Genomic DNA, 117823 nt, shown 5'->3' on the forward strand with positions numbered 1-117823 from the left:
TCTCATTTGTTTCCCGTAAGAAAGGAGAAAAAAACATTAATTGCATGATAAGTGCCAGGACATTGCTTTAGCTCTCCAGGGTCCTCAAAAAAAAAAAAAAAAAAAAAAAAACTCCAAACTCATTGCCATCGAGTCAATTACAACTCATAGCAACTCTATAGGACAGAGTAGAACTGCCCAATAGGGTTTCTAAGGCTGTAAACCTTTACAGAAGTCAGTTGCCACATTTCTCCCATGAGTAGCTGGTGGCTTCAAACTGCTGACCTTTCATTTAGCAGCCGAGCACTTAACTCCTGCAGTACCAGGGCTCCTTTATAAGGATCCCTAGGGTCAGCTAGAATGCTCCTTAGAAGGTAGGATGGCGAGACTTCATCCTATGTACTTTGGACAAGTTATCAGGAGGGATCAGTCCCTGGAGAAGGATATCATGCTTGGTCAAGTACAGGGTCAGCGAAAAAGGAAGACCCTCAATGAGATGGATTGACACAGTGGCTGCAACAATGGGTTCAGACTTAGCAAGGATTTTGAGGATGGTGCAGGACTGGGCAGTGTTTTGTTCTGTTGCTATGAGTAGGTACCAACTCAGTGGCATCTAACAACACAGGGTTTCTTAGAACATTTGTCAACTGTGTGGTCATTGCCAGTATAGTTTAAAGGAGAAAGAGCACAGAAATCAGGCCAAAGAGGGTTGATGTGTCATTAAAGCCATTGTTGTCGAGTTGATTCAGACTCATAGCGATCCTATAGGACACGGAAGAACTGCCCCCTACAGTTTTCAAAGAGAGACTGGTGAATTCGAATTGCTGACCTTTTTTTTAAAAAATAATTTTTATTGTGCTTTAAGAGAAAGTTTACAAATCAAGTCAGTCTCTCACACAAAAAGCCACATACACCTTACTGCGTACTCCCAATTACTCTCCCCACCAATGAGACAGCCTGCTCCCTCCCTCCAGTCTCTCTTTTAGTGACCATTTTGCCAGCTTCTAACCCCTTCTACCCTCTCATCTCCCCTCCAGACAGGAGATGCCAACATACTCTCAAGCATTCACCTGATGCAAGTAGCTCACTCCTTATCAGCATTTCTCTCCAACCCATTGTCCAGTCCAATCCATGTCTGACGAGTTGGCTTCAGGAATGGTTCCTGTTCTGGGGCAACAGAAGGTCTGGGGACCATGACTGCCGGGGTCCTTCTAGTCTCAGTCAGACCATTAAGTCTGGTCTTTTTATGAGAATTTGGGGTCTGCATCCCACTGTTCTCCTGCTCCCTCAGGGGTTCTCTGTTGTGTTACCTGTCAAGGCAGTCATTGGTTGTGGCCGGCCATCATTTAGTTCTTCTGGTCTCAGGATGATGTGGTCTCTAGTCCATGTAGCCCTTTCTGTCTCTTGGGCTCATAATCGAACTACTGACCTTTTGATTAGCAGCTGTAGCTCTTAACCACTGCACCACTAGGGCTCCAATGCGTGATAAGGAAGTGGTAAATAAGAATGTCATTTGTAAGTCTTTGAGTAGTTGAAGATAGAGTTGCATCAAACAGTGTTGCCTGAATGAGTATTAAATACTTAGTGCTTCAGTGTGCTACACACGTAAATATATGTTATCTCATTTAGTCTTCACAATGGCCTTGTGGGTGGACGTTCATAGTTGATTTCATCCACAAGGAAACAAACTTCGAGATTAACAGACTTTCCCAGTGGGCTGATATTTGAAGCCAGCCTCGATTCCCAGTCTTTCCACCCTGTAATAATTCCTCTTTCCTGTGCAGTGAGGAGGTGTCCTCTACTCTTCTCAGTGCCTGCATCTTATGATCTTGTATCATTTTAAGAAAATAAAAAGTGGGAACAATCTAATATTTTCAGATTTTCCTACTTGTTTTCAGCTCTAAAATTTAGAAAAGATATCATTATACTGCCCTCTTCTGGATCTTTTGAGTCTTTACACATCAATGACAATCTAGATATTTAAAACCAGGTCTGTCCAACTTTTTCTAATCTAGGGCTGATATATTAAACTTTGAATATAATGTCTCCCTTTCAAGGCTTCAACCTCATGGTTCAACATAGCTGGTCCAACATTGGCCATCTTGTCAACAATTTAATCAGCAACAAGGAGAAAAAGGAAGGAAAAGGCGTGGTTCCTTCCTGTGATCGCTAGGATTGTGTATCAACTTGGCTGGGCCATGATCCTCAGTGGTTTGGCAGTTATGATGTAGTTTGGCAGTCGTGTAATGATGTAATCACCTCCATGATGAGATTTGCTGTAACGTGATCACCTCCATGATGGGATCTGCTGTGAGTAGCCTATCAATTCAAAGGGAGTTTCCTTGGGGGTGTGGTCTACATCCAATATAGGTGGACTTTCTGGCAAGGCTCGTGGGCTTTGGCCTGCTCTGGATCCTGCAGCTGGCTTCTGTTCTTGTGACTTCTGGTTCCTGGGACTTGAGCTAGCAGCTTACTTGCTGTCTTGCCTGCCAATCTTGGGATTTGCCCATCTTTGAAGCCTGTGAGCTAGAGCCCTGCTGTCTGACTGCTGATTGATCTTGGGTTTGCCATTCTCTGGGGCTATGTGTATGGGGCAGTTCTACTCTGTCCTATAGGGTCACTATGAGTCGGAATCGACTCGACGGCGGTGGGTTTTAGTGGGTTAAGTGAATCAGGAGAAGCCTCCAGCCTGACACATGGACTTGGGATGTTCCAGCCTCTACAACTGTATGAGCCATTTCCTTAATGTAGATCTCTCTATATATTTATATGCTTTACTGGTTTTGCTTCTCTAGAGAACCTAGCCTAAGACACTTCCTTTGAGGTCACTTCCAGGAAGTTGTGCACACTGCTTGTGCTGATATTCTGTTGGCCAAAATTCAGCCATATGGCTACAGCAACCACAAGGGAGGTTATAAAATTTTAGTCTTTATTCCAGGCTATCATGTACCCAGCTAACTGGGGGAGTTTTATTACTATATAGGAAGGGGAGAATGGTCATAAGGGTATAAAAAATAGTCTCTTAGCCAGTTATTAAATAGGCATCAGGTAGAGCACATCAATTATTTTAAGCCATCTGGTTATAGTGTACTACTCTTACAATTTCTGGTTCAGTGTTCCAAAGTTTGCTATTTTTGTCGCTTACTTGTAGGCGTTAACATGTTCTGTAGCACACTAGATGGGCTGGGAGGTGAAGGGTAAATGGGAAAGAAAAAGGAAATAACATTTATTTCTGACTATGTGTCAGGCATCTGATTGGACACTTTCACATATATTTTTCTCATTTGTAAGGGAAAAGGGAGATGAAAAGAAAGAGCTCTCTCATCCAGGGATAGCCATAGACAAAATGGTAAGGAAGGCAGTTTTTCTTTCATAACTCTTGCTTTTCCTTTCAACAGATCTTTTCTCAAGTGTGTTCTGTGTATTTATTGTTTTACAACTGAATGTTCCACATAGAACATAATTGCAAATATTCAGCTATGCAAAACATTATGTAGGACTTAAGTACAAGTGGAGACATGATTTGCCAAAATAAATACTTAAACACAATTTGGAGCCCCACAAAAAAAGTATTTCCATTAATTGTTTGCCAAATCTGCTTGGCTGAGCTGCCTCATCTCTGGATTCCTGCCCAACCTGAAACAATCAGTACATGGAAGCATCGGGGCAAATGGCTGGATGTGATCACATTGTTCCCTTTTCCTAGAGGCTCCGCTACCAGTTACTGTAGAGTCAGTTCCAACCCATGGGAATACCCTGTGTGTCAGAGTAGAACTGAACTCCACAGGGTTTTCGATGGCTGTGATCTTTTAGAGGTTGGCTGCCAAGCTTTTCTTCTGAAGCACTTCTTGGTGAACTGAAACCACCAACCCTAGCCTCCTACGAACATGATGTTGCCCAGACAAAAATGACACCAGAAATTTCTCAAAGGTCAGTTGCTTATAATGGTAAGTATGCTGATATGCTTCATTATTCACTTGGTTCCCATTTCTAGTTTGGCCAAATCTACATGGCTTTTTTCAATTCATCAAATAGGACAAACACAAAGGACCCACCCAGTCTCTGAGAATTTTGGATCATGCACCGTGGAAAAGGCTTTGGAATCTGCATCATTGAAATGATTCCTCCAGCAGTTGAGGGTTCCCGTATAAAATCTGTAGCTCCTTTGTGGCCACATTGCAGGAGCATTCACTGACTCTCAGTATCAAAGGTGTAGGAGGCCACACTGGCCATGGCTGTCACTATCTGGGAGATCATCCGGTCCACCCTACTCTGAGAGCACACCATTTGCTGCAGCTTATACTCCAGAGCAGGGCAGCCTATTGATAAGAATACCTTCATCCAGACCTCAAGTATTGCCAGATTTAGTGATTTTCATATGACAGTCCCTCAGGTCTTTAAATCTGTTTACTTGTCAGATTTTCCAGCATCAGCTGCCCAATGGGTTCTAGGAAAATTTGAGTAGACGAAGGAAAGAAATGACCCCAGGTACTCCACCAGAGACAAGATTACCAGCAAAATACCTATAGAACTATGTGTGCTTGTCTACTTTTCCTAAGAATATCTGCTTATATTTGTCCTTAAAGTCAAAGGGCTCAAGCAAGGTCATGCCTATTGTTACTTGTCAAGTTGCACTTCCAGAAGGATAGCATTCTCTGCTTTTTGGGAATATGAACTGTACAATCCACTATGCACGTGCCAAATCAGCTTAATCCACTTGATTGAGCTACCACAGTTCTCAAGGTGGCAGTGGTTATGCTGCAGCCAAGGAATCCTATAAGAAGTAGATGATCTGTTCAGTCGTGGCAGCAGAGTGGGCTGGAGGAAGAGGTGGGACCAGAGTGGGAGCTTTGAGAGCCAGGAGTGTTGGTATCACTTGCTGGGCCCTGCCAAAGTTGGGACTGAAAGGCTAACGATGCAATAGTGTCTGTCAGTTTGTTGTACTGTTATAGCTTGTGTCTTGCTGTGATACTGGAAGATATGCCACCGGTATTTCATATACCAGCAGGGTCACCCATGGTGGACAGAATTCAGCAGAGCTTCCAGCCGAGACAGACTAGGAAGAAGGATCTGGTTAGTGAATTAAAAAAATTGGCTAGTGAAAATCTTACGAATAGAAGTGGAACATTGTCTGATATGGTGCAGAAAGATTAACTCCTCAGGTTGGAAGTCACTCAAAACAGCACTGGGGAAGAGCTGCCTCCTCAAAATAGAGTCGACCTTAATGACATGGATGGAGTCAAGCTTTCGGGACCTACATTTGCTGATGTGGCACGACTCAAAATGAGAAGAAGCAGCTGCAAACATTCGTTAGTAATTAGAATATGGAATGTATGAAGCATCAATGTAGGAAAACTGGAAGTCGTCAAAAATGAAAAGGAACTCATAAAGATTGATATCCTAGGCGTTAGTGAGCTGAAATGGCAACACTCAGGAATTCTCTCTCTCCACACACACACACACACAAGAACGCACGCACGCATGCACACACACACACACGCACCCCTCAACACAAATATTATTATTATTATGCATATATATTCATATCCGTTGTGAGGATGGTGCAGGACCTTGCAGTGTTTCGTTCTGTGGTACATAGGGTCAGTTTGAGTCAGAAATGACTCCATGGCACCTAATAACAACAATATTCATGTTATTCATGGGGGATTGTAGAGCCCTAGATGTGCTCAGGATGCTGCAGTGTGCATTTTATATCTCTTGAATCTCATTAACCTCATAAAGAAGATTTCGTTAAGCATATTTCAGGGTTAAAATATGAGGCTTAAGAGAATAACACATCGCAACTGGCAAAACCTAAATCTGAGACAAGATTTGTTTGATTCTCTTTCTTGCAAGCTCCATTCCCTCCCAAAAAGCAGGGCCACACCAGTAGAAGCTGAAAGGGAGCCAAGTTCAGCTGACAAAAGCCTGATTTGGAGGGGTGGTGACAGATCATGGCAGTTGGTGGTTGGAAATTGAGGCTGGGTAGTTAGGAGAGATGTCAGGTGAGAGGGGAGTTGGGTTTTGGGAAGGGAATATTCTTTGTGAAAGAATGAATGGGGCAGTACACAGGTGAGAACTGAACTTACTACGGGTGAGTGATGTTTCCTCAGGGAGAGAGTGTAGACTGAGGAGAAACAGGCCAAGGATGGACTCTTGGGAATTATTTAATATAAAAGCTAAGCAAATAAGAAGAAACAAATGAAGTCTGACTAGGAGTGATAGAAAAATTAGACGTAGGAAAGAAAAACATTGAGAAAGCCAAGGGCAGGAAAAATATATCTTTTAGAAGATACAACAACAAAGAAAGCAGAGTTTCCTTTAACAAGCACCAGGTGTCCATCACTCAAATTTGATGATTAACATTTTACCTTATTTCTTTTGTCTTTTATAAAATGAAGTGTAATCTACCTATGGTAAATTGGCAGATATAAACTTGATGACTTTTTACCACCCTGAATGTTACTACCGCTCAGATCAAGATATTTTTTGTTTTGTATTTTATTTTTTTTAAATAATAGAAATTAAACAATAAAGTTGAAATCGAAGTCCCTTTTCACGCCCAGTCCTGCTTCCCTTCTATTTCTTATCATTAAGGCAGCCATTATCAAGAATGTGATGGAAATCTTAAGACTTTTAAGACTTTTGTTTTCAACTGTGAAATCCTGCAGGGGGGTAGAGAAGGATGAAGCCTGAGAAGAGGCATTGCATTTGCTAAATCAGGGGTTTTTGGTGATTCTCAGGGGAGCAGAAGCCAGGCTTTGAGGTCTGAGAAAATGCAGAAAGATGTGTGACAATTAAGGAAAGGACCATGGAAGACACAAGAATTAAGGGAAGGGGATTTTTTATTTCTTTTTTTTTCTGTCTCTGTGTCTCTCCCTCTTTTAAAGAGGTCACAGGGAAAGAAGCCAGTTAAGATGAAGAGATGTCAGCTACGAGGGAAGTGATAATTGATGCTCAAGCAATAGGAGGAGGTGTGATAAGTGAAATAAGCCAATGGGGTAGCCTAGAAAATGATCCAGAATCATCTTCATTCAAGATAGGAAAGGGAGAAAAGTTGAATACGGGTAAAGACAGATATTGAGGCAGAATGGGAGATTGGGCTAGGGAGAAGGAGAGAGAGGAGAAACTAAGGGGGTTCAGTTCAGATGGCCTTGCGCTGTTAGTAACACAGGAAGTAGGGCATTTGCTGAGGAACAGGCAGGCAGGCCAGACCCTGGTGGTGTAGTGGTTAAGTTTGGCTGCTAAACAAAAGGTCAGCAGTTTGAATCCACCAGGTGCTCCTTGAAAACCCTATGGGGCAGTTCTAACCTGTCCTATAGGATCACTCACTATGAGTTGAAATTGGCTTGACAGCAATGGGCTTTTTCTTTTTTTTTAAACTACTACTTAGGTATTGACTAAAAGTTAATTTTGTATTTTTATATCAAGTTATTTCATAAAGGCCATATTTATTATTTTTGTCAGTAAAATTGCAGCTTTAAAATGGAAAATGATGGGTACCTTTGAGGAGTCCTTTACATCATAAAGAATATAAACTGCGAGATGGAACTAGCGGGGTGAGTGATTACTGATCCCTTTATGAGTGTGGGTAGTTTGTTACATCTTCTTGCATATTTCAATATATTTGTTCAGTGAACTTTATCCATATGCTCATTGTGAAAGAACATAAAATTGAAAACATGGGCATGTAAAAATTAAGGAAATATGTTGGCAGTGCGCTAAAGTAAAGATCTATGACGTATCACAGTCTGTGACGGTGATTTCTGTCAGATGGCCTTGTGCTGTTAGTAACACAGGGTACTTTTTAGCTTTTGGGTTAGTCCAGTTGTGCTGTGCATATTGGCTAATATTTATTGGACTAAGCTTACTATAAGTCAGGCATGGTGCTAATTGCTCTATTTGGATTTTCTCATTTAATGTAACTATCCTAACAGGACTGGTAACATTTCATTCTGTTTTATATAAGGTTGTCATAAGTTGGAGCTGGCTAAATAGCAACTAACAAAAACAACAGCAATTAGATAATATTATTTCCATTTCCAGATAAGGAAACAGAGGGTCAGTGAGACCAAGCACCTTGTTCAATCTTTGAATCCAGATTGTCTATCTTGAAGCACATATTTGTACCAGTGAAACTCGGATTAATGCCTAATGCCTATCTCTTACCACCCCTCAGGAAAATTCCTACTATTAAGGAGAAGTTTCTAGTTATGTGTTTGTGACTGTCGTCCACTGGTTTCTAAGATTTTTAAGCAGACGTTTGAAGAGGATTTTACTTCTCTCATGGCCCGTAGAATATGTAATGGTGAATCTGACAGTAAAACATACCTGTTTAAAGCAGTCTAAGGAGGTAAAGCTTGAGATTTATGGGACAGCCTGACATTTTCTGAAAGTAATTGATTTTTACTTTAGGGCTATTGTATGCTGCACTCTTGGTCAGATCCACCCCCTCACCTCCCCTTTTTAGGCACCACAAGTTTAAAGTGTAGCTCAAATAAACGACTTGATCCTTTGGTGGTCATTCTTCCTCTGCAGGACTTTTCATAGTGCAGTTACATAACCACTGAAATCCACGTATTCTAGATCTCCCTTCTTAGAGCTGTTTAACTAAATTCAAATTTAAACCAAGTAAAATGTAGTTTGGACTCGCAGGCTACTGCCACAGCATACATTTGTTGATAAATGAAAACCCAGATGACGTTCTGAAACCCTAACAGATCCAGGCTTTCTCTAAAATTCAGCCAGTGCCTACCATTGTAGAAAACCATCATGACAAAACGTCTTAGCTCTTCATGATTATAATTTTTTTTAATAATTTTTATTGTGCTTTAAGTGAAAGTTTACAAATCAAGTCAGTCTGTCACATATAAGCTTATATACACCTTACTCCATAATCCCACTTACTCTTCTCCAATGAGTCAACCCGCTCCCTCCTTCCAGTCTCTCCTTTCCTGAGGGTTTTGCCAGTTTCTAACCCTCTCTACCCTCCCATCTCCCCTCCAGACAGGAGATGCCAACACAGTCTCAAGTGTCCACCTGATACAAGTAGCTCACTCTTCATCAGCATCTCTCTCCAACCCATTGTCCAGTCCCTTCCATGTCTGATGAGTTGTCTTCGGGAATGGTTCCTGTCCTGGGCCAACAGAAGGTTTGGGGACCATGACCGCTGGGATTCCTCTAGTCTCAGTCAGACCATTAAGTCTGGTCTTTTTATGAGAATTTGGGGTCTGCATCCCACTGATCTCCTGCTCCCTCAGGGGTTCTCTGTTGTGCTCCCTGTCAGGTCAGTCATTGGTTGTGGCCGGGCACCATCTAGTTCTTCTGGTCTCAGGATGATGTAGGTCTCTGGTTCATGTGGCCCTTTCTGTCTCTTGGGCTTATAGTTATCGTGTGACCTCGGTGTTCTTCATTCTCCTTTGATCCAGGTGGGTTGAGACCAATTGATGCATCTTAGATGGCCTCTTGTTAGCATTTAAGACCCCAGATGCCACACTTCAAAGTGGGATGCAGAATGTTTTCATAATAGAATTATTTTGCCAATTGACTTAGAAGTCTGCTTAAGCCATAGTCCCCAGACCCCCGCCCTTGCTCCTCTGACCTTTGAAGTATTCAGTTTATCCTGGAAACTTCTTCGCTTTTGGTCCAGTCCAGTTGAGCTGACCTTCTGTGTACTGAGTATTGTCCTTCTCTTCACCTAAAGTAGTTCTTATCTACTAACTAATCAGTAAATAACCCTCTCCCACCCTCCCTCCCTCCCCCTTGTAACCACAAAAATATGTGTTCTTCTCAGTTTAAACTGTTTCTCAAAATCATGATTTTAATTTGATCCTTGTCATCTGAAACCATCAGGGCCACCAGGGCAAAGGTTTTCCAGTGTTGTAAAGGGCAATTTTTAAAGGGCAATGACGCCTGTCCAAAAGGAAAGTGTGAATTTGTGTAAATATTTCTTGATCTATTTAAACCTTAAACAACATTTTAGTGAAGGACTGGATACCAACAGGGAGTATTGCTCTAGGAAGCTCGCTTTGTATTTGTGCACAAATCACAGCATTTAATGCAGTGCGACCAGCCGAGATAAACAGCATCTTGTTAAGTATAACGATAAAACACTTAACAATCTTTATTTGCTGAAATCTTCCTTGGGATAAGGCTTTTCCTGACAGCCCTTTTTCATTCTTAAACTGTTCAGACAGTGACACTTTAATAGAACAAGCATACCACCTGGTGTACTTATTAGCTTAGCAAGCACTTGACAGAGAGCTTAAGAACGGTCAATGGATCTCCCTCCCTCGTGGTGTTTTAGCTCCAGGCCTTAATGCTAAGTTCGCGATTGTTTTACTTATGCCTGCCACTAGGGGGTACTGTTGCTTCTTTGCTCCAATTTCCAGCAGTTTGATTCTGATCAGATAAGTTCAGAGAGAAAAGGGAGTTTTCCTCTTCTCCAGTGAGTTTGTTCCTCATAAACCCCCAGAGTTGTTCCCAGCTGAATATGTTGGGACAATTCAGAACAGAATAAAATGGCTAGCGAATGAAAAATGTTTTCAAATATCTCTGAGGTGGACCAGAACAGCTTCCTGATAACCCTCAGTGGCCTTATAGTTTCATTAGAGTCCAAAGACATTAACAGTTTTTGAGGTGCTACTAAGGCAAATGAGGACAAACGGGGTGAGTAGGGAGTATGTTGTAGCAGGAGATGGGGACAGGTCTTTGCCCTCGCTAATTCTCCCCATGTTGGGCAGAAATCTGCTTCTCCCTCTGTGTTCCACTATTGGCTCAGGCACCATTTGCCAAAGTATGTCCCCTGGAATACAAGTTTTGGGGGTTAGTGGAAATATAAATTCTGGAGTCACATAAATTTGGGAAACTCTGGGTTGAACAAAGTTAAAAAAAATTTATTTAGTGTAGAACTTTTCATAACATTTAATTTACAAAGCACTGTGCTTTGTGAATCTCCAAGGTCAGGCATTTGTCAGAAGTAGATTCTGTAACAGTGGTTCTCCACCAGGGCACATTTGGCAATGCCTGGAGACATTTTGCTTATCACTACTGGAGGCAGTAACTAGAGTGTAGCAAAACAGAAGACAGGACACAGGACAGTTCCTTTCCCTCCACAGCAAAGAATTGTTGTTGTTAGGTGCCATCAAGTCAGTTCCAACTCATAGCAACCCCACGTACAACAGAACTTAACACTGCCGGGTCCTGCACTATCTTCACAATCATTGCTATGTGTGAGCTCGTTGTTGCAGCCACTGTGTCAATCCATCTCATTGAGGGTCTTCCTCTTTTTTGCTGACCCTCTACGACAAAGAATTATCCAGCCCAAAATGACAATAGTTCAGAGGTTGAGAAATCCTGCTCTATAATATACACAGTTTCTTAAACTTACTTAACCAAAATATTATTTTTTTCTTTCTTGAAGTGTCTCGAAGAGTTCTGCAGAAAATATGTTGGAAAACTCTGTTCTAAGTTCATCAACAATATCCTAACTGCCAAATGGCATGATCTTCCCTCAACAATCCCTCAATGCAATTTTCTTTGACCTCCATATGGCATTTGTCATTGTTGACTGAACTATTTTTCTTGAAATTCTCATGAATTGGCTTGACACTACATTGTTTTGTTTTTTTTCTGCTCCTTCTGTAACCTCTCTCCCTTTTGACTCCTCCGTCTTCCTGCCTCCTGAATCGGGGCACTTTTTGTGGTTTGTTATGTCACTGTGATCAGTATCTACAAGATCTCATCTATTCCCACGATTTCAGTGATATATCTTCATGCCAGTGACTCCAACTACATCCCTCACCCACATAGCTCTTCCCAAAGAGATCTACATTTCAAGTTATATGTTGGATGTTTTCTCCAAAATTAAAAAAAAAAAAACAGAAAGTCCCCTCTCCAAAACATCGCTTCTTCTTTGACTTCCTACTTATCTGCTCCTTTAATTTGTTCTTAAATTCTTCCAGTTCTCAGCTCAAAAAAGAAAGACCAGACTTGCTGGCCTAGCAGACTGGAGAAACCCTGAGAGTATAGCCCCTGGACACCCTTTCAACTCAGTAATGAGACCACTTCTGAGGTTGAGCCTTCAACTGAAGATCAAATAGGCCCATGGAACAAAACAAGACTAAAAGGGCACACCAGCCCTGGGGCAGGGACTGGAAGGCAGGAAGGAACAGGACAGGTGGCAATAGGGAACCCAGGGTTGAGAAGGGAGAGTGTTGACATGTTGTGGGGTTGTTAACCAGTTATAGAACAATGTGTGTATTAAGTTTTTGACGAGAAAATAGTTTGTTCTGTAAACCTTCATCTAAAGTACAATTAAAAAAGAAAAAAAATAAATAGATTAATGATGGAAAGAACTGTGGATAGACGAATGACATACGTGATATAATAAAATACAAATTGTAAAAAAAAATTCTTCCAGCTCTCTCAGCCAATCAGGCTTGACACCATGTTCAATCAGATACAAAGCCTTGTAGATTCTTCCAGTTCTTTTGACTGTCCCTTCCTAAATGGGGTCCTGAATGTCCCTTGTATGAACTACTGAATAAATTCCAACTCACTCTTCCTGCCTCCCCACTTTACCCCTGGCATGTAATCTGCATACAACCACTGTGTCAATCGTTTTAAAACACCACTTTGATCTCGTCACATCCTTTTTAAAAGCTTCCAGTGAGTTCCTACTGGACATTGGGTAAAATCCACACAACTTATGCTGGTGGTCAAACTTCCCACAGTCTGGCTCCGATCTCTAGTTAAACTCTTTGTTCCAATGGCTCCTTCATGGAAATTCCCAACAGAAGGCACACTGTTCATGTGAGAACAAAGATGTGGAGATGGCAGAGTGCAAAACACTTGGAGAAAGGCAGTTTGTGCAAGATTTTTAAAGTTTTAAAGTCTGTGGTCTACCTGAGCTGAACAATTCAAGCTCTAAATACTTATACCTACATTTCCATGCCTGTGAATCACCCTTAAGACTGAGTATACTCTAAATGGGCTAATGTGGTTCTTATAGCTTATAAGGGATGAAGAAAAAAGAAGGCTAGAAGGCTTCTGCCCACCCTTCTGCTTGTCAAAACCCATGTCCTATCACACTTATACATCCTCAGTAAATAGTTATTGAATTTAAAATGAACGAATTAATTAATAAGTGAATGAATGGAAAGCTATTACAGCAAATGTTATTTCTGTCCTGCTTATATCCCCTCAGCATTTACCTCTTCGTGACAAAGGTAAGTACCTGAAAATAACTGCAAATACCTGCAACTCTCTACATGAGGACTTTTTTTGTGGCTGCAGGTTTATGCTCAGCCTGCTCATAGAGCAATCAGAAAGTGCCAGAAAGTCAATGTCTCCAGAAGCTGCTCAGCCAATGATGGACAGGGTGTTGGTGAATAAATGCTCCAGTATGCTGACTGTTGAATAGGAAAATGAATAACAGGCATCTTACTTTGATTTTAAGGTGTTTCTTACCCACAAAACCAAATATTAACCCTAAAAAGTCTGACCCAAACTGCAAAAGCCTGCCAGAGCCTCTTCTACAGCAGTGTAAACTTGGCTTATCTTGTTTTATCTTATCTGATTCTGACTCATAGTGACCCTATAGGACAGAGTAGAACTGCCCCATAGGGTTTCCAAGGAGCAGCTGGTGGATCTGAACTGCCGAAGTTTTGGTTAGCAGCCGATCTCTTAACCACTTCGCAACCAGGGCTCCAAATGAGGGAAGACAGTGTTTCATCAACTATGTTAAGATTAGACGATGGTTGAGCTTCCATTTTTCTCCTTCCTTTTCTCTTTGTAAGCCTCAGCGTATCTAGTTTCTTCAAGCCACTCGCCTTTTCTGGCATCAAATTGTCTCCTTATACACATATAGAATAATCGCTCAGAATAAACCTTACATTCAAATTTTAGTGAGTTTTGATTATATTTTGACATTACTCCTTAGTTGGAATAATGAGATGTGCTTTGCACTATTTGCCAAAGTTCTCCATTGGGTCTGAGTTACAGTTGCCCACATAGTAATTTGCATCACAAAGCACCATTTACTGACTTCCTTTCTTTCCTAGACTCACTTCTCCTCTCACATCTCAGAAAAAAACTACTTGCAATTGAATCTTTGTCTCAGAATCTACTTCTAGGAGAACCCATACCAAGGCAACCACTGAAGGAGGAATTGCACATTGAGTACCTAAGAAGAGTCCATGACACCTGGAATTCCTGCAGTGGAATTTGAATACAAAAATTATTTCTTTCAGGAGTCAAGGGTTGTTTTCTTTGTGGCAAAAATTTCTCACACACACATTACTAACACTTTGACCAAATGATGTAGAAAGCATAGTCTCTGGAAAGAAAATTATCCAAGTTCTTCGATACAGGAGGAGAAAGTCATTAAATTGGAAAATATCCACTAATGGATTGTTTACTTATAAAAATTAGTCTCAGCTGGAATTTCCTTTCTAACTTCATACTTATATCTATCCTAATCATAATGTCCTCGCCATGATTCTCAAACAATGCAAATAAAGCTATAGCTGTTCAACAGGAAATCTGAAACTTTGCAAAAGATGCAAATTTCATGAAAACATGAAAACGATGTTGGAGAACTGCTGGAATAAATGCAAAGTCATGGACAAATGAGGATCCAGCAGAATAAGCAGAGGTAACAACTGAAGATGATGAAGTGGTCATAGAGGATGATCCATGATAAAAACTTTCCAACAGAATGATCTAAATGTCAAAGAACTAAGGGAGGCTCTTGGGAAAATCGGTGATGCCCTCAAATGTATTTGCAAAAATGGTGATCTTTATGATCATAGTATGAAAGCAGAAGCATGAAGAGATACATATTGTATTGTTATGCTTATTTTTTTAGAAAAAAAATTCTAGTCCAGAATGTTCCACTTACATTTTGAGTGAAAGAACTGCATTTAGATCTTTTTCCCACTAATCGCAAAGTCTGATATACAGCACCCTTTACGAGAATCATGAAAACATCTGCTTAGTTCAGTAGTTGAGACAGGAAGGAAGCTTATCTCTTGCCTTACACACAGAATGTCCTTTGGTTGAAAATCACTTAAACACTGATCTGAGAACATTTGCTGCCTTTTCTGATTTACAGATATGTTTTTCAGAATTATAGTTCTAAACAGTCCCAGTTGGCTCTAGCTAAGGTCTAAGTCATTGATAAAATGCATCTGGCTTCAAGACTTAGGCTAAGTACAGGGGCAGGCTCATCGTGTCCCTGGAGAATCTGGTTGGGGTAGGAGCTAAGTCACAGGATGACTTGTTCTGTATATGAATGCCAAGTTAATCCACACCAGGGAGAGACAGAGGGAGGCTGGCTGCTGGGCTTTTCCTGCTGTTGAAAAACTCACCTAGTTCCTACAGAGGAAAATTTTTACCTCTTTTCTGCCCTGAATGTTTTTGCAAACATGAAGGTAAGATAATAATTTCATTACTTTTGTAAATGGAGCTATCTCAAAAGGCAGTAATACTTAACCAAAAGACATCAGATAAGGAGAGAGACATAGGAAAATAGAGAAGAAAACAATCTGAGGTGATTTTTAAAAACCTTATTTGAAAATATTTAAGAGTTCAGCCAAAGTGAATTGCTTTTTCTTGTCTTGGATTTAAATTGCTGGTTCAGAAGGCTGAGAATCAAGAAATGGAGACAATGTTTATGAAAATCCCAAGAAAGCCACGAAGAAATACAATAATATTGTTGTTATTTCTCAGGGAGAAAATCCCATCTGTGTTGTATTTTTTTGCTTGAAATGGAGTCATGCAATTGGTCCCCATGATTTGACCTATCTGGCTAAGAACCTCATATAAAAGTGGATTTGATGACTTGAAACTTTAGAATTTGGAATCCTGGATAAGAGAACCAGGATTGTGAGAATAGAAGATACAGGTAGATGGAATGAAACTAGCGGTTTACCAAATAAACATGTTGGCCATACAAAATGGCCCACGCTAAAAAAAAAAAAAAAATTACTGTTAAGTCAAAGACAAGGCCAAAGACAGAAATCACCATCATAGACTGGATTTCTGGGCTGCAAAGTAAGTTGAAATTATTATTGCAATTTTATTATTATAAATTTCGGAATTTAATCTTAAAACTTTTTGAATTATACTGCTGAAGCAATAATTTCACAGCACTGTCAGCTGGTCGATTGCTCTGTAATTACTATGCTGTCTATTTGCAATATTCAATCCACACTTACTTTCCCCTGGGGTTAGATGAGGGATGAGATAGAGATTTTGAATAACTCGTGGCTTACCCAAAACCACCCAGTGCTCTGGTTTTTGAACTTGCAAAGTTAATCTGTTTAATGTTATACGGGAACAGCAAGTAATGCTACAAAGGTAAAATTATGATGTAATCTAAATTCTAATAGCCTGCCTTGTATTTTTATTTAAAATTGAGGAAGAATTGTTACCTCAAAAATAAATTCCTTTCAAAATTCATACTCTCTCCTAATAGTTGTATTAACTCTCAATCTATGTCCTTATTTATTTTACAATGAGACATCTCAATAATTGTTTTGTATTTAAAAACAGCCCTCACAATAATTGATTGTTATGCTATTTTACTGCTACAAAAATAAACATACTTTTATCTCCTAAAGTTTACTCTTCGGCCAAAGATTATACAGGTTTATGAAACAAACAATAACACACATGTGGAACGTGCTTCGTAGTGCAATCATGTAAATGAGACCAAATGGGCAATATCTGCCCAAAAAGCAAAGACAAGAAGGCAGGAAGGGACAGGAAAATGAGAAGAGTGGAAACAGGGAACCAGGGTGGAAAAGGGGAGAATGTTGACACATCATGGGGATTGCAATCAATGTCACAAAACAATTTGTGTATAAATTATTGATTAAGAAACTAATTTCCTCTGTAAAGTTTCACCTAAAGCACAATAGAAATATGTATATACTTTTATCTTTCAATTGATGATAGACTATCAACAAATAAAGCAACTCTTTCTCTCCAAGTTGCAGGCAGAGTTGCTCTCTACAGTTCAAAGTAGATATTCATAGTTTTAACAGTAAAACCAAAGGGCATGCTTCTGCAACAGGCTTCAGAAAAGGGAAACTCAGGGAAGCCTTGGCTGTCCTATCCTGAAAATGTAGTCCCTAGGTGGTGCAAACAATGAATGCGCTCAGCTGCTAATGAGAAGGTTGGAGGTTCAAGTCCATCCAGAGATGCATTGGAAGAAAGACCTGGCCATCTACTTTGGAAAAATCAACCATCGTAAACCCTACGGAGCACAGTTCTACTCTGACACACATGAGGATGCCGTGAGTTGGGGTCTCCATGAGTCAGGGTCAGCTCAACGGCGACTAGTTTTTTTCCTGAAACCAGTAGTGGTTCCCAAGTCTGGCCTTTTAAGAGAGAGTGAAGCTGGAGGTGGTGGTAGGTCTCGTTTATCTTGGCATCCATGTGAACTAAATCACACAGGTGGTCCCAGAATCACTTTGGTTGACTCTGTGTCCCTTGTACAGGAAATAACTTGCTTCTGTGGTATCTTAGGAAAGCTTTGGGACAAAAGAGGCTTGCTTTCCTCTGAGCTGGCTGCGGCTCAGTCTCTTGCTCCACCGTCCCAGGGCTGAACGTGGGGTTTGTGGTACAGGGTATCATTCCCTCACATGGGCCTTCCATATGGCCAGGCACAGTGACCTTGCACGTCGGGACCTCCTGCTTCCTTGCTACATCCAGAGCCGATGTGATGTTGTCAGCTGTCTACTACCAGTTGTACTGTGATGGTGTTTGTGCCTTTAAACCAATTTCCTTTTCCTGGCTATACTGCTACCTTAATGGTAAAAATAAGTTTAAAATTTAAAGAAGGCAATAATAGCTATTATTTCTTCAACCAGAGATAAAAATTGTTAATGTTTTAATTTACTTCTTTCCAGACTTTTATGTGAATATGTACACATTTTGTTAAATTGTTCTCAAACTGTACCTGCATCTCTTTTCTCATTATATCATAAGCACGTTGTCCTGTTTTGGACAATCTATAAAAACATGCTTATGATGGCTGTATAATGCCCCATCACATTATTGGGCTCTTTCACATTTCTTTATTGCTAGAGGACTTGCAAATGGATATTTATTTCTAATAAAGATATAATTAAAGTGATTTAAAAACCTGCCCTCTTATTTATCTGGACAGTGCCCTATCTTTGGAATTTATTGATCAATGTGCTAATTAGGACAAGCTGATGAATTAGATTTGATTTTTCCATGCTTTTTTGGAATTCGTGCATTTATTTGGGGCCCAGAATGGGCTCATGGCTAGACAAACAAACACAAAGGCCATACTTGAAACCTCGGGAGAATTACAAGATTAGATGTGATGGTTGTAGCAGGAACACATTATAGGAAGGAGGCAGAAGGTAGAGCTCATTCTGTGAAAAGGAAGAAGGGAAGGGAATTCTGGAAAATGTAGTTCCAACTTAGTTACATTGATGCAAAACAAATCTACCATACATTCTCCACTAAGTAATTCTTTTTTAGAATCAACTTAGATATTTGTTTATTTCTGTCATTCGCGTAACTTGTATCTATCTGTGATTGTTCTAGCTTGTCCATTTGATGATAAGCTCCCCCGAAGGCAGGAATGCTAATGGCTTCCTTTTCAGATACCCAGCTAGCAAATTTTCAAGGAATTCTCCTGGCTAATAATAGATTCAGAAGGAGCCCTGGTGGCACAGTGGTTAAGCACTCAGCCACTAACTGAAAGGTTGGTGTCTTGAACTCATCAGCTGCTCTGCAGGAGAAAGATGTGGCAGTCTGCTTCTGTAAAGATTTACAGCCTTGGAAACCCTGAGGGGCAGTTCTTCTCTGTCCTGTAGGGTCTCTATGAGTTGGAATCAACTCGATGGCAATGGGTTTGGTTGGGTTTGGTTTAGTAGATCAGCCTGTATAACTCATGACCTGAATCGGCCTGTAATAAGCAGATTTTGATGGGTTATAGTAAGGGATGTGTGTATAAAAAAGCATGTATATAGCAAAATAAGAGATGGCAAAGGCACTTCTGCTTAAAAGCATAAAAAAGAAAGCATAGTCCCTAAAATTTCATTGACAAGCTTGTAACAGAATGTTAAAAATTTAACAGGATGTTAACATTTTTATTTTCATGATGCCTTAGTTTTGGCTGAGGCACAAAGGCCAAGAACGATAAGTTCTCGGTACTCTCACATTTTAAAACATCCATGCATTATTACAAACAAAGTAGTGATGTTTAGGCTATCTCTGTCTTCAGGGCATGCAAGTAGAGACTTAAAAGCTGTGTGCCCTGGAGTATGGGTGTTATAGGGACTGACACACACTCCTGCTTGAGAAAATCTAAAGGAACAGGCTGGCCAGCCTGCCTCGTAGCAGAGTAAATCAACATAGCAGTATCAGAAACAGCCTGGGCTTCCAGAACGGGGCAGGTCAAAGACACGTACAGGTATGGACTGGATGTGGACCTGTGGAAGGGAACCAGACTTGGGCTGTCAGGGACTTTTTCTGAGAGAGACTGCCTGCAGGATGAAGCAACCCTAACAGACAGCCACCCAGCAGCAGTATGGAAAAGACTGCCAGGAAGTAAGCTCCGGTGAGAACCATATGTGAGGAACAAAGCGATGAATCATTTGTGCCGGAGAACAGAGGTTACAGATCCCCACTGGGGGATCATCCAAAGAACAAATGAAGAATCAGCATTCCAATGCCTGACACCCTGCTTCACCTCTAGCTGAACTCCGACTGGATCAGCCAAGCAAGAGTTTTAAAAAAAATTTTTATTTTCTTTAGATGAAGGTTTACAGAACAAACAAGTTTCTCATTAAACAGTACACACTTTTTTTTTTTTTTTTTTTACACACATTGTTTTATGGCATTGGTTAACAACCCCATGACATGTCAACACTCTCCCTTCTTGACCTTGGGTTCCCTTTTACCAGCTTTCCTGTTCCCTCCTGCCTTCTAGTCCTTGCCCCTGGGCTGACGTGCCCCTTTAGTCTCAAGCAAGAGCATTTTTGACTCTTCCCCTCTCACTCCTGCTCTGACTTTGGGGGAGAAGTAGAAGAAAGAGGTGGAGGAATTTTGACGTGGACCCCACCTCTCTCACATTGTAGGCACCCAGAAATTGGGAATAGGAGAAAAATTTTACATTGAATGAGAAATTGAAGTTTGAATATTAGACCGTTCTAGAATTTTTGTTGTCTGAAAAATGTAACTATTTGTTAATGCCTGAGAGTGACTAGTAAAGCTAGGAGAGGCTTTCCCAGGGACAGGAATAAAATGAGTGGACATGGCTCAGAGGAAAGGGATGATGGTGAAAAAAATAATCAACTGTTTATAATTAAAAAGCAAGCAAAAATTATTGTGCTTAACGTATTCATAGCATCCCCCACATTTTTTTAAACCTATTTCCAGACTACTCACAGCTGTTCCACGCCTCTCTGTATCTTTGGATAATCAGAATAATAATAGGCTTAAAGATTTGTGGGACAATACAAACCAGAAATAGGCAAGCAGGATTTTACAATTGAAAGGAAGATACCTAATAGGAGGACTGACGATCTAAGAGGGCTAGTGGAAGGGTCTAGAAGAAAAAAATTCATTTTATAACCTGTCCCCAAAAAACAAATCCATTGCCTTCGAGTCCATTCCGACCACGGTAACCCTATAGGACAGTGCAGAGCTGCCCCGTAAGGTTTCCAAGGCAAACCACATGTCGAAAAGGTGCAGCTGATGAGTTCAAACTGCAGGCCTTTTGGTTAGCAGCCAAGCTCTTAACCACTGCTTTGTAACCTGTCTGGAGCCATGGTGGTGCAGTGGTTACGAGCTCGATATTCTGGCTTATGCTTTCACATAAAGATGATTAGAAAAGTTCTCAGAGTTGTTTTAAACACTGAGCTAAGTACTAAGGACGTGCCTAGGGCTGTATCTCAACTTTTGAGTACTCATCTTTGAAGCTCACTTCCCGTTTAGCTTCTCAGCACTCACCACGGCCACGCCTTCCAGGCTTTCTATCCTGTGGGTGTCCACATGGGTGCTGAAGTTGGAGAGAGGGGGAGGGGAGACAGGGATTCAAAGACGATGGGACCCTAAGGAAATATTTGAGGCCTTGCGCCTGCAGCACTAGAGAAGTAAAAAAAAAAAAAAAAAAATTTTGTCAATTTTTTTACCTGTAGCACGAAAAAAAAAGAGAAGCCAAAACAATACCCAACCCGTGGTTGTTTTTCCAGAAATGAACAGTAGGAGGCGGGATCAACAAAATGGTATTAAACTTCTATTTAAAATAGAGACCGAAAAGAAAACAGAATCTTGTAGCCTTGTCTGTGGTTCCTTCACTCCCTTCTGCTCCCAATTCACAGATCTCGACTTCGCAAATGCATTGATTTTCGACTCAATAAATGCAAACTAAAATAATGCCTTATTGTTCTTTGTTCACCAGGCATTCAGTTTATTCATTTTGGTGGGATTTATAGGACAGTTCCGAGTTTTTTTAAGGTGAGGTTTTTTTTGGGGGGGGGCGGGTTGTGTGTGGAAATTATTAAAAATTATGCTTTTCTGAACTGTACATGTAAAAAAAAAAAGTTAAAATGGCGAATGTTTTGTTACACATGTATTTACCACAATTAAAAAACTCTTTTTATTCTTAGGCCATTCTTTGTTAAGGTTTGATTTTTCCATTGCAGCCTGATTCTGTTTATACCTCCAAGACTTTTTTTTTCTCTTGCTACATTTTTAGAAAAGGCAAGGATAGCAAAAGAATATTTTACTATTATTCTTATTTTACTTTAATTTTTTTTCCCTGTAAGGAAGAAACTTGAAGATTAAAAACACATCAGCATCCTTGCTTGGCCAAGTACCATTATGTTACGTGAAATACAGAGAATCCTGGCAGACCTACAAACCCTAGAGCAAGTAGAATTTGATCTTTGAATGTAATCCTTGCAAAACATCATTTGGACTTCAAAGTTTGAGAGTTTTTAAAGGAAATAGTTCTATCTGCTCTTGAGGACTGGAAAACAGCCATCATCGTTTACTCATGGCCTTGTTTTGCTTTCACTGTCAGTTTGATGGGACAGGGCCAGGTCAATTAATTTCATCCAACTCTCAGGCCATGTGGCCAGCACTATGCTGGGTATTGGGGAGACAAAGAGGAGTACGACTGCACTGAGAGGTTACTGGGTGATTCAAAGTATGAAAGAGCCCATTACAATACAAATGTGATAAGGGCTTGCACAGGGTGCCGGGGGAGATGAGACTAAGCCAGCTTCTCTTCCTAAGCCTCGAGGTTTGGGGAAGACTTTGGCTTTCTCTTGGACACAAAATAGACAAGAGTAAGTTGAGATTGTTTCTGGGTCAAAAATGCTGAGGTATTTGGATGATTGTTGCCATATCAGAGATATGGCAGAGGTAATGTTAAAAACTACAGGCTAGCAAAATCGGTGGCAGAGGAACACGTGAGACACACACAATTCTGGAATGGGACTCAGGGTAACCTGACAGGCTGGTGGCAGAGTGATTAAGAGCTATGGCTGCTAACCAAAAGGTCAACAGTTCAAATCTACCATGCCTTCCTTGGAAACCCTACAGGGCAGTTCTACTCTGTCCTACGAGGTCTCTATGAGCCCAAATTGACTTGACAGCAATGGGTTTGCTGTCTTAAGGGAAGTAAGAATCCCCTTGACTGTCTCTAAGTCTAGGAATGTGCTCAAAACCCGGAGAGCAGGAGTCCTGGTTCCTTTATCCTTTGAAGAGCAAGGTTTTAGGCAAGACTTCCTGAATTTCTTAGGATTGACCCATGCCACTTCCCTCAGAGGGCCAGAGCTGAGCACTGTGTAAGAAGTCAGAAACCTCATTTACTGCTTATTTTTCAATTTAAGTCAACTCTGCATTTTCTACATGTACTTCATTTGTGTGCAGTTGTTTCAACTCAAGTCGCCTCCTGCTTGAGTGGGTGCTTAAAAGGCGGGTGGGGGTTAGGGGAGTGGAGGAAAGGCGTTTAAAAATAAGTTCCTGTCCATTTAACCTCTGCCAGTTTTTAGTTTTTCACTCGTCCTAGGGTTTTTAAAAATATATATATATAATTGATTTTTTTTGGTGTGTTTGTTGTTGCTGAGAATATGCACAGCAAAATATACATCAATTCAACAGTTTCTACACGAACAATTCAGTGACATCGGTTACATTCCTTGAGTTGTGCAACTATTCTCACCCTCTTTTTTCAAGGTGTTCCTCCCCCATTGAGGTAAAACCACCTCCCCTTAAGGTTCCTATCTAATCTTTTGAGTTGCTGTTGTCAATTTAATCGCATATGGATTAAGTCTTAAAAGAGCATAATGCTCAAGGCAGACGTTCTTTACTAGTTAAGCTAAACTATTGTTTGATTTTAAGAAGATTTCAGGGGATGTTTTTCGTTTAAGGTTTAAAGACTATCTCAGGGCAATAGTTTCAGGGGTTGATGCAGCCTTCATGGATCCAGAAGGTTTGGAGTCCATGAAAATTTGAAATTCTGTTCTATATTTTCCACTTTTGATAAGGATTCTTCTATAGAATCTTTGCTCAAAATGTTCAGTAAGGGTACCTGGGCACCATCTAGTTCTTCTGGTCTCACGGCAAAGGAAACACTTATTCATGCAGACAATTAGCCACGCATTACATTTCTTCCTCCTATTTCTGACTCTCCTTCTTCATCTATTGCTTCAGGTGAACAGAGACCAATTGTTATGTCTTGGATGGCTGCTGCAAGCTTTTAAGACTCCAGGCACTAAACAATGAACTAGGAGATAGAATAGAAGCCCTGAACACATTATTAGATCAATTAACTGGGATGGCCCATGAAATCTCCTTGTATGGTCTTATTAGAGCTTCTTCTCTCTCACTTGAAAGTTTTTGTCTAACTCTTCAACTTATTATTCAGAATCCCTTCGAAGGCCTTAATATCTTCCTCCTATGTGTTCTCATCTTTCCCCTGGACTACTGATCCCTCCCTTAGCTATATTTTCTTAACACTTTATACTGTACACATTCCTATTATGAAATCTATTAAATTAGATATATTATGACTGTTTATACATCTGTGTCACTGCCCTCCCTCTCCATCAGTAGTCAGTGGCCTATCTCTTTTTTAATTTCTATAACTCCAGTGTTTAAATAGCCTGGCACATTATTAATAAATGTTGGTTAAACTAATTTATCTCAAAAAAAAAAAAAAATGGGTAACGCTGCTACATTTTTACACATTTTGGGATGTTTTTAGTGTCTGTTAGAGAAAAAATTGTGGTGGTTATGTACTTCCATTTTGACTCTTCTTTGTGTGCCCTCTCTCTTATCTTTCTACCTGTTTTGTGATGGACAATTTGACCCTGTGACAGTGCCTCCTCTCCAATCAATTGCCAGTGGGATTCCTATGCTCCTTGGTCAGAATGCGATGGCTGTACCAAGACTCAGGTAGCACTATGAAAAATCTTTGTACTTGATTATTTATCCACAGAATTACCTTAGATATGGCCAAAATAGTACTGACTTTTAAAGCTATTTTTATGTTTCTTAAAAATTATACCAGTAATTTTCAAGGGAGAGAAGTATGACTTGTTTAATAATTAATTTTTTTATTATAATATAGAATATAATATAACATATTATGTAATATATTATAGCAATGATTGTGAGGATGGCGCAGGACCAGGCAGTGTTTTGTGTCTGTTGTACATAGGGTGGCTGTGAGTTGGAACCGATGTGACAACGCCTAACAACCACAACAATTACAGTAATCTCTGTATTTTCATTTTTCTTGAAACCTTTTATAAGTCTTGTCTTTGACCTAGAAATATACATGAGATAAAAGTTAAAGTCAACTTGATAACTCCTTAACTAATAAAGAAATAGGGATGGCATGAAATGAAATTAGTACTTAATTTAAAATCTGTTTCATATTCGCTGGATTCAACTTTTAGTTCCTAAGTGATAAAAATAAAACATCAGACTTGACTAGAGATTTTAAAGTATTTCTAAAAAGGTATGTTTTTAAATAATTATATATGAAATGTTGACTGGAGAATATACAGGAAACTATAAATTAAGAAAACACTACTCATAATTTCACCATTTAGAAAAATGCAATATAGCAGCATTTTGGTATATATTCATTCAGCTTATTTTCTCTCTGTGTGTTTATAGTTTCTAAAAGTAGGATTATTTGTTCATAGTTTTCTACCCTACTATTTTAATCTTATGTTGTACTATACGCGTGAATTTTAACAGCTACGTAATGTTTTGTTATATGAATATACCAAACTTATTTATCTACTTTCCTGTTGTTGAATATTTTAAGTTGTTTTCATTTTGTATTATTATAAATAAAACTTTAATAAACATTTTTGAACATAGATATCTGTCCTTTTTCCTGATAATTTTCCTGGGGTAAATGCCTAGGAATATAATGTTTGTTTTAAAGATCGCAAACATTATCGTTAAATATTTTTAAAGTGGTTTAATTCAGATAAAAATGTGTAGTTAAAAATAATTTTTAATTCTTAAAATAACAGAACCATATTATAGAGGACAATTTCTGTTTTGAAGCACCATGATAATCATCAAGCATTTATTAGTTACACAAATGCAAAGTTTGTCTCGTAGCAAATATAATAGATGACAACTCTGATTATAGGCAAACAGGTACATGAATAACAAGGTGAAAGTCAAGCAAACACAAAGCACATATAGAAATTCTTATAATTTAAAAACAAGTTAAGAAAGAACTCTAACTAGAAATAGCTAGAGGGCATTTTCACGTTAGTTTTTTTTTTTTTTTCCTTTAAGTAGAAGGTCATCACACAATGGCCACCTTCCTAGCTTATAAAAACAAAATTCTTATGCAGAAAGAGACAAGTGAAAATGAAAAAGGGCCATGAGATGAGAGTTTGACAGGTGGGAATAAAACAACTGAGAGTGGGCAGCCATCAAGGGCACTGGCAATATGGGAAGGGAAAAGACTACTTATACAAACAACACAATCTGTTGGATTAGGACATTGGAACCTCAGAAAAGGACAAATTAATAAGCCACATATGAGAGATGTCTTCATCAATCAAAAACAGAAACTGGAAATTTATCAAGAAACTGTACTGGGTTCCATTCCCACTCACTGCTCCATGACTCCTCTGCTCATACACAAAGAAAGGCACCAGGCCTAGCCTCTGCTTGGTACAAGTCTGCTCAGATCTCAAATTACATTACTGGGACCGTTTGCCTCAAGAAATCCCCACTTCAAACCCAATTTAAGATGGATGAATAAATTCCATATTGGCTTGCCCTTGGTTTCTGCTCAAGGTTTAAATCCTCTGGAATCTCAGATTCAGTTCACTTGTATTAGTGGGGGAGGGGTGAGTACAGGCTGAGGCCTAAAAGACGCACCTTTGGTTGCCTTGAGGAGGAAAAGGATTTGGTAGGTCCTTCGTTTTGTTTAATTAGATACATGCCCTCATATTGAATGAAAATTAAATGAATTTTAGTTGTAAGTTTCTCACTCGGTCTGATTATTTCCTCTGTTTTCTAATACTACTTATCCCTCAGAGCTTGTTTTTGACATATCTCCCGTTTCAGAGTTCAGTGTTGTTGTTGTTTAATATTCCATTTCAGAGTTCAATGTTTAATTCTCTGGTAAAATTCCATTGTAGATGTAGCTTCATCTTTGGACTACTTAGGTTTCTGTTTTGTAAACTTGATCTGCATGGTAGCATATTTCCTCTGAGTACTCTTCCTTGCCTTGTTTCTGAAAAAGCTTAAAGTTTAAAAAAAAAAAAATTTTTTTTAGCTCAAATCAAATGCCATCATGTTTGTACAGATTTCCCTACCTCCACTTTACCGCTATTCTACTGTCCAAGACCCTTACCCTCCTTCTGGCATAATTTATTTTATCTTTCTGATTAGCTCTTGGTACAGAACTTTGACAAAAATATTAATCATTCTATATGGTAATCTATTGGCGTATATGTCTAACTAGCCAAGCTTGACTCTTTCAGGTCACTTTCTTATAGATTCTCTAATTTTTTTTTTTTTTTTTGCACTCAACACTGAAAGTAAATATATAGCTGGGAGCTTTCTATAAATAATCATCCCACTGTGACTGAACTCAAGGACAAGTGGGTCTGTGGGTTCATTGATTTTGGAGGTTTCATTTTTGCAGAATGCCAGAACAATTTCCCGGACATTGCCTCTCCAATTGCATTAATTTCTCTCAGATAAAGAAAACTGGAAATATCTAAAAGCACTATCTGTCTTATGTGTAGACTCGAAGGCGGTCGATTGCTGTTTATGGTCAGTATGGAGGCCTACCTTGCGTTGGAAGTGCTTTTGAAACACAATCCTGTGAACCTACTCGAGGATGCCCAGTAGAAGAGGGATGTGGAGAGCGTTTCAGGTGTTCTTCAGGTAATTTGTTCCCATGGTGTTAGGATCCAGACTGTAAACTGAAATCCTACTTGATAACTTGTTCAATATATACTTGCTTAATTTTACTGAAGTTATATTGGCCTATAAATTAATTTCCCTCAAGCATCAGCAGGATTTTTGTTGGCATATTAATCACTCATTCAGCTGTCATTCTTTCAAATGCAAAGACAGGCACCTGGTAATAGAGGTGGAACTATGCTTTGCCTCTTTAAACAGAATTATGATTATTGACGGACCCAGCAGCTTATAACGTCATGTTTTTGGTGAAGATATAGAGTGAGTCTAGTATCAACACTGAGATTGAACAAAAGCAATGTTACTGCTCAAATTATTGTTATGTCTGCAAGATAAACAAACCATTAGCTCATCAGTGAATCATGCAGGTCATCTCTGTCTACAGTGTGTTTAAAACACCGTTTTGGCATGAATATTGTTTAGTCTATTGTCTGCTGCATTTATGTGGTCAGATTAATTCAACAGACCGGAGCAAACATTTACTATTCTTGTTATACTCCAGGTATAGTGATGAGGGTAGTAGTTATAGAAATGAAATAAAAAGTCTCTTTCCTCCAAAACATTGTGGTTTTATGGACAGAATTGTGTATAAATAAATAATCTCTCCTCATCTCCGTCAAACTCCTATTTTACTTTCAAACCCAAATCAGATAATGCCTTCTATGGGAAGCCTTCCCTGACCCCCCAACTGAAAAAGCTAATTAACTTTTCACTTCTCTGTGTTCCTTATGAATCTTCTACCACCCTGTAATCATGACTATTTGTTCGCCTGGATGTCTCTATTGGTAGACTATGCACTCTTCGAAGACATAGATTATATTTCTTTCATTTTTGCATCTGGAGTTCCTAGTACACAGTAGACTTTCAATAAATGTTTGCTGCATTGGATTGAGTGACAGTACAGTGGGCTGTGTGCTATGCTTGTTGTGTGCAGAGCAGATTATAAAGACACAGAAGGAGGACATGAACCCTAGTCTGCGGGGTTGGTATGGCTACTGTGAGAAGTTAATGTTTAGTTTGATTTTTGAGGGACGAGTAGGAGATAGGAGAGAATACCCTTCTACCAGAAAGAACTGTAAGTACAGGTAACAGGGGGAAAACAGAAAGCATGCCAGTGGCCTGGTATGACTAAGGCATAAGGTTTAAGTAGGAAAATGGCTGGAGATGTTGCTAAGGAGGTAGACAGGGGCCAAATCATCTAGTGCCCTCCTTCTGTTCTTCCTTGGTACCCTGGGCTTATGTATAATCATGACAGTCATGGTACTGAGTTACAGTGGTCTATGTCTTCATAGGGAGCACTGGTGGTGCAGTGGTTATGAACTTGGCTGCTAAAAAAAGGTTGGTGGTTTGAACCCACCAGCTGCTCCTTGGAAATTCTGTGGGACAGTTCTACTCTGTCTCATAGGGTTGCTAAGAGTCAGAACCAACTTGCTGGCGAGAGGTTTGATTTGGCTTTTGGTATGTCTTCATAGAAGCCCTGGTGGCTAAAACCCTTGGTTGCTAACCAAAAGTTCGGCTGTTCGAATCCATCAGCCTCTCCACAGGAGAAAGTTGTGGTAGTCTGTTTCCTTGGAAACCCTATGGGGCAGTTCTACTCCGTCCCATAGGGTCTCTATGAGTTTGACTCTATGACGGCAAGTTAAATAAAAAGCCTGACAGAGACCATTTTTATTGTATTTGTACCCAGACACCCGGGAAGAGTGCCTTACACAGACAAACAAAAAACAAACTTGTTGCCGTTGAGTTGATCCCAACTCATAGCAACCCTGTAGGGCAGAGTAGAACTGCCCCATAGGGTTTCCAAGGAGCAGCTGGTGGATTCAAACTGCCAACCTTTTGGTTTGCAACCAACCCTTACACAGAGTAGATGCTAAAGAAATGTTAAGTTTTAACACTTTGGCCCAGTTCCCATGCTTTCAAAGCTCACATATCTAAATCGCCAAGAAATGCAGTCCTTTGGGATCTCAGTCAGAGATTACAGAAAAAAATTATTGAAAACCGAAGAGCAGGAGGTGAATCTATCTTCCCAGTAGGTGGCATTGCGTGATTCTGGAGGATTCAGAAAGACTGCTTAATGATGTTGGGGGAAGAACCTGGAATTTTGAATTCAGGTTCTATTTTCCATTTTGTGTCTGACCAAGGTCAGAATCTATTCTGTGTGCTGCCTCACCCAGACACCCTGAGGCGTTCACATCAGACTATCTGGGCAGTGGTGGGGGGTGGGAGGGGAACCGCCTTAACCCTGTTTCATTTCTTTCATTCAGGTCAGTGCATCAGCAGATCTTTGGTTTGCAATGGGGACTCTGACTGTGAGGAAGATAGTTCTGATGAAGACAGATGTGAAGGCTCAGAAAACAGACCTTCTTGTGACATTGATAAACCTCCTCCAAACGTGGAATTAACCGGAAATGGGTAAGGTTCTGGGCAGCCTCCTGCACACACTAAAAAATATAGTCTTTCGTTTTGCTTCATTTTGTTTTATGGCTTGGTAAGTCTAAAACCAAATCACCTAATAGCCAAGACTCTTCATTGGCTCAGAGCTCTTTGCCACATCCTGAAACATTTTTTTTTTTTTTTAATGTGGTAAGATGTAGATTGACCAGTTGTCCAGGACTGACCTGGTTTTAGCACTGAAAGTCCCATATCCAAGTAAACCCCTTGGTCCTGGGCAAACCTGGACTCTTAGTCACCCTTGGTGTTGGTGGGGTACCTTAGTTTGCTAGCTGTTGTAACTCTAATACCACAAGTGGGTAGCTTTATTTCTTGTAGTAGAGCTTTGTAGTTTTCTTTGTATAGGTCTTTTACATCCTTGGTAAGATTTATTCCTAAGTATTTTATCTTCTTGGGGGCTACTGTGAATGGTATTGATTTGGTGATTTCCTCTTCGGTGTTCTTTTTGTTGATGTAGAGGAATCCAAGTGATTTTTGTATGTTTATCTTATAACCTGAGACTCTGCCAAACTCTTCTATTAGTTTCAGTAGTTTTCTGGAGGATTCCTCAGGGTTTTCTGTGTATAAGATCATGTCATCTGCAAATAGAGATAATTTTACTTTCTCCTTGCCAATCCGGATGCCCTTTATTTCTTTGTCTAGCCTAATTGCCCTGGCTAGGACCTCTAGCACAATGTCGAACAAGAGCGGTGATAAAGGGCATCCTTGTCTGGTTCCCGTTCTCAAGGGAAATGCCTTCAGGTTCTCTCCATTTAGAGTGATGTTGGCTGTTGGCTTTGCATAGATGCCCTTTATTATGTTGAGGAATTTTCCTTCAATTCCTATTTTGGTGAGAGTTTTTATCATAAATGGGTGTTGGACTTTGTCAAATGCCTTTTCTGCATCAATTGATAAGATCATGTGGTTTTTGCCTTTTGTTTTATTTATGTGGTGGATTACATTAATGGTTTTTCTGATATTAAACCAGCCTTGCATAAATTGCATACCTGGTATAAATCCCACTTGATCGTGGTGAATTATTTTTTTGATATGTTGTTGAATTCTATTGGCTAGAATTTTGTTGAGGATTTTTGCATCTATGTTCATGAGGGATATAGGTCTATAATTTTCTTTTTTTGTAATGTCTTTACCTGGTTTTGGTATCAGGGAGATGGTGGCTTCATAGAATGAGTTGGGTAGTATTCCGTCATTTTCTATGCTTTGAAATACCTTTAGTAGTAGTGGTGTTAACTCTTCTCTGAAAGTTTGGTAGAACTCTGCAGTGAAGCCGTCCGGGCCAGTACTTTTTTTTGTTGGGAGCTTTTTGATTACCGTTTCAATCTCTTTTTTTGTTATGGGTCTATTTAGTTGTTCTACTTCTGAATGTGTTAGTTTAGGTAGGTAGTGTTTTTCCAGGAATTCATCCATTTCTTCTAGGTTTGCAAATTTGTTAGAGTACAATTTTTCGTAATAATCTGATATGATTCTTTTAATTTCAGTTGGGTCTGTTGTGATGTGGCCCTTCTCATTTCTTATTCGGGTTATTTGTTTCCTTTCCTGTATTTCTTTAGTCAGTCTAGCCAATGGTTTATCAATTTTGTTAATTTTTTCAAAGAACCAGCTTTTGGCTTTGTTAATTCTTTCAATTGTTTTTCTGTTCTCTAATTCATTTAGTTCAGCTCTAATTTTTATTATTTGTTTTCTTCTGGTGCCTGATGGATTCTTTTGTTGCTCACTTTCTATTTGTTCAAGTTGTCGGGACAGTTCTCTGATTTTGGCTCTTTCTTCTTTTTGTATGTGTGCATTTATCGATATAAATTGGCCTCTGAGCACTGCTTTTGCTGTGTCCCAGAAGTTTTGATAGGAAGTATTTTCATTCTCGTTGCATTCTATGAATTTCCTTATTCCCTCCTTGATGTCTTCTATAACCCAGTCTTTTTTCAGGAGGGTATTGTTCAGTTTCCAAGTATTTGATTTCTTTTCCCTAATTTTTCTGTTATTGATTTCTACTTTTATTGCCTTGTGGTCTGAGAAGATGCTTTGTAATATTTCGATGTTTTGGATTCTGCAAAGGTTTGTTTTATGACCTAATATGTGGTCTATTCTAGAGAATGTTCCATGTGCACTAGAAAAAAAGTATACTTTGCAGCAGTTGGGTGGAGAGTTCTGTATAAGTCAATGAGGTCAAGTTGGTTGATTGTTGTAATTAGGTCTTCCGTTTCTCTATTGAGCTTCTTACTGGAAGTCCTGTCCTTCTCCGAAAGTGGTGTGTTGAAGTCTCCTACTATAATTGCGGAGGTGTCTATCTCACTTTTCAGTTCTGTTAAAATTTGATTTATGTATCTTGCAGCCCTGTCATTGGGTGCATAAATATTTAATATGGTTATGTCTTCCTGATCAATTGTCCCTTTTATCATTATGTAGTGTCCTTCTTTATCCTTTGTGGTGGATTTAAGTCTAAAGTCTATTTTGTCAGAAATTAATATTGCTACTCCTCTTCTTTTTTGCTTATTGTTTGCTTGATATATTTTTTCCATCCTTTGAGTTTTAGTTTGTTTGTGTCTCTAAGTCTAAGGTGTGTCTCTTGTAGGCAGCACATAGACGGATCGTGTTTCTTTATCCAGTCCGAGACTCTCTGTCTCTTTATTGGTGCATTTAGTCCATTTACATTCAGCGTAATTATAGATAAATAAGTTTTTAGTGCTGTCATTTTGATGCCTTTTTATGTGTGTTGTTGACAATTTCATTTTTCCACTTACTTTTTTGTGCCGAGACGTATTTCTTAGTAAATTGTGAGATCCTCATTTTCATAGTGTTTGACTCTATGTTTGTTGAGTCGTTACGTTTTTCTTGGCTTTTATCTTGAGTTATGGAGTTGTTATACCTCTTTGTGGTTACCTTAATATTTACCCCTATTTTTCTAAGTAAAAACCTAACTTGTATGGTTCTATATCGCCTTGTATCACTCTCCATATGGCAGTTCTATGCCACCTGTATTTAGTCCCTCTTTTTGATTATTGTGATCTTTTACATAATGACTTCAATGATTCCCTGTTATGAGCATTTTTTTTTTAATTAATCTTAATTTGTTTTTGTGATTTCCCTATTTGAGTTGATATCAGGATGTTCTGTTTTGTGACCTTGTGTTGTGCTGGTATCTGATATTATTGGTTTTCTGACCAAACAATATCCTTTAGTATTTCTTGTAGCTTTGGTTTGGTTTTTGCGAATTCTCTAAGCTTGTGTTTATCTGTAAATATCTTAATTTCGCCTTCATATTTCAGAGAGAGTTTTGCTGGATATATGATCCTTGGCTGGCAGTTTTTCTCCTTCAGTGCTCTGTATATGTCATCCCATTGCCTTCTTGCCTGCGTGGTTTCTGCTGAGTAGTCTGAACTTATTCTTATTGATTCTCCCTTGAAGGAGACCTTTCTTTTCTCCCTGGCTGCTTTTAAAATTTTCTCTTTATCTTTGGTTTTGGCAAGTTTGATGATAATATGTCTTGGTGTTTTTCTTTTTGGATCAATCTTAAATGGGGTTCGATGAACATCTTGGATAGATATCCTTTCGTCTTTCATGATGTCAGGAAGTTTTCTGTCAGCAGATCTTCAACTGTTTTCTCTGTGTTTTCTGTCCTCCCTCCCTGTTCTGGGACTCCAATCATACGCAAGTTATCCTTCTTGATAGGGTCCGACGTGATTCTTAGGGTTTCTTCATTTTTTTAAATTCTTTTATCTGATTTTTTTTCAGCTATGTTGGTGTTAATTCCCTGGTCCTCCAGATTTCCCAGTCTGCATTCTAATTGCTCAAGTCTCCTTCTCTGACTTCCTATTGCGTTGTCTAATTCTGTAATTTTATTGTTAATCTTTTGGATTTCTACATGCTGTCTCTCTATGGATTCTTGCAACTTATTAATTTTTCCACTATGTTCTTGAATAATCTTTTTGAGTTCTTCAACTGTTTTATCAGTGTGTTCCTTGGCTTTTTCTGCAGTTTGCCTTATTTCATTTGTGATGTCTTGAAGCATTCTGTAAATTAGTTTTTTATATTCTGTATCTGATAATTCCAGGATTGTATCTTCATTTGGGAAAGATTTTGATTCTTTTGTTTAGGGGGTTGTAGAAGCTGTCATGGTCTGCTTCTTTATGTGGTTTGATATTGACTGCTGTCTCCGAGCCATCACTAAGATATATTAAAAAAAAAAAAAGTGGTTTATTCTATAATTGCTCACTGAGTCTTATCTTGTTTTGTTTTCTTTCAATATACGTGGATGGGCTACTAGATTGTGCTGTCTTGTTTGTTATAGCCCTTGACTTACTTATGACCTATTACCAGCTGGTTTGGGCTGTTGCCAGATATATATGCCTGAGTCTACTCACTATTCTTGAGTAGAATCTGATTTTGGGTCATCAAGTGTGTGCTGCAGCCTAATACCTATCCATTTTGAGAAGTAGTGGTGATAGTTGTGTGCACCAGATTCTATTAGCAGCTGGGGTTCACCCTCCAGGGGGGTCAGGATGCTGACAGGCTTCCCCCAAGTGTCAGTGATGTAGGTGTGTCTCTATTCCTATAGCACCTTTGTGGGAGGGCACTGCAGCTGTACCTTAGGCCCCCAATGCAAGTACCTCTACTGATTGGTAGATGTCACCCTCCTTAGACCCCTAAGGCAAGAGGCTAGGTGGTCTGGGGGGAGCTTCAGCCCTCAGTTCCGTGTTGTGGGTCAGTTAGGGCTCTGTTGAATATGCAGAGATATCAGACCTGGGAAACTTGTTTTTCCAGAAAATCTGCTAAAAAAAAAATGCAGTCAGATCCCTATCAGAACTGCCTTTGGATTATAACCGCCACCTTGTTCCCTGTAAGGATGAAAGTCCGAGATTTGGATCATATATGCTTGGCTGTAGCTGGTTCTGTGTTTTTAGTCCAATTAGGGATGGATTTTTGGTCCCTGGGTTTTTGTGGTTCCTTCTCTCAGGCCGGAAGAATGGGTTAGGAAAAGACCAAAAAAGAAAAAAAAAAGGGGGGAAAAGCAAGGCCGCCCCGGAGCCAGAGCCGTTCTCCCTCTGGCTCAGGAAATTCCAATGTTAATGAAGCCGCCTGGGAAGGGTGGGGGAGGGTTCAGAGAAATAGGAGAGTAGCACCTCGGAATATAGCCAAAGTTGCTTATCTTGCTTGGAATGACTATTTTATCTGAGATTCCCGAGGGGCATGTCGCCTATGTGTGCTGGCTGTGTGGATATTGCCCCCGAGGGTCTGGCCCGCTGAAGCCGCGGTCAGATCCTCCGCTGCCAGTCCAAAGCCCAATGTCAAGGTTCCCCTGCTGGGATGCTGCACTCCTGGCTCCAGAATCAGTCGCTGCCTCGGGGACTTCTCGTCCGGCCAGCCGTGTCACCGCGCCGCCCCCGCGGACCGGCTGGGCCCCCTCCTGGGGTTAGTTCAGGGGAGTAGGGCTGCGCCCCGTGCTTGCGCTGTGACAGTGCCCAGTCAAAAGCCTGGCGCCAAGGTTCCCCAGCTGGGATGCTGCACTCCTTGCTCCAAAACCAGTCACTGCCTCCCGGGGACTTCTCCCACTAGCCGCGTCGCCACGCCGCCCACGTGGACCGGCTGGGCCCCCTCGCGGGGTCAATTCAGGGGGGTAGGGCTGTGCCCCTTGTTTGCTCCATCACAAGATTCTGAGTTCAGCTCCCCTGGGCCCAGACCTAAGCTCGGTGCCAAGGTTACCTGACTGGGATGCTGGCTCCAGGCTCTGAAAACAGTCGCTGCTTCCCCGTATTTGTTCGTTCTCCGTCTCTAAATCTGTGTTTGTTGTTCAGGGTTCGTAGATTGTTATCTTTGTGATCAATTCACTTGTTTTTCCAAGTCTTTGTTGCAAGAGGGATCCGAGGTAGCATCTACCTAGTCCGCCATCTTGGCCCCCTCAAGTGGGTAGCTTTAAAAAAGGAAAATACATTTTCCCAAGTTTAGGAGGCTAAAAGTCTGAATTCAAGGCACTGGCTATATATGCCCTCTCTCTGTTGCCTCTGCAGGAAGATCCTTGTTTTAGCTTCCAGAGCCCTGGTGTTCCTTGAGTCCTTGGTGACCTTCATGTGGCATCTACTTTCCCCAATTAGTGTCTAATTTGCTCCTTTTTATAACTCAGAAGTGATTAGGTTTAGGGCACACCCTACACAGATATGGAGCCCTGGTGGGGAAATGCTTAAGAGCTCGGCTGCTAACCAAAAGGTCAGCAGTTCGAATCCACCAGCCCCTCCTTGGAAACCTTATGGGGCAGTTCTAGTCTGTCCTATAGGGTCGCTATGAGTTGGAATCACAACGATTTTAGTTTTGTTTGGTTATACTCACACAACCTCATTAACATAACAAAGAAAACCCTATTCCCAAACAGTATTATATCCACAGGTGTAGGGGTTAGCGTTTGTCCAACACATATTTCAGAACACAGTTCAATCCATAACCGGGGTAAAGGGAAAGAGAGAGAGAAGGGCATGATTCACTAATGTGGGACTTCTTACTAATGAAGAGATGAGAGGGTGATAGCAGAGAGAGAGAGAAAGAGCAGAGAAATGGTGTGTTGTAAGAGAATGAAAAACGATTGCCCAAACCACCTGGAAACTTTCATTTCCAAGTGAAGTTGGGAAAATCCTGTGTTTTTCTTTTCAAAAAGAATCCTGAGGAACATTTAGCGGTCATCTGACCCAAATAAAGTTTCCAAGGCTTTAAAAGAATCCGTTTTAAAGCAATGGGTAGATACTACTTTTTCTATAATATCTTAAAATTTATTAACAGAGATACAGGATAAAGTTACTCTAAGAATATATCATTCAGCATGCCAGGAAGCAATTAGTTTAAATGCGTTGTAGAGAGCTTTCTCTTCTCAAGAGTAGCCTTAATTGTACGGTTTTATCTGTAGATTCAGTTCAAAAGCAGCTGTTGCCATAGATACAACAGGGCTGTGTGCTTCCTAAATATGTTCTTAGGCTGAAAGGATGTTGGATTTCCTCAGCTGTTAGTACTAGCTATTATAACATACAGGCAAAGTTGGATAATGTACAGTGTGCATTAGGATGCTGTTTTCTTTATTTAAGCTCTCTCAAATAAAATGCTTAACTGTAATGCATTTCAAGAATTTCTAAAGTTCTCTAATGATGCCTTTTCCAGCAAGTGCTATTTCTGGTTTCTAACTGCCTTTTCTTCCTTTCTTCTTCTTCGTCTTCTTTTTTTTGACAGTTACAATGCACTCACTGGCAAGTTTAGGAACCGAGTCATCAACACAAAAAGTTTTGGTGGTCAGTGCAGAAAGGTGTTTAGTGGAGACGGGAGAGATTTCTACCGACTGAGTGGCAATGTCCTCTCCTATACGTTCCAGGTACCTAATTACATTGATTTAATTTATTTCTAATTTGTGAATTGTTGTCAGAAATCCTAATTTATGGGATACTGATCTTTTGGTATTTGTGGAGAATTTACTTGTGGTCTAATATGCAGCAGAATTTTTTTTAAGTGTTCTATGTAGACTTGAAGAGAATAGGTATTCTTTAACTTGGGGACAGGGCGGTGATGACAATTAGATCCCAAGTAGACAAAATATCTTTATGCTTCATTTTCCACTCTGTGACCTACAGGGACCCAGGACCTTACTGTGTGTCCCTGGATGGGTGCTAAAACTCAGGGCCTTGGTCATGACCACTTATGATGATCCCTTTAGGACTGCCACAGTGTCAGCCCACGTACAAATGCTTTTATTTTGAAATTGTAAAATATTTCATATATATATATATATAGAAATGTGAGTAACATATATATATAGTTTAAAGACAAAACAACTTTTTTTTTTAAATAATTTTTATTGTGCTTTAAGTGAAAGTTTACAAATCAAGTCAGTCTGTCACGTATAAGCTTATATACATCTTACTACATACTCTCACTTACTCTCCCCCTAATGAGTCAGCTCACTCCCTCCTTCTAGTCTCTCGTTTCATGACCGTTTTGCCAGTTTCTAACCCTCTCTACCCTCCCATCTCCCCTCCAGACAGGAGATGCCAACACAGTCTCAGGTGTCCACCTGATACAAGTAGCTCACTCTTCATCAGCATCTCTCTCCAACCCATTGTCCAGTCCCTTCCATGTCTGATGAGTTGCCTTGGGAATGGTTCCTGTCCTGGGCCAACAGAAGGTTTGGGGACCATGACCACCGGGATTCTTCTAGGCTCAGTCGGACCATTAAGTCTGGTCTTTTTATGAGAGTTTGGGGTCTGCATCCCACTGTTCTCCTGCTCCCTCAGGGGTTCTCTGTTGTGCTCCCTGTCAGGGCAGTCATCGGTTGTGGCCGGGCACCATCTAGAAGACAAAGCAACTTTTATTACAGCAAACATATGTGTGAAAGGCCCCTGGGTGGTACAAAAGCTTTGCATTCGACTGCTAACCTAAAGGTTGGTGGTTCAAACACACCCAGTAGTGCCAAGTAAGAAAAGCCTGGTGATCTGCTTCCATTAAGATTGCAGCCAAGAAAACCCTCTAGAGCAGTTCTAGGCTGTAACACATGGAGTCACCATGAGCTGAAGTCGACTCACTGGCAACTAACAGCAACAACAACAAATATATATGCAACAAAATATTTGCCATTTCAACATTCTTCACATGTATAATCTAGTGACATTAATTATGTTCATCATGCTGTGAACCCATCCATTATCTGGTTCCAAATTTTTCCATTACTCTTGACAGAAGTTCAGTGTCTCCTAAGCAACAAATCCCCTTTCCCCCGCCCTTCTGCCGGCCGTGGTAACCACTAATAAACTTTGGTCTCCATACACTTGCGTATTCTAGATATTTCATATAAGTGGAACAAAATAATAAATATCCGTATATTCCCATTACCTATCTTAAGAAATGGAGCTCTGGTGGCACAGTGGTTAAGAGTTATGGCTGCTAACCAAAAGGTTGCCAGTTCAAATCCACCAGCCGCTCCTTGGAAATCCTATGGGGCGGTTCTACTCTGTCCTTTAGGGTTGCTATGAGTCAGAATCGACTCGATGGCAATGGGTTTTTTTATCTTAAGAAATAGTATATTGTATATGTGCGCTCTCTGATCACATCCCTTCTCTATACCTCAGGCAACCACTTTTTTATATTTTGTATGAATCACTTTCTTGTTTTTCTATATAGGTTTATTTCATAAGTCTTTGTCCCTAAATGTAGGAGCCCTGGTGGCACAGTGTGTAAAGCACTTGGCTGCAAACCAAAAGGTTGGTGGTTCAAACCCACCAGCTGCTCTGCAGGAGAAAGATGTGGCAGTCTGCTTCTGTAAAGATTTACAGCCTTGGAAACTCTATGGAGCACTTCTACTCTGTCCTATAGGGTCACTAGGAGCTGGAATCAACTCAACAGCATTGAGTTTGGTTTTTGGGTTGGTTTGTCCCTAAACAAAATTTTTTTGGTTTAGTTTTGTGTTTTGTAATTTATATACACAGAAAATATATAGTATGTAGTCTTCTATGACTTATTTTCTTCTGCTCAAAATTATGGTTTTGAGATTGATTCGCTTTGGTTCAAGTGTCATTTTTATTGCAGAATGGTGTTGCTGTTAAGGGCCATCCAGTTGGTTCTGACACATAGCAGCACTGTGTACAATAGAAGGAAACACTTTGCTGTCCTGGGCCATCCTCACAATCGTTGCTGTGTTTGAGTCCATTGTTGCAGCCACTGTGTTAATCCGTCTCGAGGGTCTTCCTCTTTTTCCCTGACCCTCTACCTTACCAGGCATGATGTCCTTCTCCAGGGACTAGTCTTTCCATAGAACATGTCTAAAGTATGTTCCAGGGAGCATTCTGGCTGTACTTCTTCCAAGACAATTTTTTTGTTTTTCTGGTAGTTCATGATATAGTCAGTATTCTTTGCTAACACCTAATCCAAAGACATCAATTCTTTTTCAGTCTTCCTTATTCTTTGTCCAGCTTTTGACTGCATATGAGGGGATTGAAAATATCATGGCTTGGGTCAAGTGCACATTAGTTCTCAAAGTGACATCTTTGCTTTTGAACACTTTAAAGAGGTCTTTTACAGCAGATTTGCCTAGTGTGATACATTGTTTGATTCCTTGACTGCTGCTTCCATGGCATTGAATGTGGATTTAAGTAAAACGAAATCCTTGACAATGTAAATATTTTCTCTGTTTATCATGATGTAGCTTATTGGTCCAGTTGTGAGGATTTTTGTTTTCTTTATCTTGAGGTGTAATCCATACTGTAACCTGTTGCCAATGAGTCGATTCCAACTCATAGCAACTTTATAGGACAGAGTAGAACTGCCCCATAGGGTTTCCAAGGAGTGGCTGGTGGATATGAACTGCTGACCTTTTGGTTAGCAGCTGAACTCTTAACCATTGTGCCACTAGGGCTCCTGCAGTACAGTGTACTATTACATAAACAGACCATATTTTATCCATTTGATTATTTACAAGCATTTTCTTATGAAAATGACTTGAACATTTTTGTACATGAGTCCCAGTACAAATGGGCTATGGTTTCTCCAGGGCATACACCTAGGACTTGAATTGCTTACATGTAGATTATGTATATGTTAAACTTTACTAGGTAAAGTTTCCAAAGTGGTTGTACCAATTCACATCCCCACCAACATCTTGCCAACATTGGTCAGGCTAGACTTTCTTATTTTGTTTCTGGCCTTAGTGTCTCCTCCACCTTCAAGCTTTTGCTTCTTGCATGCTATTTCTGTCCAATACACCTAATGATAAAATGCATCCCATTCCTTGATTTCTACACATGATCCACTATGCAATACAGTTGTGGCTTTAGGGACTTTGGGGAAGATTTGGAGAGAAGATAGAGGAAAGGTTTTCTGCTGTAGTAGTGCAAACAGATTCAGACAAAACAATTGGCAGCTTTGATCTTAAAATGTCCTTCCACAGCCTTGACGAAATGAAGCTTCTGGTCTCATCCTGTTTCAGTCTCTTTCTTGCTTCCTTATTCCAAGATCCCCTCTCTCCCTCCTTTTTTCCGTTTTCCTCAGAACTCCAAAAACATCCAGTGTGGTTCTCCTTATCTGTTACTGCCAAATTTGTAAAACAAAACTGTTTTTATTCAGACAAAAGAGGCTTTCATTTACCAAGATTAACGCTCTCCAGAAAGCAGCTTTGATTATAAATAGCAAACTCACCATCTTCCAATTTACAATAAAATAAGTTACATTTAAGAGTTGTTGAATAAAAATTGAAAGTGAAACTGATCTGAAGATTTAAATATCTACTTTGGTATCTGCAGTATCATAGGCAATCTACACAGGTTTAATCCTCACGATAGCCTTGGAAGTTAAGTAATAATTTGCTCTTTCATATATGTGAAAATGAAGGCTCAGAGGACTTAAGCCAACTTGCTCCAAGTCCCCAAATTAGTAAGTAGTATTTTTTTTTTTTATAGCTTGAATGGAGCCCTGGTGGTGTAGTGGTTAAGAGCTCAGCTGCTAACCAAAAGTCAGCAGCTCAAATTCACCAGCTGCTCCTTAGAAACTCTGTGAGGGCAGTTCTACTCTGTCCTATAATGTTGCTATAAGTTGGAATTGACTACACTGGGGCAACGGGTTTGTTTTTTTTTTTTTTTTTGGTTTTAGAGCTTGGATAAGGTGCCCTCGTGGTGCAATGGTTAAATACTCTGCTGTTAATCGAAATGTTAGTGGTTTGAGTCCATCCAGCTGCTTCGCGGGACAAAGACTTAGCAATCTGCTCTGGTAGAGACTACAGGCTAGGAAGCCCTATGGGGCAGTTCTACTCTGTCATATGGGGTCACCATGAGTTGGAATTGATTTGACAGCACCCAACAACGACAGAGCTTGCATGTAGGTCTGTGAGACTTTAAAACCTTTTATTATTCTACTGTATTTAGTTTCTTTTTCAACTCTAAATTCCACATGGCAAACAATACATATTATAATTTAACCTTTGGCCGAAGGGAGAACGTGAGATGGGCACGTATAATTTTTTTCTCTATTTCTAGGAGGATGTGTTGCTAATTCTGTCATAATTAGAAAGGGGAGAGTCTCCTGTATATTTTTTGGTCAAATTTAGAAAGCTACAGAACAGAGAAAATAATAAGGAAGAGAATTTCTTAGTTGGAAGGTAGGCATGCTGGAAGGCTGCAGCTTCTAAAGAGGAATAATTTAGTAACAGCATGATCCTGACATTCATTTTCCTCAGCATGGCTTGAATTTTGGATTGACATCTGAAATTTTCCAATCACTGACTTCAAAGGTGTTTGCCAGAAGTAGAGGGAAATTATAGCCTGTTATTGAGCAAAGAATAGAGATGTTTTGAGGCTTGAGTTTGAGGGAAGTGAGGTAAAATCAACACGCCGGTGAGTCAATCACGTAGGTGTTCAATCCCGATGTGGATATGGAGGCAGTGAACGTCCTTGGTAGTTCAAATATATTGACCTCGGGCCCACTGGGTATTCTAGCTCTCTATGAGGTGGTTGGAAACCCTGATGGCGTAGTGGTTAAGTGCTATGGCTGCTAACCAAAAGGTCGGCAGTTTGAATCTGCCCGGTGCTCCTTGGAAACTCTGTGGGGCAGTCTACTCTGTCCTATAGGGTCGCTGTGAGTGGGAATCGACTCCACGGCAGTGGGTTTAGTTTTTGGTTTTGGATGAGGTGGTTGGTATTGTATGGAAAGTGACTTTTGGCATGTTGGAACATTTACCTGTTTCCATCGAGTTGATTTCCACTCACAGTGACCCTATAGGACAGAGTAGAATTGCCCCATAGGGTGTCCAAAGCCTTAATCTTTATGAATGCACACTGCCACGTCTTTCTCTTGTGGAGCGGCTGGTGAGTTCAAACCACTAATCTTTCAGTTAGCAGCCAAGAGCTTACCCACTGCACCACCAGGGCTCCTCTGTTGGAACATGAATATTAGTAAATAAACATAAAACAGAATCAGTCAACCTCTCTTATAATCTTTGTTTTGGTTATCATCATTATCGTTTATTTAGGACAAACCCGGTTTCTTGTTGGGTAAGCCGTTTACTTTGATGTTACACACATTCTCTGTTTATTCATAGTTTTCATACAAAGAAGGCCTTAGAAACCATAGCACATTCCTGCTCCGGGTTGCTTTGGGAAGGTGCTGCTCTGGTTAGTTCAGCCTGGAAGACTGCTGATAGTCTGTTGTGTTTATTCTCAGCATATGATGTGCTGCAGATGGGAATGAATAAAGATCAGGATGGAGAAAAGAAATACCTTCTTGGATCCTCCTTTATTTGGTCTTGGATGTACTTCATTATATTTTCTGAAGAGGGATCCCAGATGGATATCAAATGAATAACGAAAACATATTCTGAAGACAAACTTAACTAATGCTAAGTTATCTGAGCCTCAGCTTCCTCTATTGGCACGAATACTAGACACCTGATGAATTTCTCAATCTACCTTCTGAAATAGGAATAATTTAGATAATGAGAACAGTAACTTACATCTATTAAGAGTCTTTTATGTACTAAGCACTTTTCTAAGGGATTTACAAGGATCTTTTTTTCTTGTCGTAACTCAAGAAGGTAGGAACTGTCATCCATGTTTTACAGGTGAAGAAATTGAGGCAAAGAAATGCTATAACTTAACCACAATCACAGAGGTGGTAGATGACAGACCTGGGATTTGAACCCCAGCAGTCCCTGGGTGGTGCAAATCATTAAGTGCTCAACTACTAACTGAAAGGTTGGCAGCTTGAATGCACCCTGAGACTCCTCAGAAGAAAGGCCTGGTGATCTACTTCCAGGGATCACAGCCATTGAAAACCCGATGGAGCACAGCTCTACTCTGAAATATGTGGGATTGCCATGAATCAGAACCCACCTCACAGTAAGTGGTTTAGTCTAACTCCAGACCCCTGCCCTTAGCTGCATATTATATTTACAGGAGGGGGAGGGAAAGAGGAAAATCCACTGCCGTTGAGTTGATTCCGACTCATAGCTACCCTATAGGACAGAATGGAGTTACCCCATAGAGTTTCCAAGGAGCGCCTGTGTGGATTCAAACTGCCCACCTTTTGGTTAGCAGCTGTAGCACTTAACCACTATGCCACCAGGGTTTCCAGAGGGAGGAGGAACACTTCTGAATAACTGAAAGAAGTTAAATATGGCTGGATTACAGAGTGAAGGGTGAGGAGCAGCAAAAACTGAGGTTGAGAGTTAAAAAAAAAGGGACATTTTTAGTCAGTTAAGTAGTTCAGATTAAAAAAGGGCCATTGGAGAGAGGAATTCTATGATACAACTCTTGTTGCCAGGTGACGAATGGATTGGAAGATGGCAGACCTAAGACAAAAAAACTGGTTAGAAAGCTGTTGTGATAATGCCCACGGGAGCTGATAATAGCCTGAAAAGTCTTGTAGAATGATTGAATATGGGGAATGACAGAGAGTGAGCAGTCGGGGATATGAATGGATTTCTGACTTGGATGAATGAGCAGGAGAAGGGACAGTTGACTGAGATGAGTAAAGGGAGGTCAGTCTAAGGATCTATGGATGTCTGAGCGCTCAGAAGAAGCTGGGCTGGAGATGTACATTCGGTGTTATTAGCCTGTGTTTGGTAATTGTAGTCATAGGCTCAGGGGCCTATCTACAGAAAATAGCCCCTGTGGCAATGAGTTTTAAATTGCTGAATGCTCTCTCAGGACTGATGATGAAACTGCTATGGCCAATAGAAACTGCTCATTAGTGCCTCTCCTCCAGCAGCGCCCAGGGCATGCGCCCTACCTGCCATACCTTAGTCATATCTCTGCACAGGGCAGAAGATTTTATTGCCCTTGGAGGGAGTGTAGAAGAGTGATGAGGAGTCTTAGAAGGAACGGCTGGAGAGAAAAGAAGAAAACTAGCGGAATGTGGTGTCATGGAAGCCAACAGAAATGTTTTCAGAAGGAGGGGTAGTCAGCAGTGTTGAATGATGGTGGAAGTTTTTACTATCGAGTGAAATAAGGGAGATACTGGAGATCTTAGTGGACGTCAGATAATTAGAGGTGGAAGAGTGAATGGGAGGTGAGGAACTAAGGACATTTAGTTGTAGGCAATTCATTTAAGGTGGTGAGCTGTGAAAAGTAGGGAGTAGCTAGAGAGGGAAAATGTAGTCACAGGAAAAGCTTTTCTTTTTTTCAGCTGGTGGGGTTAGAATACATATAAGCGTTGATAGGAGTGAGCCAGTACAGAAAGAGAAATTGAAAGTGTAGGACAGGGAATGATCAATCAATTTAATAAGTTCTTTGAAATGGTGGGAGGGAATATAATACAAAAAAAGAGACAGAGAAATCAGCTTTAGGTAGGAGGAGGGACATCTGTGGAAGAAAAGATGGGAAGAAATGTTAACAAGTACGTAGATTTGGTAGCCAGGAGTTTAAGGGGTCTCTGAGAGTGGGAGTGTTGGTAAAGAAGAACATAAGGTCATATGATGAGCGTAAAGGAAGTGGTTATAGGATTGGAGGATTGAAGTGGCTGCAGAAATAGCAGAAATATTTGACATAGTGGGAGAGAGAGAGAGAGAGAGAACTGGCTAGGGAATTATAGGAACGCTGGATAATATTGAAGATTCCATTGAGGCTGAAAATCATGAATGGATTTATAGTGGCAAGAATCTGTTCAGCTGTGTAATTAATTATTTTTTTTTTTTTGGTAGCAATGCTAAATAGTTTAGCAGCATGCATTGAACCAGGGTGAGGTTTTTGACAGGCAAACATGGTAGTAGGACGTCTAGGCAAGGAAGTTAAGTTCATTGGCAAGAGAATGGTTGAAGTCATGCACTATTGAAGTCTAAGTTGCAATGGGATGGAAGTGAAAAAGATGAAGGGACTGATACGGAGAGAGAAGGGAGAATGAGTTGAAGAACTTTTGTCTGCAAAGTTAAATAATAGGCATGGTAGTAATAGAATGAGTGTCAAAAGAGTAAGAGATGTCAGAGGACAAGGTGTTTGCCTTTGTGATTTCAGAGGTAGGATCCACTGAGGGTGACTTTAGGATCTAAACTGGAAGGAAGGGGGTATTGCTTAAGGAAAAATGAATGAGATTACATGACCTCAAGAAAGATGATTCTTGCAGCTATGGTTGAGGCTTATTTGCATAAATCAGGAATCAAGTATTTGAATTGTGGATCTGAAGATGGGGAAAACAGGCTAAATTTTGTTTGCATTGAAAAGAAGGTAGATAACTTTTTCCCCCAATAATAATAATAATAAAAAATTTGTCTATCGAAAACCAAATACGACTAAGAGTTATCTATTTACTGTAGAAGTCCCTAACACTTTAGGTACCAAAATAAAACAAAACAAGCTAACAAAAAATCACTGCCACCCAGTCGATTCTGACTTATAGCGACCCTATAGGGTTTCCAAGACTGTAAATCTTTATGGAAACAGACTGCCACATCCTTCTCCCGTGGAGTGGCTGGTGGGTTCGAACCATCAAACTTTTGGTTAACGGCACATGCTTTAACCACGGCACCATCAGGCTCTTTACACTGTAGGTAACGCCGTCTTTTTAGTCAATGTCATTGCATACATTCTCCATTTTAGCCTGAGCTGAATTTTAGCATTTGACTTTTAAACAAACCAATGGCACAATGTGATGAAATTAATGCTCTAATAAAACATGATTAAATCCATCTTTTTATCTTCAGGCATGTTTTTAGCATGTATGTCTAATTTCCAGCATGGGGCAGTGATAAAAGTCATATAATACTTTCCGGCGTCTTGGTGTATATCTTTCCAGTCTTGTTTTTGACTGGGCATGTACTTGCATAGCTGTAGCTAACCGGACACCTGTCATATTTTGACGTGACATATGAGAAGCTATTCTGTCTTCACTGGTGTAATTAAATATGGCTGCATAATATTCTGTCATATTCTTTAGTTTTTCTAAAGTGTATCATTTTCTTCATTTTAATTTTCTGTGTACCTACTTATGCTTTTATCTCACACATGGACATGTTTGAATGTATAATAAAAACACAAATATTTGTGAGGGGTCTGATTTAAATATTTGTGTAGAGCAGGCACTGTGAGAGAGAGTTCTCTTGCATGTTTTACTTAATCCCCATAGATGTTGGCATTTTAGCAAATTAGTTTTCTATATATTTTTTTTTAAAATTAAGAGATTGTACATACAGTCAGATTTATCTTTCTGTTCCTTGAAAAACCAGACATCTGTCACTGCTAGATTCTGACAGTATGTCAGTGCTACAACCTGATAACCCATCAATGCTAGAACCTGGTGACCCATGTGTTATAGACTGAACTGTGTTCTCCAAAAATATGGGTTGTAAATCCTAACTCTATATCTGTGGTTATAATCCCATTTGGGAATGAGTTTTCTTTATTAGGTTAATGAGACTGGATTTTGTAGGATGTTTCTTGAATCAGTCTCTTTTGAGATATAAAAGAGGTTAAATGAGAGAGTAAAGGAGAGATGGGGTAAGACAGATGGTAAGACACATGGAGATCTCCAAGGAAACAGGAAGCAGAAGGTGAAGAGGCAAGGACCTTCCTCCAGAGCCAGCAGAGAGAGAAAGCCTTCCCCTAGTGTGCTCTGAGTTTGGACTTCTAGCCTCCTAAATTATAAGAAAATCAGCTTCTGTTTGTTAAAGTCATCCACTTGCGGTATTTCTGTTATAGCAGCACTAGACAACTAAGATACCATCAGTGGCAGAACACAATGATAGGTCGTTTTAGTTATTTACTGCTGCAATAACAGAAATACCGCAAATGGATGGCTTTAACAAATAGAAACTTACTTTCTCACAATTAAGGAGATTGTTGTTAGGTACCGTCGAGTCAGTTCCAACCCATAATGACCCTATGTACAACAGAACAAAACACTGTCCAGTCCTTTGCCATTCCCACAATTGCTATGTTTGAGCCCATTTTTGCAGCCACTGGTGTCAGTCCATCTCATTGAGGGTCTTCCTTTTTTTCAATGACCCTCTAGGAAGTTGTCGTTGTTGTTATGTGGCTTGAAGTCAGTTCTGACTCATAGTGATCGTATGTACAACAGAACACAACACGGCCAGGTCCTGCCCCACGCTCACAATCATGGCTGTGTTTGAGCCCATTGTTGCAGTCACTGTGTCAATCCATCTCATTGAGGGTCTTCCTCTTTTTTGCTGGTCATCTACCTTACCAAGCTTGATGTCCTTCCCCAGGAACTGATCTCTCCTGACAACATGTCCAAGATACATGAGACAAAGTTTGCCATCCAAGGAGCACTCTGATCTTCTTCTAAGACAGACTTGTTCATTCTTCTGGCAGTCCACGGTATATTCATTATTCTTCGCCAACACCATAATTCAAAGGCACCAATTCTTCTTCAGTCTTCCTTATTCATTGTCCAGTTTTTGAATGTGTATGAGGTAATTGAAAATGTCATGGCTAGGGTCAAGCACACTTTAGTTCTCAAAGTGATATCTTTGCTTTTGAACACTTGAAAGAGATCTTTTGTAGAGAAATTTGCCCAGTGGAATATGTCATTTGATTTCTTGACTGCTGTTTCCATGGATGTTTATTGTGGATCCAAGTACAATGAAATCCTTGACAACTTCAATATTTTCTCTGTTTATCATGATGTAGCTTATTGATCCAGTTGTGAGGATTTTCATTCTCTTTATGTAGAGATGTAATCTACACTGAAGGCTGTAGTCTTTGATATTTATCAGTAAGTGCTTCAACTCCTCTTCACTTTAAGCAAATAAGGTTGTGTCATCTGCATATCACAGGTTGTTAATAAGTCTTCCACCAATCTTGATGCCATGTTCTTCTTCATAATGTCCAGCTTCTCGAATTATTTGCTCAGCATACAGACTGAATAAGTATGTATGGTAAAAGGATACAACGGTGAAGGACACCTTTCCTGATTTTAAACCACGCAGTATCCCCTTGTTCTGTTCAAATGACTGCCTCTTGGTCTATGTACAGGTGTTCTGGAATTCCCATTCTTCACAGTGTTATCCATAAATTGTTATGATCCATGCCTTTGCATAGTCAATAAAACACAGGTAAACATCTTTCTGGTATTCTCTGCTTTCAGCCAAGATCCAGCTAACATCAGCAATGATATCTCTCATTCCAAGTCCTCTTCTGAATCCAGCTTGAATTTCTGGCAGTTCTATGTCAATGTACTGCTGCAACTCTTTTTGAATTATCTTCAGGAAAATTTTGCTCACGTATGATATTAATGATATTGTTTGATAATTTTCACATTCTGTTGGATCGCAGTTCTTTGGAATGAGCACAGATGTGGACTTCTTCTAGTCAGGTGGCCAAGTAGCTCTCTTCCCAATTTCTTGGTGTAGACTACTGAGCATCTCCAGTGCTTTATGTGTTTGTTGAAACATCTCAATCAGTAGTCTGTCAATTCTTGGTGCCTTGTTTTTTGCCAATACCTTCAGTGCTGCTTGGACTTCTTCTTTCAGTTCCACTGGTTCATGATCACATGCTACCGCCTGAAATGGTTGAGTGTCGACCAATTCTTTTTGGTACAGTGACTCTGTGTATTCCTTCTATCTTCTTTTGATGCTGCCTGTGTCATTTATATTTTGCCCATTGACTCCTTCAGTATTGCAACTCGATGCTTGAATTTTTTCTTCATTTCTATCGGTTCAAGAAATCCCGAATGTGTTCTTCCCTTTTGGTTTTCTAAATCCAGATCTTTGCACATTTCATTATAATACTTTACTTTGTCTTCTCGAGCTATCCTTCGAAATCTTCTATTCTGCCCTTTTACTTCGTCATTTCTTCCTTTTGCTTTAACTACTTGACTTTCAAGAGCAAGTTTCAGAGTCCCTTCTGACATTTTTTTCATTTTTTCTTTCTTTCCCGTCTTTTTAATGACCTTTGCTTTCTTCATGTATGATGTCCTGATGTCATCACGTAACTCCTCTGGTCTTCAGTCATTAGTGTTTAATGTGTCAAATCTATTCTTGAGGTGGTCTCCAAATTCAAGTGGGATATACTCAAGGTCAAACTTTGGCTCTCGTCAACTTGTTTTAATTTTCTTCACCTTCGACTTGAACTTACATATGAGCAACTGATGATCTGTTCTGCTCCTGGCCTTGGTCTAACTGCTGATATTGAGCTTCTTCATGTGTTTTCCATGTGGTGAGGTCCATGTGTTGCTGTCTTAGGCTAGGTTCTCCAGAGAAGCAAAACGGGTAAAGCATATAAATATATATAGAGAGGTTTTTATCAAGGAAATGACTCGCACAATTGTAGAGGCTGGAAAGTCCCAAGTCCCTGGATCAGGATAGAGGATTCATAGGGGCTGGAAAACCAAAGGGGGGCAGGTTGGAGAGCAGGGCTCTTGCTCATAGGCCATGAAGATTGATGAATCCCAAGATGGGCAGGTAAGCTGCTAGCTAAAGTCCCAAGAACCGGAGGTCAGAGGAACAGGAGGCAGCTGCAGGATCCAGAGCAGGCGATAGGCAGGGCATCCACTAATATTTGGATGCAGGCCACATGCCCAGGGAACTCCCTTTCAGCTGATTGGCTACTCACAGCAGATCTCATTATGGGGGTGATCACGCATAAACACCAAGAATCATGGCCCAGCCAAGGTGACACACAATCTAAACCATCACAGTTGCCGTTTATGTTGTTGGAAAAAGGTATTTCCAATGAAGTTGTTGATCTTGCAGAATTCCATTGTGGGATCTCTGGAGTCATTTCTATCACCAAGGCTATATTTTCTAACTATCAACTCTTCTTTTTTGTTTCCAATTTTTGCATTTCAATCACCAGTAATTATTAATGCATCCTGACTGCATGTTTGATCAATTTCAGATTGCAGAAGTTGGTAAAATATTCAGTTTCTTCATCTTTGGCATTAGAGGTTGATGCATAAATTTGAATAATAGTAATATTAACTTGTCTTCCTTATGGGCACTTGGATATTATCCTATCATCGACAATGTTGTACTTCAGGATAGATCTTGAAATGTTCTTTCTGATGTTGAATGCAACACCATTCCTCTTCAATTTTTTGCCATTCCCAGCATAGTAGATCATATGATTGTCTGATTCACAATGGCCAATAGCAGGGCATGTTAGCACACTAATGCCTAGGATATCAGTCTTTACGCATTCTATTTCATTTTTGATGACTTCTAATTTTCCTAGATTCATACTTTATACATTCCATGTTCCAATTATTAATGGATGTTTGCAGTCGTTCCTTCTCATTTTGAGTTGTGACACATCAGCAAACGAAGGTCCCAAAGGTTGACTACATCCATGTCATTAAAGTTGACTCTACTTTGAGAAGTCAGTTCTTCTTCAGTCGTATTTTGAGTGCCTTCCAACCTGAGGGCCTCACCTTCTGGCACTATGTCAGAGAATATTCTGCTGCTATTCATAAGATTTTCACAGTCCGGTTTTTTCAGAAGTATACTGCTAGGTCCTTTTTCTTAGTCTGTGTTAGTCTGGAAGCTCTGCTGAAACCTATCCACCATGGGCGACCCTGCTGGTATTTGAAATACTGGTGGCGTAGCTTACAGCATCACAGCAACATGTAAGCCACCACAGTATGACAAACTGACAGGCACATGGTGGTCTAGGAGGTTAGAAGTCTGAGTTCAGAGCACAGGCCTTAGGGGAAGACTTTCTGTTTCTGTTGGTTCTGGAGGAAGGGCTTTCACTCTTAAGTTTCTGCTTCCAGGTTCCTTGGAGATCTCCATGTGTCTTGATGTCTATCTTACCCCATCTCTGCTTGCCGGCTTGCTTATTTTAATCCCTTTTATATCTCAAAAGAGATTGACCCTAGACACACTTACACTTACCATGTCTCATTTTACACAGTGAAGACAACCATTCCCAAATGGGATTATAGCCACAGGCATAGAGGTTAGGAATTACAACACATATATTTGGGGACACAATTCAGCCTGAGTGTTGGGTGACCCCTTTGTTACACAGAATGTGTGCTCATCCTTTATCACCATACTTTTCCCTGGTTGCTTCCAGTGGAAAGATTTATATTACTTGCCAGGCCTGTGTGGGCATTTCATTTTGACACTTGATCTAGAGTAAATAAAGGTGATTATAAAACATACTTGAATAGAGCTGTCACCTCTTGGTTAGCCACATTCGACTAACCTCTTGTCTGTTTTAAAATTCTTTTGGAATATCCTTTTCTTCTACCACCTAAAATAAGAGAAAAGTTTATAATTTTAGCATTTGTTTAAGTCAAACAGAATTAGAAAATTAAATTAATTACTGGATCACATCAAACATTCCAAAACTGAGTCTGAATGATTTAATTGCTTAGCACGACCTATTTGTATCTCTGATCCCCTATATTAGATGAGAAATTGAGAACCAAATGCTTGCAGTTCTCTGTCAGGGCAGCTTTGTTAATTTGCTCACTTCAGTGTTAAATGCTGACATTCAAGGAAAATGAAAAATGTTCATATAGAAATGTATTTTGTGAATCACTCAGGATTGCCATTATTGATACCATATTTCCTGCTTAACAGATAGTAATCACAGAATAAAATTTACTCCTTATATTTGTACACTTACATTCATACAGGCTTGGCCTAAGTGGTAGTTAAAGTTTTTCCTTTATTTTTTAGCACCATTTTAGGTTTACTGGAAAATTCTGTAGAAAGTGAACTGAATTTTACTCTAACAAATTTGAAAACCTAGAGGAAACGGACAAATTTCTAGAAACTCACTACCTACCTAAACTAACACAGACAGAGGCGGAACAACTAAATAAACCCATAACAAAAGAAAATATTGAAAAGTTAATTAAAAAACTCCCAACAACAAAAAAAGCCCTGGCCCGTATGGCTTCACTGCAGAATTCTACCAGACTTTCAGAAAAGAGTTAACACCACTACTACTAAAGGTATTTCAGAGCATAGAAAATGATGGAATATTCCCAAGCTCACTCTATGAAGCCAGCATAACCCTGATACCAAAACCAGGTAAAGATACCACAAAAAAAGAAAATTACAGAACAATATCCCTTATGAACTTAGACGCAAAAATCCTCAACAAAATTCTAGCCAATAGAATTCAACAACATATCAAAAAACTAATTCACCATGACCAAGTGGGATTCATACCAGGTGTAAAGGGATGGTTTAACATTAGAAAAAACAATCAATGTAATCCATCACATAAATAAAACAAAAAACAAGAACAAAAGGCATTTGACAAAATCCAACACCTATTAATGATAAAAACTCTCAGCAAAATAGGAATAGAAGTGAAATCCCTCAACATAATAAAGGGCATTTATACAAAGCCAACAGCCAACATCATCCTAAATGGAGAGAGTCTGAAAGCACTCCCCTTGAGAATGGGAACCAGACAAGGATGCCCTTTATCATCACTCTTATTCAACATTGTGCTGGAGGTCTTAGCCAGAGCAATTAGGCTAGAAAAAGAAATAAAGGACACCCAAATTAGTAAGGAATAAGTAAAAGTATCTCTTCTTGCAGATGATATGATCTTATACAAAGAAAACCCCCCAAAACCTCAAGAAAACTACTGGAACTAATAGAAGAGTTCAGCAAAGGATCAGGATACAACATAAGCATACAAAAATTAGTTGGATTCCTCTACACAAAGAGAATGTGGAAGAAGAAATCACCAAATCAATACCATTTACAATAGCCCCCAAGAAGGTAAAATACTTAGAAATAAATCTAACAAGAGATGTAAAAGACCTATACAAAGAAAACTGCAAGACACTACTGCAAGAAACCAAAAGAGACATACATAAGTGGAAAAACATACCTTGCTCATGGATAGGAAGACTTAACATTGTGAAAATATCTGTTCTGCCCAAAGTGATTTATAGGTACAATGCAATCCCAACCCAGATTCCAATGGCATTTTTTAATGAGATGGAGAAACAAATCACCAGCTTCATATAGAAAGGGAAGAGGCCCCGGATAAGTAAAGCATTACTGACAAAGAAGAACAAAGTGGGAGACCTCACATTACCTGATTTTAGAACGTATTATACCACCAATGGTAGTCAAAACAGCCTGGTGTTGGTACAACAATGGATACATGGTCCAATGGAACAGCATTGAGAATCCAGATGTAAATCCATCCACTTATGAGCAGCAGATATTCTGCAAAGGCCCAAAGCCTGTTATTTGGGGAAAAGACAGCCTCTTTAAGAAATGGTGCTGGCATAACTGGATATTAATCTGCAAATCAATGAAACAAGACCCATACCTCGCACCATGCACAAAAACTAACTCGCAATGGATCAAAGACCTAAATATAAAATCTAAAATGATAAAGATCATGGGAGAAAAAATAGGGACAACTCTAGGAGCTCTAATACATGGCATAAACGGTATATAAAACATTTGTAAGAATGTACAAACACCAGAGGAGAAAGTAGATAACTCAGAGCTCCTAAAAATCAAAGACTTATGCTCATCCAAAGACTTCATCAAAAGAGTAAAAAGACAACCTACAGACTTGGAAAAATTTTTTGGCCACAACAAATTCGATCAGCGTCTAATCTCTAAAATCCACAAGGTGCTGCAAAACCTCAAAAACAAAAAGAAAAATAACCCTATTAAAAAATGGGCAAAGGATATGAACAGCCAATTGACCAAAGAAGACATTCAGGTGGCTAACAGATACATGAGGAAATGCTCATGATCATTAGCCATTAGAGAAATGCAAATCAACAAGGCTTGCATTAATCCAAAAAACACAAAATAATAATTGTTGGAGAGGTTGTGGAGAGACCAGAACACTTACACACTGCTGGTGGGAATGTAAAGTGGTACAACCACTTTGGAAATTGATTTGGCACTTCCTTAAAAAGCTAGAAACAGAACTACCATATGATCCATCAATCTCACTCCTTGGAATACATCCTAGGAAATAAGAGCCTTCACATGAATAGATATATGCACACCCATGCTCACTGCAACACTGTTTGCAATAACAAAAAGATGGAAACAACTAAGGTGCCCATCAACAGACGAATGGATAAACAATTATGGTATATTCACATATTCACACAATGGAATACTACTCAACAATGAAGAACAACAATGAATCCGTGAAACATCTCATAACATGGATGAATCCAGAAGGCATTATGCTGAGTGAAGTTAGTCAGTTGCAAAAGGACAAATATTGTATGAGACCACTAATATAAGAACTCAAGAAAAGGCTTAAGCACAGAAGAAATCATTCTTTGATGGTTACGAGGGTGGAGAGGGAGGGATGGAATATTCACTCACTAGGTAGTAGGCAAGAATTATTTTAGGTCAAGAGAAGGTCAACACACAATACCGGAGAAGTCAGCACAATTGGACTAAACCAAAAGCTAAGAAGTTTCCTAAACAACCAAACACTTCGAGGGACAAAGTAGCAGGGTGGAGTGTCTGAGGACCATGGTTTCAGGGGACATCTAGGTCAATTGGCATAACACATTGTGTTAAGAAAACGTTCTGCCTCACACTTTGTTGAGTGGTGCCTGGGGTCTTAGAAGCTAGCAAGTGGCCATCTAAGATGCATCAACTGGTCTCAACCCACCTGGATCAAAGAAGAATGAAGAACACCAAAGACACAAGGAAGATATGAGCCCAAGAGACAGAAAAGGCCACATAAACCAGAGACTCCATCAGCCTGAGGCAAGAAGAACTAGATGGTGCCTGGCTTCCACCAATGACTGCCCTGACAGGGAACACAGCACTGAATCCCTGATGGAGCAGGAGAAAAGTGGGATGGAGAACTCAAAATCTCCTATAAAGACCAGACTTAATGGTCTGATTGAGACTGGGGAGGCCCCGGAGGACATGAGCCTCGACTCTTTGTTAGCCCAAAACTAAAACCATTCCCGAAGCCAGCTCTTCAGATAAGGATTAGACTGGACTATAAGACATAAAATGATACTGGTGTGGTGTGTGTTTCTTAGCTCAAGTAGACACATGAGACTATGCGGGCAGCTCCTATCTAGACATGAGATGAGAAGGCAGAGCGGACAGGAGCTGGTTGCATGGACACGGAAAACAGAGGGTGGAGAAGAGGAGTGTGCTCACTTTATAGGGAGAGCAATTAGGGTCACATAGCAATGTGTGTGTAAGTTTTTGTACGAGAAACTGACTTGAACTGTAAACTTTCACTTATGGCACAATAAAAAAGAAAAAAAAAGTGCACTGAATTTTCATATGCTCTCCTTCCCCCTGCACATTGCGTCAAAGTTTATTATTTTTCTTCCTCAGTGAAGAGCTTTGTCTTTTTGGGAAGATTGTATAAAGAAGCATTCATGTTAAGGGATTCAGGATAAAAGTATCATGGGTATATCCAAGGCCTTATTTTGGTTATAGTAAAATTTTTTATTTTCTTTCCAGGTGAAAGTAAATAATGATTTTAATTATGAATTTTACAATAGCAGTTGGTCGTATGTACACCATATGTCGACAATACACACATCATCTCGTAGGAAGAAATCCTTTTTCAGATCTTCATCATCTGATTCGTACAGTCATACTTCAACTAACCGTGAAATTCATACAAAAAAGGTCTGTATGAAATATCAGCTAATTTTTCCTTATTATACTGGCTTTAAGTATTGCTAACTTGAACATAAGTATATTTACGAAAAGCTTTCATTTTTTAATCAGGGTAATAGTACTTCTTTAAAGGCACAATATATTTCTTCAAAAATGTATAGCCATGTCTTATTAATTCTCTTTGACAATATATATACTTACATATTATGCTTATTTGCTCATTAAAATATTTGATCTTATTTGAAAATCTTAGAAAAAATAATTTACCTTGAAATCTTCTAATTAAAACCCCCAAGCAAAAAACTATCCCAAATGTCTCATTCATGATTATTGACACTACTATTTTAAGTGTCAAACACACACAATTAAAAAAATCCAATTAGTGGCTTATAAGTGCTTTCTAAATTCTAATGGATGAATGTTTTTAGAAGGTGTAGGAAACTAAAATTTTAAAAACTTCATAATTTTTGAGATACCAAATTTTTTTCCCAAGGAAGTTAAATGACTTATTTTTAAACATTATTGTTTTTGAAATATTAAAACTTTCATCTTGGGAAATCTGAACAAATGAGGTAGGTTGGACTAGTTGATAAACGCTTATTGCTGAAGACTTTTTCAGGCTGATCATTCATAATCTGCATATTTTATCTCATTCTTAAAGTAGGTAACTTGATTAATAAATCAGGCAAGGATGGTATAAAGGAATATTGATTTCATTTGTTTTATGTGTAAGAAGCTGACTGTGGGAATATAAGCTGTAGAATCATTTATCACTTGCATATAATATTGTTCATATAAATGGAGATTTGGTATAAGGTAGATCTATCTTGGATAACTTTAAGGATGTTTACCAAGGGTTAAAAAAAACTTTATTATAAAGTGGCTTAACTTCCAGTACGGGAGATAAGTTATACAATCTCCTTGCCTCTGAATTAACGTCAAGATGTGGGCCCTAGGGACGTGTCATTTTTATATTTTTGTTTGTGAGATTATTTTGCAATTAATGAAATCGATTCTCTTTTTCTAGTTGGGGAAAGCATACCAACTAGGCCTTAGGGGTTTAGAGGTCATGTATAAAAGAAATTAGGTATCACTCAGACATTTCTTCCTGTTTGGGACTCCAAAAATCCTTAGATTACTTCCAGAGGGTGGTCTTAGAAGAGATCTTATCATGCATCAGAAATTGAAATTCATAATCTAGGTTAATTGGAAACGGCAGTTGGTTGATGGAAACATCCAAGAGGGAGCTATTCCCATTGTCTTTTTGTCTGTACCTAAAACTCCTTTTACTCTTTCTTCATCCTTAGAGTTATCAATTGATGGTTATTCAGAACACTGTGGAAGTGGCTCAATTCATCAATAACAATCCGGAATTTTTGCACCTTGCTGAGACATTCTGGAAGGAACTCTCCCACCTCCCCTCTCTCTATGATTACAGCGCCTACCGAAGACTAATTGATCAGTATGGGACTCATTATTTGCAGTCTGGATCCTTAGGAGGAGAATACAAATTTCTATTTTATGTGGACTCAGAAAAAATGAAAAAAAATGGTAGAGTATTAGAAAATTGTTATATAAAAGCACCACAGGGATTTTAATGGGGGAAAATAACATGTAGTTAATTTAAACTTTAGAACTCTTAAATTTGATGAATAGATTTAAATTGCAAAAGAACCCAAATTTTCAGGAACCCATTATACTCCACTCAAAAGCTGACATGTTTTAAGAAAAGCCTCCTGACTCTTTTGGATGGCACCCTGAAATACGAGTTAAACCAATCAGAGGTGCTGAGTGGATTTTTAGAATACTTTTTCCATTTTGCTGATGAAACAGTATTCCTCAAGGAAACCCAAATGAGGAATCTGTTGATATTCCAGAAATCAAATATTTTTCAAAAGTATTTTATTTACCTCTGTTCTTTACTACTCACATTCCTTTATAACAGTCTGGTCTGAATATCACAAGTTTGCTTGCTAACTAGTACATGTAACAATAGCTAAACTTTATCGAGTGCCTTCCTTATGGCAGCTGAGTTCCATATGTTAGCAATAATCCTAACTACTGCCTAGTGAGGTAGGCATTATAATCCCTGTCCCACAGATTGGGGAAATGGAGAGTCGGTGCTATTAAGGGACTTATCCAGCGTCACATAGATTGTAAGGGAGGTATTTAAACTTTGGTCTAACCGGCTCCAGAGTCAGCTTGACTTATCACTGTTTGCGCTGCTGCTGTCAGAATTACCTGATTCTTGGCAGATTCAGAATGCAGCATTGACCCTGGTGGCATAGTGGTTAAGTGCTATGGCTGCTAACCAAAAGGTTGGTGGTTTGAATCCACCAGGTGCTCCTTGGAAACTCTATGGGACAGTTCTAGTCTGTCCTATAGGGTCACTATGAGTTGGAATTGACTCGACGGCAATGGGTTTGGTTATTTGGTTTTGACCTCGAGGTGAGAGGAGGAGGCTCTCATCTGCCCTGATGCTGGGGGAAAGGAGCGGTCTCTTAGCACCTACTCCTGTCCAGAGACATTGTGGCCCAGTTTACCAATGATGCTGGAGGGAAAGGAGTGATCTTTTAGCACCTACTCCTCTCCAGACATTGTGGCCCAGTTTACCAACCCATCTTTGTCTTTAGCTTAACCCCATACTTCCTTCACCTTTCCAAATCATATTCATCTTCATGGTCTCCTCTGGAGTAAAGACTTCCCTACGATCTTGGAAGACAGACTTTTTACATGAAATTCAGAGGGGGTCTTGTAGCCTTCCCTTGTCGGTTAGCTACAATATTTTTTTTTCTGTATTTTTGGTACATCTCTACCAAATAAAATTTAACTAGAATTTGAACTTTTCTAACCTCACAAAGACTGGAATGCCTATGAAATTAATGTATAAGCACTGGTTTCTTTAGCAAACATGGGGCCAATGTTTCTTTGGAAAATCAGTCCAGCAACTGGCTTAGTCTAACCTCAGTTTCGCTACCCATTTTTTTTTTTTTCTTTAGCATTTAAAAGAAATGGAGAGGATTTTTTTTTTTTTAAGCTTTCCAAGTTGGTAATTGTTTAGTAAAAATTTCACTCTTCAGCAGTTTCTATTCTTTCTAAAAGTTTTAATTTAAATGTAATCAAAGCCCCAGGGAAATAATATGTGCCTCCCCAATTGTTCTTTATTTTAAGAAGTAATGAGGCTATCTGACGGCACCTAACAATAACATTCTCATTATAGTTAATAAAATTATACAAGAAATAGATTTCCATACTTCATTATTTTCTATTCTCCTTTCTAATTTTCTTTTCTTCGCATTGGCGAAACTCTGCTCGAGAACTAAACCAAAAAAAAAATTTTTTTTTTCTTGAGTAAAAATTGTCACATTCTAAGATTATGAGTCATGGGAAGGAGATGTTAGAAACCACAAATATTAAAGATGGAGAGACTGAGGCAGTAGAATTAAGGTTTTGGGAATTAATTACCATAGAACTAGAACCCAGGTTTGGGGACTCCTCACACTCCTGTTTGAATATATCTTGAAAAATGGCATTTGCTGGATGAATGTTTGAATTCTTAATGGACTTTCAATTTCTGCTTCCTCCGCTTTTTCATGTAGACATCACCCTCGTCTCCTCCTCTCCTGGAATGTAAAAGAAACAAATAATCCTTCTCCTGAGGTGGCTTAGTGGTTGAGGGCTATAGCTGCTAACTAAAAGGTCAACAGTTCAAATCCACCAGGCGCGGCTTGAAAACCCTATGGGGCAGCTCTACTTTGTCCTTTAGGGTCACTATGAGTTGGCATCAACTCGATGGCAATGGGTTTGGTTTTGGTTTTTGACCTTCTAGAGCACTTGACAATTTACATACCCTGTCACTCTTTTTTTTTTTTTATGTTAAAAAAAAAAATTTATTGTACTTTAAGTGAGTTTACAAATCAAGTCTGTCTCTCATACAAAAATTTATATACACCTTGCTATATACTCCTAGTTTCTCTCCCCCTAATGAGGCAGCACACTCCTTCTCTCCACTCTATTCTCGTGTCCATTCAGCCAGCTTCTGACCCCCTCTGCCCTCTCATCTCCCCTGCAGAAAGGAGCTGCCCACATAGCTCATGTGTCTGCTTGATCCAAGAAGCTCACTCTTCACCAGTATCATTTTCTATCCTAGTCCAGTCCAATCACTGTCTGAAGAGTTGGCTTTGGGAATGGTTCCTGTCTTGGGCTAACAGAAGGTCTGGGGACCATGATCTCCGGGGCCTGTCACTCTTTCAAAAAACAAAACAAAACAAACAAACAAAACACATTTTTTATTGCGGTAAATATAGAGGAAACAAAAGATTTGCCATTTCAACAATTTTCACATGCGTAGTTCAGTGACATTAAATATGTTCATCGTGTTGTTCAACCATCATCATTAACCATTCCTGAATTTTTCCATCACCTGTAACAGAAGCTCAGTGTCCCCCAAGCATCAGGTCTCCGCCCCCCCCCCCCCCCCCGTAATCCTGTCCCTCTTGATAGACGAGCTTGGTAGCAGGAAACAATCCCTTCCCCCACTGTCACACCTGACCACCTCTCAAAGGAGGTCTCCAGTGAGTGTGGAAATTAAACACACGCCTTTTCATTTTTTTCCAGGTTATAGTTCAGTAGATATGACGGAATGTGCTTCCTCAGGTTTCAATTTTTTCATTGTGAAAACATCAAGCAGCAAATGCAAGGACCTGGAAGAAGCCTTAAAATTGGCTGCAGGTAAAGGAGAGGGGGCGATTTGCATTACAAGCATAACCTTTATCCCTGTCTCCTAGTGCTTTTGAAGATTTCGAGGTGTTGAAGTTCGTGTATGTCTTCTCTTTGGCTATTTTCACCTCTGATCTCTCATTCCTATGTCATAGCAATATGGCATCGTGCAGGGTGGGGAAGGCGCTGAGCATCGCCTGTGTATGGTAAATATGTTTTCAGTGGATACTGCCCTCCTCCCCCATGATGGCTGGCAAACAAGGGTAGATAAATGGCAATATCAAGAGAACGTTCAGTTTCACCCTGTGACATAGATACTCAGTGCTGTTAGTGTTTTTGGTGTGTGCCGCTGGTGGTGGTGGTGATGGGGAGGGTGGAGAAGGCGGGCAGCAGTCTTTGAGTGATTGAAAAAACAGACTGCAAGGATAAGCTGATTGTGAAGGATCTGAGATGCCCTGTTAAAAAGTTTAGGTTTCATCCTGATGGCTCTAAGGTGCCATTAAAAGATTTTATGCAGGGAGTGATTAGATGAAAATTTACAAAGGAAAGTTGTAGGGAAAGAAGAGGGACTGAGAAGGAGTGGTCTGAGACAGAGGATAAGAAGCAGAAGAGATCAGTGACATAGAAGATAGAGAAGGAGTGGTCAATAGGGTGAAATGCTAGGGAATCAAGGAACTTAAGGGCTGAAAAATGTTCATTGAATTTAGCAAATAACAGCTAATTGCCTTTAAATAGATTTTGTAGTGTGGTAGAGTTGGAAGCCAGATTGCAGTATATCGTGTAAGCTCATGGACAGAGTGGTATTAGAATATAAATTCTCTTGGGGTGATGGCAGAAATCAGGGTGAAAGTGAAGACTGACCCAGATGCCAAAGTCCTCAGCAAGTTAGCGGGGATTCTTGGGATAGTGACAGATGACTGCCAGGAGGAGGGAAACAGAGTAGTAAAACCAGGTTTATTTACTTGTTCAGTTACTTCATTTGTCAACTATTCATGGAGTCCTGGGTGGCCCAAATGGGTAACCTACTTGGCTACTAACCAAAAAATTGGCAGTTCTAATCCACCCAGAGGTGCCTCAGAAGAAAAGTCTGGCAATTTACTTCTGAAAAACCAGCCATCGAAAAACCTATGGAGGGCAGTTCTACACTGATGCATATGGGGTCACCATGTGTCAGGATTGACTCAATGGCAACTGGTGGTAGTGATGGGGGACTGTATGCCAGGAGGTGTTCTAGGCCCTGGGCATATAGCAATGAATGTGACGGAGAAAGTACCTGTCTTCATGAAGCTCACATGACAAAGGAGGACGAGTTTTTTGAACAAGGTGAAAAAATAATAATCTGGAAATAGAAATGGAAGTAGGATTATTGGAAGATGTTGACTTCAATCATCAGCTGGGCTAGTGATTGGAAGCTGTTCACGGTATTTTATTTTACTTTGTATTTAACAAACACATAATGCTTACTATTTCTCCTGCCTAAGAAGTGGATACTGTGTTTTCTTATTTTACAGATGAGGACATTGAGGTGCAGGAAGATGTCCCCAGAGCACAGTTAGTAGAGTCAGACCTGTGATTCAGATGCAGGAAACAGGGCTGCACATCTGGGCTTTTCTCTGTTGCACCAGGCTACTTGTCTTAGTGGGAGCCAGGGAACCCGTTGGGGTCTATACAGAGAGGCTACAGCACATGCCTCTGTGCTCAGCTGCTAACTGAAAGGTCAGCAGTTTGAACTCACCAGCTGCCCTGCGGAAGGAAGACCTGGTGATCTGCTCTCTAAAAGATTAAACAAACAAAAAAACCCCAAACCTGTTGCCATCCAGTTGATTCTGACTCGTAGTGATCCTATAAGACAGAGTATAACTGCCCCATAGGGTTATGAGGGGGTGGCTGGTGGATTCAAACTGCCAACCTTTGGGTTAGCAGCCAAGTTCTTAACCGCTGCGCCACCAGGGCTCCAACCCCATAAAGATTACAGCCTTGGAAACCCTATAGAACAGTTCAGCTCTGTCCTATAGGGTCGCTATGAGTCAGAATTGACTCTACGGCAACAGGTTTGGTTTTGGTTTTAATGAAGCATCTCATGTTAGATGCTAGATTGTTTTTAAATATTTGATAGACTTTTCACTTCCATGTTCTCATTTTCATTTCCTTGTGCATCCTGACTTATTTTATTTCCTTTCTCCTTGTATAGGAACCCAGAACAATGTGTTGCGAGGGGACCCATTTGTCAGAGGGGGAAGTTCAGGCTTTGTAGCTGGCCTTAGTTTCCTAGAGGTGGACAATCCCTCTGGAAACAAAGGGCGATATTCTGCCTGGGCAGGATCTGTGACTAATCTTCCCCAAGTCATAAAACAAAAGGTATGTGATGCTCTGTTGGAAGCAGCAGGAGGCAGGCATGCTTATTTGCGTTGGAAAAATGAGATTCAATCAAGGTGGTTAAACAGAGACTGCTGCGATTAGCATTTTCTCTATCCCAATTGTGTTTTGTATAATGAAATGCACGTATACATAATAATAAGAAATAGTAGATACATTATTTGGTGTGTGCACATTTCAACTGCAAAGGTTAAATGTCTTGTAAACCCCCAAAGAAATTAATGACAAAATTAGCATTTTTTACTTATGACCTAAATTTGATTATGCTTTCCTCGGTCCCAAATTCAGAGGACTTTTTGATTTGTGCCATTGGAAGGCATTTAGGGTTGTCTTTTTTTTTTTACTGCTACATCTTCTGGGCTGCTACATCTGTCAGACCACCTTTCTTCCTGTGGCCACGGCTTATAGGGTTCTGGAGTAATGCAAATTAAGATAGAACCAATTTGGCTGGCAGAATTTTAGGATGTCTCATTGATCCAGTTAGTTCTTTCATAAAGCAACATATGTGGCCTAAAAATCATGGTGCTAAGCAAAACTGCATAATAAAAACCATGGGGTTTATGGGAAAAATGGGACCAGGAGCACGATACTAAAAAACTTCATCTGTGATACTCCTAAAAAGAGAGTACTAGTACCAGTTGGCAGTGCCTCTGGGTTGATTTTGACTCACGGTGACTACGTGTGTGTCAGAGTAGAACCGTGCTCCATAGGGTTTTCAGTGGCTGATTTTTTTTTCAGAAGTAGATTGCCAGGCCTTTCTTCTGAGGCATCTCTGGTGGAATTGAATCTCCAACCTTTCGGTTAGTAGCTGAGTGCACTAACTATTTGCACCACCCTGGGCTCTCTAGAAAAGACAGGCACCAATAAAAACAGTAGTATGGTTTTATATATGTTAATTTGTTAAGCAATGCATAAATACTGCAACAAATTTGACACGTTACTTTGAAAAAGCCCTGAAGCTTGCTTGTGGAAATGGATCATGGAAGGGTTACAGCTTGTAAATTATTGCAAAGTGGTGGAAAGAGAGTAATCTGAAAAACAGACTGACAGCTAGCTATAACACCAGTTATGGATGGGGATGGTTTATAACATGGGTGAACTGAGGTAGATGTGCCTGTGCGCATTTTGTGTGTTCCTGTGTAACTCGGCTCAGCTGTGTACAGTTTTCTGTGTTCACCCAGTGCTTCTTGTAGACGAAATAATACATAAGCAAGAGCAAAATTTGTATTATGCTCAAATGGTTCCCTCATATCAGTCGCAAACGAACTGTACGTTTTCAAAACCAGCGTCACAGCAGAACTGACTCTATAGGATCTATTCCCTGCCGGGAGAGTCAAGCAATGCCCCAGGTAAAGCCTGACTTTCAGAGATAAAGAGTCATGGACATTTTCACAAACTCAAAAATTACAATAGCTCCTTAAATACCCTCCTAACACAATGCTGCACACACTTGCCTCCAGATAAGGGTGAGGGTGAGAGGTGGAAACTTTCCTGAGAAGTCTTATCTTAGAATCTTAATATTCAACCTGTTCTACATCCGTTGTCGACATCCTACGCAAATATTTAAAAAGTCTAAATTGTTGATCAGGGGAAAAGGAAGACATTCTTTCCAATGCTCAATCATGTACACACAAAACTGTAACCATCATAGCTGGGCAGGAAAGGAGCAAAGAAAAGACAGTCTGCAAGTATATGGCCATGCAAAGCCATACACTGCTCAGAAGATCTCGGGAAGAGAGGAGGGGAACTCTACCTGGCTGTCTGTGTCGATGCCAATGACTTGCAGTGGTGTGCTGCAGCCAGGTGGCACGGACTCTCTCTCGAGCACATGGTATGTATCTCCTAACTCTGTTCAGTGACGTTGCGGTGGTAGCTTGAAATCAGCCATGGGGAGAGCAGTTACACTGCAGAAATTGGCAAGCACACATAAACCAGAGCCTCTCGGTTTTTCAGAAGAGTAGGCTGTTACATCTTTACCAGAACATCTATGATCGTGAAGATGGTTTTCATTTGAAATACCCAACCCAGAACCAAGCTGTCTACCTATTTTAAAAATTCTCCAGGAGGAGAGATGCCATGGTCTCCACCAGAGAGACATGCTAAGCTTCTCAGAGTCAGGACATTGCTTCTTTGCTAGAATTTAGGTGTATTTCCTTTTCTTCTATCCTCTACTGCCGTGGAAATGTATAGTCCTCAGAACGGTCTTCCATTAATTGGAAAATGATTGTCCTGTTCTTTTTTTTTTTTTTTAATTCATACTTGGACAAAAAAATATTTCTCCTTCACTGGAACCTAATTTTCCCTAGGTTTGTTTTGATTTTGCTGCCAAGAGAGTGAATTACTCTTTTTTAACTGAACAAGAAACAACAGGAATCAACATAAGGGTGGCTTTTGATTTTGTTGTAGTGGGGATTGAGTCTAAACGTCAAAAGGAAGATATTTGTGCCTGAAGCACTGATTGCTGACTCTGCTGTCTTTGTCTTTATAGCTGACACCTCTGTATGAGCTGGTAAAGGAAATGCCCTGTGCCTCCGTGAAAAGACTTTACCTGAAACGGGCTTTGGAGGAGTACGTGGATGAATTTGACCCCTGCCATTGCCGGCCGTGTCAAAATGGTGGCCTGGCCACTGTTGAGGGGACCCAGTGTCAGTGCCATTGCAAACCATACACGTTTGGTGTGGCGTGTGAGCAAGGAGTCCTCGTAGGGAATCGGGCAGGTCAGTGCACTGGATTGTCTCCCATTGGGCTGGACACACTGGAATGGGAATTGCCTGTTGTCTGTGGCCCCTGAGATTTTGTATCTTTGTGCATGGAGAGGTGAAAGTCTCACTGGGCATTTGAATTTTGTGTTTCTCTCTCTTCACCACTTCCATATTACTGCTACTGTGGTCAAGGCCCTTTGCTGTCTCTCAATTTTCCTGTTTGAACAGAATTACCATGCCCTCCACCTCTCATTCTTCAGTAAAACAGAACTATCTCTGAGCCATCTTCTATCCTTCCACAGTTGTGTCATTAAGGTTTTGTCTACCGTAGGTCTCTACAGCTTGTGTTTGCATTGCCCAACTGTTTGGTGGTAAACTCTTTGAAGCATCTTTATTTCTATTTTGTATTATGTACAATCAGTCGTTCACAAATATTTGTTGAACACCTGCTGTGTGCTGAGCAGTGTGCCTGGTGCTTCGAGCACTTAGTACAGGGCTCTTTGAAGCCGACTTTATGTGTTGGCAAAATATGACTACAATTTATATATTTACATTCATTTTAATATGTATTCATACATTTTTCTCCACTAGAAAGCTGCTCCCTTTGGGGCCGTTAGATGCCTTTATTTACCCCCTGAGCATAACATAGGACTTGATTCATAGAATTCACTAAATAAAGGTCCATTTAATGAATACATGACTGAATTATGGCTGCTTATGGACAAGCAGCAGGAAGGTATCCTCATTTCTAAACAACTCCCCAAATATTCCCTAAATATCTTACTTGTATTGTGATCCATTCTTTTGTGACTTGAATTTCCAGTTATTTGTTAAACTGAAGGTACCCCTAACTGGTAAGTATTGGGACAGCAATCACAACATTATTATCCCCCCCTTTTAATATCCTGCATTCCTGGGGTAGTGCAAACTGTTAATTGTTTGTCTACTAACAGAAAGGTTGACAGTTTGAATCCACCCAGGGATGCCTTGGAAGAAAGCCCTGGTGATCTGCTTCTAAAGATCACAGCGATGAAAACCCTGTGGAGTGTCCTCCTCAGCACACATGGAGTCATCATGAGTTGGAATTGACCCATGGAAACTTAAAAAAAAAAGAGAAACTGAGGGGGCTACTTTATCAAATCAATTTTTAATTATGACTGTATAAGGAAGGCCATGGGAAATATGCAAATTAGTTTTGTTTTGGTGTGTGATACTGATGAGAGGATGTGGAGTAAAGGGAAAAGAGGGATGCGGGCTACACATGGTAGAAAGAATGAGGGAGCAATAACACACCCATCTGCCAGGATATGTTTTCGGGTAATGGTTTCTGAGGTCACTTCCTAACTAGGAAAGCAAGGCTCTTAGAATGGGGTACAAATTCCCTCTTGTCACCCCGAGGCACAGTGGTTAAGTTGCTTGGCTTGAATCCACCGGCCACTCCATGGGAGAAAGATGTGGCAGTCTGCTTCTGCCTGGCAAACCCTATGGGGCAATTCTACTCTGTCCTACAGGGTTGCTTCGAGTTGGAATTGTTTGGTTTGGGTTTTACCCAGGGCATAAGATGGGGGAAATACTTGAAATGTGGGTCTTGAATAGGTCCCTAGGACAGAAGGTGGAGGTGGTCGGGGTGAGTTGAGGAAGTGCCTGACGATTGGAAAAAGATGCTGAAAGGAGGTAAAAGAAGTGATTTTAAAAGAACTTCTACTTATGTATTTCCTCATTTGTACGTAAAATGCCAGGCCTGGGGTTAGCAGCCTGGGAGTCCCCAGTAGTGTATGTCCTTCCTTTGCTCAGTTATTGCTTTAAAAATAGGAACGTGCCTTATTGTGAGACTGGGGACTGATGACAGGAGCCTGGGGTTACTCAGCCAGAAAATTGGGGTTACAGTCTGAGATGTGCCTCTTGTCAGCCATTAGAACCTTGGGCATGGCATTTAGCCGCTTACTCTTCATCTCCTCATAAGCGAGGTTGTTAACAGATCTCCTGCTTACCTCAATTCATTGTTGTGAGAAGTAAATAAATGATACAACGTCCATTAAAGTGCCTTGAGTGAGCCGTATTATAAAAAAAAAAAAAAAAAATTATTACTAGAAGGATGCTAATGCAGCCTTAACATTGGTGTGTGTGGAGACAGTCTGGCCATTCTAGAAAACCCCAGTGAACAGAGTGGAAGTAAAGTATCTCCAAAGCCTTTCTCCTCCCCCAGTAGACAGGAAGCCTAGAGCTAAGCTTTGGAATCCTCCTCTCCCAGTATTGACTGATGAACGTCTCTTACCTTACAGGAGGGGTTGATGGAGGTTGGAGTTGCTGGTCCCCTTGGGGCCCCTGTGTTGAGGGGAAGAAAACAAGGAGCCGAGAATGCAATAACCCGCCTCCCAGTGGGGGAGGGCAATCCTGTATTGGAGAAACATCGGAAAGCAGGCAATGCGAAGACGAGGAGTTGGAGCACTTTCGGTAAAGAAGACCAGAGTTCCTGACAGTTCCACGGAACACAGTGCCCTGTGCAGTAAACGTGCACTACTGCTTGCTGCTATTGAAAGCCTTAAGAGTTAAATGGCTACTTTTATGTGTGGCTGCTTTATCCCTTAGCACTGGGGTCAGTGCAAGGAGGGAAACACCTATAGCCAACTTGCACTCACGTGCTTTGGATTTTCCTGAGCTGGTGTTACAAAGGGCTGTAACTGGGTGGCAGTACTGCTGAGTGGATCAGAGCAGCGGCCTTGGTATCAGACAGACCTGCTGCTTGGTAGTTGTTTGACTTTGAGCATGTGACTTGCTGTACTTCTAAAATGAGGATAATGTTCTTAGGTGCCGTGGAGTTGCTTCTGACTCATAGTGATCCTGTGTACAACAGAAGGAAACACTGCCTGGTCCTGTGCCATCCTCACAATTTTTGCTATGCTTGAGCCCATTGTTGTAGCCACTGTGTCAATCCTTCTAGCTGAGGGTCTTCCTACTAAGCATGATGTCCTTCTCCAGGGACTGGTCCCTCCTGATAACATGTCCAAAGTCTGTGAGACAAAGTCTCACCATCCTTGCTTCTAAGGAGCATTCTGGCTGTACTTCGTCCAGGACAGATTTGTTTGTTCTTTTGGCAGTCCATGGTATATTCAATATTCTTTCCAAAGCCATAATTCAAAGGCATCAATTCTTCTTTGGTCTTCCTTATTCGTTGCCCAGCTTTCGCATGCATATGAGGCAATTGAAAACACCATGGCTTGAGTTAGGCACACCTTAGTCCTTAAAGAGACATCTTTGCTTTTTAACACTTTAAAGATAAACTAAGGATTAAAAAAAAAAGGATAATGGGGTGGATAAAATGATAATAGGATGTTGTCAGGATTTAATGCAATTAAGTGCTTAGGACAGTGCCTGGTGCAGAGTAAGTGTTCAATAAACATTAGCTAGTACTGCTTTTCAGATACACCACTGATTATTATTACTGCTGGGGGCGCGGTGGTTAAGAGCTTGGCTGCTAACCAAAAGGATGGCAGTTAGAATCCACCAGCCACCCCCTGGAAACCCTATGGGGCAGTTCTACTCTGTCCTGTAGGGTCCCTCTGAGTCAGGAGGCAATGGGCATTATTATTATTGCCATTTGATTAAGCATACACCCAAACGTTTGCGGTGGATCGTATCTCAACGGATTAGCCAGCCCAGTAGTTTGCCACCAACTTCTCATTTTTCAGGACCTTGCAAAAGCTATCTCAAAAAAAGCTTAATTGATGAACCCAACCTTTAGGTCAGAATTCTTTACGCCGAATCTCGCTGTTTTAAACTGTCTTTATTAACATCTAATCAGGGCTTTGGCAAAAGGTTCAAGTAAGATAATTTGAAGGCCATTTGAGTTGGAGAAAGAGGTGAGACATGGGAATTTAGTTGAAGCATAGGGGGCTGGGATGTCTCATTCTAAAGTCTTTGGTTCCTTGAAATCTGCCAATTGCCAATCTCTCTTGACTGAGGAAGGTGGCAAACGTGAGATGACTGCAGAAAGAGCGTGCTGGGTTTTAGGGAGGATTAGGGGCTTGGCGGAGGTCTCTGACCAATGAGCATATTTTCCTTGCTGTTAGACTGAAGCTGAAGGGAAGGGAGCGCCTCGGAAAAGACGTTAAAGGAATTTTCATTTTTTGGTGCTCAGGGGAGTGGAAATGTTCCCCTTTGATTCTCCTCTGTACAAACAAGAAAATCATGACCAGTGCTTCACATTTTGGGGTTTCCTGAATGTTGCGACAGTAGAGGGAACTCAGCTGAGAAGGAGGTACCTCTTATAGGCTATTTGTAATGCTTTCACTCAGATTTCCTATCTCTAGAGTGGAGATAATTCTGGTGGGATATTGATCTCAGAGGTCCTTGAAAATTATTGCATAATGGTGGATGCCATCATTATCATTATCATGATTATCGCCCTCCCTAGAGATGGTCGCAGTGATGGTGACCTGTCAAGACTCTGGATTGGTAAGATGGTCTTAGGGCTTTAATTCTCTCGTCTTTCTCTTAGGCCTAGGATTCCTGCCCCAAACCTGATCAAAACTTGCTTTCAGCAAAGGATCTGGTATCAGTCACATATACTTCTGAAAAAATATAGACACTCTGTGACTCCTTGTTCTCTCTCATTGCCTTATGAGAGATAGGAAGAGCATGATTGTAAGGAACCTAACCCACTGAACTTGAATGCAGCCCTGGTATTATCAGTTTATAACCTTGGACAAGTTATTCACATTTTATGAGCCTTTATTTTTTCTGTATTATCCCATAGGGTTGCTGTGAGTGTGAACTGAGATAATATACAGGGAACTGCCAAGGAGCCCTGGTGGTACAGTAGTTAAGTGCCAGGCTGCTAACTGAAAGATCAGCAGTTCAAACCCACCAGTGGCTTTCTTCTGTGGGAGAAAAGGCCTGGCAATCTGCTTCTGTAAAGATTACAGCCTAGGAAACTCTATGGGACTGTTCTATTCCTTCCTGTAGGGTTACTATGAGTTGGAATTGACTTGATGGCACACATCAAGGGGAACTGCCATGGTACTTAACCAAACCCATTGTCATGGAGTCAATTCCAATTCATAGCAGCCCTATAGGACAGAGTAGAGCTGCCCCAAAGTGTTTTCAAGGAGTGGTTGGTGGATTTGAACTGCCAACTTTTTCGTTAGTAGCCTTAACTCTCAACCACAGTACCACCTTGTAAATACTCAGTAAAACCAAAACCAAACCCAAACCCACTGCTGTTGAGTCGATTCCGACTCATAGTGACCCTATAGGACAGAGTAGAACTGCACCATAGAGTTTCCAAGGAGCACCTGGTGGATTTAAACTGCCAACCTCTTGGACAGCAGTCATAGCACTTAACCACTATGCCACCAGGGTTTCCAATGCTCAGTAAAAACTAGTTACTATTACTTGATGCTCTCTGACAGGATCACTAACTCTAAGTGTTTATTTTAAAGACAGAATTAAGTTAGGGTTAAGGAAATTTCTGACCTAAATATCAGGAGAATAAGTACTTTCTGAGTCAGTTGACCTCCAGAAATCATATAAAGTAGGTGTGTTATTCATAGACAATTATTTATTTTCTTTCCATTCTGCCTGTTTTTCATATTACTGACTGAGTAGCTGTTTAAGTTTTTTCCTCGCTTGAATTTACATTTGAGCTCTTTATCATTGGACGTGATAAGCTGTTCAGTTCTGAAAATGGCAAAAATATCATATCAAGGTGATATCACAACATGATGTGAATGAAAAATTTACTGTTGTGCAAAATATTTATTAAACTGTGGAAGCCAATCACATTAATTACATGTTTCCTTTTCCTTTCAGATTACTTGAACCACATTGTTTTCCTTTGTCTTTGGTTCCAACAGAATTTTGTCCATCACCCCCTGCCTTGAAAGACGGATTTGTTCAAGTTGGTTATAAAAGATACTTCTGTTTTCTTTTACATATGCCCTTTGCTCCCAATTTCATTTCTCTACTGATGCCATAATCTATTTCCTTCTTCCATGGTGAAAAAGTGCTAAAAATATTTTATGTGAGCATTTTACTTTTAGTGATGTGGGTTTTAGTTTGTGACTTTTCCCCTTGGGCCCAACATGTTTAGAACTCTGCAGAGGGCAGTATATCTTTTGTGGTAAGAGAAATCAATATGGCTACCCAGTGAATTACAAATGTAATCATGCCAGAGGGTTACTAAACATTTCCACTTTGGACAGTAAGACAGGAATCTAAAAGCAACTTCTTCAATGTAGAGAACTTTTCTTACTCTTACCATTGTAAGAGGCCTTTTTTCCCCATAAATGTGGAGACTTGGGATGAAGTATTAGTTTTATTCCTGAAGCCGATAAGACATTTAGCCAGTGTCTGGTGAGATAGGGGTCACTGTACTTTCAATGATTTTCTTTTTCAGGAAGGAACACGAGTCACTTGCCAGTTGTCACTCAGAGAATTTTTTTTGGCTTTGGGACCATATTAATTAGTGCTGGCCTCACTGCTTGGCTTTGGATCTAAATCCCAGTGAAGTCTCTTCATGGCTCACACAGTGGATATTGTTTATCAGGACTCTGTCAATACTACCAGCTTTGCCTTTTCCATGAAGGATTTTTTCTTCCAAATTCCAGGCCCTGAGCATACAAGCTAAGAGATTGCTGTAAAAAAACCCACTGCCATTGAGTCAATTCTGACTCATAGTGACTCTATAGGACAGAGGAGAACTGCCCTACAGGGTTTCCAAGATTGTAATCTTTATGGGAGCTGACTGCCACATCTTTCTTCCCCGGAGCAGTTGGCAAGTTTGAACCACTGACCTTTTGGTTAGCAGCCTAGGGTTTAACCACTGCACTACCAGGGCTCCTCAAGAGTCTTCCATAGTTTCCCCAAATGTAGGTCCTACTGGGATATGGAAGTGGTGTGCAAGTGTGTGGAGTGGAGAAGGGAAGAGGGATGAGTGAGAGAGAAAATGAACCTACCATCTGTAATATCCATATTGCCCCACCACCGTTGCCACAATCCGTGAAGGAATTGTGTTCCTGAGCAAGGTTCTGATGTTTCTAAAGGAAACTTATGCTCAGAGAATGAGGCCAAGCAAACACATATGCTTTAGGAAACCATGAAGCTGTTGTCCCACACTGTAGTGCGTGCAATGCCCTGTAAGGAGCCATGGGTTCCAAACACAGCTCCATGGTCTGGTTACATGTGAGTCACCTAGGGAACTTAAAAATAGAGATTGATGCCTGCACCTCATCCTCAACTTCTGATTTAGAAGCTCCAGGAGCCTGTATTTTATTAAATTGCTACAACTGGTTCTGATATAGAGCTAAGTTTGAACAATGTTGAGTTAGGCCTCTCTATGTGGAAGTCTCTTCTGAGAGGCTGAGGAAGGCCTAGGGGTTAGAACCAAAGCAGGGCAAGGTCCTTCTCTGGCCCATTTTTCTCAAACCTTAACATGAACCCGAGTCCTCTGTTTCTTACCACTCAATGGAGCAGCCACACTGAGCCAGGAGGAGCAATACTAACAATGAAAAGAGAATTTTGTCTTAATGCCTACAGCATTGTTGGTGTTGGTACCAGTTCCAAGCCCTCTTCCTGAGTTTCTTCACCATCATTTTGGATAGGAGGGAACCAGATAGACAAGGAAAGCGGCCAAGAGACACTCCAAAGAGCATGATGACTCACTCACAGGCTCAGACTTCAAATTCTTCCTTGCTTCACAATGAAAGCTCACCTCCTGACACTATAGGCTAATGAAATGTCCTTGAATCTGACCAACTCCAACAGCACTTCCCTTACTGGGGGGAGTTGGAGGGTGGGGTGGGAGAAAATGGGAGAAGATCAACACTGTGCTTCCCCTAAAAGTTTTCAGCGAGAAACTTAAACTTTAATGAACATGCTGATAGGATTTGAATATTTCTGACTGCTCATACTGGCATTTATTATGCAGTACAAACAGTTAATGCTTGGTTTGTTACCAACGAATAGCACATAACACCTTAACATGGTTCCAAAAACTAGTAAGAAACTATTTTTTCCCAAAAATACAAGGGAAAGAAGTTACTTGGGCAGTGTCCATTAAAATAACTTTAGTAAAGTGTGTAACGCAGTGCTTGGTGTTTTGAAAGCAATCAATATAGTACAGTGTTGTGCCATTAATGTCCTTATTTCATTTATGGTGGTATTGATGTTGTTTATAGAGAATTTTCTAGACAATTTTTTATAGACAATTTTCTAAATCAGTTATTTGACTGTAGGTTGCTAATGAATAAAAAAAGATGCACTTTCTAGGCAAAATATATCTAAAGAAATATTTTACTAATGCAAAATAGACAAGTCTACCTCTCTTCATCTTTTATCGTTGCTTAGAGTGAAGGTGCCAAGTTTCCTGTTGGGAAAAACATAGTGTACACTTGTAATGAAGGCTATTCTCTTATTGGAGACCCTGTTGCCAGATGTGGAGAAGATTTAAAGTGGCTTGTTGGAGAAATGCATTGTCAGAGTGAGTAGCCTTTGTTGTACCATATAATTTAAGATGAGAGAATGATGTGGAAGAGAATGAATCAAGACAACCACTCACTGTATGGCCTGTGTCTTGACTTCTCTTTAATGAGAGGCAGACATGACCCTGCCCAAGTTTCAGTAGTGCTCTGAATAAGCTCTCTGCATTCTCTAGTTAGGAGCTATGGTAGTTCGATTGTTAAGCACTCAGCTGCTAACAGAAAGGTTGGCGGTTCAAACACACTCAGGAACTCCTTGGGAGAAAGACCTACTGATCTGCTCCTGTAAAGATTACAGCCTAGAAAACCCTGTGGGGTGGTTCTGCTCTGTTCTATAGGGTCACTATGAATTGAAATTGACTTGACAGCACACAACAACAAGAACCTATATTCTAATTGTCTTTATTTAATCTTCATTTTTAAAGAATATTTTTACTGGGTAAGGTATCCTAGGTTAGTAATTAATGTCCTTACTGCATTGCCTTCTAACTTCATTATTTTCTAGTGAGAAGTCAGCTGTCAATCTTATTGTTTCTTCTTTGGAAATCGTATATTTTTTTCTCTTGTTTTTAAGATTTTTTTGTCTTTGTTTTTCAGCAGGTCTACGCTGATGTACCCAGATGTGATTTTTTTTTTTTTAATTTATCCTGGCTGATGTTCAAAGCACTTCTTAAATCTGTGCTTTAATGCCTTTTGTCAGTTTCAGAAAATTCTTGACCATTATCTCCTCATATGTGGCTACTGTCCCATTCTTGAGCCTTTCCTAATGAGATGCAAACTACATATATTTTTAGGCCGAATGATTTCATTACATTCTTTTCTTTGTTTTTTTATCACTTTTCTCTTTGTGTTTCATTCTAAATATTTTCTATTGACCTATCTTCCAGTTTAATAATACACCGCCCATGTATCTGCCAGTTTTTCATACTGTGGGGGCTTCATGTTCCTATGATGCTGGGAGCTATGCCACTGATATTCAAATACCAGCAGGGTCCCTCATGGCAATTTTTACCATAAAGATTTTTACCAATTTCAGCAGTCTGAAATTGACTAACGTGCAAATCAGGATGCATTGATAATTATTGGTGATTGAAATGTGGATGTTGGAAACCAAGAAGAAGGATCTGTAGTTGGAAGATATGGCCTTGATGACAGAAATAATGCTGGAGACCACATGATAGAATTTTGCAAGACCAAGGACTTCATTGCAAATACCTTTTTTCACCAACATAAATGGCAGCTATACAAGTGGACCTTGCCAGATGGAATACACAGGAATCAAATCGACTAAATCTCTGGAAAGAGATGATGGAAAAGCTCATTATCATCAGTCAAACAAGGCCAGGGGTCGACTGCAGAACAGACCATCAACTGCTCATATGCAATTCAAGTTGAGACTGAAGAAAATTGGAACAAGTCCACAAGAGCCAAAAGTAAGATCTTGAATATATCCCACCTGAATTTAGAGACCATCTCAAAACCAGATTAGACATATTGAATACTAATGACCAAAGACCAGACAAGTTATGGAATGACATCAAGGACATCATCCATGAAGAAGGCAAGAGGTCATTAAAAAGACAAGAAAGAAAGAAAAGACCAAAATGGATGTCAGAAGAGACTCTGAAACTTGCTCTTGAATGTACAGTAGCCAAAGTGAAAGGATGAAATGATGAAGTAAAAGAGCTGAACAGAAATTTCAAAGGCTGGCTCTAGAAGACAAAGTAAAGTGTTATAATGCATGTGTAAAGACCTGGATTTAGAAAACCAAAAGGGAAGAACATGCTGAGCATCTCTCAAGCTGAAAGAACTGAAGAAAAAATCCAAGTTTCGAGTTGCAATATTGAAAGATTCTTCAGGAAAAATATTAAAAGACACAGGAAACATCAAAAGAAGATGGGAGGAATACATACAGTCACTATACCAAAAAGAATTGGTTGATGTTTAACCATTTCAGGAGGTAGCAGATGATCAGGAATTGATGGTACTGAAGGAAGATTTCAAGCTGCACTGAAGGCATTGACGAAAAACAAGGCTCCAGGAATAGACAGAATACCAATTGAGGTGTTTCAACAAATGGATGCTCACTTGTCTATGCCAAGAAATTTGGAAGACGGCTTCCTGGCCAACTGAGTGGAAAAGATCCATATTTATGCCTATTCCCAAGAAAGGTGATCCAACCAAATGCAAAAATTATTGAACAATATTAATATCACATGCAAGTAAAATTTTACTGAAGATCACTCAAAAGCAGCTGCAGCAGTATATTGACAGGGAAGTGCTGGAAATTCAAGCCAGATTCAGAAGAGGACACGGAACCAGGGGTATCATTGCTGATGTCAGATGGATCCTGGCTGAAAGCAGAGGATACCAGAAAGTTGTTTACCTGTGTTTTATTGACTATGCAAAGGCATTTGACTTTGTGGATCATAGCAAATTATGGATAACACTGCAAAGAAAGGGAATTCCAGAACACTTATATGCTCAAGGGGAACCCAGAAGTAGTTCAAGAGGCAGTTGTTCAAACAGAACAAGGGGATATTGTGTGGTGTAAAGTCAGAAAAGGTGTGTGTCAGGTTTGTATCCTTTCACCATACCTATTCAATCTGTATGCTAAGCAAATAGTCCAACAAGCTGGACTATTTGAAGAAGAATGGGGCATCAGGATTGGAGGAAGACTCATTAACAACTTGTTGTTATGCAAATGACACAACCTTTCTTGCTGAAAGTGAAGAGGACTTGAAGCACTTATTGATGAAGATCAAAGACCACAGCCTTTGGTATGGATTATACCTCAACATAAAGAAAACAAAAATCCTCACAACTGGAGCAATAAGCCACATAATAATAAATGGAGGAAAGACTGAAGTTGTCAAGGATTTCATTTTACTTGGATCTACAACCAACACCCATGGAAGCAGCAGTCAAGAAATCAAAAGACACATTGCATTGAGCAAATCAACGGCAAAGGACCTCTTTAAAGTGTTGAAAAGCAAAGATGTCACCTTGAAGACTAATGTTTGCCTGACCCAAGCCATGGTGTTTTCAATCGTCATATATGCATGAGAAAGCTGGACAATAAATTAGGAAGACCGAAGAAGAATTGACACCTTTGAATTGTGCTGTTAGCGAAGAATATTGAATATACCCTGAACTGCCAAAAGAATGAACAAGTCTGTCTTGGATGAAGTACAACCAGAATGCTCCTTGGAAGCAAGAATGGTGAGACTATGTCTCATATACTTTGGACATATTATTAAGAGGGATCAGTTCCCAGAGAAGGACATCATGTCTGGTAAACTAGAGGGTCAGCGAAAAAGAGGGAGACCCTGGAAGGGATGGATTGGTACGGTGGCTGCAAAATGGTCTCAAGAGTACCAACCACTGTGAGGACTGCGCAGGACCAAGCAGTATTTCATTCTGATGTACACAGGGTCACTATGAGTCGAATAGACTGAATGACACCTAACAACAACAATTCTCTGCACAGTTGTGTGCAATCTGCTGTTAAGGACTCTACTGAGTTCTTAATTTCATCTTTCCAATTCTAGATATTCCTTTTGTTTCTGTTCTTTTTATACTTTCTCGTTCTATGTTGTAATTCTCAATCTTGTTATTTGATTTTTTTCAACATATTAATCCCAGTTATTTCAAGGTCCACGTCTGTTAACTCCATCATCTGGATCTCCTGTGTGTCTATTTCTATTGTCATTTTTTGGATTGGATTTTGGTTAGTTCTTATCTTCTTGAATGTCTGATTAGTTTGATTGAATGCCAGACATTATGTGTTAAACACTGAAGAAATAATTTGAGGCTTTGGACAATGTTATCTTCTCTAAAGAAGATTTAGCTTTGTTTCTGGCAGGCAATTAAGGTAGAATCCAGTGAGGATCTGAGCTACTTTGAAATTAGGCTTCAGCCTTCATTATTGCTGTATTTTTACTTTTCTGGTTTACCTTTACTTTTCGGCTGTAGCCATTAAGGGATTCCAATTGAGAGTACAAGGTTTCTACCTGGGCCTCTCCTTTTGTCCAGAACTGGTCTCCAAATGTGCTGTAGTGGTTAAGAGCTACAGCTGCTAACCAAAAGGTCGGCAGTTTGAATCCACCAGGTGCTCCTTGTAAACCATATGGGGCAGTTCTACTCTGTCCTATAGGGTCGCTATGAGTCAGAATTGACTTGATGGCAATGGATTTTTTTTTTTAACCTGTGAGACTGCCAAAAATACTACTCAGCTTTCAGCCTCTGAGCTGTAGCTTTCTCCTCAATTTGGCAGCCTTTCAGATTTTTTTCTTCAAATTTTCAAATATACAAGGAGAATACCATTATCAAATGTTGTAGTCACCCCATTAGGCTTCCCTCCTCTCTGGAATCTTGAACTTCCATTCATTGGTCAACTACATGCCAGGCACTGTGGGGAGTGTCACTCAGCGCACCCTAAGAGTGAACTTACCTCTTCCTCTTCATTCTCTAATGTTATGAGAAAGAACAAGTGTATCAGTACCAATCAAAGTTGTCATCTTTAAAAAAAAGACAGTTTAGAGAAGCAATGACCTTTGTATTCTGCTTCCTTTTATATTTAGAAATAGCCTGTGTCCTACCTGCACTGAAGGATGGTATGCAGAGCCATCCCCACAAGCTCTTCTACGCAGTGGGTGAGAAGGTGACACTTTCCTGTCCAGGTGGCATGTCCTTAGAAGGTCCTTCAGTCTTTCTCTGTGGCTCTAGCCTTAAGTGGAGTCCTGAGATGAAGAATGTCCAGTGTGTGCGAAAAGGTGAGCTGCTCTCTGCATCTGTCTGAGGGCATCTTTCGTCAGGCGGATGAGAGTCGTTTCAGCGGTCCCTCTTGACATTCACCCCCATCACTGTGAGTCATTCCCCCTTCCCTGCCCCTTATGGGAAGGAGGCCAGTTAGTAGTCTGGATAACCAATTCTCTTCACATGACACGGATGAACTAATGGAAAGCAAACAAAGGCAAGAATAGTTCCGGTGATTCTGAAACGTCTACCTTAAATCCTGCATATGAAAATGAGCTCTTTATAGCTGTTATGGTGCCAAGAAAATAAAAGATTTTGTAGAAAGCTGGTTTTTGATTTCTTTCCCTTTTTCCCCGCCTCTTGTACTTTTTATAAGTACAGAGTTGAAATTGTAATTTATATAAAATTCTGTATGCCCACTTCTGGGTTTTCAAATAGTTGATCGGTATCATTGAAATAGAAAATTTTATTTTAAGTGGAAATTTGACACTGCAAAGCAAAAGTTATGGAAGAAAAAGTTGTGCTTTGTGAAGTTGCTCTTAGTATTGGAAATGCCAAAATCTAATATTTTGAGCACCAGGCAAATTAAAATGGCCTTTTAAGAAATTAGGTAGGAAGGGTTTTAGAAACCAAAGTGTGTCTTTTTAGAGATATGTGAGATGGAATGGCTTTGGTTTTAAAATAACCTCCTATTTTCTATTTGTTTATATATTTAAAATGAACAGAAACTACTGTACTTGTAACAATTAAAAACAAGAAGAACAATTCACTTGCATGCTATTTTGTATACTATTCTTATTTTCTCGAATACATATTTTTTAAAATACACTTTACTTTTTAGAGCAGCAGTAAGTGTACAGAAAAATTGTGCAGAGAGTACAGAGTTCCCATGTACCCCCTTCCCCCTCCCCCGCACCCTGTTTCTATTATTATTAACATCTTGCATTAGTGTGGTACACTTGTTACTGAACCAGCACTGAAGTTCAGCAACAACTGAACCAACAATACTGATGTTACTGAACCAACAATGCTGAACCAATATTGGTACCTTATTATTAATTAAAGTCCATAGTTTACATTAGCTAGGTCCCTGTAGCACAAGTGGTTTGTGATTGGCTACTAACCTAAAGGTTGGCAGTTCAAACCCAGCCAGCAGTGCTGTGGAAGAAAGGCCTGGCAATCTGCTTCTGTAAAGATTATATCCCAGAAAACCCTATGGAGCAGTTCTACTCTATAACACATGGGGTTGCCATAATTTATATCAGCACTCACTCTTTGTGTTGTACAGTATTATAGGTTTTGACAAATGCGTTGTATCTTGTGTCCACCATACAGAATAATTTCACTCCCCTTAAAATGCCCCGTGCTTCACCTATTTATTCTAACACTTGCTTCTTACTCAGTGCTGAAGTTTGTCTTTCAGTAGTGAGGATGAAGTACTTGATTCCTTGAATGATATTTTTAGGTGAATTAGACATTTATAACTAAAGAGAGGACGCAGGCTGCAGGGAACTGTGTTATTGATGGTGGCTCTGAGCTGTGGCTCTGACAGGTGATAGAGCAGGAGAGGACCGTGCTGGATCGAAGGCCTTCCATGCCAGTCCTGGTGTGCTCTTTAGCTGCCAAAGGCCACCAGTGGAAGACAATTGCTTTGTTTTCTACATACTCTGAAGCATAAATATGGGTTTTTTGGAACTGTTTAAAGTAATGGACCTGTACCAATAATTCTAAAATTAAACAGAACAAGGTACAGTTGATGAGGTTGCACTTTTGTTCCCAGTAGATTGTATGCTTGCTTGTCTTTCTAAAATGTCTGTTTTAGTCACTGAAACACAACTTGGCATGATTTTTCTCCCACTCAGTAGAAAGTTCTATTAAAGTGGGTTTTAATTAAGGATGTCTTTCAGATCTGTAAGTTTTCTTCTGAAGACAAGGATAACAATAACAACTGCCCTTAAGATTAACTTGTAACAAAGAGAAATCCCAGGTATGTCAGCCTCCAAAGCAGATGTTTTGGCATACCCGCTGTGTCAGTATTTCATCTTGACGTGAAGGCATTTGGCTTTAAGATGTCCCTGAAGTACGTGTTTATTTGGTTAACCAGTCTGTAGAGGTAACGAAGCTATGTTTTTCTTAAATGCAGAAATTCTTGGGTTAGGTAATTCTCTCAGTGATTTTTCACAAAGACATAATAAGAAGAATTTAAAATCTAAAATTTCATTTTTATTAATGATTAACAAATACATTTTTAATCGTGATGCAGAACTAATTCACACTGCTTTATCACTGAGTTTTAGGTTTGGTACATATAGATCAGTGCTCAGCCCCAGCATATTGATACTTTGGGCTGGAAAATTCTTTGCTGTGGGAGACTGTCCTGTGCACTGTAGGATGTTTAGCAGCATCCGTGGCCTCCACCCCCGAGATGTCAGTAGCCAAGACATCTCTAACTACCAAATTAATAACAACCAAAAAATGCCTCCAGATATTGCCAAATGTCCCCTGGAGGGCAAAATCATCCCTGGGTGAGAACCACTGATTTAGATGTTTTTAGTGTCGTCAGGTGCGGTTGAGTCAGTTCTGACTCGCAGCGACCCTCTGTACAACAGAAAGAAACACTGCCTGGCCCTGCACCACCCTCACAATCATTGTTATGTTTGAGCCCATTGTTGTAGCCACTGTGTCAATCCATCTTGTTGAGGGTCTTCCTCTTTTTTGCTGACCCTCTACGTTACCAAGCATGATGTCCTTCATCAGGGGCTGATCCTTCCTGATAACATGTCCAAAGTACGTGAGATGAAGTCTCGCTGTCCCCGCTTCCAAGGAGCATTCTGGCTGTACTTTTTCCAAGAAAGACTTGTTTGTTCTTTTGGCAGTCCATGGTATATATCCAATATTCTTTGCCAATACTACAATTCAAAGGCATCAAATTTTCTTCAGTCTTCCTTAATCATTGTCCAGTCCCTGTCTAAAGCACTTAAATTTTCCAAAGTAAAGAAGTAGCCCATAGTTTGTGTACCATAAGAACATGCTCTTCACAGAAACTACCTTTATAGATACATCACAGAGGGACCTAGTTTTATGATGCAAAGGCATGTGCCACTGAATCCATTTCAGTGAAACTGGCAGGGGTGGAACTCTCAGCATGTTCAGATTATTCACATTGTATCTAGGGCTGGGAAACCCTGGTGGCATAGTGGTTAAGTGCTACGGCTGCTAACCAAAGGGTCAGCAGTTCGAATCTGCCAGGCCGCTCCTCAGAAACTCTGTGGGGCAGTTCTACTCTGTCCTATAGGGTCACTATGAGTCGGAATCGACTCGAGGGCACTGGGTTTTTTTTTTAGTTAGGGACGGCCGTGGCAATGACAATCCAATTATGCTCTTGTCAGCTGGATCAGGGTGTTCTGCTGTCAAAATTGAATGATGGTTGGCTTTTATCAATTTATAGAAAATACAAAGGTAATGGAAGGAATTTTATGAATGTAAATAATAGACACTCACTCACTGTTGAGGGGAGACTATCTGGACATTTTCATGTAAGAGGTTGTTATGTATCCTTGAGATACCAGGAAGCTCTCTGTGTAGGCCAAATTGTGTTGTTGCTTTAGGTCCTATCACAGGCACGATGGGTAAAACACAGTCAAAACAACAAACAGTTTCTAAACACCAACTTCTTGAGAGAGAACCTGCTGTTTGGGCCTTGGATTCAGACGAACCTAAACTTAACTCCTGACTTGGACAATTTATTAAATGTGTGAACTATCACTGATTTCCTGTTTTTTAACCTTCAGTTTCCTCATCTCTTAAATGGGCGTGTGTTAGGAAGGGTTAAATATCACAATGTTTAAAAAGTACCTGGCAAATATGAAATTATTAGCAGGGAACCCCCAGGAATTCTGTACGTCTTAAAAAAAAAAAAAATTTTTTTTTTTTTTAATTAAATGCTTTACAGAGTCTTGTTTGTTTACCGTACACATTTGTTGCAGTCGATTGAGAATGTTATGGATTCTAGTCAAACAACTGAAATAATGCTTTATTTACCATGAAACAACTCCTATTTTCCAAACCACTGCATCTCCCTCATCCTTGTCTTTTAGGAGCCCATATGACACAGGCAGTGCCTGTATGTCAGCGATGGGAGAAACTGCAGGATTCAAGATGCGTTTGTAAAATGCCATACGAATGTGGGTAAGTTCTGTCTTTGCTTTCTTCAGCCAGTTTTATTTTTATTCAAGATAAATGGGTCATTTCTTAGATGCTAGTCTCTTTTAGAAGGAGCCCTGGTGGAACAAACAGTGAAGTGCTTGGCCCCTAACCAAAAGGTTGGCAGTTTGAACTTACCCAGCACTTCTTTGTGAGAAAGAGCTGACAATCTGCTTCAGTAAGGATTTCAGCCCAGAAAATCCTATGGAGCAGTTCTGCTCTGTCACATAGGGTTGCTATGAGTTGAAATCTACTCAAAGGCACCTAACAAAGACGACAACAACAAGAAGTCTCTTTTAGATTGAAGGCATTGTTTGCCACTGGCACAGTTAAGGATCTTTGCATTTTAGTCTGGCCCGCTGCCGCCTGTTAGTTCCCTGCACCAGCAGGGCTGACAGTGGTGGTGTCAAGCAGTGTTCTAATCTGGCTAGAGAGTGAGGCTGAAGGACCACTTGAGCACTGCTTATTCTATATATAAAATGGAGCAAAATGACAAAACTGTCACCTGAGGATTTACAGCTTTAGAAGATTAGGGCTAAAATTCCTGTGGGACAGAAACTGTTACAGCAATACTGATAGAATAAAGAATAGCTGCTTTTCTGATTATTGACACATAGGCTCTAAATTTGCATTATAATAATGCTACCCAAGTTGATAGACAGCTACCAGGCCAAGTGACTGGAAGAGATCCACATGTGTACCCCTTCCAAAGAAGGTGATCCAACAGAATGAGGAAATTATCAAGCAATATGATTAATATTAGATACAAGCAAAATTTTGCTGAAGATAATTAAAAAATGGTTGCAAGAGTACATCAAAAGGGAACTGCCAGAAATTCAAGCCAGATTCAAAAGAGAATGTGGAACAAGCAATATCATTGCTGATGTCATATGGATCTCAGCTGAAAGTGGAGAATAACAAAAGATTTTACTTGTGTCTTATTGAGTATGTAAAGGTATTCAACTGTGTGGATCAAAACAAAATATAGATGGGATTGTGAAAAATGGAGATTCCAGAATACTTAATTGTGCTTACGTAGAACCCATACATAGTCATTGGAACAGAACAATGGGATACCATTGTTGTTGTTAGGTGCTGTTAAGTTGGTTCCGATGTACAATAGAACGAAATGTTGCCCTGTCCTGCACCATTCTCACAATTGTTGCTATGTTTGAACTCATTCTTGCAGCCACTGTGCCAACCCATCTCGTCGAGGGTCTTCCTCTTTTTTTGCTGAACCTCTGCCTTACCAAGCATGATGTCCTTCTCCAGGGACTGGTTTCTCCAGATAACATGCTCAAAGTACCTGAGATAAAGTTTTACCATCCTTGCTTCCAAGCAGGACTCTAACTGTACTTCTTCCAAGACAGACTTGTTCATCCATGGCATATTTAATATTCTTCTCCAACACCATAATTCAAAGGCATCAATTCATCTTAGGTCTTCCTTATTCATTGTCTAGCTTTTTACACACATATGAAGTGAATGAAAATATCAAGCCTTGGGTCAGGCACACCTTATTCCTCAAAGTGACATCTTTAGTTTTCAATACTTTAAAGAGGTCTTTGGCAGCAGATTTTCCCAATGCAATACGTTGCTTGATTTCTTGACTGCTGCTTGCATGGGTGTTGGTAAGGGAACACTGCGTGGTTTAAAACTGGAAAAGATGTGTGTCAGGGTTGTATCCTTTTATCATACTTATTCAATCTGCATGCTGCACAAATAATCAGAAAAGCTGGACAGTATGAAGAAGAAGGCAGTATGTAGCATCAGGACTGGAGGAAGACTAACAACTTTTGGTATGCAATGACATAACCTTGCTGGCTGAAAGTGAAGAAAATTTGAAGCAGTTACTGATGAAAATCAAAGACTACAGCCTTCAGTATGAATTACACCTCAACATCAAGAAAACAAAAATCTTCACAGGTGGATCAATAAGCAACACCATGATAAGTGGTGAAAAGATTAAACTTGTCAGGGATTTCATTTTACCTGGACTCACGATCAGCAGCCATGGCAGCAGAAGTCAAGAAATCAAACAATGCCTTGCATTGGGCAAATCTGCTGCAAAAGACCTGTTTAAAGTGTTAAAAAGCAAAGATGTCACTTTGAGGACTAAGGTGCTTCAGAACCAAGCCATGCTTTTTTCAATTGCCTCATATGCATTGGAAAGCTGGACAATGAACAAGAAAGACAGAAGAATTGACACCTTTGAATTATGTTGTTGGCGAAGAATATTGACTATACAATGGACTGCAAGAAGAATGAACAAGTCTGTCTTGGAAGAAGTACAGCCAGAATGCTCCTTGGAAGAGAGGATGGGTATACTTCATCTCACATACTTTGGGCATTTGATCAGGAGGGACCAGTCCCCGGAGAATGACAGCATGCTTGGTAAAGTAGGGGGTCAGCGAGAAAGAGGGAGACGCTCAATGAGATGAATTGCCTTTCTAAAATGTCTGCTTCAGTCATTCATAGCAGAATTTTGGATGAATTTTCTCTCAGTAGAAAATTGTATTAAAGTGGGTTTTAATTAAGTATGTCTTTCAGATTTGTAAGTTTCATTCTGAAGAGAGGGATTACAATAACTGCCCTTAAGATAAAGTTGTAACAAAGAGAAATCCCAGGTTTGTCAGCCTCCAAAGCTGATGCTTTAAAATATCTGCTGCACCTTCAGAAACTCAGAAGATTAACAATAAAATTACAGAATTAGACAACTCAATAGAGAGTCAGAGGGGCAGAATTGAGGAACTGGAATACAGAATTAGTGAGATTGAAGATAAAGCACTTGGCACCAATATATTTGAAGAAAAATCAGATAAAAGAATTTTTAAAAATGAAGAAACCCTAAGAATCATGTGGGACTCTATCAAGAAGAATAACTTGAGAGTGATAGGAATACAAAAACAGGGGAGGGTAACAGAAAATACAGAGAGAATTGCTGAACATTTGTTGGCAGAAAACTTCCCTGACATTGTGAAAGATGAAAGGATATCTATCCAAGATGCTCATCAAATCCCATACAAGGTAGATCCCAAAAGAAAGTCACCAAGGTATATTATCATCAAACTTGACAAAACCAAAGGTGAAGAGAAAATTTTAAGAGCAGCCAGGGATAAGCAAAAAGTCACCTACAAAGGAGAATTAATAAGAATAAGTTCGGACTACTGGGCAGAAACCATGAAGGCAAGAAGGCAATTGGATTACACATACAAAGCATTGAAGGAGAAAAATTGCCAGCTAAGAATCATATATTCAGAAAAAATGTCTCTCAGATATGAAGGTGAAATTAAGACATTTACAGATAAACAGAAGCTTAGAGAATTTGCAAAAACCAAACCAAAACTACAAGAAATACTAAAGGGAATTCTCTGGCTAGAAAATCAGTATTATCAGACATCAACCCAACATGAGAACACAGAAGAGAGCAACCAGATATCAACTCAGATAGGGAAATCACAAACACAAAAAATCAAGATAAAAAAAATGCTCAAAACAGGGAATCAGTGATGTCATTATGTAAAAGGTGGGACTAAATAAAGTAGGCATAGATCTTCCATATGAAGAGGAAATCAGGGCAATATAGGGAGATACAAGTTAGGTTAAAACTTAGAAAAATAGGGGTAAATATTAGGGTAACCACGAAGAAGACTAACAATCCTACACTTCAAAATAAAAAACAAGATAAACGTAAAGACTCAGCAAAAACAAATTCAACTACAATGAATAAGAGGAACACACAAATTACAAAGAAAAACTTCTCAGCACAAAAATGTAAGTGGAAAAATGAAACTGTCAACAACACACAAAAAGAGGCATCAAAATGACAGCACTAAACTCATACCTATCTATAATCACGCTGAATGTAAATGGACTAAATGTACCAATAAAGAGACAGAGAGTTGCAGACTGGATTAAAAAAAACATGATCCGGCTATATGTTGCCTACAAGAGACACACCTTAGACTTAAAGACACAAGCAAACAACAATCAAAAAAGAGCAGGAGTGGCTATACTGATTTCTGAAAAAACAAACTTCAAACTTAAATCTACCACAAAGGATAAGGAAGGACACTATATAATGATTAAAGGGACAATATACCAGGAAGATATCACCATATTAAATATTTATGCACCCAACGACAGGGCTTCAAGATACATAAAACAAACTCTAACAGCACTGAAAGTGAGATAGACTGCTCCACAATAATAGTAGGAGACTTCAACACACACCTTTCAGTGAAGGACAGAACATCCAGAAAGAAGCCCAATAAAGACACGGAAGATCTCAGTGCCACAATTAACCAACTTGACCTCATAGACATATACAGAACACTCCACCCAACAGCATCCAATTATACTTTCTTTTCCCATGCACATGGATCATTCTCTAGAATAGACCACACTTTAGGCCATAAAGCAAGCCTTAACAGAATCCAAAACATCGAAATATTACAAAGCATTTTCTCTGACTATAAAGCCACAAAACTAGAAGTCAATAACAGGAATATCAGGGAAAAAAAGAAATCAAACACATGGAAACTGAACAACACTTTGCTCAAAAATGATTGGATTATAGAACAAATTAAGGACCCACTCAATGAATAAAGAAATTCATAGAATCCAACGAAAATGAAAACGCTTCCTAACAGAACCTTTGGGACACAGTGAAAGCAGTGCTTAGAGGTCAATTTATATCAATAAAGACACACACACACACAAAAGAAAGGGCCAAAATCAAAGAATTATCCCTACAACTTGAACAATAGAAAGAGAGCAACTAAAGAAACCTTCAGGCACCGGAAGACAGCAAATAATAAAAACTAGAACAGAATTAAATGAAATAGAAAACAGAAAAACAATTGAAAGAGTTAACAAGACCAAAAGCTGGTTCTTTGAAAAGATTAACAAAATTAATGAACCATCGGCCAGACTGACAAAAGAAAAACAGGGGAGGAAGCAAATAACCGGAACAAGAAATGAGAGTGGTGATATCACAACAGACCCAACTGAAATTAAGAATCATAACAGAGTACTATGACAACTTGTACTCTAACAAATTTGAAAACCTAGAGGAAATGGACAAATTTCTAGAAACACACTACCTACCTAAACTAACACAAACAGAGAACAACTGAATAAGCCCATAACAAAAGAAGAGATTGAAAAAGTAATCAAAAAACTCTCAACAAAGAAAGCCCTGGCCCTGACAGCTTCACTGGAGAATTCTACCAAACCTTCAGAGAAGAATTAACACCACTACTACTAAAGGTATTTCAGAGCATAGAAAAGGATGGAATGCTCCCAAACTCATTCTATGAAGCCAGCATATCCCTGATACCAAAACCAGGTAAAGACTCCACAAAAAAAGAAAATCACAGACCAATATCCCTCATGAACTTAGATGCAAAAATCCTCAACAAAATTCTAGCCAATAGAATTCAACAACATATCAAAAAAATAATTCACCATGACCAAGTGGGATTCATACCAGGTATGTAGGGATGGTTCAACATTAGAAAAACAATCAGCGTAATCCACCACATAAACAAAGCAAAAGACAAGAATCACATGATCTTATCAATTAATGCAGAAAAGGCATTTGAAAAAGTCCAACACCCATTCATGATAAAAAACTCTCAGCAAAATAGGAATAGAAGGAAAATTCCTCAACATGATAAAGGGCATTTATACAAAGTTGACAGCCAACATCATCCTAAACGGAAACTGAAACTATTCCCATTGAGAACAGGAACCAGACAAGGACGCCGTTTATAACCACTCTTATTCAACATTGTGCTGGAGGTCCTAGTCAGAGCTATAAGGCTAAATAAAGAAATAAAGGGCATCTAAATTGGCAAAGAAGAAGTAAAAGTATCTCTGTTGCAGATGACATGATCTTATACACAGAAAAACCTAAAGAATCCTTAAGAAAACCACTGAAACTGATAGAAGAGTTCAGCCGAGTATCAGGATACAAGCTAAACATACATAAATCAGTTGGATTCCTTTACATGAACAAAGAGAGCAATGAAGAGGAAGTCACCAAATCAATATCATTTACAATAGCCCCTAAGAAGATAAAGTGCTTAGGAATAAATCTTACCAGAGATGTAAAAGACCTATAGAAAGAAAACTACAAGACACTACTGCAAGAAACCGAGAGACCTACGTAAATGGAAAAACATACCTTGCTCATGGATAGGAAGAATCAATGTTGTAAAAATGCCTATTCTGCCCAAAGTGATCTATAGATACAATGCAATCCCGATCCAAATACCAGCGACATTTTTTAATGAGATGGAGAAACAAATCACCAACTTCATGCGGAAGGGAAAAAGGCCCTGGATAAGTAAAGCATTACTGAAAAAGAAGAACAAAGTGGGAGGTCTCACACTACCTGATTCTAGAATCTATCACACCACCACAGTAGTCAAAACAGCCTGGTATTGGTACAACAACAGATACATAGACCAATGGAACAGAATTGAGAAGCCAGACATAAACCCGTCCACATATGTACAACTGATATTCTACAAAGGCCCAAAGTCTGTTAAATGGGGAAAAGACAGTCTCTTTAACAAATGGTCCTGGCATAATTGGATATCCACCTGCAAAAAAATGGAACAAGACCCATACCTCATGCCATGTACAAAAACCAGCTCAAAATGGATTAAAGACCTAAATATAAAACAATAAAGTTCATGGAAGAAAAAATAGGAACAACGCTAGGAGCTCTAATACGTGGCATAAACAGTATGCGGAACATTACTAGAAATGTACAAACACCAGAAGAGAAATTAGATACCTGGGACCTCCTAAAAGTCAAACACCTATGCTCATCCAAAGACTTCACCAAAAGAGTAAAAAGATTACCTACAGACTGGAAAAAGCTTTTTAGGTGTGACATCTCCAATCAGCAGCTGATCTCTAAAATCTACGTTACTGCAAAAACTCAGCAACAAAAAGACAACCCAATTGAAAAAAGGACAAAGGATACGAACAGACAGTTCACTAAAGAAGACATTCAGGTAACTAACAGATACATGAGGAAATGCTCACGATCATTAGCCATTAGAGAAATGCCAAATCAAAACTACAATGAGATTCCATCTCACTCCAACAAGGCTGGCATTAACCCAAAAAACACAAAATAATAAATGTTGGAGAGGCTGTGGAGAGACCAGAACACTTACACACTGCTGGTGGGAATGTAAAATGGCACAACCGCTTTGGAAATCAATTTGGTGCTTCTTTAAAAAGCTAGAAAAAGAAGTACCATCCAATCCGGCAATCCCACTCCTTGGAATATATCCTAGAAAAAGAAGAACCTTTACACGAACAGATATACACATAACCATGTTCATTGCAGCACTGTTTACAATAGCAAGAAGATGGAAGCAACGAAGGTGCCCATCAATGGATGAATGAATAAATAAATTATGGTGTATTCACACAATGGAATACTATGCGTCAGTAAAGAACCATGATGAATCTTTGAAACATTTCATAACATGGAGGTATCTGGAAGGCATTATGCTGAGTGAAATTAGTCAGTTGCAAAAGGACAAATATTGTATGAGACCACTATTACAAGAACTCAGGCAACAGTTTAAACAGAGAAGAAAATATTCTTGATGGTTAATGGGGGGAGGGAGAGAGGAAGGGAGAGGAGGATTCGCTAATTGGATAGTAGACAAGAACTAATATAGGTGAAGGGAAGGACAACACACAATATAGGATAGGTCAACACAACTGGACTAAACCAAAAGCAAAGAAGTTTCCTGAATAAACTGAACCCGTCGAAGGCCAGCACAGCAGGGGTGGGGTTTGGGGACCATAGTTTCAGGGGACATCTAGGTCAACTGGTATAATAAAAACTATTAAAAAAACATTCTGCATCCCATCTTGGAGAGTAGTGTCTGGGGTCTTAAACTCTAGCAAGTGGCCATCTAAGATGCAACAGTTGGTCTTAAGCTACATGGAGCAAATGAGAAAGAACACCAAACGCACAAGGTAAGTATGAGCCCAAGAGTCAGAATGGGCTACATAAATCAAAGACTACATCACTCTGAGACCAGAAGAGCTAGATGGTACCCAGCTACAAGCAATGACTGCTGTATAGGGAGCACGACAGAGAATCCCTGAAGGAGCAGGAGAGCAGTGGGATGCAGACCACAAATTCTAGTAAAAAGGCCAAACTTAATGGTCTGACTGAGACTAGAGGGACCCCAGAGGTCATGGTCCCCAGACCTCCTGTTAGCCCAAGACAGGAACCATCATAGAAGCCAACTCTTCAGACAGAAAATGTGGACAGAAAATGATACTGGTGAGGAGTGGGCTTCTTGGATCAAGTAGGCACATGATACTGTGTGGGCAGTTCCTGTCTAGAGGGGAGATGTAAAGGCCGAGGGGGACAGAAGCTGGCTGAATGGACACGAAAACACAAGGTGAAGAGAAGGAATGTGCTGTCTTATTAGGAGGAGAGCAACTAGGAGTATATAGCAAGGTATATATAAGGTTTTGTATGAGAGACTGACTTGATTTGTAAACTTTTACTTAAAGCACAATAAAAATAAAATAAAATACCTGCTGCAACAACGGGCTCAAACATAGCAAAGATTATGAGGCTAGCACAGGATTGGGCACCATTTTTTTTTTTTTGTATATAAGGTCACTGTGAGTCTGAGCCTACTCCATGGCACTTAACAACAACAAAAACAACCCAAGTTGAAATCAGTCTATTGTAGGAAGATATGGGAAGTAGTTACTGGATGTCTGTTTCAGTCTTAGTGAGAAACAGATGGCACAGTTAAATTAGTACAATAGGAGGTTTAGTAGGCAGATTATTTACAAATGTGCAGGCAGGGTAAAGGAAGCCTGAAGCCGCAGGACAGCAGCCCTGGGCTAGTAACAGCTGTGCTGTATATCCAGAAGCCTGTTAGAGCAAGGAGGGGAGCATTTACGAAAACCCTGGAGACAGAGAGTGCTATGTGGACCTGGCAACTGAAGAGGAGCCGAGTCCCTCATTTTACAGACCTCAGAGGTTGAGACAGGAGAATATACACCCTTCCTCTAATGTCCTCCTCATTGACCAAATCCAGCCAAAGCTAGAGAGAGGGCAAGGAGTCCATTGACATGGTCCATCCATACATGTCAGCCTCTCAGGGTGGGCAGAGAGGGTGGAGAGTGGATCTGGAGAGGCAAACGGAGATACCCAGCTCCTCCTGGACTTACTGGTCACCTTCAATGTCAACAATTAAAACATTAATTTATCAATTATTTGACTTTTGATTATCATGGCTATTATGGGTAATGGTGATCAGTCGTGGTGATACCTTATAATAAGTAACTTCTTGTGTGAAGGGGACTATGACTAAATGGTGTAAACAGAAATGGTGGTCAGCTCAGGTTCATCTGAGGTAATATTCGGACTCTGCTGTTACTTTCTATTAATCATTGTTTATTTTGATTCACTTTTATCCTCTTTCTGATGTGTTTAATAGTTACTGTGTGGCCTGTTGTTTACAGAGATGGTGTGAGTTTTTTTTTTTAATCATTTCTGTATATCATATCAAGCACTGATAACAGGAAGGCAAGGTCTTTCCACTGGTCTGAGTAGTTCTGTCTAAAGTTTAAATAAAGAGATTAAAAGACAAATACAAGGACTAATTTTGTTATGTAAACAACTTCAAGTAAATGTATCTCTTGGTCAAAGAAGAAAACGTTGCATGCCTTAGAGTCGATTCTGATTAATAACATCCCTATAGAACAGGGTAGAACTCCCCCGACAGGGTTTCCTAGGCTGTAATCTCTAAGGTAGAGCCCTGGTGGCACAGTGGTTAAGAGCTTGGCTTCTAACCAAAAGGTTGGCAGTTCGAATCCACCAGCCGCTCCTTGGAAACCCTATGGAGCAGTTCTACTCTGCCCTATGGTGTCACTATGAGTCGGAATTGACTTGACAGCAGTGAGTTAATATCGAAGGTCTTTAAGATCAGCAGGTCTTTTCTCCTGTAGGGCAGTTGGAGAGTTCAAACCATTGACCTTTCTGTTGAGTGCTTAACCATTATGCCACCAGGGCTCCTTAAGAAGAAGAAAATACCAGAGCTAAATAAAATATGGGCGTGTAGACTCTTTCTACCCCTTTTAGTATAAAAAATGCTGTTATCTAAGATTTCTGTACAGTAACGCCTTCTTTATCATCATTCACAAATGTGATTCTTTTTATCAGTGACACTTGTAAATAGCTGGATCTCACAGTCTGAGCACCAATGCTTAAGAAAAAAGTAACAAGTTTTATGGAAATATTCTCATTTTGTAAACACACATACTTTTATAAATACCTACCCACTGCTGTCGAGTCGATTCCGACTCATAGAGACCCTATAGGACAGAGTAGAACTGTCCCACAGAGTTTCCAAGGAGCACTTGGCGGATTTGAACTGCCAACCTCTTGGTTAGCGGCTGTAGCACTTAACTACTATGCCACCAGGGTTTATAAATAGCATTGAAAAATATAGTTTCATCTGTCCTGAACTATTTAGAGTCACACTTGTTGGACAACGTGTATTATGGGCACGGACCCTCAGGCTGCTGAATGCAATGAATTTCTCTTGCTTTTGATTGTGATCTCTTTGAGGGTTTGTTCTTTGTTGATTTTCTGTCCCCTTCCTTGTTGTCAGTCCACTCACTGTTGCTAACAGAACCTGCCTTCTCTTTTTATTTACTGTATGTCATCTGTTCTAGATGAAACTAGATCAAAATTAGATATCTAAGCTTTTAAAAATTGTGAGCAAACAAAGAGTATATATTGCTCATTTCGAATATCTGAGGGGACTGGGCCTAGGAATGAAGAGGCTTAGTGTTTCCCTTCTGTCTTTTGCTGAGGGTGTTAACACTGGAGGCACTGAGCTCAGAGCCTTACTCTGAACTTCTCATTCTCAGCTTTTAAAAACGGAAATCTTGTAAATACAGGTAGCCCCCAATTTACGACGTATTTGAGTTACAACAAACAGCACTAAACGACCATCTCTTTTTTTTTGTGCATTTTATTGTTAGTAATATGTACTACATACAATGTTGCAGTGCATAATTTGCTGGTGTTATCATATTAACTATGAAAAGCATTCTACTGAGTGGATCATAACCAGCTATGGACAACACTTCAAAGAATGGGAATTCTAGAACACTTAATTGTGCTCCTGAGGAACCTGTACATAGACCAAGAGATAGTCGTTTGTGGTTTAAGATCAGGAAAGGTGTGTGTCAGGGTTGTATTCATTCACCATGCTTATTCAATCTGTTTGCCGAGCAAATAATCCAAGAAATTGGACTATATGAAGAAGAATATGGCATTAAGATTGGAGGGAGACTCACTAACAACCTGCGATATGAAGATGACACAATTTTGTTGCTGAAAGTGAAGAGGACTTGAAGTACTTACTGATGAAGATCAAAGACTATGGCTTTCCGTATGGATTATACCTCAACATAAAGAAAACAAAAATCCTCACAACTGGATCAATAAGCAACATCATGATAAATGGAGAAAAGATTAAAGTTGTTGAGGATTTCATTTTACTTGGACCCACAATCAGCGCTCACGCAAGCAGCAGTTGAGAAATCAAATGATGTGTTGCATTGGGCGAATCTGCTGCAAAAGACCTCTTTCGAGTGTTAAAAAGCAAAGATGTCACTTTGAGGACTAAGGTGTGCCTGGCCCAAGCCGTGGTATTCTCAATCGCCTCATATGCATGAGAAAGCTGAACAAGGAATAGGGAAGACTGAAGAGTTGGTGCTTTAAATTACGGTGTTGGGGAAGACTATTGACTATACCATGGACTACCAGGAGAACAAACACATCTGTCTCGGAAGAAGTTCAGCTGGAATGCTCCTTAGAAGCAAGGATCGGGAGACTTTGTTCTCACATAAGTTGGACATTTTATCAGGAGGGACCAGTCCCTGGAGAAGGACATCATGCTTGGTAAAGTAGAGGGTCAGCAAAAAAAAAAAGGGAAGATCCTCCACGAGACAGATTGATACAGGGGCTGCAACAGAGTCCATTGACTCAAGCACAACAATGATTTTGAGGATGGTGCAGGTCCGGGCAGTGTTTCATTTTGTTGTACATGGGGTCGCTATGAGTCAGAACTGACTCGATGGCACCTAATGGTGATGACAACAACAACATCATATCTGTAAGTTTATATGTAATGTTTCCAGCCCCTAAAGACAATGATCAGGTTTATAAAGATACTGATGATAAAAGGCAATAATAATGAAAACTAAAACTGATGTTAGAACCATTTAGGACTGAGTCGTTGGAATGGAGCCCCATTTTAAGTCAGGGACTACCTGTAATGTAATTTAAAAAAAATTCTTTTCAGATCCTCCTTGGACGTATGTGCTCAAGATGAGAGAAGTAAAAGAACCCTGTCTCTGACGGTTTGCAAGATGCATGTTCTTGCCTGTCGGGGTAGAAATTACACCCTTGCCGGCAGGGAGAGCTGTACTCTGCCTGCTGCAACCGAGAAAGCTTGTGGTGTGTGTTCACTATGGGAAAGCTGTGATGGTAAGAACGTTTTGTATTTTAACTCTAAAAATGTTAAAGTAATGATACTGAGATTTGAAAAACAATTATTATTTCTAGTTTAGCAGTGTATCAAAGTAGATCCCAGAGGATCTACTGGTCTGAGAGTGACCTGTCCTTCCCCACTCCAGTCCCTGGGGAGAGTGCAGATCAGGTTCCTAAAAGGACAAGAACCAATCTCTGATGGCCTGAATGTCTTACCAAGCTTCTGTGATTCCTGTCCCACCACCATGATTCTTACTGTGTCCTTCTATTATCCATATTATGTGTGTACTCATTTTCCATTTTAAATAGACTTTTTAAGGAATATAACTTTATATTTTTAAAAGAAATTTTATGTCACTTCCTTAAAAGGAAGGCCAGTATTTCTTGCCATAAATACTGTTGTTGTTAGGTGCATGAAGTCCTTTCAACTCACAGTGACCCTCTGTGACAGAGTGGAACTGCCCCATAAGGTTTTCTAGTCTGTGATCTTTATGGAATCAGATCACCAGACCTTTCTCCCAGGAGAGGCTGCGGCGGGTTGGAACTGCCAACCTTTCAGTTAGCAGCCAAGCACTTAACCACTGTGCCATAAACACTAGGTAAGTGCCATGAAACAAGAAGGGTTTTAGATTCTAGCCACATACTGCCGCTGGCAGAACTCTGAGTTTGAAGGATGCTTTTTCTTTGTGTTAAAGGGAGTTTAGCAAGTGTTAGAGGAGTGTTAAAAGCATACTAGCACCAAAGTGACACTTTCTCCAAGAGGTAATCAGGATTTAAAGAGAATAGAAAAAGAATTACTTTCTCATGTTGTGATTTAATATTTGCTAATGCTATGGCCAAGTAGCTCCTACAATGATCTCGAAGAAGGCATGGCACACCTCCCACTGTGTTGGCTATCCTGTGTCTCCTGGGGATTTCATTTTAAAATAAATGGAGAAATGCTCGGGTTTGTCATGCATAAACTCATTTAGTTTACTGCAACACGGTCATGGCACAGCACACAGGTAAGACCCCAAGACATAACATTTAGACATGGAGAATCAGGATAGGGTAAAGTTACGCCAGCAACTAAAGCCCAAATCTTCCTCAGCCTTCTGGCATTTACCTTTGATGAGTGGTCTCAGGAGGAAGGCTTGACCAGAAGTTCGTCTGTAGCGGAGGTTCCTCATAGCTGGGGTGGTGTGCAGTGTCTTTGGCAGGGCTTCTGGCAAAGTGTTAGCCTTTAGAGAGGGTCAGAGATTCGAGTGTGATCCTGCCTCTGCCTAGCTCTCATTCCAAGAACAAAGAGGTCGGGTTTTTGTGTGGTTTAGTCCCTCTGGTCTGGCATGATCAGAGTCCGGTGAGGGGAGGTTAGCTCCCATTGCAACAAGATAACTTGAGTCGTATGTTCATGATCAGGGATGCACACTGGGGTGTCTTAACATAGGTAAACTAAGGGCTATGCCATGCCATGTAACAGCCAAGCAGGTGTCTATAACCAGGTAGCTAAATGTAATATTAAAAAGAATCTGTGACAAAAAAGTTGTTTGTCAGTTTTAAATTGTTTATAAAAAAAATTGTTTATAGCTTAGCTTAAGTGCTCAAGTCATACATTACGTGCACCTACCCAGCAGCTCCATGGGAGGAAGGAAGACCTGCTGATCTGCTGCAGTACGGATTATGACGAAGAAAACTCTATGGGGCAATTCTAGTCTTCACATGGGTTGCTGTGAGTTGGGATCAACTCAACAGCACACAACAACAGTGAGACATTATAAGCAACTGTGGCAATATGAAAAGGAAAGGTCTGGATTGCTACAGCCAAGTCACTACCCTTGGTTTCCCTGTCTGTAAATTTGGGAGCTGGACTGTGTGGTCCTTAAGTTCTCTGCTAGCTCTTCAGACCCTCCCTCTCCTGGCCTGTATTCGCTGGCCCCCTTTCCCCTCACTCCTGTCGTGGTTTGCAGCACTGATGATGACATACATAACTCTAGCCACACCTGGGTCTCTTGGGTTTGGCAGTTGCCATAGTCATCTGGCTGACCTTGTTACTCTCCTTTTGGAGACATCTGGCTGGCGTATTCCAAATGTGTACCCCCACTCATTTCTGGTTTGCTTTTCTGGCGTGTGTAACCTTTTGCACTTTCATACCCTCTCTCTCAAAGCAAGTTTAACTATTTTCTTATCTCTCTCTCTGTCCTGGAAAGGGTCCCTGCGTGGCGTAAACAGTTTGCGCTTGACTGCTAACTGAAAGGCTAGCTATTTGAATCCACCCAGATGCACCACGGAAGAAAGCCCTGGTAATCTGCTTCCATAAAGATTTACATTCAAGAAAAAGCCTCAATTTCCTGGTCCTACTGCTTTTCCAGGGGTGGTTTATTATATTGCTAGAGGCGGGAGCTTCTGCAGCTCTTTAGTCACCAAACCGTTACTTTGGAGGTGGTGTGTTTCACTCCCACACCTCCACAATGTGCCATTAACCCTCTCGTATTTTTCCAGCTCAGCTGAGCAAATGTGTCTGCCGAGAAGCTTCGGAGTGCGAGGCAGAAGGGTTTAGCGTTTGTGTGAACGTGAACGGCCAGGAGCAGACGATGACGGAGTGTGAGGCTGGGGCGCTGAGGTGCCGGGGCCAGAGTGTCTCCATCACCAGCATCATGCCCTGCGCGGCGTAAACCCAGCAGCCAGCTGTGGCCGGATTCAAGCATGCGCGTGACCTTTTACTTTCAGACAACCTTCCCAGCACAAGGTGCATTCTGCTGCTCAGCTTCCAGCCATGTGTGTAATAAGCACAGCTCTTTGCTCTCCCGAACCCGAATCCAGATACTCTTTTTTTAAAATTTTTTCTTTCTGTTTTTTAACGTCAGGACTCACCTTTGCATGAACTGTCTGTGTGTTCTTGGAAAAAATTGCTAACTTCTCTGGACTTTAATTTTTTTTTTTATCTGTGGAATTAGACAATTACAGTAGAGAAACCGGAATGTTCCATTCAGCCCTATGATTCTATTAAGTGTAATCGACCCAGCCCCTGGGCCAGAACACACTCTACAAATTGATTAGGAAAAAAAGAAAGAACACGATTGCCTGATTACAGGGGTTGGCTTCCCTGAATGAAACCACATTCAAAGCAGACATTGGATGAAAAAAGACAGATGCCATGATTTCCGTCCATCCCAAGTAGTAATCTCACAATTCGCCTTATTGAATCAAGCACTGCATGGAGGGATCGCAGGTCCTATTCTTGTCAGGAGACTGAAACACTTAACTGTCACACTGTGGTAACGGTGCCATCTGCCTTCTGGTCTGAGAATAAATACCATTCAGTCTTTCGGGCTTTTCCTTTAATATGTGTGCAACATGAGACCTGTGGTTTGACCTTTTTTGTTTTTTGATGGAAGCATCAGTTCTTACCTAGCTACTGAGTGTGACTGCATATTTGAGAGGACAGTTTTCCCTAATTCAGATATACTCCTAGATTTTTCAGAGGATAACCAGGTAGGTTAGTATGAAGCGTTGGCCTTCTATTTATTCCTTATTCTTCTCTCATCAAAACAACAAAGCAACTGTGGGAGGTGAAATGAGTGGGTTTAAATGCAGTTTGAAATGTGCTGTTATATACAACTAATATCACTGTATTTTTCTTTTACTGATAAATACACTTTAGCAAAACTTCAGTTATAATGGCAGTGATTAAAAAACTCCTTGAAGATACTATTTTTTGGAATATTTTGGATTTTTCTTATGTTTCTGTTTAGAGATTCTTTCCATGAGGAAGGGTTACTGTGCTCTTCCCTGAAGTCTTATGTCTGATCCAGGTTCAGCTTTTTTTTTTTTTTTAATCAAATTGTCCATGGAGAGAAGATTCAGATATCATATGTGAAAATTACAAAGACCCAGAGTCGAAACAGGTTTAAACTGAAGGAAAACTTCATAATATCAGACAAGGTTTAATTGAAGCCAATCGCGTTTGTCAGAGGTATTGTGGAACTAATTTATTCCCTGGGTAACCAGCCGGTTGTCATTGAGCTGAATTTGATCATTTTGACCCTACACGTTGCCGAGTGGAACTTCTCCACACAGGGTTGGATTAACCAGTAAACAAGGTATGCACGGGTTTACATTAAGCAAGGTATGCACGGGCTTACTTGTGTTTACTTACTAATCTACAGTGAACAGGGAACAAGTTTTCATATGGGTTATCACCACATCTTTGAAAAACAGGTGAAATTGTGCACTACAGATAAATAAGTAGGCACAAGTAAGCCTGTGTATAACTTGCTTATTGGGTAATCTGTCCCTGGCTCTAGAGTTTTCAAGACCATGATCTTTTCAAAGCAGATTGCCAGGTCTTTCTTCAGAAGGCACCTCTGAGTGGGTTTGAACTGCTAACCTTCTGGTTGGTAATTGAGCACTTAACCATTTGCACTTACCCTGGGGAGAGGGCTAGATTTAAAAATCCCAGGCCCAGATGCAGACCCTGAGACAAGAGATTTGAGAAAGCATTTTCAGCAGAATTAGAGAAGTAGAAGATTAATGCAACGATGCACTCGAACGTACCAATAATCATGAAGATGGCACAAGAATGGGCGACATTTTGTTCTGTTACACATAAGGTCACCATGAGTTAGAGCCACCTCCACAGCAGCTAACGACAGCCAAGGGTTCCTAGTTGGTGGGGACGGAGAGAGCAGTGAATGTGGTTGTAGAGAAATCCTCTCTTGAAATACTAATTTGGGGGCTTTTTTCTTCTTTTCTGGACATTCTTGTACTCAAACTTTCTTTGAGTCAGAGGGAAACATTGCTGTTGTCTACTGGAGAATTAGGATTGTTTCAGCAGGTCTGCAGGAAGAAAGTATCTTCCAATTTAAAATTTTAGAAATGTTTAAAAACTTCCAAAATAAGTAAGCATTTTCTAAAGAGAAGGGTTTGAGAAAAGTTGAGGGTATGGCTTATGCCATGAGAATAGGCTGGACCACGAATAGAGAGAATGTGAGATTTCCCCCACCTAACCTTCCTCTGGAAACCCTGGTGGCATAGCGGTTAAGAACTATGGCTGCTAACTAAAAGGTCAGCAGCTCAAATCCACCAGGCGCTCCTTGGAAACCCTATGGGGCAGTTCTACTCTGTCATTTAGAGTCGCTATGAGTCGGAATCTACTCGATGGCAACCTTCCTCTGGAGTCCCTAGGTGGTCCAAATGGTTAATGTGCTTGCCTGCTAACCAAAATGATGGCGGTTTGTGTCCACTTAGAGGTGTCTTAGAAGAAAGACCTGGCTACTTCTAAAAAATCAGCCATTGAAAACCTTATGGAGCACAGTCCTACTCTGACAAGCATGGGGTCTTCGTGACTCAGAATGGACTCCATGGCAGCTGGTACTGCCTCAGGCCAGGCGAGTGTCATGTGGGCTAGGATGGGACCCAGCCTTGGAGAAGAAGGCAAGAAGCAGTGCTGGGATTAAAGTCTGAAACAGACAAAAAGGAAGAAAAGGGAATTGGCTAGTGCATTAGCCATCATTTACTTCCGGGAGCTAGGTGGAAGGCAAGCCAGGTCCTGCAGACAATTGCTAACCATTTAAGTGGGACTGCAAGTCACTGGGTAGAGCAGCCACTTTGGCAGGGCTTCCAATTGCATTTTGGAGGATCTTCTTGTGATTCTGCACACATTTCCTAATAATTGATCAGCAGAAGTTCTGCTCATCAGTGCCCTAAGATTTGGAGAGCCCCATCCAAGCTGCTCTGTGTTCAACCTCCCCATCCCCACCAACAGTCCAAGACACTGCGAATCCCGTTGAAGCAGAGGGAAGGTTATTGACGTTGAGGTGGGGCGTGGTGGAATGCAGAACGGCAAGCAGGACTATCTGACAAATGGCCCCTGGGACTCTCCTGAGTCACCTGGCAACTAGCCTGTTAACTGGCTTCCCCTCTCAGCTGGTGAGTCCATGCCCCATCTCAGCTTAACATGGGACTGTGGTTTCCCTGTCCAGTTACTGAGTAGCTGCCCAAGGCAACAGTTCTGGGCAGCTGGTTTTCCTATCATCCCCTGAAACAGCTAGCTGTTTTCCTATTAATATAGATGACTTTTCCTTTTGATTAAAATCAAGTATGTATACTATTCAATATTATTGATTCCTATACTTTGTTCTCTATATTCTTCTGTTCCTACCTAAGTTTCTTATCCTCACATACTCTAGCACATATGCATCCATGTCTTAATTATCTAGTGCTGCTGTAACAGAAATACCACAAGAGGACGGCTTTAACAAAGAGAAATTTATTCTCTCACAGTCTAGTAGGCTAGAAGTCTGAATTCAGGGCCCAGCTCCAGGGGAAGTCTTTCTTTCTCTGTCAGCTCTGGAGGAAGGTCCTTGTCCTCAATCCTCCCCCAGTCAAAGAGCTTCTCAGTGCGGGGACCTTGGGTCCAAAGGACACGCTATGCTCCCAGTACTTCTTTATTGGTGGTATGAGGCCCCCTGTCTCTCTTTTATATCTCAAAAGAGATTGACTTAGGACACAATCTTGTAGATTGAGTCCTGCCTTATTAACATAACTGCCTCTAATTCTGCCTCGTTAACATCACAGAGGTAGGATTTACAAGACGTAGGAAAATCACATCGGATGACAAAATGGTGGACAATCACTCAATAGTGGAAATCATGGCCTAGCTAAATTGAACATGCATTTTTGGGGGACACAGTTCAATCCATAACAATCCATCATAGGCATTTGAATTATTTGCGGGACCCGCATAATAGCTAGCAAAGGGATTCGTCAGAAGCTTGAAATAAACTAAGAGTCTGCATCCTTTGGGTATAGTTGAAATGGATGTTAAGGTACATCCCCTGCTTCTCTTTCCCTCTTTTGAATGGGAGTGGGCGTAGAGGGGTAGACAGAGAGAGAGAGAGACAGACAGACACAGAGACACAGAAACAGACAGAAACCATTCTTAGTCGGGTATTGGCAGAACAGAGCAGCCACATTAGTCCTCCTAGCTACCAGTCCCCTGGGATTTTTTTTGTCCTCAGTACCAGGAACGAAATGTTTCCCTTTCAGAACATTCAGCCAGAAAGCAATCACGGTAGGAGGCAATTTCTGCTAATATCTGAGAAACCAGAGAGGTTTATGCATGCCTTTCAATTACTTTGGTCTTTCAGGCAGTTCACACATTTGGGGATAAGAAAGCTGATGGCATGATAGGAGCCCCTGCTGTGGCAACCAAAGCACCTACAATTTGTCTTTTTATTTATTCCCCTCAGGCCCTAAAGGCAAGGCTTCAGACTTACACTCAGAGCATCAATCACTTAGGAAATTTGCCTTTTCAGCTAAGGGTTAACAAGACCCAATGGGAAGGCTGTCATTACTTCAGAAGAGGTGGGGTGGAAGTGGACAGGAGATGAAAGAACATTAAAGTGTTCTTTTTGATTCACAGGCTGAGGACAATTTCCTGTAAAAGGACAAACATGAAGAACAGCTCTGTTATCACTGTTATTCCCAGGCATTCCTAGGAGAGGGGATTTGTCCTGTGTTCCAGGAGAGGAGCCTTAGGTGCACGACAGATCAGTGATGTCCAAGACAGGGCGGCATTTCCTGGAAGCCTATATCATAAACAATGCCAATGTGGGCACTCATGAAATAAAAGTAAGCTGATCAGTTCAGCTGGGAACACAGAGAAGTCAAAGGAATTTTCTGTAATAGTGAAATGGAATTTGCTCATCGAGGGAAAATTTTTCCTGACATTTTCAAGAGAAAGTGATTTACACAAAAGGCTCAGGATTAGCATATCACCAGACCACATAAAAACCAAACGTGCTTTATGACAGTGTCAAGGAACCACAACTGAGCTACGTCCAGAAACTCTGCACAGATCAGTGTGCACTGAGAACTCTTCAAGTCAGGTGTGATGGAAAACATGGGCAGGCTCATGCACTGGATGGCCCTAGAGAATTAAATAGCTTTGGTATGATGATCATGAGCCTTCTGGAGTATACTGAGTCTCAGAATAAACTAACGATTGTTCATTTAGTGTGAACATGGTGCACAGATTCTTTTTGTTACCAAATTTTATTAAAAAACTTTTTTTTTTGATTGCATGTGTTTTTAGTATTGGACTGGATGCTTGCTAACTGAGTGTGTTTAAAGTTTTGGTTGGTAATATACGGATTTTGAGAAATACGATCTGGTAATACAAGCCTCCATTAAGGCTAGTGGCATCCTAGTGCGACTGATCTGTGGTGTGACAAAACAGCAGTAAAAACTAAGCAGAGAATTTATTGCAGATGCCTTTCCATTAGGTTACATGGGGAGCCTCTGGTTTTCCAGATATGACACAGAAAAACCAAAACAAATGCATCAGGGCTCCCTATCACACAGGAAAGCCATAATCATGCTTGCAAGCCTTATCTCACAGAAGTAAAGGAAAAAAAGGCAAATGTTTACAAAACTAACACGTTCAGGAAGCATCACCTAATAACCTACACAACGATGAGGCTCCAACTCTGCTCTGCTGAGCTTCATGCATTTCAAAAGGGACCCACCTGGACACTAAATGCCCGAGAACCTGAACAACACACTACCTACAAAGTCATAAAAAGTGGCTGGTATACCGTTAAACCAATAGTGACTAAAGAGTTAAAAGTGTGAGGGAAAGGCATCTTTGAGGAGTTCCGGGCCCAAAACCCACCTCTGAACTGATGAGAGGAGAGACTTTGTTTTGTATGGTTCTATGTCACCCATTGTCCAGTACACTGGCTGTAGATGCTAAATAAAATCTCCATTTTACAGTCACTGGTCCAGTCAGTCACATGGTGAGTTAATCGAAGGCCTAGTCCTGGAAATGGATGTTTTGCTTCCCAGGATAGTGCTTATCTTGCTTCACTGTAGTACTGGTCCCTTTACTGTCCTGTAGACCTGTGGAGTCCCTGGGTGGCACAAATAGTTAAACACTCAACTACTAGTTGAAAGGTTGGAGGTTTGGACCCACCCAAAGGAGCCTGGTGTGACAGGCCTGTTGATCTGCTTCCGAAAGGTCACAGGCTTGAAAACCATATGGAGCGGTTCTACTCAGCACATGTACATGGGGTCTCCATGAATTGGAACTGACTGGATGACACCTGTTCTGTATTGAATTGTGTCCTCCCAAAATATGTGTTGTAAATCCTTACCTCTATACCTGTGGATGTAACCCCAGTTGGAATAGGGTTTTCTTTGTTATGTTGATGAGGCCATATCAGTGTAGGATGTGTTTTAAGCCAATCACTTTAGAGATATAAAAGGAGCAGAGTAGGCACAGAAGCAAGCAAGTACAGACCAGGAAGATAGATGCCACACGAGGATCGCCAAGGAACCTAGCATCAGAAGCTGAAAAGAGATAAAAATCTTCCCCTAAACCCAGTGCCCTAAATTCAAATTTCTAACCTCCTAAACTATGAGAAATTAAATTTCTATTCTTTAAAACCACTCACGCATGCTATTTCTGTTATAGCAGCACTAAGAAACTAAGACAGCAGCTAACAACGATAGACCTGTCAATATTATGATTGAGTTGTGTCTTGCCAGTCTCTGTTACTCTATTATGGCTGAAGGCAGAAGTTTCTTACATAGCATTTAAAAGAGTTTCTCATTCAAGTCCAAATATGGATTAATTGGGAGTCTGTTTCCCAAAAGTGCATGCAAATGACTGAGGGCATTTCTTTGTTTAATTTTACTTATTTTGTAGTTGTTGTTGAGGATAAACACAGAAAAGCACACACCAATTCAACAAGTTTCTACATGTACCATTCAATGACATTGATTACATTCTTCAAGTTGTGCATTTTCACACTCTTTTTCTGAGTTGTTCCTCCTCAATTAACATAAACTCAACTGCCCCCTAAGTTTCCTATCTAATCATTCCAGTTGCTGTTGTCAATTTGATCCCATATAGGTAGATCTTGAAAGAGCATAATGCTCAAGGCAGACATTCTTTACTAGTTAAGCTAAGCTGTTGTTTGGTTTTCAGAATTCTTCAGGGGATGTTTTTGGTTTAAGGTTTAAAGATTATCTCATGGCAGTAGTTTTGGGGGTTCATCTAGCCTCCATAGATCCAGAAAGCCTGGATTCCATGAGAATTTGAAATTCTCTCCTGCATTTTTCCCCTCTTGATCAGGATGAAGGGCATTTCTTGTTTCCATGCCTTTGCAGTTTGTGGACTAAACTCCCATCTTAGGAAATGGAGTTGCTTCATTTCACCAGGCTATTCATATTTCAAGTTAATGGAGGTTATTGCCCTGTAAAATGAAGGTGTAATGACAACTTCACCTTTATTATAGCCTAAACATTTCTCCTCCTCTTCCTCTTTTTTCCCCTTTTCTTTCTCTTTTTCCTTTCTTCTGTTGTCAGCCCTCTTTTTCTTTGGTCTTCAAGTGATTACTTTGGCATTTTTTTCCTCTTTTTTAAACTATTAACTCTGCTTGAATCTTTTTCACTTAGTAACGATAAGATGTATGCTTAAGACATTTTTGCAGTCTTTTGGGGAATGTTAAGTAGTTTGGTACTCTGGAGATAGGTTGCAAGGGGACAGTTTTGAGAAAGGTGAGAAACAAGGGTGGACATGTACTCAGTGAAATGGATAGGCCTACTGGGTATGGGTACCCATCAGGCTAAGCTCAGTAGTTTGCATTTTATCATGAAGGCAATGGAGAACCACTAAATGTATGTAAGTATGGAGGGAAGATCGTTTTCAGAATTTCGTTTAAAAACATAAAATCAATCTGGTCGCAATTGGAGGAAGCAACACTAGAAGAAGAGGCATACCAATCCAGTTAGGAGGCTTCTTCAGTAATCCAAGCAAATGATAGTAAACGCCCCAGCTAAGGTGAGATGAAGAGGAGGGTGTGAGGGGTTGAAAAAACCAAAAAAACCAAAACCAAAACCAAAAAAAACCTGTTGCCGTCAAGTTGATTCTGATTCATCGCAACCCTATAGGACAGAGTAGAACTGCTCCATACAGTGGATTCAAACTGCCGACCTTTTGGTTAGCAGCCATAGCTCTTAACCACTACACCACCACGGTTTCCTAAGGAAAGGCTTGATGACTTAAACATAGTTGATGCGAAGGTGGGGAGTGTGGTGGCTCACTTCCTGGGCTCTAGGTTTGGAACTGAGCTTACAGATGATAGGACAGAGCTAGAGAATGCAGATATAGGGGTTTGGTTATCTAGTGCTGCTATAAAAGAAATACCACAAGTGAGTGTCTTTAACAAACAGAATATTTTCTCATAGTTGAGGAGGCCGGAAGTCTGAATTCAGAGTGCAGGCTCTAGGGGAAAACTTTCTCTATTGGCTCTGAGGAAGATCTTTGTCTCTTCAGCTTCTGCTTCCCGGTCCCTTGGAGATCTCCAAGTGTCTTGGAATCTATCTTACTCCATCTCTGCTTGCTAGCTTGTGTTTGATTTCTTTATATCTCAGAAGAGATTGATTCAAGACACATCCCATACTAATTCTGTCTCATTAACGTAAGAAAGACAGCCCAATCTCAAATGGGATTATAGCTACAGGCATAGAGGTTAGGATTTACAGCAGATATTTTTGGAGGACACAATTCAATTCATAAGAGTGAAGATGATGTGTTCAGTGTCTGGACATTTTATGATTGATATAGCTTGAGACATCTAAATGGAGATGTGCTGTAAGGAAAGGAAAATAGAAAGGTAGGCCTGGGATTCAGGAGAGATCTGGGTGGGAGATAAAGTCTGAGGAATTATCAGCATATTTGCAGTAGCCAAAATCATTTCAATCATCAATTTATTATTTTTATATACTTGTAATCAACGGGCCCTGGTGGTGCAGTGGTTAAGTGTTCATTAACTGAAAAGTTGATGGTTTGAATCCATCAGCCACTCCTTGGAAACCCTATGGGGCAGTTCTACTCTGTCCAGTAGGGTCCCTGTGAGTCGGAATTGACTGGATAGGCAATGGGCTTGGTTTTTTGGTTGTAATCACCGTAGTATAAAGTATACTTTATTTAAAAAGAAGCAAGAAAGTAACCAAAACAATATTGGCAATGCACTAATTGGAGACAGTTAAAATTCTAAGCTCATCCTCTTTCATCCTAACTAAATTCTTTCTCTCAACACTCAGTTGTTCTCTTGGTCATAAAAGTTTAAGCCTTCAGAGTCTTCTTTGACTCACCCCTTTCAATCTTCCAGGCAATATTCTCTTTTGTTTTTTTTTCTTATGTATTTCCTTAGTCCACAAGCCCATTACATATCAGATTTACTAGTTTATCTACTCTGTTAGTCACATCCTAAAGTCCTGATTTCACCATTTCACTACCTTGATCAAGGCGTTCTTTTTGCCACTTTGGTGAGTGGTGTCTGGGGTCTTAAAAGCTTGCAAGGAGCTTTTGGTCCCAACTCACCTGGAGCAAAGGAAAATGAAGAACACCAAAGACACAAGGAAAATATTAGCTAAAGAGAAAAAAGGCCCACATAAACCAGAGACTCCATCAGCCTGAGACCAGAAGAACTAGCTGGTGCCCGGCTACCACTAATGATGGCCCTGACAGGGAACACAACAGAAAGTCCCCGATGGAGCAGGAGAAAAATAGGTTGCAGAACTCAAATTCACATAAAAAGACCAGATTTAATGGTCTGACTGAGACTAGAAGAACTCCAGAAGACATGTCCCCTGGACTCTTTGTTAACCCAGGACTACCACATGCCCAAAGCTGACTCTTCAGGCAAAGATTAGATTAGACTATAAAACATAAAATAATACTCGTGAAGAGTGTGCTCCTTAGTTCAAGTAGATACAGGAGGCTAGATGGGCAGCTCCTGTCTGGAGGCAAGATGAGAAGGCAGAAAGGGATAGGAGCTGGTTGAATGGACATGGAAATCCAGGGTCAAAGGAGGAGCGTGCTGTCACATTACAGAGAGAGCAACTAGGGTCATATAACAATGTGTGTATAAATTTTTGTATGAGAAACTAACTTGAGCTGTAAACTTTCACTTAAAGCACAATCAAAGAAAAGAACGGCGCCTTTGGAGCTATGGGCCGATTTAATGTTTGTTGTATAACCACCTGGAAATCCAGCCATTTATTTGCACCCTAACTGCTCTTAACTGATAATTTCAGAAAACCAGGAGGTAGTAATGGGTAGAAACATCCATTGTCTGAAGCTGACTCTTCAGACAAAGATTAGACTGGACTATAAAATAATACTCGTGAAGAACGTGCTTCTTAGTTCAAGCAGATACATGAGACTAAACGGGCAGCTCCTATCTGGAGGCAGGATGAAAAGGCAGAAAGGGATAGGGGCTGGTTGAATGGACATGGAAAACCTGGGGTGGAAAGGGGGATTGTGCATCACATTACAGAGGGAGTAACTAGGGTCACATAACAATGTGTGCATGAACTTTTTGTCTGAGAAATTAATTTGAGCTGTAAACTTTCACCTAAAGCATAATAAAAAATTAAAAAAGAACACAGAGGAAATGTTAAGAGGACATAGCCATGAATGTACTCATGTGAAAATCAAATATTTTTTTACTTTTCCAAACATTTCTGAAACTTCTAATACAGCTTTGAAGTAGTATTGCCACTTCATTTGCCACCGTCAGTAAGAATATGGATGGCATTATATGAGAGAGGACAAGGCCACAGAATGACCTGACTCAACAGACGAAACCAAAGAAATTAAATTTCTACAAATATTTTACTTGAAATGAATCAAGAACCTTCCTTGCAAACAACAGCTGCTTATAACAAATGTTTGATATATTAGTTTGACCAAGAACAGAATTACATTTTTTTCTGGTGTCCATTCATCCATTTCATTTCATCACTGCAGTAAATGTATTATGTAACAAAACATTTGCTGTTTCAACATTTCTTTTGATAAAGTAGGAAGACATTGCTCTTCTCCTTACTTAAAAAGAAAAAAAAAGACATTCTTTTTGCCTACCTAATGTTAATGTCTTCTGGATAAAGTGTAATTCATCTCTCAATATTTGGCCCTCTGCTCGTTAGCCATCTTTATCTCCTGATATAACCTTTCTGCTGTAGTCAGATGGGGCTCCATTCTATCCTTTATAGAATGTAACAGACAGGAAAACTGCCATCTCAGGAGCCTTGAGCACAAGACTCATCTGCCCCTACCCACGGTTCTGGCGCATTCTCATGATGTCAATATCAACCTTGAGCAGGGCCTCTCAAGTTGGGATGTGGGGTAATTAATGATCTTATGATACTGGGAAAGAGGTAAAGATGGGTTCTAACTCTCCTCTACCCTCTATGCAAAATTCAAAATGGCCTGGTTAATCTGTCCTGTAGGCTAATAAGCAGTTCTCCAGGCTCTCCATCTCCAAGACAGAGCCTTTTTTGTGACAGCTGTGAAGATAAGAAACTGTTAGAGGATAGGCCAATTTAATCCTTAGGATTTACCTCTGAGAAGATTTGGAGGAAGTGGTGGGCAACGTAAAGGAAGGAGTTCTTATCTTGTACTTTTCAGTGGCTCTGTAATTGAAAAGGAAGTTGTGACTCACGTATATTTGGAAAATTGTATTCAAATTGATCTTGCTTTCAGTATAACCACATAATTCAATAAACAAAATGCAGAACAGTTTGTCCAGAAGGAATACGAACAAGTAAGAATGTTTTGTTGGATCAAGTTTGACAAAGCAGAGGTAGGAAGCAAATATCATTTTTCAGGCCTTGGAGAATTTATATATATGCTTAAACACATATACACACACACATATTTTTGTAATGGACCTCACTGTTCCTTCATTGTGTTTCTCTTGACTCTGTCATGATTTCTACTGTCCTGGTTTAAGGGATATCTGTGATGAATGAGTAAGAAAGAGAAACTCCAAGAAATGAGAGTTTTCAGGTTATAATTATACGCAATTCCTCGTCAGTGAGTTTTTGTCTGACAGGGGCCTGGACCAAAGCCTCCTGATTATCACAGGTTCCTATGATGTCTGATTGTCCATGTGATCTCTCATTCTGTACTTCAATAACCTGAAGGATAATGGCGAGGCTGGAGACGAAATCAGGTAATAAAATACTATTAGAAAATTTTTACTCTAATCTCAGAGTCTGTTGAGAAAACAAACACTGTTCTTTTGGTTATTTTCTTGATTCTTTTAAAGTATACATCATTGTCTCTTCTTGCATTTTGTCCTTTGAAATGATGGCAGTGTATGGACAATTCCAGGTCAGCAATGCCTCTGGCTTCTTGATCTGGCAGCCTATTTCTTTCTTCCCATCTGTGATCTTTGTTCCCCTCTTTGTAGCATGGTCAGCCAAGCCAAACAACTATGATTTACCAGCAAAACACTGGTTCTCACTGTTAGATTAAAGGACAGAGTACTGAATTGCAACATAATGTGATTCAGAGTCCTCCAAAGCAGAGCTAGCCCATTAGGCAGTGAGTGAATGTTACAAAATCTCCACCCTACAGTAAACGTGGCTCAAAAAAATGATTAAACGTGCACATAGTAATGAGGCAAGCAACAGGAACGAGATTAAAAAGAATCTATATTGTCTTCAGTAGTCCCTGGATGGTGAGAATGGTTACCAGGCTTGGTTGGTAACCAAAAGATTGGAGGTTCAAGTCCATCCAGGGGCACCTCAGAAGAAAGGCGTATGATTACTTTTGAAAAATCAGTCATTGAAAACCCTACAGAGCACAGTTCTACTCTGACACACACGGGGTTGCCGTGAGTCAGCGTCAACTCAACGGCAACTGGTAAATATTTTCTTCAAGATTACTTTAACATGCGTTTCTTCTCTAATTCCTGAGACTCTTGAGAGTCTTTCTCACTTGGATCAACATGGCTGTGTTTGAACCATAGAGATAAACCGTAGAGTGCTCTTGGAGGACACAGTAGAAAGAGGCATTAAGGAGAATTGTTGGTGACTCTCTGAGAGGGAATAGTGGTGGATGGGGCACGGGGGGGAGGTTAAAAGAAATTATCGATGGAGAGGGAATGGAAGTCCAAATTTCTCCTGCCACAAAGCCTGACTCTGATTTATGCTGTATGTTATGAAAGCAAGTAAGAAGGCTTGGATGGAGTATGGCAGTAACTACGAAGGAGCCAGGATAGGAGTACCAGGTGCAGAACTGAGATCTCCTGAACAGAGGAATTGCCTCATCTTCAGCCTCCCAAGCAGGGCAGCAATATTCACGGCCAGAACTATGGCCAGATGGGGGTGGAAGGTGGGGAGAATCAGCTGGCTTTACATATCAATCACTGAGTTTATGTTAATATTTGTGATTTTGATGATAAATTTGTTAATATTATTATTTATATTACACAGTTAAAATTTATTAAACACTTATTCTGTGCCAGGCTTCTAAGTAATTTACATATTACTCACTTAATCCTCAAGTTAGCACCCTGAAGTAGATAATTATGTCCTAATTTTACAGTTGTGGAAACGGAAGTACAGAGAGATTATATAATTTTCCCAAGTCACATGACTAGTAAGTGGTAAGAGCCAGGATATGATAAAAAGAGTTTTGGAAATTCTTATCAGAGTGAATCCTTTTAACGTTAGGGTTTAGACGGGTGAAGTTTCAGTACTGATATGAGTTTCATGTGACCATTCTACTTAATCTCCATCAACCGATCTATCAGAAAGGCTCTTTGCTGGCTGCTAGGATGAGTAGGGAGTGGTGATGGGGATATATGATGAGTTACTAGACAAGCTCCTGTCTCAGTGAGTTTATATTGATGCCGAGGATGTTCTTTAGTTCTAGAGTGACTTGATGCAAATTATTTTAATTCTGTTTGTCCCATGCTCTGAAACTGTGCAATCTGGTGGGTCATTAGCCACACGTAGCTATTAAAATTAAATTTAATTCACATTAAATATTAAAGTTCTGATTTGCACTAGCCACATTTCAAGTGCTCAGTTGTGTCTAGTGGCTACCTATATTGGTCAGTACAGATATAGAACATTTCCACCACCTCAGAAAGTTCTACTGGACACACACAGATACTCCTGTTGCTGTCATGTGGATTCTGACTCTTGGCAACCCTATAGGACAGAGTAGAACTGCCCCATAGGTTTTTCAAGGAGCAGCTGGCAGCTTGGAACTGCTGACCTTTTGGTTAGCAGCCAAGCTCTTATCCACTGAGTCCTCCTCTATTGCACAATGCTGACCTAAAAAGTCATTTGACTTAATATAACCTGCCTAAGTAGTCTACTAAACTCATACTGCTTACCTTCTTTTTTCTTGCTCTGTTTCATATATGTCACACTTGGGAATAGCTGCACTCCATTGAGAATTTAACCCACTCAGAAAATCCACACATACATTTAACACAGAAATTTGGTGGGGTCATGATCCTTTGTGTAACAGTTACCTGTGGGTGCATAACAAATTAACTAAAAACTTAGTGGTTTAAAACAACAAAAATTTATTATTTCATATAGTTTCAAGGTTCAGCAATTTGAGAGTAGCTTAGCTTGATGGGGAAACCTTGGTGGTGTAGTGGTTAAGTGCCACAGCTGCTAACCAAATCGCTGGCAGTTTGAATCCATCAGAAGCTCCTTGGAAACTCTGCAGGGCAGTTCTACTCTGTCTTACAGGGTCCCTATGAGTCGGAATCGACTTGTTGACAATGAGTTTGGTTTTTGGTTTAGCTTGATAGTTCTGGCTCAGAAAATCTTGTTAGATTACAGTAGATTGCCAGATTTAGCAAATAAAAATACAAGATGCCTAAATTTTAGATAAACAACAAATAATTTTTAGGTATAGATATGTCCTATGCAATAACTGGGACTACTAAAAATATATTCATTTTACCTGAAATTCAAGTTTTATGTTGCAACCATAGACTGCAGTCAAGGTGTCAGCTGGAGTTTCAATCATTTTGACACTTAACTGGTGCCCAACGATCCATTTCCTACATACCTCACTTACATGCCTAGTAAGTTTATGCTTCCTGTTAGCAGCAGGCATCCATTTTTCTTCCACTCCACATGGACCTATCCATAAGGTTGCTTGAATATCCTCACAACATGGCAGATGGCTTCCCACAAGTGAATGATTCAAGAGAGCACAATATCTTTTATGACCTTGCCTTGGAAACCACACCCTGCCATTTCTGCAATATTATAGTGGTTGCATGTTGTTGGTGTTGTGTGCTGTCAATTCCAATTCATAGTGGCCCTATGGGACAGAGTAGAACTGTCCCATAAGGTTTCCTAGGCTGAAATCTCTACAGAAACAGATTGCCAGGTCTTGTCTCCCTCAGAGTGGCTGGTGGGTTCAAACTGCCAACCTTTTGGCTAGCAGCCATGTGCTTAACCATTGTACCATGAGAGCTCCTTATTGATTGGTTGTACAGGTCAGCCCTATTTGATGTGAGAGGGGATACTATAAAGAGATAGGAAAACCAGAAGGGAAGAATCATTGAGGGGATATTATGGGAGCTGGTTCAATACTCTGAAGGTTTTGTAGAAACAAAAGATGTTTCCTCACAGAGTTTGGGGATGAAGAGTTTAGCATATAAGTAATAGGAATTTGTGAAGATATTGTAAAGGTCTACATCAATTAAATAATGTTGCTAATGAGGGATCATGATGGTGTTACTGTTAAGTGAGTGTCAGGCTCTGTGTTAGAAACTTCTTTTATGTACGTAATTTCATGCATGCCACCTTCCAAGTGGGATTTGTAAGAAAGTAAAGTGTTGTGTTATAGAAGGTTAACACGCACATGTATGGATGCATGCACACAGACAGATGCATGTGAGCATGCATGCGTGCACACAGACAGAATTTAAAGGCAGGATTGCTCAGAGAAAAAAAATGGAAAAGAAGTCATGAGAGTTAACAGAATGTCAGCAAGGATCTTTTATAGAAAATCCCCTGACATAGTCTTGACACATAAATTACAACCTGAGAGAGGAAAGACAGGTAAAGTTTACCCTTAGACTACATTTTAGAAAGAGAAGAGCATAGGTAGTAATTCAAGACTGACAAAGATATTAGAGGAAAGGGGAAATGTGAAAACCAGCAGTGGCCCTCTTTTCAGTGGCAGCAAAATTGTTTCAGGTTCTGTCACTTTCTACTATCTGTTGAAATTTAAGCTCCCCAAGATAGCGGGCTGTTATGGATTGAATTGTGTCCCTCAAAAACATGTGTTGTAAAATCCTAACACCTATGCCCATGGACAATCAAGCATCTGTCAGTTTGTTATAATGTAGTGGCTTGTGTGTTGCTGTGATACTGAAAGCTTTGCCACTGATATTTCAAACACAGGCAGGGTCACCCATGGTGGACAGATTTCAGTGGAACTTCCAGACTAAGACAGAACAGGAAGAAGGAACTAACAGTCTACTTCTAAAAAATTGATGAGTGGAAACCTTATGAATACCTGTGGAACATTGTCTGGTATAGTGTTGGGAGAGGAATCAATCAGGTTGGAAGGCACTCAAAATACGACTGGAAAAGAGCTGCCTCCTCAAGACAGAGGCAACCTTAATGACAAGGATGCAGTCAAGCTTTCGGAAACTTCATTTGTTTGCTGTGGCATGACTGAAAATGAGAAGAAACAGCTACAAACAACTCATTAATAATCAGAACATGAAGGTACAAAGTATGAATCTAGGAAAATTGAAAGTCATCAAAAAATGAAATGGAATGCATAAAGAGTGATATCCTAGGCATTAGTGAGCTGAAATGGACTGGTATTGGCCTTTTTGAATCAGACAATCATATGGATCATATGGTTTACTATGCCGGGACTGAAGAGGAATGGCATTGCATTCATTATCAAAAAGAACATTTCAAGATCTATCCTGAAGTACAATGCTGTCAGTGATAGGATAATATCTGTACGCCTAAAAGGAAGACCAGCTAATAGGACTATAATTCAAACTTACAAACCCACCACTAAGGCCAAAGATGAGGAAACTGAATATTTTTTATCAACCTCTGCAGTCTGAAATTGGTCAAACTTGCAATCAAGATGCATTGATAATTACTGGTGATTGGAATGCAAAAGTTAGACACAAAGAAGAAGGATCAGCATTTGGAAAATATGGCCTCGATAATAAAAATGACACTGGAGATCACACGATAGAACTTTTCAAGGTTAATGACGGCCTCATTGCAATTGCCTTTTTTCAACAACATAAACAGGGGCTATATAAGTGGATCTTGCCACATGAAATACACAGGAATCAAGTGGACTACATCTGTGGAAAGAAATGATGAGAAGCTCAATATCATCAGTCAGAACAACGCCAGGGACTGACTATGGAACAGATCATCAATTATGCATAAGCAAATTCAAGTTAAAGCTGGAGAAAATTAGAGCAAGTCCACGAGAGCCAAAGTATGACCTTTATTATACCCCATCTGAATTTAGAGACCATTTCAGGAATAGATCTAATGCATTCAACACTAATGACTGAAGACCAGACGAGCACTGGAATGACATCAAGGATCATATATGAAGAAAGCAAGAGGTGATTAAAAAGACAGAAAAGACCAAAGTGGATGTCAGAAGAGACTCTGAAACATGCTGTAGAACATTGAGTAGATAAAGTGAACAGAAGAAATGAAGTAAAAGAGCTGAACAGACGATTTCAAAGACTTGGAGTTAGAAAACCAAAACCGTAGAACACGCTAAGCATTTCTCAAGCCGAAAGACCTGAAGAAAAAAATTCAAGCCCCAACTTGCAATACTGAAGGATTCTACAAGGAAAATATTGAATGATGCAGGAAGCATGAAAAGAAGATGGAAAGAATACATAGAGACACTACCAAAAAGAATTGGTCAACATTTAATCATTTCAGGCGGTAGCATGTGATCAAGAACCAATGGTACTGAAGAAAGACGTCCAAGATGTGCTGAGGCGTTGGTGAAAAACAAGGCTTCAGGAATTGATGGAATACCAGTTGAGATGTTTCAACAAATGGATGCAGTTCTGGAGTTACTCACTCGAATCTGCCAAGAAACTTGGAGGACAGCTGCCTGGCTAAGCAACTGTTGAGATCCATATTTGTGCCCATTTCAAAGAAAAGTGACCCAACAGATGTGGAAATTATTGAAAAATATCATTAATATTATACACAAGCAAAATTTTCTGAAAATCATTCAAAAGCGGTTGCGGCAGTATATTGACAGGAAACTGCCAGAAATTCAGGATGGATTCAGAAGAGAAAATGGAACATGGGCTCTCATTGCTGATGTCAGATGGATCCTGGCTGAAAGCAGAGAATACCAGAAAGATGTTTACCTGTATTTTATTGACCATGCCAAGGCATTCCACCGTATGGATCCTAACAAATTGTGGATAACATTGGGAAGAACTGGAATTCCGGATCACTTAACTGTGCTCATGCGGAACCTGTATCTAGACCAAGAGTTAATCGTTTGAGGGGAACAAGCGGATACTGCGTGGATTAAAGTCAGGAAAGGTATGTGTCGGGGTTATATCCTTTCATCATACTTAATCTGTATGTTGAGCAAATAATCCAGGAAGCTGGACTATATGAAGAAGAACAGTGCATCAAGATTGGAAGAAGACTCATTGACAACCTACGATATGCAGATGACACAACCTTGCTTGCTGAAAGTGAAGAGGACTTGAAGCACTTACTGATGAAGATCAAGACTACAGCC

General features: G+C 40.1%; 1 protein-coding gene across 1 annotated transcript; it reads left to right on the forward strand.

Moving 5' to 3' along the window:
• Positions 1 to 7524: 7524 nt before the first annotated feature.
• C7 (complement C7) lies at positions 7525 to 98987 on the forward strand. Its single transcript, XM_023545637.2, is given in 17 exon segments — positions 7525 to 7538; positions 24360 to 24435; positions 27276 to 27417; positions 29718 to 29865; positions 37108 to 37246; positions 56255 to 56425; positions 57724 to 57967; positions 61034 to 61147; positions 63327 to 63493; positions 66000 to 66228; positions 68496 to 68667; positions 72025 to 72112; positions 74560 to 74692; positions 79274 to 79465; positions 83546 to 83636; positions 96038 to 96222; positions 98704 to 98987. Coding segments are annotated over 17 exon segments (2589 nt in total).
• The last annotated feature ends 18836 nt before the right edge of the window (positions 98988 to 117823 follow it).

Source organism: Loxodonta africana, chromosome 2, assembly GCF_030014295.1.
Source record: "Loxodonta africana isolate mLoxAfr1 chromosome 2, mLoxAfr1.hap2, whole genome shotgun sequence".
NCBI lineage: Eukaryota > Metazoa > Chordata > Mammalia > Proboscidea > Elephantidae > Loxodonta > Loxodonta africana.